The following is a 129,069-nucleotide window of genomic DNA, read 5'->3' on the forward strand; positions in this document are numbered from 1 at the left end:
CATGACCAAAGATGAGGGAATAGAATGAGGTTGGTAAGAAGTAGGAGATGTCTGTCACATGACTGGGGCTAGAGTGATGTTTAGTGACCCAAAGACATGGGGAGGGGGGCTGGGCATAGTTTAGGGCAGGGGTCGGCAACCGTTTTGGCCGTGAGAGCCATAAACGCCACATTTTTTAAAATGTAATTTCGTGAGAGCCGTACAGTGCTCACAGTGCCGCTCCTGTAACAGTGCCTGAAAAAAAAACTGACTTTATGGCTCCTGCAGAAAGAGCCATATCTGGCCCTCAAAAGAGCCAGATATGGCTCGAGAGCCATACATTGCCAACCCCTGGTTTAGGGGACAAGTAGATATCCTCAATACAACCTGATGGTATCAGGGCATAACCAGAAGATATATATCTGTGTCCATCTCAAAATCTATGGGAGACTACAAGGGGAATTTTTCTCTCAGGGTTCTGTTCTTATCATGAGTCTCTTCTGATGCCCACAGACATCTTCTCTTCAGCATTACTAGAATGCAAGGAAGGGAAGGAATTTTTCTGTTTTCTGTTTGATCTGAAACACCTCTAGGGTTTGGGGTGTCCAAGGAAAACCTGAGGTTCCATGCCAGTATCATATAAATCAAGTGTGGGAGGAGGAAATTTCAAGAAGGAGGTCATCAGCAATATTGCTGAAAGGTCAATGAAAATAAGAATTAAAAAAAAAGATTTCCAGATTTTCCAATTAGGAGAGAAGAGTGCCTTTGGAAAAAAGAAGTTTCTCTTGAACATAGGGGGATAGAAGTCATGTTACAAGGGCTTAGGGACTGGGTGGTGAGGAAATGGAGTCAGGAATTGTTTCAAGACACATTAATGGTAAAAGGTAATAAGAAGATAGTAATTAGAAAAGGTAGCAAAGTAGAGGAAAGGTTTAGAGATTTTGGTTTGTTTGTGTTTGTTTGTTTGTTTTTAGGATAGGGACCTATGTGTATTTTTATAGATAGGAATAAGGATTCAGTAAAAAAGAAAAGATTGAATAGGGAGGACATAATTTATCAAGCAACAAGGAAATAGGAAAAAATGGAATTGAGAGGACAAGTAGAAGCATTAGCCTTAGAGAGAAGAGACATTTCTTCCTCTGAGATAAAAAAAAGAAAATAGGATGAGAGAAGATGCAGACATATTTGGAGGTGGCTATGAATGAAAGTGTTTTGAGTTTAAAGCAAAGCATGTAGATACAAAGATGTTTTAAGACTTGGAAGAGTGAAAGATTAAAAAGCTCATGCAGGATGACCTTAATCTCATGGAAGCAGGACCTAAAGTTATCAGTTAAGAATGGGAAGGGACAGTAGAAAAGAGTGACAAAATTTGAGAACAGTTGTCATGGAAGAATTTGATGGAGAATCAATATGGGACAAATAAAAGAATTGTTAAGTGGTCTTAAGGGTCCTAATTTACCTTTCTCTATTCCTAACTGAGCTGTGTGCCAACATACTTCCACATCTAGGGCAGGAAAATCCTGGGTAGGCAAGCAGAACAAATCCTAGGTCAGTTTTTCAGGAAACTCTACATTTGAATAATAGTCAATAGGTCAGTCAGCATTCATTTAAAATCCACTTTGTTACTTTATCAGGAACTACAAAAAAGCTAAAGAAGTAGAGTTTAAAGTTTAATAGGAAAAAGGGGCAAATAGGTAGAAATAAATTTATATGGCCAAAACACTTAATACATTCACAACCAACCAGGTGAATTTTTTTTTTCTCATAGAAAAAATATCTGTTAAGTATTCAGGCAACTATCAAGTAATACTTAAAGATATTCCATCTTTTTTCCCAAAAATTACACTTAACATAGTTCTAACCATGATGACTGTAGAGCAAACTTTTGTGTATCTATGATTCCATGTAGTGTAGTGGTTAAAGTGTTAGTCTTGGAATCAGGAGGACCCTGGGAATGAATCTTATCCCTGACACCTCCTAGTTATGTGACCATAGCTTTCATTTCTTCATCTTTAAAGTAGAATCAATAATATATATACTACATACCTTCTGTAAGGATGGGATTTGTGCAAGGGGGATGGGACAAAAAGGAGCCAGAGAAGGAGTGGCTGACAGATAGTGACAGTTGAGACCAGAGGGATTCTGGGAAATTCTCCAGAAGAAGAAGGAAAGGGGAAGGGCTTCTGGCGGGGTTTGTGAGAGAGAGGAAGTGGACATCCTGGCTCGGACCCAGTCCTGAGGGCTTCCTAAGGATCTTTCTTTGGGCTTTGAAACCCTGATTCCCTGGTCAAAGATTCCATCACACCTTACCCAGCAAGACTTCAATCATTGAGTCAGCTAAGTGTTTGGACTCCATTTTGGGAGCAATCTCTTAGGCTCCTTCCCCCATTACCCAACCTTGCTGAGAGACCCTTTCCAGTCTAACTCACAATTATAGAAAAGGATAGAAATAGAAACAGGAAAAGGGACAAGGCGGGAGACGCTTAGGAGTGGGAACCCCAAAGGTTCTCACCTGAGTGATGGACCCTATAGAAATAGAGAAGAGGGCACCCCAAAATCCCTCCGCCTTTCACCCCTTTTCCCAACCCCTAAATTGCAAATAATAAAAGCCATTCATTAGTCAGATATTGTTCCAGAGTGCCTGAGAGGCGAGAGGGAGGGGAATCACAGCTAGGTCTGGCTGCCTCCATCTTGAAGCTGACCATCTGCTGTGAAGTTGACTGACCTCAGGGGAGGCTTGCATGAACCCTGCCCTCATGCAGAATCAGATTGGGGTCCCCCATAGCTCATCTTATAGGAAAGCCTCACCCCCAACTCCTTTGGGGTGGCATGACCATCCAGGTCACCCAGTTTAGGGGTGACACCCCCCAAAGTCTCCCAGTGTATATTCAGCAAGAGGGGAGAGCTAGAAGAGAGTCTCACCTCATAGACTCTCTCTCTCCCTTCTATCATAGTAACATTAATTACTTGGCTCTCTATATTATTACACTTCCTGAGTTGTCATGAGGATTACCTAATATAATGTATAAATAGCATTTGGCAAACATTAAAGTATGTGTCAGTATTATTATTGATTAACATTAAGAAGGCAGTACAAGCATTCCTCCAAAATTCAATTCTACTTTTATTCACTTTTCCTACTTTTGCCATCACAGGATAATAGAATCACAGATCTAGAACTGGGAAGGGACTTAGAGGCTCCTAGAGTTAAGTGGCAAAGCCAGGACTGAAATCCAGGTCATCCAATTATAAATCTAATACTCTTTCCATGGTATTACACTGCCTCCATTCTTTTCTTCTTTTTGACCATAAGAGACATCAATGGGCAAAGAGATCAGCTAGGTGGCTCAGTAGATAGAAAATCGGGTCCAGAGATGGGAGATTCAGGGTTCAAAACTAACTTTAAACACATACTAGCTATGTGACCCTGGACAAATCATTTAATCCCCCCACTGCCTAGCCCTTACTACACTTCTGCCTTAGAACCAGTACAGAATATTGATTCTAAGATGTAAGGTAAGGGTTTAAAAAGAAAAAGAGAGGCAATCTGCTCTGTGGCCTCTATCCTACCCCTCATCTTATCACTCACTGTCTTGAAGGAAGTGAAATATTTATAAACATAGACTGAGAGAATCTAAAGAACCTCAGGTCATCTAGTTCAATCCTTTCTTGAAAATGAATACCATCTAAATTTGTTTTTAAAACCACTCAACAAACCTCTGTTCAAAGAACTCCTATGATGAGGAACTGACTACCTCCAGAAGCTGTTCATTACACTTTTGGAAAGCTTTAATATTGGGATTTTTTCCATTGATTCAGCCAAAATCTGCCCCTGCAATTTCCACCTGCTGCTCCTAGTTCTGGTTTGTGAGGACATCAAAACAAATTTAATCTTATTCCACATGACAACTTTTAAAAAATACTTGAAGACAGCTATCATATATACCCTAAGTCATCTCTTTTCCATTCAAACATCCCCTCTCCTTTCAATCAACAAGACTCATGAGTCTGCTTGCCATCTTGGTCACTCTTCTCTAAATATTGTCTAGTTTGTCATTGTCCTTCCTGAAATGGGTAACCCATGACTGAACACAATACTCCTAGTGTGGACCCACCAGTGCAGAATATTGTGGCATTCTTATTTCTCAGATCTACGCTTCTTGGCATTATATTTTTTGGCTACTCTGCTCCACTGTTGATTCATAACAAGCCTCTAAAATAAAATAAAATCTAAAATTTAGAGTTCTTTTTTTTCACATAAATCATTTCGTTTTACTTCTCTATCCTAATTGTGTGTAGTTGATAATTTCTAAATCTAAGTATAGGACTCTGCTTTTAGCCCTACTAAATTTCCTCTGGATCAACCCAAAGGCATAGCAGGCAGAGCCACAGAAAACTAGAAAGACAGAGAGAAAACCTCCAGTAACAGTGGAGTCAGGCATCTGCCTCCTCCCTCTCTTGTACATTTCACTGTAACTTACGCAAGGTCCATCTGACTAGGACATCCCAAGGCTAAAGTTACAGCCAAGCTGCCTTAAAGACTTTTTCCTGACCTGGATGGAGCAGAACTCTTTGCTCCTGGGCTCACTGCTAGAATCCAGATGCTGGTCCCTGATGTCTTGCCCCAGGATGTGTGAGGGTAATTTTCCCCTTCCCTTCCACTTTCAAATTAAAGTCCTCTGGATCAGATTCACAGGCTTCTAGGCAATTAATGCACTTTTAACATCCATTCTATTCCTGGTCATGCCTTAAGCCCTAGACTACAAATTCAAACCCTGCTCTTTCACACTATTTGCTCTACCAAGCAGAGAAAGAGATAGGAAAAGGATAACAATTTTATAGAGAATTAGGAGCTGGGAAGAACCTTAGAGAGCATTTGGCATAACTGCTTCATTTTTCCCCCTCTAAAACTCTTACTTTCTGCCTTGGTAACAACTGTAAGGCAGAAGGACAGGGCCTAGGAAATGGGCCTAAGTGACTTGCCCAGGGTCACACAGCTATGAAGTATCGGAGGCTACATTTGAACCCAGGTTCTCCTGACTCCAGTCCTGGGACTCTATCTACTGTGCCACCTCGCTGCCCTGAACTTAGGAAGACATGAGATCAAATCCAGCTTCAGACACTTATTTTGTGACTGGTTACTTCAGTTCTGTCTATCTCAGTTTCATCAACTATAAAATGGGGACGATACTATTTTCCAGATTGTTGTGAGGGTCAAATAAGATAATACTTGTAATGTGATTTGTAAACCTCGAAGCAGTATGTAAATACTAGCTCTTGTTGTCGTCGTCGTTGTTGTTGTTGTTATAGATTATATAGAACATAGTGGGGTAGAGCAAGATATGGCTGAAAAGGTAGATCAGACCTGTCTAAGGAGGATCTTGAATTCCAGGATAAAAAGGCTGGACTTCATGCAGTGGCCAATGAAGAACAATTAAAATTTTTTGGTTAGGGAACTGGAATGATGAGAGATAATAAGGAACTCTGGAATTCTCCAAGTTGTAGAGAATGTAGTATAGAGTGATTTTAAGAACTATAACACAGAACTGCCATAAGTTTAGGATTCTTATAATGTTCTGTCATTCTAAGGCTACACACAGTATGAAACATTAAAAATATTCTAACAAAAAGGGACCTTCTTCAATATTTAAGGTATCTGTGAAACTTCACCCTTTGTACACAAAAGGAACCAAAAAAAGTTCTGTTCCTGGTAGCTCCCCCACCCCCATCCTGGCAATAAGCCTCTCCAAACATAGATAAAAGAAGTCCTCAGGTATCAGACTCAAAAGTCCATAACTGGGTCAACATTTGAAGCCTTTCCATTCCAACAGAACCTTCCAAAACTGGCATTCATATGCATTACCTTAATAACCGAGGCTCACTTCCAGATCCCAATGAGGAATCAGAGAAGGACTTTAATGGGGGGAACATTATTTGCAAATTATTATGGCTTTCACTTAGAAAACATTTTCCCTAATTTCACAAATTTTTCTTCTTTCATCAAAACTGGAAAATCTCTTACTTGAAAATAATTTATGTATTTGGTACCTCATTTATCCAGATGAAAGTCCTCAGTAGCGTATCCACCTATTTGAAAAGGCATCTTTATAAATATTGACCATGTCAGAACAATATTTTAATGGAATCTTAGCTCTAAGGATTTATAATGTAAGTCATCATTTTCCAAGTTTCCATTGAAAGAGACAAGTGCATAATTTGAGTTTGTTCGAGGTATTGACTAACCTAGGCTCATAGCTGCTTAAAAACTTTCAATAAATGAATCATTTCTGAAGTTAAAATTGACCACAATTTATTATGGAGCCCTTAAGTATGCCATAAGTTGTACAGATGAAAAATTGTAAATGCATAGAAATTCTCACCATAGGCCACAATGAACAAAGACGTTTGTTCTAAAAGCATGCAACTGTATACCCATATTTGTTTTCCAGAGAGACCATTCACAATAGACCTGTTAAATATCCTCTGCATTATCACCATTTAAAGAAATTATCTTAAAACCACAATTTTCATTCAAAGAAAGGCAGCATCAAAGTATTCACATGGATTTTGCAATTTCCATCTAGTTGTTTAGCATCTTCTATGGACACAACCTACTTGAAAAAACCAAATTATGTCAAACTCTGCTGCCAGCAAGTCAGCCTGATGTTTACAAACACTTAGGATGAATATGATTGTCAGAATGCCTGAGGATTTCACCCCAGAGGAAATCAAATCTTTTGCATTCTTGTGCTCAGAAGTTTCAGTTCCAGAGAAGTCTGGATTGAAAGAATATATTGAAGGGGTAAATAGGGTGCCAGGCTTGGAGTCTAGATGATTTGGGTTCAAATCTGGTCTTAAACACTTCCTAGTTGTGTGATGCTGGGCAAGTCATTTAACCTCAATTGCCTAGCCCTTGCAGTTCTTCTATTTTAGAATCCATACTAACACAGAAGATAAGTTTGTTTGTTTTTTAAATAGTATATGGAATCAGGAGGGAATCTACTAGGATTCTTCTCCATACCATCCTACCAGCTTAAATAATTTTTCTTAACTTTTTTATTACTATCTTAGAGGACAGGCTGCTAGATTTGGACTTGGGAATAATCTAGTTCAAATCCTGGTTTAAGCATTTGCTAACTGTGGGGCCCTAGGAAAGTCTCTCAGCCTCTGTTTCTTCATCTGTAAAGTGGAAATAATAGCACTTATTTGATAGGGTTGAGAAACAAATGAGATAACCTGTGTAAAGAGCTTTGCAAACTTTAACATGTTATATAAAAGCTGGTTATTGTTATTATAACTTCATGAACAAAGTACTTTAGTTGATTTGTTCCCTTAGTTCAGTGATTCCCAAAGTGGGCACCACTGCCCCCTGGTGGGTGCTGCAGCGATCCAGGAGAGCGGTGATGGCCACAGGTGCATTTATCTTTCCTATTAATTGCTATTAAATTTTTTAAATTAATTTCCAGGGGACTAAATAATACTTTTTCTGGAAAGGGGGTGGTAGGCCAAAAAAGTTTGGGAACCACTGCCTTAGTTCATGGCCCTTTGTGAAAGAAGGCATGTTTAAATTAAAGCAGAAGAAATTTGGTTCAGATATTGAGCATAATTTCTTGACCTTTGGAATAATAAAACACTGGGAAGAGTTACTGAGGGAGACTATGGAATCTCTATCCTTGGAAATTCTCAAAAAGAGAATAGGAACTATAGGAACTCGGTAGATGAAGCATTCCCTTGCTTAAAACAAAGAACTGGACCAAATTATCTCACAAGTTCTCTCCAAATCCAGGATTCCAAAACATCAAGTGTGTTAGGATGTAGAGAAGAGTAAATACAGACTTACTTTATATTTACAAAATAACTGCCATTGCTTTTTAAAAGTATCCAAAATCCTAAAGAGAATTATTTTCCATAGTCTTCATTTCAAAGTCAACAGAGCTGATACCAGTGAAGTTCCCACCTTTATACTGTGAGAATTAAAATTAATATTCAAATACTCCAAGTATTATATTTGTAAAGTATATGAATACTAACTTGAAGCAAAGGAAAATAAAAACTAGAGAGAGCCTACCTGGTTGTGCATGGGGAAAAAAGAGGGAGCTAGGGAGGAGTTACATAACTATATAAATAATAATGTAAATATGCACATAAACAAAAAGGGAAAAGGAATTTTGGGACGAGGAAAGAATTCTGGGAGATGGAGCCCAAGGGTTCAAGATTTTTTTCTAATTACAAGATACCACTAGAGCCCTCCCTACCCAGACATAGAGGAGGGAGAAACATTTTTCACAGAATCACAGAAAATTCAAACTGGAAGGAGTTTCACTGGCCAGCAACTCCAACCCATAACTGAAGAAATAATTCCCTTTACTATATATATAAATACACACACACACACACACACACACACACACACACACACACACAGCAAATCATCATCCATTCTTTGCTTAAAGAGTTCAAATGATGGGCAATACTTTATTAGAAATAGGCACTGCTTAAAGCTCCCTAAGGTTACCAACGACAAATTTATCCAGGTCACTGGTAAAAAAATGTCAAGTAGCCGAGGATTATTTACAAATCCTGCCTTGCCTACTTGCTTTTTCTCTGTGCTTACCTACCATTTCCCTTCTCTAGGCTTTAAAACAAGGAAGAGTTATATTTGATTTTACGGCAGCTACATGGTATAGCAGAAAAAGTACCTGGAATCAAGAAGACTTTTCTTTCTGAGTTCAAGTCTGACCTCAGACACTGGGCAAGTCAGTACTCTTGTTGGTCTCAGTTTCCTTATCTGGAAAATGAGCTTGAGAAGGAAATGGCAAACTTTTCCACTATCTTTTTCCAACAAAATCTCAAATGGGGTCACAAAGAGTTGGGCATGATTGAAAAATGACTCAAAATTATATTAAATTGTTTCTAGCACATTTTCAGATCTGTGATTCTAAATAAGTATAACACAACACACAATATTCATGCCCCAACCTGAAAAAGTGCAGGCTTACATTATCCAATTCTTCTCTCTTTTCTTGGTGGAAAAGTGGTCAGCAGATTGAGGTTCTTCATGTTTTTTATCCCTAAATTACCCCCAAGTGAAATTTCCAGAGCTCAGCAACTTCTTGGAGGCCTCAAAACCTTTATCCTTAACAATAAGGAGAACAGAGTTGCTAGGTTGCAACCTTGAGGGCAACTTCCACCCAACAAAATTCATTGGCGTATTGACTGGGCCAAATGCATTCTGCCAACTCAATCTCTCCAGGATGGCCATGAGGCGAGGGACGGAATTAAATGACCCAGAGAGTATGAAAAGAAAGCAAGGAGTTGTTATATAAAAATCAATGATGCAGGGAATTGTTTTTTAAGAATGACTTTCAGGGTGATACACTGAACTTTGGTTGATTCAATAGTTTTTTGTTTTCTCTCTCGTGCCTTTGTTTGTTTTTTTTTTTTGGTTTTTTTTTTTTTTTGGTTTTTTTTTGGTCTTACTGCAGAGCCCATGCCCTTTTCAAACGAGGACCTCTATATCCCAGGTTCAAGACATCTTTGGATCAACAAATTTCAAAAATCACACCTTGCAACTCCCCCCACTGATACTTCTCTTTTACTAGACCAAACCATAGGAAATAATTCCAGCGAAGAAAAAATATGTGAATGAGGACACAAGTGTAACCTGGATATTATGCTTCCAGTCATCCATCACCTGGGAAATCTCTGCCTCAGAAACTGCCCCTGGTCCTTCCCCCAGAGCAGTAGTACCTCCCAGTCCAGAGATGTCTCTATTGGGCCTGGAGCTGCTTTTTCCATTTTTTTTCCTAATTACAGTTGGCTTATGTGTTACCCCAAGAAAGATATCCCTAAGAATGTGAACTAGTCGTTTTAGCTCCTTTGGCCATCAGATCTACCACCACACCTGGCTAATAATGGAAGGTCCTTTTATCAAATCTGTCTTTTGAATTTCTCTGTTTCTGCCTTAGTGAGCTCTTTCCGGGTCCTGCTTGTGATTTAAATTGGGATGAGAAAATGCCTTTCAGCTCCCATCATGCTCATGACAGCCAGCACTGGCCATGCAATCACCTCAGGATTAATTTTGGCAATCCTAGAGGGGATGGGGCAGGGGTCTTTGTTTTACATCCTTGTGGTGGTACACAAATTGCTTCTGCCTCCATATGACAATCAGTCATGCTCATGTAGCACAGTCCTCACAAAATCCCTATAGAGAAGTATTATGTGTCACTATTCCTGTTTTACAGATAAAGAAACTGAGGTCCCAGCAATAAAATGATTGGTCTGTAATAGCGTGATTGTTTAGTGTCCACCAGAGATCCAAACTCAGGCTTCCTGGCTGCAATGTGAGCTCCCTTCAGCCTCTTGATACTAAAGTACTAAATCTTAAGAATTAAATTTGCAACAAGAAAATGGCATTCCTAGGTTTCACCCTGCAGCTCTACTGATATTCTGACTTTGGTGGTTTGGGTGAACTGATTATCATCATGTGGAACTTATTGGTTCAGTTACTAATCAGACTCATCAAAAGTCCTCAAGCTTGCTGCTGACCTATTGAAATGATCGCCACATTCCACAGCATCCAAAGCAACTGCCTTATTTTATTTGGGAAGTCAGCAACAAAGCTTCCTGCCTAGTCTCTGCCACTGCAGCAAAAAGAGAAGACTCGGCTTTTCATGATGTTTTCTTACATTTAGGCATTTTTATCTAGTTCTAGCCTCTCTCTATGTGCTAATTTGTGCCTTTCAACTGTGATTACAGAAAAAATTGTGACAGAGGATTAAGGTTACCTCTCTGTTTTACAGAAACTGTGGAAAACTGCATTAGGAGCAAAGAAATCTGAGGCAGAATTACTAGCTATGCCAGTATCTTGCTACCCAGGGTGACATTTTACAAGATTTTAGGATATAGAACTGGAAGGGACCTTAGAGATAATTTAGTCCAGCCCCCTCGTTTTATGATGGAGAAAACTGTGAGGCCCAGAGAGGTCAAGGGATATACTCCATGCCTCAACATCACAGGGAATAAGGGAGAATTTGGATTTGAACACTAGTCTTGTGACTCCAAATCCAGGTTTCTTTTTTCTTCATTTGTAGAACAAAGAGGTTAGATTGGATGATCTCAAAGGCCCCTTCCAGCCAGAACATTTTGTGATTCTAATTTCCCATGATTAGAAACCCAAACGATAGAATTCAGTTAGTCTACTTTATTGTATGCCCTCCAAAATTCAGAATTAATGAGTCCTCACTGTTAGCCCTGCACAGGGCAAAGAGGCTGGGATGAGAACATAAGCAAAAATCAGAAACACATTATGCTTAACAAAAGGAACTGGCAAAGGATCTCTTGTTCCCTGTTCAACAGGCACTTTCCCCAGCACACAGCTCAAGGTGCTTCTGACCTTGATAATATTATTGAGCAATTTTGTTCTTCCTCAAAGAATCATTGTATTCAGTGAAAAAGAAACTTCTGTTTAACCCTAGGAATGCGAGGGATTGAGTTTCCCTTTTAGACCTCTTACTCTCATATAAACAAATAATAGAAATAGAAATGCACCAAAGTCACAAGACTGGGTCACCTTCTATTTTAGAGACCATTCTTTGTTTTGAAAGCACAAACTTATGGAAATATAAATACGGTGACAAAACAGAACCCAGAGTCCTGAAATCTAAATTCCAAAGAGAAAAGAATTAACAATAATTTTTCATAATTATAGTTTTGCATGACTTAATAGAAGGTTTGGACTAGGCTCGGGGATGGGCAAAGATGGCTAAAATGATGGATTGGATTTATGCCAGCAAACTAAACAAATCCATTTTTGAAATCTCATAACCTTCTGAACACTCAATGCCACAAAAGAAATTTGAGATGAGAAAATAACTAGCATGATGTTGGAAAATGTACTGCGTAGTGTGTAAAGACATTTGAACAGAAGGATACCTAGTATTTTCTATATATAAACTTTGCTAGTGGGAGGAGGGGTCAGGTAGGCAGGGGAGTAGGAAAAAAGGAAAATATTGCCATCTGCTGTCCAAATGGAAAACAGCGATGTAAGTTAGAAAAATGTACATCAAAAACCACTTGCTATTTACTTGATTACAAAGAGCTCTATTTGCAAATATTTGAAATTAATGAGATACATTTCTCAATCTATCTGACAGAAAGCATACTTCTATGTATGGAGGTGCCAGTGTTTGTTCTATAGTTCTCTCTGGAGAATAGCAGAAAAGGATTCTGTAGAACATCTAGGTGCTTTGAAGGTTGCTAGCCAGAGATTATATCCTTTATTGGGTATTTTCAACATGGAAAGAGCATAATGGCTAGTTCAGGGACATATTAAATGTCTAAATTATCTCAAAATGTAAACTGTTAAAAATCTAATATAGAAATAGCCTTCTTTGGCGCAGAGGGGCCTTGAACAGATTGAATTCATGACCTACTATAATAAAATTGTCTCACCACTATGTATTTATTCGTCCTCCTGCTGTTGTTCCCAAGAACAGAAATCTATCGCCTTTATATCCACTGCTACTGGATGACAGAATAGACCTTTATAACTACTGAACTTCAGAGGTCTATGTGAATGTTAAAAGGGCTGGTAATGTCATAGAGAGACTATTATAAATTTGGAAATATGAAAAAGAGCCTACTGTTTCAGTCTTAATGTTCTAGAAAAAAAAAGCAGAATAGAAAGCATCCATATACCAACACCAACAAGTACAAGGGGAGGGAGATGTGTTAGTTATTATAAGTGCCGACATTTTTTTTCTAACGGTAGGCTTGCCAACTGTCAAAAGCGGATTTATGTTTAATGCAAAGAAGATGGGTGGGAAAATTCCTTCATTTGAAAGCAAGAACTCAATAATATTGTCAAGGCCAAAAAGAGACCCAATTATCCACAATAAATACAGATTATGAAATTAAATTATATGATCCAGGAGCCTACTTTAACTTATGTAGCCAATTTCTCAGAAAATCATTACTCATTTATGTGGGATGTGCTTGTAAATGTTTTAAAACTGGGCTCTCTGGGAAAAAAGTATTTATATGCAATTTTAAGTTTTAACTCTGTCATTAAACACTTTCTCAAGTCTAGTCAATCAACAACAAAAAGAAAAGAAAGAAAAGAAAGAAAAGAAAATCATTTCTTAATTGAAACCAAGGTATTCATTTGCATCAAGGTGTAAAATTTCTTTCTTTCCATGCTTTGCAAATAAAATTTCTGGCCCCTGGAGGTTTATAAATCCAGTAAAATATAAGCTTCTTGAAAGCAGGGGATGCCTCACTTTTATATTTGTTTCCTAGGCGTCTGACATATTGTAGGTGCCATAACTCAGATTTTTTGGTTAACGTCTCTATTCTTTACTTGAAAGAATCTGGGATTTTATCAAAGTGAATTCTCTTCCCACTGTGATTTTTAACCTAGAGAAAAGAACTCATTGGAGACATAGGATATCTGTCTTCCAGTACAATCGCAGATAAGGAAATAGACTTATTCTGCTTGACCCCAGAGGGTAGAACTAGGGAGAGTTACAAATGGGGAAATTTAGGTTTGAAGTGAGGAAACATTTCTAATAATTAGAGCCTTCCAAAAACATAATGGACTGCCTCTTGGGCTCCCTCTCTTTCTAGGTCTTCAAGCTAGCTGGATGAACCCCTCCCTAGTAGGGGAAAAAAAGATTATATTCAGGTATGGGTTGAATTAGATGGCCTCTGAGGCCACTTCCTAAAACTGAGTTTCTCTGATTCTGAAACACCATACCTTTTTGGTCTGTCATTTCCTGTTCCTGTTATTCTTTAAATGTCTAAAAATAAGTTGTTGGTACATTTAGTGGATAAATTTGGCCCATTTAGAAAGGCATCATGGTACAGGGGGAAGAATGCTAGTCTTAGAATCAGGAGATCTGGGTTCAAATCTTCTTTCCAACATTTTCTAGCTTTGTGGCCATGGATAAGCAATTTCATTTCTCAGTCTCAATTTCTTATTCTGTTAAAATAGGCATCAAAATATTACACTGCCTACCACAATGATAGAATGAGAAAAGCATTCCTGTTGTTAGTAAAAATGAGCTGCTCAGCAGAGAAGTCTGGTTATGAGTTTATTTAGGCAGAACCACCATGATACTAGGAAAGGAATTAAGGGGCAGAAACAAAGAGAGATTATTTTCCAGATTGATAAATCCAAATAGTCAAATTTCTCAGAAATTGTTCTAAAAACTTTCCATATTTTGCATTTTAATGAAGTATCTGACATAGGGAGCGTACAGGGAAATCATCTAGCAAAAGGACGAAGCTAAGCTAATTGAGGTCATGAATCCCAAGCCAATTGAGATATATTTCAGTCAGTTCTCACATAGTTATCTAAACATGAATGTTCAAGGACTATGGACAGGGATTTTGTTTTAATGGGGCCCAGAAAAAAGGTATGGAGCATGCAAAAAGGGAGGCAGAAGAGACACTCTCTTCCTCTTCTTTCATTAAATGTCACCAGTTGCCTAAGTTGCACTAATTAACTTTTAAGGTCTCATCCACATTTAGAGGCTCACAGTTGTGATTTGCAGGGAAAAAATAATCATCTCAGTGGCAAGATGATGAAGTTCAAGTTTTCTGAATAACTCCCCAACCTAAATGCATCAAAAGAAGGAAAGATTCATCAAACCCAAAGTTAAAAAAAAAAAAAATCAAGAAGCTAAGAACATATAAACAGTGAAGAATGTGAAGCTGACATGAAATAACACTGGAAAATACAATTACATGGAGCTCCCCAAACTACACCACACAATGGGTACATAGGCTTGTGTTACCAAACCAACTTGATCACACCTTTTTCTCCTATGGCAGGGCTTCTCTCCACATCCTTCAAGAGGCAGATGACATTGATTCTACCTGGCGTGTCAAAGGAAAGGAGGTGTAACAAAGAGAAGGAAAGGTGGTTATACACCCAAGTAAAGAAAGGTCTAAAAACCTAGACTGGATCATTCTTCTCCCCACAGAACTTACTCTGGGCAAGGGACAACCTGGACTCATCCCACTGTGCCCCAGAGCAGTTGAAGAGTCTGATGACCTTCTTCAGCCTCCTATGCAGGAAGAAAAGGATGCAGCATAATAAAGAAAGCAGGAGGAACCAAAGATGGAAGATGAAAACCACTGAGAATACAAGAAAAATGGTGAAAGAAAAAAAGGCCAAGAGAGACAATGCAGGAATAAGCCTCACTTCTCAGTAGATAAAATAAAAGTGAGACTTGCAGAGATAAGAGAAGAAATTATTAAAAATTTAACAAAAAGTCTTAATGCATTTAACAAGCATTACATTTTAATGAATATGAGCCTTAAACCCATCTATGAAGAAGATATTCTGCAGGATCTACTGGGGATCTGCAGATCCCTAAGGATCAGGAAATAGTAGCAATAAATTCCAAAATGGTACCCAAAAAAGAAATTAATCATCTTTTTAAAAAATATTAAAAATGAATTTAAGTCAGAAATCTTACTTCTCCAAAAAAGAATTAATGAATATAAGTAATAGAAGAGATCCCTTAAAATTTATGATGGAGAATCTCTCCAAAATAATTGAGGTTCTGAAAAAAGATATAAAAGTGTAAGATAATTTGTCAGAGGAGAAACAAAAAAACAACTTTGAACAATCACATGAATTCTAAATATGTCAAAGTGATTAATCATTAGAACAGGATACACAGAGATAACTTGAGGTTTATATGCCTTCCAGAAAAGAACATGACAAATGTTAAAATCTAAATAAAGTACTACATTCAATAATACAAGAAAACTTTCCAGAACTTCTGACTATGGGTAACAAAATACTTATAACTCAAACCCAAAGATTACTACCATTGAAAAAAAATCTCTTACTTGAAACTTGAGGTAGCTAAATTCTTGAATTTCAGTGTCATACAGCAACTTTTTTTCAAATATCCAAGAGAAAGATCTTCAACTGAGAAGGAAACTCCAGTTGAACCATATATAATTATATAGCCATATATAATTATATAGAGGAACAAGAGAAAAGAGCTTAATAGGTTATTTCAAAAAGCAAAGGAGCTCAAAGCACAATTTTAAAGAACCAATATCTCAAAGTTGAACTTAATATTCAATTAAAATCTCAACAAAAGAGATGTTTTTGCCGAAAAAGAAGTATTTGACATGCAAAAATTCCAAACAAGAAAAAATAAAAGGCAAAAACAATTATTTCCACAGGATTAAGAAATAAAATAAATTAGTTTTTAGTCTATTGTTTTTATTTCTTTTTAAACCCTTATCTTCTGTCTTAGTAACAACTATAAGACAAAAGGGCAAGGGCTAGATGAATGAGTTTAACTGACTTGCCCAGGGTCAGACAGAGAGAAATGTCTGAGGCCATATCTGAACCCAAGTCCTCCCAACTCCATGCTTGGTGCTCTATTCTCTGACCCACTTAGCTACTCTTAGACTATTGTTTTTAAAAATAAAAGAGTGGAAAAAAGAGGAATAGTGACAAAATTACTGTAAAGGGCTGGAGTTTTAAGGGGATCTGTCAGAAGAAGGAAAGGAAGGGGAATTAAATTAATATTCCATAGACCAAATCCTATGATCCTCTTCAAATAAATCATAGTTTCATAGGTGGGGAACTTCAGGAATAATGTCAGTCAACAGGTATTTATTAAGTACTTAATATATACCAGACATTGTACTGAGCACTGGAGATACAAAGAAAGACCAAAAATATTCTTGGATCTTAAGAAGCTCACATTTTAAAGAGGAAAGACAGTATGGAAATCAATGGGCACATACAAAATGGTAAATGGAAGAGGGGGCACTCATAGCTGAGGAGACCATTGGAAAGCCTCTTATAGAAGTTGGGCTTGGAGCTGACTTAAAGAAAGTCATGGAAACTGAGAGAGAAGTAAGGATTCTACATATGGGAGATGGCTGATCCAAACCCACAAAGAAAGGAGAACAAATGTTTTGATCAAAGAATGACAGTGAATATAGCTGAATTATAGAGTAGAGGGAAGGATGTAAAGTCTGAAAATATAGTTGCTCATATTTAATCTAGAGATAACAGGGAGCCACTGGAGTTCATTGAGCAGGGATACATAAGTCAGTCCTATGCATTAGAAAAGTCACCATGGCAGCTTCCCATTTAAGGGTTATACTCTTATATATTCCTTTTTTATTTCCTCTATCTCCTTTATAAAAGGCATGGTTTCTAGATTACCAAATCTGATTTCTTTCTTTTATCCCATTTCTATTTTACAACTTTGTAAGTGTTGATCCATCTTCTATTTCACTTGTGGATTAATTTAATTTTTCTTTTCTTTTGCAGAGGATATAGTGCAAAGATAGAAAGAACAGTTAAAAGGCTATTGTCTCCCAAGTAAAGTAGGATGAGAAACTGCATAGCTGTACAGCTATCTGAGTAGAAAGAAAGGGACATATGGAAAAAGACAGGCAGAAATAACAAGATTTGGCAAAGGATTAGCTGTGAGGGGTGGAAGGGAATGAAGGACCATGAATGACACTGAAGCTGTGAGTCTAGATGTCTACAGGATTGTGGTGCCAATTGTAACAGGGAAGTTCAGAAGGAGAAAATAATGACCTTGTTTTAGATAGGTTGAGTTTAAAATGCATGTGAGAAACTTATTTCAAATTGTGCAAGAGGTAGTGGCTTGTATGTTTCATCTATGGGAATATCTGGGAATCAGGAGAGGACAAGTAAAAGAAAAAGAGGGATGTGGAAAGTATCTCTCTACTCCTCCTCGAGGTAAGCAGAGAAAACCTCCAGGAATTTCTTCTGTCTCAATAAGTGAGAGAGTGAGACAAGATGCAATAAAGACTGGTAAGAACAATAGAAGAGAGGGACCCAGATGGAATTAGTAGAAAATGCATCTTGCCTTACAAGAGGAAATTAAAGGATAAAGGGGGTCTTAAGATGATTCATCTTGAGGGAATTGTAACATTCTGAACAAAGGTTTTGCTTTCCAGTTCTACATCATACCCCAAGAGAGGAAAAATTGGTGTTCCTGGATATAGGAAGGGGTATATGACCAAAACAAAGGTGAGGTGAGAAGGAACACAGATCAATAGAAAGGATATTCCCAAATTTAGGAATAGTAAGTGATTATGGTAAAAGCAGGGGGTGGGATGACTAGACTCTTTGACTCCCAGAATACATAACTGTTTCCTTCATGAACTGATATTTCTAGAAGTAAACAACAGAAGAAGGCACCACCAAAAACAAAACAAAAGGAAATTTAAATTGTTAAACCACAAATGAAATAGAAGATGGATCAACATTTACAAAGTTCTAAAATAGAAATGGGATAAAAGAAGGAATTCAAGTTTGGTATTTTAGAAGCCATGCCTCTTATAAAAGACATAGATGAAAGAAATAAGGAATATGTAAAATATAACCCATAAATGAAAAAAAGAATTCAGAAGAGATTAGGAGAATAAGAATGAGAAGAAAATAAAAATTAATAAAAAACTTTTTGAGAAAGGTTGCCACTGTTACTAAAGCTAAAGGAGGGGAAGGAGAGGTAGAGAAAGAGGAATTCTGAACCATACACCTATCCTGGCAAGTAAAGGAAAGGGTCAAAATAGGATGGGCCAGAATAGGGTTGGGAGAAGGGTCAAAAAAATGTTGTGCATCCTTGGGGATAATTAGCAATAATACATTCAGTAGCAGAATGGAAAATGCTTGGGGTAAAGAAGAGGTATAAAAGAGACAAAATCCCTCGGGGTGCTGAGCTGAAGGTCAATTTAGCTAGAATGAAGAATGTATGAATGTGTAATAACCCTGAATTGGCATGTTGGAGGCAGGCCATTAAGGACTTTAAATATAAAAGAGAGTTCATATTTGATCCTAGAGGCAATGGGGGGCTAATGGAGCTCAATGAATGGGGAGTGAAATGGTTCCAACCTTTGCCTTAGGAACAATAACTTTTTTAGAATTATGTTGGGTTATTTGTTTGTGGGTTTTTTTTAAGTGACTAAAGTGTCCATATTCTTTACTTGGTCCAAGAAGGTCAAAGACAGAAAAGTCCCATAAAAATAAAAATATTCATAACACTTTGCGTGACAGTAAAAAGCTGTTAACAAAGAAAATTCCAATGTCTGGAGAATGGCTAAACAAATAGTATAACCTCATAATTGCACTATAAAGAATAACAAATATACAAAATTCAGAGAAGCATAGATGAAGTAAATAGAATCAGTAAAACATTAATGGACAATGACTACACGATATTAATGCAGAGACCAAAAAGATGAAACAGAACAAGAGAGAATGACTAATGTTGGACCCACAAAAGAGTTGGAAAAAATGTACCTTCCTTCTCTTCTTTGCAGAGATCAAAGACAATGAGTTTGGAGCACTAAATATGCTGTCGGATTTAGTTGATGTTTTGGTTAGTTTAGAACTAATTTTCTCTTTTATTCTTCATTACAAAAGATAACTAACTGAGTGGGAGAAGTAGGAAGGATATTTGAAAATGAAAGTGAAGAAAAAAGACATCAATAAAAAATTGTACGAGGATCATAGCTTTGGCGGCTGTGTAGAGTACAAATGTGGGAAAGACAACGTTATCCTAAATTTAGAAGTATACAAATGTGAGCTATCTTTATTGTTGTTGTAGCCTATGACAGCTAGGTGGTACAGTGGATAGAGTGCTGGGTCTGGGGACAGCAGGACCTGAGTTCGAATGTGATCTCAGACACTTACTACACTTACACACTTACTAGCTGTGTGACCCTGGGCAAATCACTTACCCCGGTTTGCCTCAGGTTCTTCAAATTATTGGGAATATTATAAGATTTGGGGTTAATTAAAGGAGATTAGTGCCTAAGGAATGCTGTCTCAGGGTCTGAGGCCTAGTTTGGAATTTGGAGCTGGAGTTCCTGCTGGAATTCTGAGGTACTAAAAAGGTTGGAGTTTCCAACTGTCAGAGTCTCTGGGCGAGCTAACCTGGGCTCTGGAGGCTGATGGTTTTCTGGCTCTCTGGTATTTTCCTCTGAAACCTTGGGAATACCAGATTGACAGTTTGGAAGAGAAAAAGTGAGTTCGGCAGTGACTACATGAGAAGACTAATAAAAAGAAGAAAAGAACTTTTTCTTTTAACTGCGTACCTGCAGAATGAAGGCCAGGCTTTTGGGCCTATCTAGGCCGGGAAGCCATTTCTGCCTGACCAGGCCAAAACGTGATTAGGCTGGCATTGGATTGGGGAACTATAAAGAAACTTGGAGACACTATTTTAAGAATGTTATATATTGTTATAAGGATATTAGAAATAAGTTTAGATAGTTATAAGTTATTAATAGTGATAAGGAGAGGGAGCAGGTCTGAGTTTTCCCAGACGGAAATGGTCTCCGTGAGGAGCCTTGAGCTGGATGTGGTTTGAGTTAGTACCCCATTAGTATTAGGGATCTTCCCTGCTAAATTTTTTATCTTTCCTTTAAACCTTTTAAAACCTATTAAATAGAAGGGTTTTTTCCTAAATCTGTCTCCGAGCACTCTACACTCTGTGTAGGCCAAAAGCAGATACACTGAGCATACTTCAACCAACAGCCAGCTGGCCCTTACTATCAAATAACAACAGAGACTAAAAGAAACTGCTTCCAAAATATACTTAATCTATATAAGGAGATGGAGAAAGAAATAGTAAATCACTCTAGTCCAGTGATGGGCAAACTTTTTAAGGGGGGGGGGGGGAGTCAAAGGAAAGGAAATGCTCGTTTGTAGGTCTTCTTCTAAGGCAGCTCTTTTGAAGTTTCATTGTATTGTATCCTACTCATCGTATTCGTCAGATTAGGAATGCAAGGGCTAGAACATTTCAGGGGGCCACAACTGGCCAGAGCAGGCCATAGTTTGCTCACCACTGCTCTAGTCTCTTTGCCAAGAAAATCCCTAAAAGGGGTCACAAAGAGTTGGATACAACTGAAAAAAAAAAAAAGACTAAATAACCACAACCCCATTCCCAGTTGATAAAACACCTTATTCAAGTACAGTGATATTTTGGTTTTTGTCTATAATCCATCCAAAAACAATCAGCAAAATGTGAAACCAAGGAAAACCAAGGCAATTATTTCCATATGAATCAATGTAAATCCAATTAGTTCGTTCTAAACACTCCAAAATACATACCAAAACCACATTTTATAGAGAATAAATATAGTATTTAATACTAAAAACAATACGAAATTAATATACTATGAATAAAAAAGACTAACTTAAAGAATAAATGAACATTTAATGTGGTGATTACCCTCCTGAAGGTATTGAATACCTTCTTGGCATATGGAATACGGCAAGGAGGGGAGAGAGAGGCTATAGTTTGGGGGGAAATCCCCTCCATAAGGACATTAGGCATCAAGGCATTATCTGGAAAGACTGTGGACAGAAGCTGACACATGGAGGAGTTGTTACCTTGATTATGTCCCTCTTCTCAGCTGAGATACAATGGGGGGAATTTCTGTTTGACTGAAATGAGATATCTCACTCCCCAATGAAGGAGTTCATTCATTTTGTAAAGTCAGGTATACATCCTCCTCCCAATGTTTTTTGCTATTTGTATGTATAAATGGATGTATTTGCTTTTCAATACATGTATTGCTCACACCGAGCAGGAGAATGTGTGGGTCTCCCTTTATTTTTGCAAAATTAGCATCAAGGTCAAGCATGCGTGCCAGTGAAATACAAGGCAACTGATGAAAACAAAATGGAGACAAATTTTTCATGGAAAAAATCGGCGATAATCGATGTCAATGAAAACCGAGGTATTACTGTACTTATATAAGCATTAACCTCTGAGCAGAGAATAAAAGTGGTACTGCCACCTATTTGAATTTATTTTTGTTGATGTGTGTTATATTTTATTTCTTTTAACATTTCTTGCAAATTAAAACAACTCAGAGGTATCATCTCTTACCTATCAGATTGGCCAATAAGGCAGTAAAGGAAAGTGATAAATGTTAGAGGGGATGTGGCAAAATTGGGACACTAATGCATTGTTGGTGGAGTTGTGAACTAATCCAACCATTCTGGAGGGCAATTTGGAACTATGCCCAAAGGCTATTAAACTGTGCATACCCTTTGTTCCAGTAATACCACTACTGGGTCTATCTCCCAAAGAGACTGAAAAAAAAGGGTGGGGGAGGGCAGGACCTACTTGTACAAAAACTATAAATGCAGCTCTTTTTTATAGTGACCAAGAATTGAAAATTGATGGGATGTCCATCAACTGGGGAATGTCTGAATAAATCGTGATACATGTTGGTAATGGGATACTACTGTGCTGTAAGAAATGATATGCAAGATGATTTCAGAAAAAGCTCGAAAGTTCTACGTGAACTGATGCTCAGCAAAATAAGCAGAACCAGGAGAACCTTGTACACAATAATAGCAATATTGTATACTGATCAACTACGAAAACTTTGCTACTCAGCAATATAATGATCTGGGACAATTTTGAAGAACTTATGACAATGAATGCTACCCACCTCCAGAGAAAGAACTGTTGGAGTCAGATGCAGATCAAAGCATGCTATCTTTCACATTAATTTATTTATGGTTTTATTTGGGGGTTTTGGTGTTATATGAGTATTCTCTAACAACGATGACCAATATAAAAGTATATTTCACATGATAATACATGTATAAACCAGATCAAATTGCTTACCATCTCTGAAAGGGGGAGGGAAGGGAGGAAAGAAGAAAAAATTATAATTTTGAAAACATTTTAAATTGTTAATGCATTATAATTGGGAAAATAAAGTATCTTTAAATTTTAAAAATTATTTCTTCTGCATGTAAGACATAAATATCTGTTCCATGTCCAATTCACATTGTACAGTAGATAACGTTAAATCTAGTGGAGACTCTAGATGTCAGCTATAACATAAGCTAGAGTTTTGCTTCGGAGTGATAAAATAGAAAGCCAAAAAGTGTGAGAAAAGGGAGCCCAAACCTTCTCATTAAAAGCCAGTTTCCCCAGCACTAAATTGCATATAGATGGCATGCTTGGAACCAGAGCAGAGAGAACCCTTAGAAAAATATGAAGTCAGTTCAGTCCCCAGTTGCTTAATGATTGATATCTACACAGTAGCATTATTCAAAGAAACCCCAAGAGATAGTCTCTACACTGGCACCTACACAGACTGAGCTGACCATAGGTACAATAGAAATGGTCATCAGAACTGTTATATCATGAAGCACTGGACAGGGAGGGATCCAAGAATTCTGAACTCGAAGCTAACCCTTAGAAGGAGGAGGAGGAAGAGGAGGAGAAAGAAGAAAGCAGTGTAGAAAATATATTTGATGGTTTTATAAGAAAAATATTCTAAGTAAACCTTGGACTTCCAAAAAAAAAAAAACTAAATAAAAGAGGATAAACATTGAAAGCCTGGTGTCCTAAAGACTAATAATAGAGAATCCAAAATGATGAAAGATAGATATGCATCATAACATTAAATCAAAGTTAAGAAGTAAGCATATAAAATTAGCTTTATCTTAACAAACTGCCAGTTGTGCTTCCATACTGAGTAAATAACAAAGAAGCGATATCTGACAATTAGAAAGATAGACTTTACATCAATATCCAGGATACTCTTGTTCTGGAGGAGGAATTGGAAAATTCCACCTTGCTCCCCATTTACCACTTCTACACCCTCTCCATTGCTATTAATGAATAATGACCTTCTTTGAAGTTCGTTTGATTAAATTTTTTTGCCCAACCTGATCATCATGGCTGTTGACTACCTGCTCCTAGATTATGCTCTCTCCCTTCTCAAGGAGTTCAGCACTTGGTTCACCATCTTCATCTCCTCCAAGAGGACTAAAACATCCATACTGATACTCCCTAATATCCAATCCTTCAGTTTCCTTATATCTTTTTATCTGCTCAGTACTCTGCAACTACACAGAGGAATGGTTGGATCTTTGATCTAGACATTACTCATAAGCATTCTACAGTCTTCATCAAAAAACTGGCATTACTAAAGAAATGTTTTTTAATTAAAAAATAAGAAAATTGACATTCCTTTGTCTAAATATTACCTTTATCATTCAATCTCTCTTTATGCCTTCCTCTTTTCTCTAGTTTTCTAACTGTCGCTATCAGTTTGGTTCTTTCTCAATTTTTTTCAACCAATGCCGACTCTCCTCCTTAAAAACAACTTCATTAGACCTAATATCCCTGCCTCGGTCCACTGTCCCATATCTCTTCTCCCTAGTTCTGTAAAACTCATAGAAATTTCCAGAAAAAAAGATATTTATACGCAATGTCTCCACTTCCTCTTTTCTGTCTCCTTGACATTTCAAAGTCTGGTTTCTGACCTCATCACTCAACAGAATCTACTCTTTTCATAATTAACAAAGATCTAAGTTGCCAAATATGATGGTCTTAGCCTTCTCACTCCATTTAACACTGCTTACCATTCTTCTACAGGATACTCTATCTTTTGGGGGTTTTCTTGACACTATTGTTTCTTGGTTCTCCTCCTTCTTGTTTAACTGCTCCTTTTTAGTCTATTTAGCTAACTTATCATCTACAGTCAGTTGCCAAATCTTACCATTTCTATCTTCACATCTCTTACATCTGATCCTTTCTCTTCATTTACTCAGTTACTACCTTAGTTCAATCCTAAATCATCTCTTACCTAGATTATTGCAACAGTTGACTAGTATCCTTGCCTCAAGATTCTCCCCAATCCAATCTATTCTATATAATGATGCCAAAGTGGCTTTCCTTAAATGTAAATCTTACACAAACCCTTCCCTACTCAGTAAATAGCAGCAGCTCCCTGTTGTCTCTAGCATAAAATACAAAATCCTGTTGGGCATTTTCACAAATACCAAACCTATCTTTCCAGCCTTATTATCCATACCCCTTCCCGTACTCTGTGAGCAAGCCACTTGATAGAGTATCTCCTTTCTTTTTGCCTTTGTGCTGCTCATCACACATACCCAGAATGCACACCCTCCTCACCTCTACTTCATTGAAAGACCCTCAATTTTCTTTCTCCAATAGTACCTCCTCCACAAACCCTTTCCTGATCTCACCTGCTGGTGCCCTTTCTCCCCACCTGCCATGATGTATTTAATTTTTTTTATTTCTTAGTATTCATTATTCATATATAGTTATATACATATTCATATATGTATAGTCACACACACACATATAGAGAGAGAGAGTTATATATAGTTTTGTCTCCCATATTAGAATATAAGCTTCTTGAATGCAAGGATTGTTTCATTATTTGTATTTCTATCCCCAGCATCTAGAACATTATAGGCATATAGAAGATTCTTGTCTGTTAATTCCTATGATGATGACCATGATGATGATAACTAGCTTTTATCTAGCACTCTAAGTTTTGCAATACACTGAAATATTCTATCTCATTTTATCCTCACAACCCTGGGAGGTAGGTACTTTTATTAATCCCATTTTATAGATGAGGAAAATGAAGAAGACAACGGTTAAGTGATTCATCCAGTGGTACAAAGTTAGTACAAAGCAGAGGCCAGATTTGAACTTGGTGGTCTTCTGAACTTGGTGGTCTTCCTAACTCCAGATCCCAAAGTCTCTCCACTGTTCCACCTAGCTGCTTCATAAACAGGTAATTTTGCAAATCTGCTTATTCAAACATTAGTGCATTAGGAATTCTGATAACAGAATAGAGAGGGATTTATTAAATCCTATTTGGAGACTAGATATTCCAACTCTATAGCACTTTATTTTTCTCATTTTCCTTTTCATTTGTTTTTTACAAATTTTTTGTAACTTAGCACAATACCTGGAACATAGTAGGTACTTAATAAATATTTTCCAACTGATTGATTATAGGACATCAGAAGATAAAGGTAGAAAAATAAAAATGACCTCTAAAATCCTCTTAAAATAAGTTATGCATTAATAATGTCAAGAGAGCAATTTTTAATTCATACTTACAACTTTTGGTATAGCAAAAAGAGTCTTGGATTAAGAGTCAGTAGACCTTGGATCTATCAATCAAGAAGTATTTATACCATGAAAAACAGGATAGACCAAATCAAAAAGGAAAATCAAAAGATTATAGCAGAAAACAAGTCTCTAAAGACCAGAACTGAGCAAGCAAAAGCCAATGATCTCTCAAGACAGCAAGAACAAATAAAGCAAAGTCAAAAGAATGATAAAATAGAAGAAAACATGAAATATCTCAATGACAAGATGACAGACCAAGAAAAAAGGTCTAGAAGAGACAATTTGAGAATTATTGGTCTTCCTGAAAAATCAGAAATGAACAGAAATCTGGACATCATACTATAAGAAATTATCTAAGAAAACTGCTCTGATGTTCTTGAACAAGAGGGCAAAATAGACATTGAAAGAATCCATAGATCACCCTCTACACTAAATCCTCAAAAGACAACTCCAAGGAATATAATTACAAAATTTAAGAGTTTCCAAGTTAAGGAGAAAATTCTACAAGAAACCAAAAAGAGTCAATTCAGATATCAAGGAGCACCAATCAGGATTACAAAGGATCTGGCAGCCTCCACACTAAAAGACCGCAAGGCTTGGAATACAATATTCAGAAAGGCGAGAGAACTGGGTCTACAAACAAGGATCACATGCCCATCAAAATTGATTGTATACTTCCAGGGGAAAGTAAGAGCATTCAACAAGACAGAAGATATCCAAGTATTTATAAAGATGTCCTATAATCAATCAGATGTCTAAAGAAACATGAAAAGGTAAATAAGAAAGAGAGGGGAAAGAAAAAAATTATTTTTCCCTTTTTAATTTATTTCTTTAAAGGCTTTAATAAGATAAAATTATTTGTATTCCTATAAGGGGAAATGTTGTGTATAATTCTCAAAAATTGCATTCACTATTATAGTAATTAGAAGAATTATTCATAGGGAGAGGTTGAAGTACTAAGTGGTCTTAAGATGATATGCAAAAAAAGAAAAGGGAGGAATAGAAGATAGTACCAAGAGAAATCTGAAGGAATAAGAAAAATAGGATAATCTATACCACACAAAGAGGGCATGGAAAGGGAAGGAGATGAATACTATTATAAGAAGGAGAGGAAGAGAGCATTAATAGGAAATACTTAAGCCTTACTTTCAGTAGAATCAATTCTGAGAGGGAAGAGCAGCTAGATCCATTGGGTAAAGTAAGAAGGGTAAAAACCAAGGAGGGTAGTGGGGCGGGGAGTTCAAAAAGGGAGGGAAAGAGAGGGGATTGAAATTTAATAGGCCTTAAAAATAATAAGAGGGGTACAAAAAGGGAGGGGGTAGAAAGGGAAGTAAACAAAGGGAGGGGATAAGGGGGACTGATTAAAAGCAAACTACTGGTTTAAAAGGAAATAGTGAAAGAAGAAAGGGAAGAAATTGGAGAGGATAAGAAAATGATGGGGAAAACACAGCTGACAATCATAACTCTGAATGTGAATGGGATGAACTCACCCATAAAACTGAAGCAAATAGCAGAGTGGAATAGAAAACAAAATCCTAACATATGTTGTCTACAAGAAACACACATGAAGCAGGCAGATATACATAGGGTAAAATGCTCAAAGGCTGGAGCAAAATCTATTGGGCTTCAACTGAGAAAATGAAGGCAGGAGTTGCTATTATGATATCTGACAAAAGCAAAGCAAAGATAGATCTGATTAAAAGAGATAGGGAAGGTAATTACAACCTGATAAAAGGTAGAATAGACAATGAGGAAATATCAGTACCGAACATGTATACAACAAATGGTAAAGCATCCAAATTTCTAAAGGAGAAACTGGCAGAGCTCAAGGAGGAAATAGATACTAAAACTATACTAGTGGGAGACCTAAACCTTCCTTTATCAGATCTAGATAAATCAAACCAAAAAATAAATAAGAAAGAGATAAGAGAGGTGAATGAAATCCTAGAAAAATTAGATTTAATAGATATGTGGAGAAAAAATAATAGGGACGAAAAGGAATACACCTTCTTTTCCGCAGCACATGGTACATTCACAAAGATTGACCATGTACTGTAATGGTGGGACACCAGGAATTTTAACTATTATTATTAAAATGTAATATAAATGGTTTGTGGGTTCACACTGGGTTGAAGGAGAGACAGGACCAACCAGGATACGGAGACCAGGGTTTACTGCCAAGCTGTTAACTGTCACAGGAATGGCAGTTAGGCTAACAGTCACCCAGCCCTACTAGGCTAGGGTCTATGGAACCAGCAGCCAAAATGTAAAAGTTTATAACAGTTTAATTGAGGGAAATAATAATGAAGGATGGGAATAAGGGATTCTATACTTACAACCTAAGGGCAAACCACAGGGGCAAGGGAAGGACTTAACTACACTATTCTATTGACCTAAGCCAGGCAGGGCCCAAAGGAGCAGTACTGAAGTCACAAGGAAAGCTCCTCCAAACCTGGTTCCAGCCAGGTTTGGTCAGCTCACCTAAAGGGCCTGAGGATGGCTTTCAATTGGGATCTCACAGTAAATCCAAGGATGGTCTCAGGATGCCAAGAGCCAACTCCACCAGGACAGATGATCCAAGGCACCAGATAGGGAGAGTGAGTTTGCAATGCTGTCTACCAGATCACAAACCACTTCCCACTTGGTGCTGCTCTGCAAGTCTGTTGTCCACTGCTGAAAGCCTCCACCTCTCAGGATCCCAGGGAATCTGGATGCAGTTTTTCCCTAACTCTGAGATCTCCCAGGATTAGCAACAGTTATGTTCCCAACCACTATGGAGTCTCTCTCAGAGTCCAAGCCCCCATTTCCTGCTCCTTCATTCCATCTTGGAATCCTCCAGCCCTTCCTGCTAGGTCCAACACTAATACTAAATTAATAACTAAATAACTCTCACAACAGTACTAGGGCATAGAAACATGGCAAACAAATGCAAAAGAGCAGAAAAAATAAATGTAACTTTCTCAGATCATAATGCAATAAAAATAATAATTAGTAAGGGCACATGGACAGGCAAATCAAAAGTCATTTGGAAATTAAATAATATGATTCTCCAAAATCAGTTAAAGAACAAATCACAGAAACAATCAATAATTTCATTGAAGAGAATGACAATGATAAAACATCCTACTAAAATCTGTGGGATGCAGCCAAAGCAGTACTCAGGGGAAAATTTATATCCTTGAGTGCATATATTAACAAATCAGGGAGGGCAGAGATCCAATGAATTGGGTATACAAATCAAAAAACTAGAAAGCAAACAAATTAAAATTCCCCAGATGAAAACTAAATTGGGGATCATAAAAATTAAAGGAGACATTAATAAATCAAAAGTAAAAGAACTATTGAATTAATAAATAAGACTAGAAGCTGGTACTTTGAAAAAACAAATAAAATTGATAAAGAACTATTCAATCTAATAAAAAAGGAAAGAAGAAAACCAAATTAACAGTATCAAAGATGAAAAGGGAGACCTCACCTTTAATGAAAAGGAAATCAAGGCAATTATTAAAAACTACTTTGCCCAACTATATGGCAATAAATATAGCAATCTAGGTGATATGGGTGAATATTTACAAAAATATAAATTGCCTAGATTAACAGTAGAAGAAATAGAATACTTAAATAATCCCATATCAGAAAAAGAAATTGAACAAGCCATCAAAGAACTCCCTAAGAAAAAATCCCCAGGGCCAGATGGATTCACAAGTGAATTCTATGAAACTTTCAAAGAACAACTAATCCCAGTACTAAAAAAAATTTGACATAATAAGCAAATAAGGAGTTCTACCAAATTCCTTTTATGACACAAATATGGTACTGATCCCAAAGCCAGGTAGATCAAAAATAGAAAGAAAACTATAGACCAGTCTCCTTAATGCAAAGATCTTAAACAGAATACTAGCAAAAAGACTCCAGCAAGTGATAAAGAGGGTTATCCATCATGATCAGGTGGGATTTATACCAGGAATGCAAGGATGGCTCAATATTAGGAAAACCATTCACATATTTAACCATATGAACAAACTAAGAAACAAAAATCACATGATTATCTCAAAAGATGCTGAAAAAGCCTTTGACAAAATATAACAGCCATTCCTATTGAAAACACTAGAAAGTATAGGAATAGAAGAACCTTTCTTAAACATAATAAAAATAATATATCTAAAACCATCAACAAGCATCATCTGCAATGGGGACAAATTACAAGCATTCCCAATAAGATCAGGATTGAAACAAGGATGCCCATTATCACCTCTATTATTTAACATTGTACTAGAAACACTAGCAGTAGCCATTAGAGAAGAAAAAGAAATTGAAGGTATTAAACTAGGCAATGAGGAGACTAAGCTAGCATTTCTATATATTTCCAACACATCACAGGAGCAAGAGCTAGAAAGAGAAATTCCACTTAAAATCACCCTAGACAATATAAAATACTTAGGAATCCATCTGCCAAGACAAACACAGGAATTATCTGAACACAACTACAAAACACTTTCCACACAATTAAAACTAGATCTAAATAATTGGAAAAACGTTGATTGCTCAGGGGTAGGACGAGCTAACATAATAAAAATGAACATCCTACCCAAATTAGTTTGCTTATTTAGTGCCATACCTATCAAACTACCAAAAAACTTTTTTACTGAACTAGAAAAAAATATAACAAAGTTCAAGAATATCAAGGGAAATAATGAAAAAAAATGTGAAGGAAGGTGGCCTAGCAGTACCAGATCTAGAACTGAAGTATAAAGCAGTGGTCATCAAAACTGCATACTGGCAAAGAGACAGAAGGGAGGATCAGTGGAATAGACTTGGGGTAAGTGACCTCAGCAAGTCTATGATAAACCCAAAGAGCCCAACTTTTGGGACAAAAACCCACCATTTGACAAAAACTGCTGGGAAAATTGGAAAACATTATGGGAGAAATTGGGTTTAGATCAACATCTCACACCCTAAACAAAGATAAATTCAGAATGGGTGAATGACTTGAATATAAAGAAGGAAAATATAAGTAAATTAGGTGAGTACAGAATAGTATACTTGTCAGATCTTTGGGAGGGAGTTGATTTTAAAGCCAAGCAAGAGTTAGAAAAAAATTACCAAATGTAAAATAAATCATTTTGATTACATTAAATTAAAAAGTTTTATACAAACGAAACCAATGGGGGGCAGCTGGGTAGCTCAGTGGATTGAGAGCCAGGCCTAGAGACAAGAAGTCCTAGGTTCAAATCCTGCCTCAGACACTTCCCAGCTGTGTGACCCTGGGCAAGTCACTTGACCCCCATTGCCTACCCTTACCAATCTTCCACCTATAAGTCAATACACAGAAGTTAAGGGTTTAAAAAATTAAAAAAAAAAACTAATGCAGCCAAAATTAGGAGGGAAGCTACAAATTGGGAAAAAATCTTTATAACAAAAAATTCTGACAAAGGTCTAATTACTCAAATATATAAGAAGCTATATCAATTGTACAAAAAATTCAAGCCATTCCCCAAACTGATAAATGAGCAAGGGACATGAATAGACAATTTTCAGATAAAGAAATCAAAACTATCAACAAACACATGAAAAAGTGTTCTAAATCTCTTATAATTAGAGAAATGCAAATCAAAACAACTCTGGGTTACCACCTCATACCTAGTAGATTAGCTAATATGACAGCAAAGGAAAAGTGGTGAATGTTGGAGCAGATGTGGCAAAATTGGACATTAATGTATTGCTGGTGAAGTTGTGAATCGATCCAACCATTCTGGATGGCAATTTGGAACTATGCTCAAAGAGCTATAAAAGACTGTCTGCCCTTTGATCCAGTCATTCCACTGCTGGGTTTATACCCCAAAGAAATCATAGGGAAGAAAGACTTGTACAAAAATATTTACAGCTATGCTCTTTGTGGTGGCAAAAAATTGGAAAATGAGGGAGTTTCCTTCAATTGGGGGATGGCTGAGCAAATTGTGGTATCTGTTGGTGATGGAATACTATTGTACTCAAAGGAATAATGAACTGGAGAAATTCCATGTGAACTGGAAAGACCTCCAGGAATTGATGCAAAGTGAAAGGAGCAGAGCCAGGAGAATGATGTATGACTGATACACTGTGGTACAACTGAACATAATGGACTTTTCTACTAGCAACAATGCAATGATCCAGAACAATGCTGAGGGACTTATGAGAGAGAAAGCTATCCGCATTCAAAGGAAGAACTGTGGGAGTAGAAACACAGAAGAAAAACAACTGCTTGAACACATGGGTTAATGGGGATATTATTGGGAATGTAGACACTAAACAATCACCCTAGTGCAACTATCAATAATATGGAAAAAGGTCTTGATCAATGATACATGTAAAACCTAGTGGAATTGCATGTCAGCAATGGGGGGAGGAAAGGAAAAGAACATGAATCATGTAACCATGGGAAAATATTCTAAATTTAAAAAATAATAAACCAAAAAAGGGAAAGAGAAAGAAAGAAAGAAAGAAAGAAAGAAAGAAAGAGAAAGGAAGGAAGGAAGGAAGGAAGGAAGGAAAGAAGGAAGGAAGGAAGGAAGAAATGTCAGTAAAAAAAAAAAAGTTTTTATAAAGCTTCTACTATGTGGCCAGGCATTGAGGTAGGTGCTTGGGATACAAGTGCAAAGAAGGATACAATGCTTACATACAAAGAGCTTACATTCTCATGGGGAAAACAATAAGTATTGCAAGAGCCAGAATGTTAGGGGTAAAAATAAAAAGGTTGGACTAAATTTATAACAGTGTGGTCACCAAGAATTATTATTCAATTCCAAATTATTTTATGGTAATTTATTTAGAAAAGGAGAAAGAGTGAAAGTAAGAAAATCAGAGAGAGTAGATATTTATTCTTGCCGGGTCAGAACCAGACAGGGCTTCAGAAGCCCCAGCAAAGTGGGCCCAGAGGTAAATTAAACAAGGGTTTTAGCCATGAGGCCACCTCTAAGATGAGGTACCTCTCCAGAGGCTAGTACCTACAGAACAAGTCAGGGAAAGGACGTCAGCCTTATTCACTCACCCAAGTGATAGTCCTAATAGAAGGCAGTCCAAAGTCCTCAGCTGGAGCTCCTTCAGGGTCAAGTTGAAGGCAAAAGACCCTCTACAGTTAGAAGGCTATCTCCAGAAGACAATCTCTTCAGACAATCTTCTCTAAGACCATCCCCCCAAACTGAGTTCAGGGCTTGCTTTTATGATGACTTCTTGTTTCCTCTCCTCTTCACAGGGGCCAATCAGTTTCTAAATTGTGTAGCACTGCCCAGGGGGAAGTGTCTGTAGGATCAACTTCCGAACCTTCTGAAGGTCAATTTCTCATTAAAAGGATTCACAGTTTCCTTACTTAACAGTTTCTGAGGGTGTGAACTCTTAAAAGAATTCACAAGTTTCTGACTGTTTGAGTTAGAAAAAAGGTAGAACTCTCCAAGTGTCTTGCTGGCTTCTCACCTAGCACTAAGTAAGGCTTGAATTCACTAAGTGGTTTGCAAGCTCCTCCAAGTTCAAGCTTGTCCTTAAGTTAGTGTTAAGTCAGGATAGACAATAGAGTAAAGAATTCTCTTTCACAGTATATACAAAACTATATGACCATAACTATAAAGTTAATAAATATAAATAAACACAGAGAACAGTTAAATACAGATATAGTTTGGAAATATTGTGAGTTTGATTCCAAATCACTGCAATAAAACAAATATTGAAATAAAGCAAGTCACAGGACTTTTTTGGATTACCAGTGCACATAAAATTTTTTTACACTACACTACAGTCTATTAAGTATGTGATGGCACAAATCACCATAAAAGATATAATCATAATGGGAAAAGTTTGAGATATTGAGAGAATTATCAAAATGTGACTCAGAGCTATGACCTGAGCACATGCTCTTATATAAATGGCATCTATCCTATGGTTGCTTCAGCTTTTAAACACACACACACACACACACACACACACACACACACACACACAATCTGCTAAGTACAATAAATCAAAGCACAATAAAATGAAACATGCCTGTATGAGGTAGTTTGAAGAGAGTGAGAAGTTAAGAGAGATTAAGAAAGAATTCATGCAAAAGATGGTGAAGTTGCATTTTAAAGGTAAGAAATCTAAGCATTCCAATCATCAGGTGGCCTATACACAGGTCCACAGAAGTAAAATGGTGTACTTTCTGAGAGGAACAAAAAGGAAGCCAATTTGGCTATATCACAGTTTACAGAAGGGGCAATAATATCCAATGAACAATGGACTGGGGGGGGGGGGGTCAGACTGTGTGTGCTTCAACATCTAAATAGAGTAGTTTATATTTTAGCCTTTATCCTAAGGGTCATTGGAGTTTAAGAGTAGGGGAGTCACAAGGTCATATCTATATCCAAGGAAAATTCCTTTATAGCAGTATATAGAATAGTCTGTCATGGTGAGAGTTTTGAGTCAAGGAAACTAATTAGAAGACTTGCAATAATCAAGACAAATGGTGATAAGGGCTTGAACTAAGATAATAGCTACATGAGTCAGATGTTAAAAATGTTTTGAAAGTAGAAACAGAATGGTTTAGCAACTGATTGGATCTGTGGAGTAAGGGAAAATGAGGAATCAGGATAATAATGTCATGACTACAATCCTAGGAGACTAGAAGAATGTTGATGCTTTGACAGAAATAGAGAAGTCTGGAAGAGGATAGGGTTTAAGAGAAAAGATAATGAGTTCTGTTTTAGACATTTTTGATTTAAACATCCAATTTTAGATGCCTGATAACAATTTGGTGATGTGTGATTGAAACACAAAGGAGAAACTTGGGTTGAACACCCACAAACAGTTCTTGCTTTACCAAATTAAACTTTATGTAAAGAATTTTGAAAAAAAAACATATCCAAAAAGACTGGTTAACTTTATTTACAGTAATATACTTTTTCTTTCTACTTCTGTCGATAGATAGATAAATAGATAGATAGATAGATAGATAGATAGATAATGAGTGAATGAATGAATAAACTCCTCTCATTAAAGCAGAATTACAAATGCAAAGACATATCTGCCACCACCACTGCCACTACCATGTAGATCTTGGGCTTGACTTGAGTTTGGCTTGAGACCTTGGGCAACTCTACCCCAACCTAGATGTCCATCTTTTGGCCTCCAGGGCCTGTTGGCCTCTGTGTTGCCCATCTTCTCCTGACTATGAACATGTCTGCTCCTCACCCCTTCTTCCTCTTGATTTGTCTGGACCTTACCCCAGCCTATTCCTCTTCCTGACCTCATTTCTCTGTCCTGGGCTCCAATGGGTCCTTAAACCCATCAATATGTTGGCTCCTTCCTATCTTCCTCTCTCCCTCCCTTCCCAACATGCAGCAAATTCACATTACATAAAAGTTGTTTTGATTTGCATTTCTCTAATTATGAGAGATTTTTCATGTGCTTATTAACAGCTTTGATTTCTTTATCTGAAAACTGCCTATTCATGTCCCTTGGGGAATGGCTTGATTATTTGTACAATTGACTTAGCTCCTTATGAATTTGAGAAATGAGATCTTTGTTCTAAAATTCTTTTCAACTTTGGTTAAATATGATGACAGAGAATAAGAATAGGTATAGTAATAATAAGTACATATAGTAATAATAAACCTAAGAACAATTCTAAGAAAAAAGTAAAGTTATTTTACATGTAAGTAAAAAAAAGCCATTATCTATATGGTACAATTTGAGCGTTTCCTTTAAAAAGAAATGTCAACCTCACTAGCCTGGTGCTCAGAATTATACCATTAAAATATTATTACTTTAGATTACATTACTATTTCCATAGCTATTTTCATTAATATTCTAGTGTGAATAGATTTTTAGGATTGTCCCACTTTTCTTTGTATATTTATCAGTATAAGAGAATTAAAGCTCCTTGAAGAAGAGGGCCATGTCATTTTTTAAATGTTTGGATCCCATTGTCTAGATCTAGAACGTTAACTTGTACATCCTGGGGATACAATAGTGCTTATTGAAATGAATTGAGTTGTTCTCTGAAATAGGTAGCTGAAATTTCATTGGAATTGAGAAAAAGAAACAGTTTGGCCCATAAAGAGAAGATTTGTTACAAAAGACAATGCAATAATGACCCTTAAAAAAATTCAGAACGGCAAGAAGGCACTAGACAGTTTGGAAGGAGGAAAAGAGAACTAAAGGTAGTGATAGAATAGAAGCGAAAGATGGTGGGTTTGGAATAGGAATGAATGTGCCAGAAACACACTTCAACTACTTCACTTCACTGCTAATAAAAAAAAAGTGATAAATATATGGTGTGAGTTACTGCATGTGTTCAGTGTGCAGGAAGAATGAAGTGCCAGCTGATGGGAACTATTCTTATAGTTGTAGCTCTGTGATAAATAGGACAGAGACGCACAGCTCAATTGCAGGTTACATTTAACTATACCAATTCAACTCATTTTGAACAAGAGGTTTTTCCATATTTTTTTAATTGCAAAGGTCTAGAATTTGGGATTGTTCTTTATGGACAAATGTTCATTTCTTTGATAGAGTCATGTATTCTATTTCAAATACATCAAATCCTCTCCTAAACTGAGCTTATAGAGGCAGAACATCATCTAGGGGAACAAGAAGAGCAAGCAGGGCCAACTTGAAATTCTGATTAGGGGGTAGGAGAGATTAGGGGAGAAAAATAGAAATTTCAGATTCTCAGGAGTACATGAGGTATGTACACAAAATGGATAGCCTGAAACTAAAGTTGAGGGCTGGAACTATTTACTTCTAAGCTCAATAATGGATGGCTATTTAATTAATATTATTGACCACCATAAATATGGTCAGACTTACTTGTGACAGAAAAAAGAACAGACAGGAAATAGAATGACAGCTGCCTAGATGATTACCTGCTCCTCTTTTTCTTTTTTTACTTTCTTCACCTGCAGTAAAGGTCCAAAAGGAAGGGAGGAAAGAATCTGATCATACACAATCTGGGCATGTACAATGTCAATTCTCTCCTGGGTAAATAAAGCCAACTAATCCAAGCCAGTTATAGCAGCTCTCTTTTTAGTGGCAAAGAATTGGAAACTGAGAAGATGTCCATCAATTAGGGAATGGCTGAACATATTATAATACATGTTGGTAACTGAATACTATTGTGTTATCAGAAATGATAAACAAGATGATTTCAGAAAAAGCCAGAAAGGTCCATCCCCATTTTTAAAAATCTCTTTGGGATATAGACTTAGTGGTATTCTAGATCAAAGGGTATGCATTCTTTTAAAATCCTTTGGGCATAATTCCAAATTGCCTTCTAGAATGGTTGGATCAGTTCACATCTCCACCAACAATGCATTAGTATCTCAATTTTGCCACATCTCCTCCAACATTTATCACTTTCCTTTATTGTCATATTGGCCAATCTGATAGGGGTAAGGTTGTACCTCAGAGTTATTTTAATTTGCATTTCTCTGAGTGATTTAGAATATTTTTTTCATATGATTATTGACGGCTTTGATTTCTTCATTGAAAATTACCTGTTCAGAATCTTTGATCATTTGTCAATTGGGCAATGGCTTGAATTTTTATAAATTTGACTTATTCTCTATAAATTTGAGAGATTAGATCTTTATCAGAGAAATTTATTATTAAAAAATTTCCCCAGTTTGTTGTTTCCCTCCTAATCTGGGTTATATTAGTTTAGTTTGTACAAAAGCTTTAATTTAATATAATCAAAATTATTCATTTTATATCTTATAATGTTCTCTATCTCGTTTGGTCATAAATTTTTCCCTTCTCCAAAGACCTGCCAGGTAAACTATTCTGTGTTCCCCTAATGGTATCACTCTTTATGTCTAAATCATATATCCATTTTGATCTTATATTGGTGTAGGATATAAGATATTGGTCTATACCCATGATAGGGAACCTATGGAATGGGTGCCAAAAAGGGCACACTAAGCCCTCTCTGTGGGCACTCCTGCAGTCGTCCTCCAGAGGTCATTACTAGAAAGACAAAGGGATTGGGGCAGAGCTGTTTCCCTCCTCCTCTCCATGCATCTGATGACATTCCTCCCTCTCTGCCCAGCAGCCAATGGGAGCACTTCCTCTTCCTTCTGGAGTAAGGGGGGCAGAGGGGACAAGGTGAGAGGGGCATAGCATTCAGTCTCTGGTGGGGGGGGAGCAGGCTGTGCTACTCCACCTCTAAAAGGTTCACCATCACTGGTCTATATATACCAAATTTCTGCCATATTGTTTTCCAATTTTCCCAGCAGTTTTTGTTAAATAATGAATTCTTATTCCAAAAGCTGGGGTCTTTGGGTTTATCAAACATTAAGTTGCTAAGGTCATTGACTCCGGTATATTGTATATCTAATCTACTATTCTATTTCTTAGCCAGTACCAGATAGTTTTGATGATTGCTGCTTTATGGTACAGTATTAATATTAATAAAAAGTTATTCTAGCAAAATGGATCGATATAATTTGGGCACCAGTCACCCCTGTTAATGAATAAGTGCTTTCAACTTCACAGACTGAAAATCTAAAAAAAGTGACAGCCCATCATTAGACTATAAGTCCCTTGAAGGCAGAAAACATATGTATATACACACTGACAGGTTTTGCTTTTTGTTGTTGTTGTTTTTTTGTTTTTTCATTTAAACCCTTACCTTCCATCTTGAAGTCAATACTATGTATTGGCTCCAAGGCAGAAGAGCAGTAAGGGCTAGACAATGGGGGTTAAGTGACCTTGCCCAGGGTCACACAACTGGGAAATGTCTGAGGCCGGGTTTGAACCTAGGACCTCCCATCTCTAGGTCTGGCTCTCAATCCACTGAGCCACCCAGCTGCCCCCTCTACGTGTTTTTAAACTAGGTTTCCTCCTGTAGATTCACCTATTGCAAGCAGTTGCATAATTTAAAGTCTGTCCATCTGATGAAAGAAAAATGCCATGAATGGGAGGAATTAATGCAGTGCTGTTTTGGGTGGAAGGAGCATGACTGCAGCTTTCAGGGTCAGTGAGGATTTTTGTGGAATATACTTCTCTTGGCCACTGACCAACCTACTTGCTTATATTCCATTTTTTTCACCCTTTCTTTTCTTTCTTAAATAACCACGTATCAAGTACCTAATATGTATAGCTAGACAGTACAGTGGATAGAGATCAGTCTTGTGTCACAAAGACCTGAGTTCAAATGTGTTTGGAAATCCTTTATTGGCGTGACCCCGGGCAAGTCACTTGACTCTGTTTGCCTCAGTTCCTTCATATTTAAAATGAACTGGAGAAGAAAATGGCAAACCATTCCAGGATCTTTGCCAAGAAAACCCCAAGTCAAGTCACAAAGAGTCAAACATGAGTGAAACAACTGAACAACAAAGTGTTCAGGGCCCTGTGATGAGTGCTTAGAGAAATAAAATTTCTAAAAGCCATGATTCCTACCCTTAAAGAGCTTGTCTATCAAGTAGGCATTCAACAAATGCTTATGTTGACAATTATACAAGTTCATTTCATGCCAGAGATATCAATATCTCGCTATTTAAAAAAAAACACTGTTTGGGTTCCACCAAATTTATTTATTTATATTTATATATAGTATATTTATTTATACTGTCAAAGAACATTCTTCCAAGAAATTACTGTATTAGAAATTCAATTCAAATTCCCATTCAACTAAGCCAGAGTTTATTGCTTCCATTGGCTAATTTATTTACCTTTCCTTTCTAATCATGGCCCTTTATTCCTGTCAGAAAACTGCTGATATGCATATGTATAAATGTATATACTCAGAAAAACTATACTTAAACTCATAAAGATAGTATTGACAGTTTCGGATTGAAATATAATCTAGAAATGTATCATGGAGCCTAAAGTAATTGCTTTCCTATGACTGATTCACTTCATAATTTTCTTAAGTTTATATGAAAATGTATCCCTTTGCTTCTATCAGTAATGATACCACTTTCAGGAATGTTTCATCTCTTTGGATGAAATTCTAGCATCAATCCACACTCACATGAAAGTTCTTGTTTTTTAAAAGAAAGTATTTTAAAGCGGGAATGATATACTGAGGGCCTGTGTCTGCAAGAACCAGCAAAACTCCTGCCTGAATCAGATTAAAATGTAAAGGAAATAATAAAAATAATAATAGCTGACATTTATATAGCATTTACCATGTGTCAAGCCCTCTGCTAAATTCTTTCCAATTATTATCTTATTTGATCCTCTCAATAACATTGGGAGATAGGTGCTGTTATACTCATTTTAAATGAGGAAACTGAAGCAAACGGAGGCAAAGTGACCTGGCCAGAAACACACAGCTAATAACTGAGTATTGGTTTTAATTCAAATCTCCCTAATTCTAGGCCTGGCACTTTACAGTATTTAATAAACTGAAGAAAAATACAGCACAATGTTAATTTGTGGTTTTCTAAGTCAATATGCTACCCATAGTAATCCATTTCTGTTTGAGTTTGATACTACTGAGGTAAAGAATGTTTTTCTAAACCTAAAACTTATTGGTTTTTAACATTTTTCTAAAGTATGTTTCATGTCAAGTTTCCTGCTATTCCTCACCCCCATGCTACATAGATAAACATGCTTGCTCAAAATATATGGTGCTGCTTAAGATACATTTGAGCGGTTAGAAGGAGAGCTGCTAGAAGAGGTTAAGCTGGCCTTAAAAGTAAATCAATTTGGAGAAAGCAATGCTACCAAGGTATAAAGATAATAAAATTGTCATTTAGATAGTAAATCAACACATGCAAATCATTTTTCCCCTAACTCTGTGTGGTGGTGCAATTATTATTACTATTATTATATCTATTTTATAGTTAAGGAAACAGAAACTGAGTTTTCCACATTTTCCAACAACAGTAATAATAGCAAACATTTATATATCCCTTACTATGTTCTAAGCACCATATAATTGTATTTGATCCTCATAACAAACCTCAGAAGTCAGTGCTAATATTTTATCCATTTTGCAGATGAGGAAACTGAGGCAGATAGAGGTTAAAGTACCATGCTCAGACTCACACAACTAGTAGGTATAAAATTGAATTTAATCTTCTGGACTCCAGGACCAGCTCTATCGATTGTACCATGTGCTGGGCTAAGCATGTGCTCTGAGGAATGGGACATGAGACCAGCTCAGGAGTCTTTCAATACACTAAAAATAGCAGAGCTGAGAATGGACCCTGGTCTCTTGACTCAAAGTCAAATGTTCTTTCCAATATGTTATGCTACTGCTGAAAGTGGCATAATATTATGACACTATTTTGAAGAGCAAAGAAAATTATACATTAAGAAAGCAGAAAATCTCAGGATCACTTTAAAGAAAATTTACATTCAAATGGAGAAATAAATGCAGAGCATGAGAGAAAAGTAACAATTTTATACTTATTTCAAGAATTCTACTTTTAGAGATCCCTAAAAGACAGTGAAGATCTTCAGTAAAATGATTAATATTCTCAATTCATTATCCTTCCTTGGAAAAGTCCTCTATCTTCAAAAGATTTTTTAAATCTTTCATTAAAAACATAATATGATATAACTTCACGATAGAATATAAAGAAGCCAAATGAACTGGCTTTGTCCCATTCATCTTAGAGATCTAAAATTGAAGCCCAGTTCCCTCACTGACCCACCAAAGAGGAAAAAAAAAAAAAAAAAAAGATCTGGGGGAGGGAGTCCTTAGGGAAAATATTCTCGAGAAACTTACAGGTTTAGAAAGGCTGCCCCAGAGGTTCCCTGCCCCATTGCTCAGGAAGTTGAGCCTGCACTGACTCATCAACCTGCAAAGTTCCTCCAGCAGAAGTTGATCTCAAACTCTGGATGAGCATCTTTTGCCCTCCTCTAAACCAAAACCAGTGGCTTCCTTTTACCTCCAGATTAAAATATAAATGCCTGTTTCGATTTTAAAGCTCTACACTACCTGACTCCACCCCATCTTTACAGACTTCAAATATTACTTCCCTTCCCATACTCTGCAAAACAGCAAGATTGGCTTTCTCTCTCCTCCCCACATCCAGCACTATCTCCCATCTGTGCCTTTGGATCAGCTGTCCCCTCACACCTAAAATGCATTTTCTCCTTACCAATGCCTCCCAGAGACCCACCTTCTTTAAAAGGTAACTGAATCTCCTGCATGGAAATTTTTCTGGTCTCCTCCATCTTCTTCCTCCTTCTCCTCCTCCTCCTTACCAATCAAGTTTGTATTTAACTGATATCCATCTATATCTATATACTTTACATATATTTGCATTTAACTTCATATTTGTGTTATGTATATATTCTTATTATGGCACACATTAGAAATTTAAGTAATGATTATACCATTCATTTATCGTACTTGGATCCCCAGTATCTAGCAGACTGCTTAGCACATAACAGGTGCTTAATAAGTACTTGTTCATTGATATTAAACCCCTAATGGGTACCTGGTATTATGCTACATATAAGAACAAAGAATGGAAGAATCATTCCTTTCATTCTAATGACAGAACCAATTGCAGGAAGGCTTTTATGGTGGGCAAGAGTATAGTGACTTTTTTTTTAAAGAGCACTCATAGACTGCAAAAATGTGAACATAGAATAAGGTTCACTCATAGACTGCAAAAATGTGAACATAGAATAAGGTTCAAAAAGGAACTGAGTCAAACTTACCAATATTGGTACTATACAATTAAGTTTGATATAGACTTTTTTTAAAGCTATACATGGTTCATAGTTTCATATTTAATACTTTTTTAGGTCTTTCTAGGAAGAAGTGCTGATTGATAGTTTTTGGTTCCTAATTTTTAAAAACGTGTACAAGAAATTGGAAGAATACTCTTGCCACATCTAATTTTATTTTTAAACCACTTAAAATATAATTCTAAGTATGTTATTTTGGTGAAATTATTTTAATGTTTTTGTTTTAGGAAGGTCTATTTTATTGCTACATAATTCATCTCTAAAATACATTAAGATTCAATAAATTGTGAAGCGCATAATGAAACTATACAAGACAAAACAGCCAAATGTATGAGCACCCCCATCCTCCTAGCCAGGTCCCTAACTTTTGGAGTCCTTCTTAACACTCCCTTTCCCTCTCTTTTTTATCTCTCCCTCTCCTCTTGCATGCAGTCAGTTGCTAAGCCTTCTTCAGTGGCCCAGAAGCCAAGGAGAAGAGAGTTCATATCCTACCTCGGATACTAATTAACTAGGCAAGTCACTTAACCTGTTTGCCCATCTGTAAAATGGGGATAGCATCTACCTCCCAGAATTGAGAGAATCAAACGAAATAACTGTAGTAAGCACTATATAAATGTTATTATTTCTTAATCTGTATGCCTCAGTTTTCCCATTTGTAAAATGGGGGTCATAACTGCACTTACCTCCCAGGTCGTTGTAAGCATCAAAAAAATAATAATCGTAAAGAGCCTGGCAGATAATAAACTTTATGTAAATGTTATGACTTGTCTGCCTTCGTTTCCTCATTTGTAAAATTGGGCATCATAACTGCACCTATCTCTAGACACCCTAACCTGATGGGTGGAGAATTTGGGATCCTTCTCCCTCGGACATCCTACAGACACACACACCCCCTTCTAAGCTTATTAAATTCTACAGCACTTCAGTTCCCGCCAAAAGGGCTGAAAGGGGCCCCTCCCAGCCGGCGCCTCCACCTCGGCACAATGGGGTCCTTGGGCCCGAAGTCCCAGAATCCTTCTCTTCCTTCAGGGCTCAGCTCCGTGATCCCTCCCCGCGGAAGCCTGCTCAGACCACCCGCTTCTTAAGGTAGAGAAGCATTTATTAGGCGCCTCCTGGGGGCCTGGAACATAAGTTCTCGGGGCTCTCTTGCTCCTAGATTTCCGTCGAAGAGAACTCGGGTCCCAAATACCCGGCACCTCTCCTCCCCAACCCTCATCCCGGGAAATGTCAGATTCTTGAGGGCAAGAAGGTACAGCCACGCTTTTGTTTTCCTGTGCCCCGTCCCTAACTTTGCGCCCAGCATACAAGCAGGGAAGTTAAGAAGAAGGAAGGATAGGTTGGGGGACTATCGGTATCTTCCAGAGCTGCCGGAGACCACGATCACTCGCTACCCAAACGTAGCTGACCCTACCGCAGCTCTCCCGTGGCCCCGGCCCCGCCCTCTGGGGGGCCGCTTAGCCGCGCAGACGCCAGGCAGCTCCGGAGACTGTCCCTTCCTGGCCACCGTCGCTTGCACAACCCCCTTCGCTTTCCCGGCGTTCTCTTTCATTTCCGGGGTCGTGCTGGGGCCGCTGGTTTAGTAACAACATCCCGTTGGTGGCCAGGGTTAAGCGGCGGCGGCGGCGGCGGCGGCGGCGGCGGCAACAGCAACAGGAGCTTCTCCAAAGGGACCCCTGTGCTGGCCTTGCCCGTCGGCTTCCTCGCCGACTCTCCTCAGGCTCGACGTCCCTTGCCGGGCCGAGCCGAGCCGGGCTGGGAGTGAGGTGAGGTGAGGGGTGAGGTGAGGGGGGGAGCCCGGCCCCCGTCGCCATGGCCAGTAACTCGCAGCCCCAGCAGCCGCCGGCGCCGCCGCCTCCTCTGCCTCAGCCCCAGCCGCCGCCGCCGCCCGGACCGGGGGCTGGGACCGCAGCTGGGAGTGGCCCGGGCCCGGGAAGCGGGAGCGGAGTTGGAGCCGGCGGTAGCGGCAGTGGCGGTGGCGGTGGCGGCGGTGGTGGTGGTGGCGGCGGCGGTGGCGGCGGCAGCGGAAAAGCCGCCAGTGGAGGAGGAGGAGGAGGCGGAGGCGGTGGCGGCGGCGCGGGAGACCCTCAGCTCGTAGCCATGATTGTCAATCACCTCAAGAGTCAGGGGCTCTTCGACCAGTTTCGCAGGGACTGCCTGGCCGACGTGGACACCAAGGTGCGGGCCACGGGGGGCGCCAGGGCTGGAGGGAGTGGGGAGGGGCCAGCTAAGGGCCTGGGTATCGAGGCACGGAATGGACGCAGGGCCTTAGCTGTCTGGAAGGCAATTGAAGTCGTTGTCGGGGAAGGCTGTAGTTGGGCTATATGTTAGGGATATGGAGGGGAAAATCGAAGCCAAGGTTCGAATGAGAGATGGCTTCAGGGATCAAATGGAATTTGGGGCGAAGGTATTGAATGCATGCCGTAACGGGAATCACTTGAACTCGTCTGTGTAAAACGCTTGAAGTGCTCTGTGAATGTTAACTATTATTTGGAACCAGGAGTTGTGGTTCAAGTTCGGCTTCTGACTACTTGCATCTCTTTTTCTTGGTTTTCTAAAATGTGAAATAAGTTTGGGTTTATAATCATTAGAATCTTTTTTTTTAACTCTTAAAGCTCTATCATTAGTTGAAGGGAATAAAAAGGTTCAAGGATTTGAGGGGTGAGATTGGAACCAAGAAAAGAGAGGGAACAAATCGAGAGAGAGGTCCCAGTGTTGGATGCTTGAAGAAGAAGCTGGGCTTTAGCAGCAAGGAAGGATATTTAAACTTTGATAAGAACCTTAGAGACCATCTCCAGAGGTTCTCAATCTTTTTTTGTGTCATCGACCCATTTAAATTCTGGCTAATCCTATGCATCGTTTTCTAAAAAAGATCCTTTTAAATACCTAAGATAATATACATAGAAAATAAGTTATACTGAAATACAGTTCATAGACTCCAGCTTAAGAACCTCTTACCTAACCAGCTTCTTTATTTTGCAAATGGCTAAAAAAAGTGCTTTGCCCAATATCGTATAGGTAATGTGTGACATTTACATTGCTGAATCTAAACCCTAGACTTCCTAATTCCTGGTTCATTTCACTTTCTAGAACTGAGAATCTTAATTTGAGGTTAATAAGTAATTCATTTTTAATCTTTTGGTAATCGTATTTCAATATGATTGGGTTTCTTGTAATTCTAGATATTTATTTTACACTTTTAAAGACATTCTGGGAAGGGGTCCATGGGCCTCAGCAGATGGCCAGAAGTGTCCATGACCAAAAAAAGGTTAAGGACCCCTGTTTGAGAGCATTGGATGTTTTGGTATACAAGGGGGAAACATTTTTACAAATAGTCTTTTATTTGCTTTTTTTTTAATTACTCTTTTTTTTCCCCCAGTCCTAAGGTAGAGCAATAAGGGCTAGGCAATTGGGGATGATGATTTGCTCAGGGTCTTAGAGATAGGGAGTATCTGAGACCTAATTTGAACCCAGAACTTCCTGTCTCCAATTGCTCTATCCACTGAGCCACCTAGATGTCCCAATTAATTTTTTTTTAAACAGCAACAACAAAAAACCCTTACCTTCAGTCTCACAATCAATATTGTCTATTAGTTACAGGGCAGAAGAATGGTAGGAAATTTCTGAGGTCAAATTTGGACCCAAGACCTTCCATCTCTAGGTCTGACTCAATTCACTGAGCCTCTTAGCTGTCCCTAATTAATGCTCTTTTTAAATGTTATGTGTGGGTGTTGGATCTGGGCTTTTTATTGTACCCTTTAGAATGAGATTGTTCTGGAGGCATCTTGATTTTTGTTGTTTTTCTAAACAATTTTTTTCCAGAGCTCAGATAGTTACAATGAATCTCTTATTACCTATTTCTCAGGGTAATTGGGCTGATTTCCCAGCTCTGCAAGTCCAAACCTGAGAAAGCTCCTATTAAAAAGCTAAGGAAGACTTTCCTCCATAAGAATCAGGATAATGTATCCTCTATTGTTGGTAAATTATTCTATGTATTAAAAATAGAACACATTAAGGCTGTTTTAAAGCTCATTTAACATATAAGAGGCAGGGAGTATCTAGATGGCTCAATAGATTGAGAGCCAGACCCAGAGATGGGAGGTCCTAGGTTCAAATATGGCCTCAGCCACTTACAACTGTGTGACCCTGGGCAAGTCACTTAACTCCCCCCCATTGCCTAGCCCTTACTGCTCTTCTGCCTTGGAACCAATACACAGTATTGTTTCCAAGACAGAAGAAGGTAAGGGTTTTTGTTTTTTTAAATAAAATATGAGGCAGCCTGGTGGTGTGGGTAGAGTACCAAATCTTTCAGTCAGGAAGACCTGGGTTTAAGGCCTAACTTTGATACATATTGATGATACGGTTCCTGGGAAAATCACTTGTTGATCCTCATTTAAAGAGTGAATTTCTAAATCAGCATTCTCTGACATGATAATACTAATGAAATCACAAGTCCAGATCAAAAAAAGAAATCCTTGAAACATCTCTAGTGTGCATCACCTTCTCTGATAGTGCTGCCATCCTGGTATAAGCTCTCATCACCTCATGCCTATTTATCCCAGTGGCCTTTTCATTGGTCTCCCTGCCTTGTCTTTCTTCACTCCAATCCATTCTCTCAACTTAGCTGTCAAAGTGATCTTAAAGTTCACCAGTATCTTCTCCCTATTTCCTCAACTCCTTTAGCTCCTCATCACCTGGATGATCAAATATAAAATCCTGTTTGACTTATAAAGCCTATCATAATGTGGACCCTTCCTACCTTTCCAGTCTTCTTATAGCTTATGCTCTTCCTTGTACTGAATATTTCTTCAGTAACATTGGTCTCCTTGCTGTTCCTCAAACAGCAAAGCTATTCCTCGTGCTCTACATTTTCCCTGACTATACCTCATATTTAGAATTCTCTCCTTCCCTCAGCTCCATCTCCTGGTTTCTTTAAGGTTCTAGCTTAAATCACATTTTGTATAAGTCTTTCTTGATCCCCTTTAAGGCCTTCCTTATGCTATTCCCTCCATATTAACTTGTGCATAACTTATTTGAATTGCTTTTCTGTTGTCTTCCTCCTTAGCTTGTGAGATCCTTTTGCCTTTTGTTGTATCCCCAGGCTAGCATAGTGCCTCTATCTTGACTTAAAAAATAAACTTTTTTAGTCATTGTCAAGGTAGCCCCTGAATAATTTCTCTCTTTTCTTTCTTCCCTCTTGCCATGTCGTGGTTATCCTGTTCAAAGTTGAGAAACCAAACTTTTGTATTAAAAAAAATTGAACAATAAGCATAAGTTAATAACCTAATTAATATTTCAGGCAGTGGTAATAATTTTGAAGTCTATATCCTAAATGAATAACTTCATAATAAAATTTTAATAGAATTTTGAAGTTGAAAGGGCCCTAATTGGTCTTATTTGAGAATTTCTTAAGGGAAGATTTTCCTACCAACTATTTTGCAGAACCTGTTAAAACTCTCTCCCTTTGATTCTCTTTTTCTTTTTTTAAACCTTATCTTCTGCTTTGGAGCCAATATTGGTTCCAAAGCAGAAGAATGATAAGGGCTAGGCAATGGGGGTTAAGTGACTTGTCCAGGATCACACAGCTAGGAAGTGTCTGAGATCAGATTTGAACCCAGGACCTCCTGTCTCTAGGCCTGGCTCTCAACCACTGAGCCACCCAGCTGCCTACTCTTTTATTTTAGTATATATGTCTTTACTTCAGGAGCTTTTTGTAGATGTCTTATTTTTTTCCGCTATCCTACCTGTTTTTGTCCATTCTTCTTCACTGGTTCCTTTCCTCCCGGTTCTTTATCTTAACTTGCTATAATGGAATTGAAGTATATTTTAAGATATTTACCATATTTATTTAATACTTTATCTGTTTTACCAAATATACAAATCAAATTATTTTTAACCACTTAGTAGAAGATCCTAGGGGAAAATATATTTAAATAAATTTTATTTTCACATGGCTTTAGGTAGCTTCTTTTTTTCTTTCCTGTGGGTCAGTGCCCCCAATAGGAAAAAGATCCCTTATTCCTGCTCTAGAGGTTTTACGTTTCTAAAATTTCATTATATGAACATGTTCATATAATCTTTAGTGAGCAAAGCCATAGGAGACCTGCTTATAACTAAAAGCTATCATATTCAATCCAACATGGACATCAGTAACAGAAGTTTCATTTTATTTTAGTATCCCTGTTTATGCACACTATGGGCCATTCAGACTGGACTTCTTGCTGTTCCTCACACAGGATGCTTCATTTCCTGTCTCAGTGCTTTTGTAATAGGCTATCCCTCATATCTTCAATGCACTTCCCTCCTTACCTCTTAGAAATTTGTGTTTTCATCAAAGCTCAGCTAATTACATTCCACATTAAGTCTTTCCTGCTGAACCATCCCCAAAATTTTGCTTCCCCCAGAAATTATTTTATAGCTGTTATGTAAGTTAGGTCTATTTAGTAAACCACATTAGAGAGTAAGCTTCTAGAAAAGTAGAGACTGTGTTCCTTTTTGTGTTTGCTACAATGCTTAGCACGGTTTTTTATGACAAAGTAGGCATTTGATAAATACTTGACTGATTTTAACAAGCATTTATTGTTATTTTATAAGTATTTATGTGCAGAGAATTGTTCTAAGACTAGCAAGCAGATTAAGTTGCTAGATGGATAGGTGCAGATTAAGGTGTAAATGTAAATTCAGACTGCAATAATCTGTTAACTGTTTTAGAAGTCTGAAGATTCTCTTAAGAACACTAATTTGGGGCTGTGGTAATTCTTACTAGTTTAGGGAGACATTCCCACTTTCTCAGATTAATTCAGCTTTCTCTTCCTCCCTTCACCTGCCTTAGATGAACTGAATCAAAACATCCTTTGAAACCAATCCATCTCTTTGTAAGGAAGATCCTACTGATTAGAAATTGTCCTGTGTTCTAATAGAGATATACACTTTACAAAACCCATATTGCTTGTATAGGTCTAATGTTTCAACTCGTGGAGATTGACACCAATTAGTAGAAATCAACCCACTCCATTATTTTGCACTGAAGCAACTCAGTGACCAAGTAATGGTGTTGAATGGTATTTTCTGTGTGGTGAAGTAAAATAAACTTTTTGACACATTTAATGATTAAAATCAGGTCCCTGCTCCCTGTGATTATTGTCTAGATTTGGCAGATTCAACAGAGATGTCAGGGATGGACAGAAATATTAAAATGGGATTACCACCAATAACCTTAGAGTTTAAAACAAATAATAGTTAAAAATAAAGAAAGAATAGATTTATTTAAAAAACAAATTGTATCACTGAATAAATTCTTTCCATTTGGACAGCAGGTGGGACAGTGCAGCAGGTTTTCCATTAAAAGTAAGAATTGCAAGGTGACATGTCAGTTCAGATTTGAACTAAGGAAATGTTCTTGCTTTGGGCCAAAGGGAGAAAAAAAGAATTTTAAATTTGCTCCCAAAGGTAATTTTAAGCAAGAAGGCATGGTTGAAACTAGCATTTAGAAATTGAAATCAAGCATTTTGAATTGAATGAATTAGAGTGTTGCAACATGGTACAGTGTGGTAGAAATTTTAAAAAATTATGTCAGCTGAAAATACTGAAAGGGAAGAAAAGACTAAGAATTATTGGAAAGGATTGTAGAAGTATCTCACATTAATTTAGATATCAGAAGCAATCTTTTATCCTTAGGAGGAGGGCTAGTAAAGATTTTGACAAGTGATTTTATGAATATTTCTTGTACAGAAACTATTCATTGATGCAAATTGACAGCTTATTTTGAACTTAAAGAATTAGGGAGTTGTCTGTTAGCAGCCACATTTCAGGGACTTGACTCTGGTCACTAGCTAGTATATGTTAAAGAGAGGACTTGAACTCAGGTAGTCTTGACTTTGAAACTGACCTTCTATTCACTTCTCCATGTTGCCTCTGCAAAAAGAACAGTAAATTAGGGAAGTGAAAAGGAATTATATAAGAACAAAAATCTTATTCATGCTGAATTTAAAATAGATGTAAAAAGCACAAGTCATATATCTGAAAGGTAGCTAAAATATAATTTCAATGAAATTAATTTTAAAAGTTCATTAATTAGCCAGGTTGAATGATTATTAGCCCAGTAGCATGAAGTTGGAAAATAATAAATACGTCAAATTAAGCAGATTTTTATATCAAACTGCTGTTGGGTATTTCAATCTGAATTTCTTCCTATCCCTGAGAACAACATGTCAAAAATCAGCTTCATTATTCCCTTCAGAACAGCTTCCATCTTTACTTCACTAATTCTACTTATGACCCTATCATTCTTCCAAATTACCTTATGCTCCAAAGCTCCAAGATATCTTTGATTACCTTCCCTCTCCCTTGCACATATACACATGGCCCTATTTCCTCCATATTACTCACATTTCTCCTTTCTCTTTTATTATTACTAATACCACTATTTTGGGCATTCCCTGCCTCTTGTCTGAACTGTTTTGGTCTCTGCTTCTTTTTTTCTCTCAAAAATTTTTTTTCTCTATGCATAGTAGTATTCTTTGCCCTAAGGAAAGGTGGTATGTTATAAGAAATTAATACACGAGATTGATTGCAACTGTAAATTCCTTATGATTCTCAGAATACTTTTTCTTGTGCCTACAATTTTAAGTTCCATATAGCTTACTACAGTTGGCAAAACTTGCTTGGCACATTGGAACACTCTTTAAGAACTACTGTTTTCATCACATCTAGTCCACCCTTCATACTACAGCCAGGTTAAATTAGTTGTCCTAAAATAAAGCTATGGTCTTGTCATTACCCTGCTTAAAAATCTGCAAGGCTGCTTCTTTCTTGACTTTGCAGTTAAAAAAAAAAAGACTGGAAAAGAATGGTGACCTTTAGAATTAGAAGGGGATAAGGGGTAGAATAAAATTCATACCCTTTAGTATGGCATTCTAAGCCCCCCCCCCAAATCTTATCTTAATATCTCTTCCAACATTCTTGTCTGAGTTATTCATATCCTTAAATATGTCCTATTCTTCCCTCTTTTTGTTTATGCTTTTCTCTTTGCCTGGAATATTCCCCTTCAATGCCCACCTTTTTCATTTTTACCCATCCTTTAAGACGCAATCTAAATACTTTTTCTTCTATGAAATCCTTCCGAATCTTCAAGCCCCCAGTCAGACCTGACCTCTCCCTGCTCAGAATTCCCATAGGAGTTTGTACGTATCTTTAATATGTGTAACATGCTACCCCCAGTACTATACTAGTTGTATGTATGTCTTATCTCCCCTGCTTATATTGTAAGCTTCCTAATGGTAGGAGCCACTCCTCACTCATTTTTTATCCCTCACAGTGTTTTCCACATTATAAGTGAGTGTTGAATAAATTGCTAAATAAATGAGTTGTTTTGTAGCATTCGGGAAATGTTCTTATTATTCACAATATAGTCTTAAGAATTATTTTCTGTTAAAGATGTTTGAATTCCTGATAACATCAGTTTTAATACTGTGTACCATTTATGATTTTCTAGCCTGCCTATCAGAATCTGAGACAACGTGTGGACAACTTTGTTTCAAATCACTTAGCAACTCATACATGGAGTCCCCACCTCAATAAGAACCAGTTAAGAAACAATATTAGACAGCAAGTTCTCAAGTAAGTGGCAGAATTGTTTTAAAAAATAGTTCACATGCCGATTTAAAAATGTCACAACCTACTTTTATTTAACATAGTTAAATTACACTGCTCAGAAAAGTTTGTTTACCAAATGATGTTAGGATTTTGTCAACTTCTATAAGCTAATTGTTGTATGACAGCATGATTTTAGCAATGTTCTATACTCACTTTTAGCATTCTTTCCCTAAAGTGAAATGGTCTGCTTTTTTTTCTGTAGACCCCAATGGCATAACTATAAGAGAAGATTAGTACTAATGGGGGAAACTAGTATTTCAACAAATCAATTAGTTATTAAAAATCTGTACCAGGAACTTTGCCAAGCACTGGGGAGACAGATAAAATGAAAAGACAATTGATTCCTGCCTTCAAGGAGTTTTCAACCTTTTAATTTAATGTAATTTAGTTCATTAAATTAATTTTTTAAATTAAATACTTTTATTTAATTTGGCAGTTCAACAAGCATTTATTAAGTGCCTACTGTAGAGTTGGGACACCTTGCAAAAAGAAATGGCAGAGCACTCCCTTATTTTTGCCAAGAAAACCCCATAGGTCCATAAGTTCGCATAGAGTCAAAGATAAATGCACTACAATCACCACCACATGTGAGGAATTGCTAAATACCAGGGAAACAATTGAAAAATGAGAATTCCTACTCAAGGAGCTTGCATTCTACTAAAAGGAGAGCAATGTACAACTAAGTATAATACAAACTATAGCATTGTGGGAACAAAAATGAGAACTAGACAAATGACTTACCTAAAAATTTGACATAGAAGAATATATTAGAACCTTCCAGTTAGACATTTGCCCTTTGAAGAGACAAAGAAGGTAAATACTGTGATAGGAGTCTTATCTTGATAGAAATTATATTCTTATTCTGAGATTTGTATTAATCACAGGCCTCATTCCAAAGCTGTTAGCAAACCATTTTTTAATTCTATTTTTACCTCATATAACAGTAAGAAAAAGGTATATGCATGATGTTAAGCTCATGAACATTTAAGATTAAGGAAGCCTCGGGTGTGTGTGTGTGTGTGTGTGTGTGTGTGTGTGTGTGTGTGTGTGTGTGTGTGTGTGTGTTATTCATTCTGACCACCAGAAGAGGGGGAGAAAAGAAAATCTTGGAAGATATTCTAATGCATTTTATTTGAGAAAAGATGTATTGATGACATTTTATTTTGTCACAGAATACATTTCCCAATCCTTTATAAAGGATATTCCTCAAAATAATTAAGGAAAATTGCCTAATGGGTCTGATAGCACATTTCATTTTGCTAGGCAGACACGTTAAGAGACAGCATAGCATAGTTAAAGAAGTATTGGAAGTCCCATCTCTAATACTTACTAGCTGCCATAACATCTCTGAGCTTTGGAATTTAAAGAATTATCTACTAACTTAAAGCAAATTTGTGACCTTTCTTGGTAGAGCTAGTACTATATCTTGGTATATTGATCACAGACCCTTGGTTTACTGATGTGTGCTAAAATGCATTTCACTTAAATGGGCTTAAAATCTCAGGTGAAAAGGCACAAGAGCTTTGACCTTAGCATTTCAAAAGGGTTTTGAAAAAACTAAAATAGTTTCCAGAAACTATCCCCCAAAAATTATTCTGATGAGATATATACTTGAACCTTTGAACTTAATGTTCAAGGAATTTTTTGTTTTATTTTGAAGAAAAGACAGTGGCGTGATATAATAACTGCTAAGCAAATAATGATTATAAAAGTGGTTATCTATCTCCATTTATGACCAAACAAGAGTATGAGTTTAAATTGATGAAAATTTCTGGTTAGTATTTTTTAAGCATTTAATTGACTATAAAAGTAGTTAGACATTGGAGTAGGCTATTTAGGAACATTATAAAACCTTCGTCCCTAAAGAAATAATCTAATAACTATCTAGAGTTATTAGTGGGATAAACCAACTGAGGAGTGCAACTTTTTGTAGTTATTTATGGTTCTTTGATTTATTTAGAAAGCTAAAGATCCTATGTTTACAAAAGTATAGCAGCACTTTTTGTTATATTCGTGGGTGTCCATCATATGAGAAATAACTGACTTTATTGTGATACGAATATATTTTTGCACCATAAAAGTTTCTAATTCAAAAAAATTCCTAAATTTAGGAAAGTTTGTATAAATGATAGAGTGAGGAACAACTTACACCATTATCTCAGTAGTTTAAAATTTAAGACAAACTTACATTCAAAAATATAAGAATTCTTATGCAGTGACCATTCTTTAGTCTAGAAGACTAGCAATAAATATTATCTTCTGCCTCAGCATAGAAATACTAGACTACAAGTGTCGAATTGGGCGTATATTTATCAGATAAATTTATTGGTTTGTTTTGCCCTTTTTTTTTCCCTCAACATGAAAAGGATTCTATTTTGCGGGTAGTAGAAAGCTATTGGGAAGTGAAAACCAAGAAGGAAAACAGTATTAATAAGGTGTATTTTTTAAGAAAGTAATCCCCTTGTGTTACCTAGATTCCATTAAAGTTTACCTTTTTCAACATGGTCAAGTCACTTTACCTGTCTCAGTCTTAATTTTCCTGTCAGTTAGAGATATTATTTCTATCTCCCAGAGATAGTTGTAGGGAAAGTACTTATTGCTGCTAGGAAAATATGGGCCTAATTTGTTACAAAATCTCATTATCCAGGCATAATTTAGGGGTTTTCAAGAGAAGTTGTTTAGGAAATCAACATAAACAAAAATTTTAAATGATTTGTCATCTGAGAAATGTTAGGTTGATTATAACTTAAGAACCTACTCAGAAAAATACTTCTTTCTGCAGATACATTCAGTTATGGCATAATCTAAAGATGCTGAGTGCTTCTGAATAATGGAAGTGGGATCTTTACTAAGAAGAATTAATTCAGCCTTGGAAATAGCTTTGTAGGATCAGAGTGGCTATCACCAGATTATAGCAATTTCTGAACTTCATGTTTCAGAGCCTGCTTGTAGATTTCTGTTAAAGAATCTGGACTTCTCACTCAAGATCTTAGAGTAAAGCTCATACCCCAACACCAAGAGTTCATTAGGGCTTTTGCCCTTCACTTATTGTTAGTTTAAAATAAGATAAGATCCGAGAGAATAAAGCTAGAAGATTTTTCCCCCTAGGAAATAGAAAGAAGGAGATAAATATCATAGAGGGGGAAAGGGTGAACTTTTACTATCTTTTAGAGTATATATTATACCTTGAATAGGGAAACTTTGAATTGTTTTTAGATTGCATTTATTACTTTTTGACATGCTGTCTTTCATTTTGTGTGTTTTTAACACAGTAACTTACATTTGCAGAATTTGCATCTTTATTTTAGTCCCTTTAAGAAATAAGAAGCATATAACCTACTTTGTGGTATGTTGGCCCTTTTTTTTTTTCCCCCTGTGGCCCACATAACTATAATCGTAGAATCACGGGGCTGGAAGGTGCTTCAAACAATCATCTAGTTCATCGCCTGACTCCAGACAGAATTGTACTCAAAATATCCAAGAGAGCTAGTTTTCTACTTTTTCATTTTTTTTTAAATCTCTTACATCTTGCTGCCCTGTAGGGCTATAGCATTAGAGGCAATTTGTCCCTTTTTTCATGTGCCTTGCCTACACGTGTTCTCCATGGACATCTTCTGTGTAGTCTTTCTCCACTGATATTGGGTGTCCTTGTGGGAAACTACCCCAGGTTTGTGGAGAAAGACATTTTGTTGCTACTCTTCTTACCATGGCATTTTTTTTAAATAAAATACTTTTGTTTTAAAAATATCTAGTAGCTTTCTCTCTAAAGAGTAAAAATATAAACTATCTAATTCTAAAGAGAACAATAAACAGAAAACCAGAAATCTTTTTAAGTTTTCTTTGCCTTTTATCTAATGTCTTGTTTGATTGAACTAGAAATTTTTTTGTATGGGTTAATCAGTTTCCTTGGAGATTATAACACTTGCAAGGACTTATTATATTTTTGTGCAAGTAATAAGTAATTATCGAGCTATTTTAGACTTAGTACTGATTTTTAGTGACCAATGACTATTATGCTCTCTTTAGTCACTGGCTAGGGCAAGTAGTTTTCCACGGAGCAGTTATATTGGGTTAGTGCATCTTGGATCCTAGAGCCATTATTCAAAAAAACTATGTAAAATTTTTGCTTTGAATACTTTTATTTTCAATCCAAAAATAATTTTTAGATATTTAGATAATGGGAAGGATGCATAAATTTGGTGTTTTAAGTCTTTGAATATTTTATTTTTTCCAAGTTACACATAAAAATAATTTTTAACATTAATTGTAAAATTGTGAGTTCCAGATTCTCTCTCTCCTCACCCCGCTCCTGAGACAGTAAGCAGTTTGATTTATTAAGTTATTCATGGGGCTGCCCAATTTGTTGTCCTGAGGACCATTGCAAATATCATGAAATAGCTATAGTTTTCCTTACAAGCTCCCCCCCCCCAATCCTTCTTTGACTGAGGAAAAAATAACATGATCAAGAAAGAATGTCAATAGGTACATGGTATTTTAAGGAGGCAGGGGAGTACAAGGTGAACTGGAAATATGTAATTTAAGCTATTTTTCTTACCATTTTATTGTTCATTTGTTTCAGTCATGTCTGACTCATCATGTCCCTATTTGGGGTTTTCTTGGCAAAGAAGTTGGAATAGTTTGCCATTTTCTTTTCCAGCTCATTTTACAGATGGAGGAAACTGAGACAAGCAAGGTTACATGACTTTCCCAGGGTTACAACTAGTAAAGTATCTTGAAATTAGATTTGAACTCAGGAAGATGAGTCTTCCTGACTCCAGGCCTGGCATTCTATCCACTGCACCACCTAGCTGCCATCCTCTTTGCTCCTTCCTTACCCCACAGAATAGGTTGACATTTGAAAGCACTTACATAAAGATTGTGGTCACTTAAAAGTAAATTTCTTTTAATTCCTGTTTCAATTTTCCTGTTTTCAGGTCAGGAATGTTGGAGTCTGGTATCGACCGAATTATTTCTCAGGTTGTAGATCCAAAAATCAACCACACATTCAGACCTCAGGTGGAAAAAGCTGTTCATGAATTTTTGGCCACATTAAATCATAAAGAGGAGATAAGTGCCAGCACAACTCTAGATGAAGAAAAACCAGATTCTTCTATCATAATGCAAGGTATTACTTTTTATTTTGTGTACATCCCACCAGCTTTGATTTGATTTGAGTAATGTTTGAAGGGAGCATCATTGTAAACATTGAAGTCACCAAAAATGAAGACAGATTTGGAGGAGAATCAATCAGTAAACATTTATTAAGTACCTGCCATATATGTTAGATTCTGGATTGGGGAGGAGGGGGTGGTTTGGAAACTATTCCTACTGTCAAAGAGCCCTTACATGGAATCATAAGGGGGCCATTTATGATAGGAGGATATATATAAAAATACATACAGGATAATATATATAAACTAATTATATAAAGTATAATTAGAGATGTTATCACTATCAGTTGGGGTTATGAGGAAAGCTTTTGTTAGAATGTGGTGCTTGAGTTATGTTTTTAAGACAATAAAGGTTGTACAAAACTAATGAAAAAATAATGCATGCCAGTCAGTATATTATGGCCCATGCAGAGTCACTGTGAAAGGAAATGGAGTTTTGTGTGAGGACAGCAAAAAGGCCAGTTTGACTAAAGTTCAAGGTGAAATGGTGTGTAATGGGACTGGAAAAAGTACCTTGGGGCCAGACTGTAGGGTTTTAAAAGCCAAACCAGGGAAGAGATAGATTCTAGAGGCCCCTGTCGTTTTATTGAGTAGGGAAGGATGTGATCCCCTACATTTAAGTAGAATCATTTTAGCAGTCATTTGGAAGTTGGACTGGAATGGAGAGATTTGAGACATGGAGACCAAATAGGAAGCTATTGAAGTAGTCTGAAGTGGTAGGTGATGTGGCCCTCCAGACCAAGGAGGTTACCCAGTAAGTATTTATAAAAGAAAAAGTGAGAACAGGCACACGCACAGTCGGATATGACAATGGCTTGGATTTGTGGGGTAAAAGAGAGTGAGGATACTCTCCGGGTGGCAAACCTGAGAAACTGGAAAGGTGACAGAATCTTCACTAGAAATAGGAAAGTTCCAAAGCATAGAAACCTTGGCTGGGGAAAGCCTTCTTTTGGACATGCTGAGTCTAAGATATCTCTGGGGCCTTCAGTTTGAAATAAAAAATTGATGATAGAAGAATGAAGCTCAGGTGAGAGAGACTAGGGCTGGATATGTCGATTTCAGTTATCTTTAGAGAGATAGTAATTTACTAATAGGAACTGATAAGGTCACCAAGACACTGTATAAAGGAGAGGACAGAACTCGAAGTATACCCCCAGGTGAGAGCTATGATGTGGTTAGTAAACCAGTAAAGGAGACTGAAAAAGAGAGGAGGAGAACTGAGTGCAAGCCTGTCACTCAAGACAGAGAGGAAAGAGTATCCAGGAGAGGATGGCTGATAATACGATTGCTAGAGGGAGGTCAGTAAGGATGCACATTAAAAAAAGACTGGCATGCTTCACAATTAAGGGTCTTTGGTAACTTTGGAATGAATAGAAGAAAAGAAAGTAGAGGAATTTACTGAGAAAATAAGCTGAGCCAAATGCCATTCTCATTGAGGAAGAAAGAGACATTCATGAATAAGAAGTAGCTGATCAATAGACATTTATTAAATACTTACTATGTACAATATTCTTTGGTCTGGAGATATAAGGAATGGCAAAAGACAGTCTTTCTGGAAGCATCTAGCTAGCTCATTGGATAGAGAAACAGGAGGTCCTGGGTTCAAATTTGGCTTGAGATGCTTCCTAGCTGTGTGACCCTGGGCAAGTCACAACCCCAGTTGTCTAACCCTTACCATCTTGTGCCTTGTAAATAATACTTGGTATCCACTCTAAGAGAGAAGGCATGGGTTTAAAAAAAACAAAACTTGATCTAATGGTAAAGACAAAATACAAACAAACTATATGCAGGATAAATAATCATTGGAGGGAAGGTAATAGAATTTAAGAAGGATCACAAAACGCTTACTGTTGAAGGTGGGATTTTTTTTTCCTGGGATTTAAAAGAAGCCAAGAGGTATGGTGATGAAGCATTCTATACATGAAGGACAGTAATTTGGACAGGGTGATATAGATGCTGAGTGAACTTCAAAATAGGAAGAATTGCCATGTTATGATGGCAGAGAGCAGGCAGAAAGAGGCTTTAAGTAGCAAGAAATATATCAACTTCTAACCCCCTGTGTCCAAATATAAAGAGCAGCCAACACTAATAGAGGGTGTCAAGAGATCAGTTGTCTTCGTGAGAAAGCCAGGTTTCTCCCAAATGATGAAAAGTGGTTTATGAGCAAAGTTTTCCAACAGATATTTATATTTAGGCACTTTTATTAAGTTGTATTTATTTTCATTATTAGCCAAATTTCTAAGCTTGTTTAGCAGTATATTAAATTAGAGTCTTTCAATAATGATCCTCTCTCCCCTTCAGAGGAAACTATCTACAACCCTGAGCCCTTGAAATGTAATGTCAGTACAAAAGTATGTACTGACTTCATAAATAATCTTCTTCCTATAATTATCACTCTGCAAAGCTGCTTATAAAATCAAGAGCCCTCAGAGTCTTACTGATTCTCTTTAATTGGCCACTTTTCCAACTCTTGGGATGGGTTGATATTATAAATGCCTTTTTAATGAAACTGAACTTCTAAGAAAGCCTAACCCCAAATCTATTTGTTCAGTGAACCTTTTATCACTGACTAGACCTTTTATTATTCTGTTGTGAACTTATCTATTCTTCTTTGGAAAGGAGTATGTGATCCTTGGGTCTTTTTTGGTCCTGGGACAGTTGACTTGTCTGTTTATGGCTGTGTTGGGCATTAAGGACCCAGGAGTAGCAAAGATAAATTTGTTTATGTTAACCAGCATCATGAGAGCCAGTTTCTAGGCCAGTAGATGAGTTTAAGACTTCTGAGGCCATACTTGTTTGAATTAGAAGGAACCTTTCCTCTAAAGAACTCTAGATACCACAGTCAAAATTCAATTTACTTAAGCATTTGTGCCCAAGAAACTAAAGACACAAATAATAATATAATATCTACAGAGGAATTGATCAATTTTTAAACAGTTTATTATTAAGAGTCTGGGATGTGCCAAGAGTTACAGATCATACTGTTTTGTAGATATTGATAGTTGCCATTTATAAATCAGTCTGCAGTTCACAAAACTAAGTAGAACTGGTATTCTCTACATTTAAATTCTTTATTACACTTTTCCTTCTCTTTAAGGTGCCCCTACTGCTGGATCCAGTGCTAATGTAGCTAATGATGCCATGTCCATTTTGGAAACTATAAGTTCTCTTAATCAAGAAGCAAATGCTGCCAGGGCATCAACAGAAACCATAAATCCCAAGGGCAGTGAAAGAACATCAAAAAGACTCCTATCTCAGCCAAGCATGGAAGCTGGCCCTGAGCGAGAGAGAAATACAGAAGACATAGTAGATAAAGACAAATGCTTGCCTGACCCATTCATTGAAGGATTTGAAACAGTCTCAAAATTGGAAGATGTAAATGATCTCCCTAGTCCAATTGAAGAAATAAAAAATCCCATGAAGGACAATAATAATTTGATTCTACCAAACAAAGATGTCCTACAAGAAAGCAGTGACCAAAAAACTAAGCTAATAGAGAAAGGGGAAAAGAAACCAGATGTCAATGAAAAGAGCGAAAGAAAGAAAGAAAAGAAAGAAAAGCCTGATAAGAAATATGACCAGTCTAAGAGGAATGAAGATATACAAAAAATAAAGGATGAAAAGCAAGTAAAAGAAAAAGAAATAGAATGTGTAAAGCAGCCACCCTTAGAAAGGAACAGTAATAAACTTAAAATATTTGATGGAACAAAAGAAGGTATAAAAATTCTGTCCAAAGTATGTAGTAATTGCTTTGCTTTGCTTTGCTTTTCGATTAATTCATATTTGTGGAAGACACTGAGATATATAAGCACAAAAAATTCTTTCCAGCTAATATAGTATGAATGTTTAGTTTTCCTTTATGCTAATGTGCTTATTTGTAAGGTAAGCTAATATCTGTTTATTCAAATGCATTCATTAATTCAAAGCAACTCAAATGTATTCTCCTCACAATATTACATATTTAATTCCATTTTTTAGTTAAATTTTCAGTTAAAATTTTGTCTTTTGTAAATTGATCTGCATGTTATTTAAATTTTGGAGCAAACAACTATATTGATTTTATTTTCTGTTTCAATGATAGGAACATTTTTAACTTAAAAAGCCAAATTTCTGTAATTATATTTTGAAAGTATGCGGATGTAAAAAAATTTTTTACGTACAGATGGTTTTGAGAATGTTCTAATGCCAAGATTTCCTGTGTTTATTTTTGTCTGTGTTTTTAAAGATTGTTCTTTGATAGATTCAGATATGGATGGACTTACAGATATTACAGTTAGCTCTGTCCATACCAGTGATCTTTCATCCTTTGAAGAAGAAAGTGAAGAAGATGCTGTAGTTTCAGATAGCACTGAAGAAGGAGAGATTACATCTGATGGTAAGCCTTTGCCTCATATAATAGGTGTATTTAATGTGTACAATTTTTTATGTATTTTTTACATATAATTTTTGGTAATTTAAGGACTTTTAATTTAGTGTTTGAATTTTTATAAAATTGAATTCTAGTTATGATTTTTATAAAACATGCTTCTGAATCTTAAATGCCATTCATAAGTTGATGTCACCTTTTTATAATGTCCTCTGCTTTGTGTGAAACCTAGGGAAAAAATAATTCATAGGAAATAATTAAAAAGACAGAGATAAGGAAGTGAGAGTTGAAATAAAATGGGAGTCAACTTAGGTAAAGAAGAGCAAACAGGGAAATGTTTATGCTCTAAATATGTTTATCAAGACCAGGGGTCGGCAACCTTTTTGGCCATGAGAGCCATAAACGCCACATTTTTTAAAATGTAATTTCATGGGCAGCTGGGTAGCTCAGTGGATTGAGAGCCAGGCCTAGAGACAGGAGGTCCTAGGTTCAAATTTGGCCTCAGACACTTCCCAGCTGTGTGACCCTGGGCAAGTCACTTGACCCCCATTGCCTACCCTTACCAATCTTCCACCTATAAGTCAATACACAGAAGTTAAGGGTTTAAAATTAAAAAAAAAAAAAAAAAAAAAAGTAATTTCATGAGAGCCGTACAGTGCTCACCGTGCGTGCTCCTGTAACAGTGCCTGAAAAAAAATTGACTTTATGGCTCCTGCAGAAAGAGCCATACGTTGCCAACACCTGATTAGACCTTCACAAAGTCCCCTTTTGTTCTAATCCTTTGCATTTTCTGACTATTAAAAAATCATTCATGAAGCAGATAGGTGGTTCAGTGGATAGACCACCAAACCTGGAGATGAAAGGCTCTGGGTTCAAATGTGAGCTCAGATACTTCCTAGATGTATGACCCTGGGCAAATCACTTAACCCCCATTGCCTCACTCTTCTGCCTTGGAACTAATACACAGTATTGATTCTAAGATAGATGGTAAGAGTTTTTAAAAATATTCACATACACAAAAATATATCAGGAATATACAACTTCTCTCCAATGTGGGTCCTTTGAAGGACTGAATGAAAAGAAAGATAGTCATCCTGTAAAAGTCAACTTATAATCTGTTACCAGGTTTAGCTAATGATTTTTTAATATTTTTAATTTAAATATCTTTTGGCATAACAGATACTTCTTTTTTTTTCTTTTTTTTTTTTTAAACCCTTACCTTCTGCCTTGGAGTCAATGTGTATTGGCTCCAAGGCAGAAGAGTGGTAAGGGTAGGCAATGGGGATCAAGTGACTTGCCCAGGGTCACACAGCTGGGACAGATTTGAACCAAGACCCTCCCATCTCTAGGCCTGGCTCTCAATCCACTGAGCTACCCAGCTGCCCCCAGATACTTCTTAATAAACCCACAAACAAGCTTCTTTGTGACATGTCATTCCCCAAATTAATCAATTGTTAAACAAGAAGGAAATATCTTGACTTCTGATAGTATTTACTTGAATTTACCATTATATTTGACTAGAGTTTTGTGAGTTTTTAGTTTATTTTTACATTTTACATAGTTTTTTACCAGTCTTTTAATCACTTTATAAAAGACTTGCTGTGTTCTCTCAATTTTTTTTATGTTTGTCATTCTTTATAGACAATAATGTTCTATTACATAACACATTCTTTGTATACAATTTCAGGTTTTTTCAAAATGACCTCTGGTCATTGGAACCTGGTCTCAATTGGAAATAAAGGCATTTTTGATTACCAAGTAGTAGGAAATAAATAACTTATTTACAAAAATGGTCGCTTTCCTCACTCTTAACCATACCATGTAGAAGAACATTAGACTTCTTCATCAATATTTAGTGTAATTTCTTTTTAGCATTAGTTAAATTCCTTCTTATACTTTGGTTTTAGACCTACATGGGAAAGGATTAGATTGTCACAAATGTTTTGTCTAAGTAAAATATACTTCGTGTGAATCCATTCCTTCATTTGACAGACTTTATTGAATGCTTTCACTAGTAGAGGTATTGCTCTAACATCCTAGGAAGCATGGAATTAAGGAAGACATTTCCTGGCTATTTTCAAGACAATTACAGCCAAACTGGAGGGTGTTGGGGGAGGTGTCAAATAAGTACACAGATCACTATAGCACAAAGTAGTACTTAAGGGGGTGGGTAGAAGAGGCAATTTGCCACCACGTGTGAATTATTGATTGTCAAGAGATTAACAAGTCATGTCTTGTAGTAAAGGAAATAATTTGTGAAACCCTACATGCTGTTTTTGCTATTGAGGGATATATAAAGAGCACTTGGATCATCCAAAATTCAAGTGTGACCATTAGTCACTACTCTATTGATTTTTCTGTTAACTTATAAATGCTTTCCTCTTTTTATTCACTTTGATCTAGATGAAGAAAGAGAGATTAAAAATAAAGCAAAACCTCAAGTTAGTGAACCTGGGGAAGGAAAAGCAAAAACTGTCCGGCACACTTATGTGCACAGGCCTTATCTGTACTCCAAATATTACAGCGATTCAGATGATGAACTGACTGTTGAACAGCGTCGGCAGTCTGTTGTAAGTCTCCAATCATCATTCATCTTCATAGACTGAGTCTAGTAACTAAAATCAGAAAATGGGAATGAAATGTGGGAAGAAGAGTAAAGTGAAAGGACCTGAGTGAGAGCCTGAGCTGTGGCACTTACTAATAAGCATGAAACCATGTGAGAGACATTGAATTTTACTCTGTGCCGAGTCTTCTTTTTTAATGGAGTTTATAAATTTACCACCTAATCAGTAAGTTTGGGATGAAAGTATTTTAGGGTGGGGAGCTAGCTAGGTGGCTCAGTGGATTGAGAGCCAGGACTAGAGATAGGAGGTCTTATATATACAGTATTGATTCTAAGACAGAAGTACGGTTGTTGTTTTTTTTTTTAAGAATTTTATGAACTATCAAATGGTATAAAGATATTCATAAAGAACATAAGAGCTAGCCATTGTCCTCAAAACTGTTTTATGATCTAGTGAGGTGGAAATGGAACAAATAGATGAGAAGTTCAGTAATACCAGTTTTGAAAAATATTTCAGGATCATTGATGAGGTTGCATAAGGCAGAACAGGATTATTTTCCAAATGAATGTATGAGTAAGAGTTGCTGGAGGAGTCCCAAAGTTGGAGAGATCACTTCAGGCTCCAATGATAAGGAAAAATTTTATGGGAGAGGCTGGATTTGTATTGTATCTTGATAATCACCTATTATGTGTTCAGGGCTCTGTGTTAGATTCTTGGGACACTAAAAAGAAAAACAACCTAAGTCACTTCTGAGATTGAGATTTCTTGCCTGTAGAATAAAGATAGTAATGCCCAACAACTTAGCAGAATATTCTATACAGAATCAGTTGATAACTGTCCTGCTTCACTGAATTATAGTGAGACCCAAACAACATAAGATAATATGAAAATGTTTTGGAAAATATAAAGCACTGTGTCAAAATATTATGACATTATTGTCATTTATGTTATATAAAATGATTTCTATTTGAATCCATAATCTGGTGGGGTTTTTTTAAGTACTTTTTTGATCCAGTGTTTAGCAACATTATTGCTTTAAGCTTTCAGAGCTGTTTTTCTTTTGCAAATTTTTAGTACCATCTGCATCTCCTGAGGGAAAAAGAGATGATAGGGAATTACATGTTCAAATTCAGTTGAATCAGTGTAGAGTGAATTTGGTAAAGCCTGAATATCTCTCATAACATTTTGCATTCACCCTTCACCAAATTAATAGACCCTTTTGTAGTATGCCGTCATGCTAACAAGGGCTATTATGCCTTCCTCAACAGTCTCTTGCTAAAATTGTTTAGCCAGAAATACCCCCATGTCCAGGAGCCTCCCTCTGGAAGCTCTGAGGTCCACAAAGCATTAAATTTATCTACTTGGCTTAGTACGGTGATGGCAAACCTATAGCATGCATGTCAGCACTGACACATAACCATTTTCGATGACATGCAGCCACACGTGGCTGCATACAGAGAAGTATGGGGCCACATGCTGAGGATGAAACATTTGCTGTAGTGTAGACACTGTGCACTATAAATGACAATTCTACCTGTATTAATTTACTGGTTTTGGTTTATTAAATATAGTTATATATTACAATTATACATTTTTGTTATTTAAACTGTAAATATCCACACCCAAACCATAGATCACTGAAATATATGCTTAGATACATGCATACTTTTTGCAGAGATCACATATTGACTAAAATATTCTTAAGACAACTTTTTTCCACTACAAATTTCTTATCAAATTCTGCACTTAATAGTTTTTTATCTATGTTTGTGGGGTTGGCCTAACTACTAAGCAGGATGACTATGAATACTACATTCTACTTTGCATTTTAGGCCAGAGAGAAAGAAGAAAGACTTTTAAGGAGACAGGTTAACAGGGAGAGACTTGAAGAAAAGCGTAAGCAGAAAGCTGCAGAAAAAACAAAATCATCAAAAACCAAGAGTCAAGGTACTAAAGATGTTCATTTTAAAGATTTCTTTTTTTTTCCCTTAAAAGTAGTGTAAAGAAATTGTAGGAGGAAAGGGAAGAAATTCTTTGGTTTTTAGTTTTAAAATTATAGCTATAATGAAGCAATGAAATTGATTATTGTGGGAGCTAGTGAGTATGTAATAATCATATCTATATATGTATATGTTTGGGTATGTGTGTTTGTATGTGTGTGTGTGTATATACATGTATATAATATATGTATATATAGTAATATATAATTATCTACATACATACATTTTTAAAAAGCTAATCCTTTGAATTACGATATTCAAGTGCTCCTGATGTCTTATGGTATGGAGATGACTTGGAGTTTTTAAAAGCTGTGTTATTCAAGCATAGTATATGAAAGTTTCCACTACGGCTTGAAGGGCTTCAAATATAAGACTAGCAACAGACTTCTTCCCATTGTTCAAGAACGAGTTAAGTGTAGAGTTCCTCATCACCAGCAGGTTGGCCACCGCGTGACAGATTCTTTGGCCATGGCAACTCATTCAAGTGGTACTTCTTAAACATCCTATAAAATTATTGTGCTACAGTTAACATACAAAAAAAAGTAATAATTACAAAAAGAACTCAGTGAATATACAGTGAAGCAAGGCACTTGGTATTAACTATATCAAGTTTTGCTCAGAGGCAGCTAAAACGTGACTTTAGAAAATCAGAAGCATTTTATTAAATAAACAGAAAATTGCTATTAGCTACGTGCCTGTTATTTGTCATTTTGGTCTAATTTTATTGAGTTAGACTGTAAATTTTTAAATTTAAATATTGAAACATTTAGCTTAGACAATGTGACAAACTGGTAAAAGATTGATTAAAATCTTCAAAAGGTTTTGGGTCATCTAAACTATAATATAGCTTGAGATCGTTCTAGCAGTTTCTACTAAATGGCCTCTGTGACTATTCATCTCTTTATGATTCTGTGATGATATTGTTGTTGACCCTTATTAATTCTAGATTTATTAGACAGCCTTGATGGAATACTAATATATTTGACTTTTTAAAAATTATTTTCTAAAGCTTATGTTGGTTTATCCTAGGCAAAAGTAGTGTGGAATTGGATGAGTCATCTGGAAAAAATATGGAATCAAAAACTACCAGAATTAAAGAAGTGCTTAAAGAACGAAAAGTTTTAGAAAAAAAAGTAGCTCTAAGTAAAAAACGAAAAAAAGATACAAGGTAATGTTTTAAAAAATGTAAAATATACTAATTTTTCCTTCATAACTATCATATATTCCCGTGATACCTTTTCACTTTGCAGCATGTTTCTTTGAAGATAGACTAATGTGATTTCCTTTAATTTGTATACTGCTAGTGAAATTTATGAAGAGCCTCAAAGTTTTGCCTTTATAGTATCACATTTACCCTTAAATAGGATCCAAATTCTGTCAGAATCTAGGCTACTTTAGTTATTCCATAAAATAGTTATTTCAAAAAGCCAGTACCTACACTATACATGGTCATTGATAATAATAGATTAAATATATGCTTCTAGGGCTAAAGGGTCTCAGATTTCAGTAGTATCAGTGTTATACTTCCAGTTTGCATTTGCAAAGCAGTATATATAAAATCTTATAAGATAGCAAGTACTATTTAACTTCTTTTCAGAAACATGAGTTGCTAAAAGTCACAAGGCTTAGGGCCAGAATTAAACCTAGATCATGCCACTTCAAGTTCTTCAGTATTTCTGTTAAACCAGCAATCTTTTTTCCTTAATCTTATCTTTTTACTCTTGTATTCCCTTTTTTGTTTTTAAATCAATAAAAAAGAATCTAATTCTCTTTTAATACTTCTTGATCATTGTTAACAATATCCATTTTATCCCAACTAAAACAAATGGTAAGAAAATAGCTTTATTTGGAATTATCCCAACCTATGCTTGTGAAAACTGTTTTTTAAAATCCATATATAAGACATCATATCTCTCCTTGTTAGATTCAGCTCTAAGTTCTGGTATGTACTAAATAATGGCCTTTGTCTGGTCAGGATATTTGTGAAATTCTATGTTCAGTTGCCAGACCTTCCAAAGAATATTTTTTAATTATTTATTTTTAAGGTATTTTTCTGTGGTTACATGATTCATGTTCTTTCACTCCCTACTCCCAGACCTGACAAGCAATTCCAATGAGTTACACATGTATTATCACACAATAGCCATTTCCATATTTTTCATTTTCATAATAGAATAATCTTTTACAACCAAAACTCCAAATCCTATACCCATATAAACAAATGATAAATCATGTTTTTCTTTTGTGTTTCTCCTCCCACAGTTCTTTCCCTCAATGTGAAAAGTATTTTTTCCCTTAAGCCCTTCAGGATTATCCTGGGTCATTGCATTGCTATTAGTAGCAAAGTCTATTAATTTAATCATCCCCGAACATTTCAGTTACTGTGTACAATGCTCTCCTGGTTCTGCTCATTTCACTCCATATCAGTTCATGGAGGTCTTTCCATTTCATGTAGAAATCAAGCAGTTCATTATTCTTTATAGCACAAAAGTATTCTTTCATCATCATATACCACAATTTGTTCAACTATTCCCCAATCGAGGGACACCCCATCATTTTTCAACTTTTTGCCACTAAAATGAGTACAGCTATAAATATTTTTGTATAAACTTTTTTTTATTTCTTTGGGTATAAACCTAGTACTGGTATTGCTGGATCAAAGGGCATGCATTCAAGAACATTGTTAAGATGAAGAGCATCCAAAGGAGTATAGCCAGGATTGTGAAAAGCATTGAGATGAGATTGTATGAAGATAGTTAAAAGATTTAAGTATTTGGTACCGATGACAAAACTCATCTAGGCATGCCATTCAGATATTTGAAGGACTATCGTGTAGAAGACAAGTACAATGCTTCTACTTAGTTTCAGACAGCAGAATTTAAAATTACAACAATGGGTAGAAGTTGCAGAGACAAATTAAAGCTTAGTATAAGGAAAATCTTACCCAAAGTGAGAACAGTACAAATTGGAATGGACTTCCATATGAGATGGTAGAAGAAATCTTCAGAAAAGGCATAATGACTACTTGCTTATGGTGGTGTTAGGAGGATTCTTGTTCAGATGTGAGTTAAATTTACTGCTTCTGAGACCCTTTCCTATGCTAAGATTTCTGATCTAGTATGTTTAACTTCAGCTTTCTAGGCTCTCCCATTCTGGAATTGGGCTGGTTTAATTTTACTTTTTTTAAACAACTCATTGAAATATAGCTAGGACAGGCATAATTTGTCTGTAGATAGATAAGAAAATAAAGTTATAGATAAGTTTATAGATAAGAAAATAAAGTCTTAGAGAAGTTAAATGACATTCCCCAAGTATGAACTAAAACTTGTAGTTATTTTTCTGGCCTTTAATCCAAAAATTTTTTTAGTTTTGTCATGATGCTTGCCTGCATAGCAGTACTTCAAATAACAGAGGCACTATTTTAGGTATAACCAAGGTAGCAATACTTTTTAAAATCATAGTTTTTTCATTGTAATAATTCTGAGAAATTCTTATCCATAAATCAATTTGAAACTACATTAATATTTATCATTTCACTTCATTATTTTAATATTTAGGCATGCTGATGATAGTTCTAAAAAGAAAAATTCCGAAGAAGATACCAAAGAAGCCACAAAAACAAATGAGGTATGTCATAACCCTTTAAAGCTTCTTTTTAATACCCCGATTTTTAAGAACAACATTTGGAAGAAAACTAGTGTGGTATTCTTTTTTATGTTAAAATTTTTTCATATTAACCTTTTTCCTTGGTAAACCACTTTATTTATATTCATAAGGTTTGTTTTTTTTTTCTTCAAACTTAGTTTACTTCTGCTGTTTCCTGATTTTTTTTAGTAGATACTTAAAATAATAATGTAATTAAAGTATCTTCTAAACAGATCCAAAAGGAAAAAGATTTTAGCAATTATTCTTCTTTCTTGAATGCAGTAAAGCAAAAATTTAACTCCTGACCTGTAAATCAAAATATAATTCTTTGTATAAAGATCACTAGCATCCTTGCTCTTTTTGGTATATTTATTACTATGTTGTTTAATGTTTGTCATATTTTGCTAAAATCAATTCTGCATTCTTTAGAGAAAGTAATATGTTGGCTAGAAATTGTATAATAAAACCTACTCAATGAAATTAATAATTTCAAAGTTTTGATAATAAGGCAAAAATTTACCTTTGTTCTGCCTTTAAGGAAATGAGTCAGTAAGGGTTGGCCAATACTGCTTGTAAAAAAAGCAAATGAATATTACTTTAAAAATTGTAAAAGGGGGGCAGCTGGGTTGCTCAGTGGATTGAGAGCCAGGCCTAGAGTCTGGAGGTCCTAGGTTCAAGTCTGGCCTCAGATACTTCCCAGCTATGTGATCCTGGGCAAAGCACTTGACAACCGCCCCGCCCCCCCCCCCCCCCCCATTGCCTACCCTTGCCACTCTTCTGCCTTTGAGCCTATACACAGTATTGACTCCAAGATGGAAGGTAAGGGTTTAAAAAAAATTGTAAGAGGACAGGATTTTTGTGTGAATATAATTTATTTTAAGAAGAGACACTGAGAAGGGAAGCTAGGGTTGCTCAGTGGATTGAGAACCAGGCCTAGAGACAGGAGGTCCTAGGTTCAAATCTGACCTCGGACACTTAGCTGTGTGACCCTGGGCAAGTCACTTAACCCCCATTGCCTAGCCTATTGATGAGCAACTTTTGAGACTGGTGTGTCAAAATTCGCCAAAAAACTGAGCATAACTCTGGTGGTGTGTCACTTTGAGAAAAAAATCATAATTTTGTGATATTTATAGTTTATTAAGTAACAAAAATGTATAATTGTAATTGTGTTTAATAAACCAAAATAGGTAAATCAACATAGGTAGAATTGTCATCTATAATGCACAGAATATAACACACTACAGTAAATGTTTCATCCTCACAACTCCATACTTATCTGTATACGGCCACATGTCATCAAATATGGCTATGTGTGTCAGTGATGACATGTATGTCATAGGTTTGCCATCACCAGCCTAGCCCCTAGAACCAATACAAGTGATTGAGTTTAAGACAGAAGTTAAGGGTTTGTGTGCATGCATACATATGTACAAGGCGCACTGCCCAGTAAGCTTGTGAACAATACCTCACCACTCTGCACCTCACATTGTTTATTCCAAAACTTGGTTAAGAAGGAGTTGTGTAACCAAGCCTGCTCCCAGATTTCTGACATTTAAATAAGGAAGGAATTAGTTTGAGATTTTAATATATACTGACATTACATTCACCATCTCCTTGAATTCAGTAAGCATTCATTAAATAGTTGCTATAGATGAGGTAGTATGCTAGAGCTAAGGAAACAAAAACAAAACAGTCCCTTTCCCTCAAGTTTACATTCTTTTGAAGAAGCTATGGGTGGAAATAACACAGGATGATAGATCTAGAATAGAAGGGACCTCAGAAGCCATTTAATCTAACCACTCATTTTTCAAATAAGGAAGTTGATCCCAAGAAAAATTAAGTGACTTTCCCAAGATCACACAGTAGTAAGTAATATGTGCCTAGATAAATGAGAGAGAGAGAAAGAGAGAGAGAGAGAGAGAGAGAAAGAGAGAGAGAGAGAGATTGATTGATTGATTTAGTTGTGGAAAGAGAAGTAACAGCTCAGGGCAAGGACAAGTTACTTTCAGAAATTAATAAGATAGGTGGCACAGTAGATAATAGTTCTGAGCCTGAGTTGATAAGAACTAAGTTCAAATCCAGCTTCAGATACTTTAATTTATCTGCATGACCCTGGGCAATTCATTTAATTTCTGTTTGCCTCATTTTCCTCATCTATAAAATGGAAATAATAATAGCACCTCCCTCTCAGAGTTGTAAATGAGATAATCTTAATCATAACTGATATTTATTTTGCACTTTGAAGTTTGCCAAATGTATTGATGTGTGTGTGTGTGTGTGTGTGTGTGTGTGTGTGTGTGTGTGTGTGCGCGTGCGCGTGCGCATATAAAATCTCAACAGCTTTTAAACAACACTTCAAGGTAGGAACTACTAGTATAATCCCAGTTTTAAAGCTATCCAGTGCACAAAGATATTTCTTTAATTTGGGAATTCAGAATTAAAACCTCTAGTCTTCAAGTTGATATAAATGTATTAACTGCTGTCATCATTACATTATTTTAATGACCTAAAATCTTAAATATTAGTTCCCTAAATGAAATGGTATGTTACATGAAAAAGAAAAGGCATTTTCTTAAAAAGTATCTCATGTATTTTTTTTTATAGCATTGTGAAAAGGTATCCTCTTCAAAGGAACTGAAGCACATTCATACAAAAAGTGACCCAAGTAAACCTGCTCGTAGACTTTCTGAGTCATTACATTCAGCTGAGGAAAACAAAAGTGAATCTAAAATGGAAAAGGAACAGAAAAGACGGACTTCTACCTCTTTTCCAATGGAAGGAGCCCAGCAAGACACAGATACAAAAGATCCCAAAAGACACTTGGAAAAATTAGAGATAAATGTTGAAGAAATTCAGAAGCAGAAAAGTACACTTAAAATTGAAAAGCATCTTAAGAAAGATGATTCTGAAACACAGCATTTAAAAATTTTACCCAAGAAAGAAGTGAAATCAAACAGAGAAAAGGCCGAAAAGGAGAAAACTCTGTCAGAAGACAAATTGCCTGCAAAGCATAAATATAAAGGAGACATTGTACATAAAACAAGTGATGAGATTGAACTTCATACTTCTGAGAAAGTCTTGAAAGGAGATGAGAACTTTCAAAAGCAAAGTCAGCAACCAAAGATTTCTTCTGATGATAAATCTGACAAAAAAAGTAAACATAAGAATGAACGGAAAATATCAGTATTTAGCAAAGACGGAAAAACAGTTTCTGAGTATACTATAAAAACTGATGAAACTGTACGTAAAGAAAATAGCAAAAAAGATAGACATATTTCAGCAGAAAAAACTAAATCAGAACACAAGTCAAGAAGGTCAAGTGATTCGAAAATTCAGAGAGACTCCCAAAATTCCAAACAGCACAATTATACATCTCAGAAAAAAAATGAAAATTATTCAGAAGATAAGTGCGATATGGAATCAACTAATTCAGATAGTAATTTAAAAACAGAGGACATTGTTCACAAGGAACGAAAAAGAACAAAGAGCTTAGTTGAAGATAAATTTTTATTAAAATCTAAATCAAAAAGTCATAACAAGCTGTCAAAAGCAAATGAAACAGAATTGCAAGAAAATGTCACTAAACAAGCTATTCCAAAGCCTGACAAAGAAAAAATCTTAGAAGAAAGTGACAGCGATAAACAACGAAAACCCAAAAGTGATGATAAAGTTTTAGAGGAAACTGGTATTGAATCCGAACTTGAAAGTACCTCCTCATCTACACATGGCACACTGAAAGATTCTAGTCACAGAATTAAATTGCCATTGGGAGAAAAAGCGTTGACAAAAGAAAAACATAAGAATGATAAAGATTTGAGTTCTAGGCTTGAGAGGAAATTATCAGAAGGGCACAAGAGTAGGAGCTCAAAACATGCTAGCAAGGAAATTAAAAGGAAGGAAGAAAACAAAGAAGAAAAGGAGGGTAAAGAAATTGAAAATAATCATGAAAAAGCTAAAGGCAGTAGTTTAGTCCTGGAAAAGAAATTAAGTAGAAGGCTATGTGAAAACCGAAGAGGAAGTTTATCATCACAGGAATCAACCAAAGGAGAGGAAAAATTATCAACAGACAATATTTCCTCTCTTCAGAAACTGAGAAAGAGTAGTGATAACCTATTAATTCTTGGGCAAGAACCAATGGAAGTTGACCCAGAGCAAACTTTTGTAAGTGTTCTTGAAGTCTCTAAAACCCAAGACAAAAACAGTATTAGCTCAGAGCAAGAAATTGGATCTGAAAACATAAAACTTGAAACTCCATCCCCAGTTCCAAGTGATGAGTTAAGAACTATTGCAAGTAATCTGAAATCAGTAGATTCAGCCTTTAAATCTGAACATCAGTCAACTGCTGTCAGTAACTCCGAAGTGAATACTGAACATGAAAACATCCTTGCTAAGAAAATTAATGTCCTGGATCTTATACCCAAGCAAAATTCTGAAGAGAGAGAATCCATTCAGCAAGATACTCAACAAGAGGGTATAGACCCTGAAATCAGTTGTGAGATTCTGGAGAATGTCCAGTCAGAAAACACTGACACTCTAGAGAATTTAACAGCCATTACTAAACCCAGTGAGGAAAGTGTTACTCCATTACTCAGTTCTTCTACTGAAGAAGAACCAACCCTTAAACATTCCATAAACACAGATTCTTTACAATGCTTAGTTTCTACAGCTGATGTACCTGAAAAAGATTCTCATTTAGATAGAAGTTCTTTATCTGAGGAAAAAGTTGTTTTGGAATGTGAAACCATAAACACTTCATACACAGGCCACTGTACTGTGTTAGGGACAAGTTTGAATACGAAGGAACCTGAAACCACAAAGTTGAGTAGCAGCAACATGGAACATGGTGCCACTTCTTTCACAAGTCAACCATCAAGAGAAAACAGTGCTGCCAATGAAAACATTAAAGAAAGTGATTCAGCAGCTACATTAGATAGTGAACAAGAAAAAGAGAAATGCACAGTATCTCAAGATAATTTGAAAACTGGCATTATTTTTAATGAGGATGTTAACACAACAGAATTTGTTTTGACACAAGGAACTGATAAAAATGATGGCATATTTCTGGACACTAGTTTAGAACAGGATATGAATGCTATTGAAGATGTTGGTAAGGAAGAAGAATGTGATGTAGCTTTTGTAATAGAGCCTAATATAGAAAAAGATACTATAAGTGTTGAAGCTACAGAAAATGTAAACATAGACACTGTGAGTATGAGAAGTCTAGAAGAAGCTGCAAATGTAATAACTGATGTTGAAGGAAGGAATGAAAATAGTGAAGTAGGCACAAGTGCAGGAAGTAATGGATTCATTTCTCTACACCAAAGAAATGAAACATCTAACATCACTACAGTAGGGATTAGCAAAGTGGAAAAAATTGCTATTCCCACCAGTACTGAAGAGAAAGGTGAAACAATTACCATAGACTCTGTAAAGGCAGGTGATGCCACAGCAACTTCCACAGGTAGAGAAGAAAGTGAGGACACTGTCTTTTGTACAAGCATTGAGGCGGATGAAGGCTTTGTAACAGGTATATGCACTGCAAACCATCCTGTTCCTATTGGAGTAGAAGCAAATGAATGCACTGTTGTTGCAGCAGCTGAAGAAGGTGGTGGTGTCACTGAAGGACTTGCTGAAAGCGAAACCTTACTCACTAGTACCAAGGAAGGAGAAAGTGGAGAATGTACTGATGCAGAAGAAAGAGATAAAGACTCTGATGGAACTCATACAGTAAAAATGGAGACTAATGTAAATAGTGCTGAAACAGAAGAAAAAGATGATGCTGTTACAAGTGCTGGCTCTGATGAAAAATGTAATGGTTCCTCAAGCAGAAACTCAGGAATAGTTGAGGGTACTGTGACTTGTATAAGTGAGATAGAAAGTGATGGAGCTGTAACAAGTGCAGGCACAGAAGTAACAGAGGGTTCCTTAAGTAGTGAAGATGTAGATGATTTCCAGAGAAGTATGACCAGAACAGGTCCCCAAAAAGAAACTGAGGGTACTGTAACTTGTACAGGAGTGGAAGGAAGAAGTGATAACTTCATTATTTGTTCAGTGACTGATGCAGAGGCACAAGAAGAAAGCCTGGTTACTGGTGCTGGTGTAACAGTGGTAAATAATGATGCCACCACTGGTGTAAGTGCCAACCAAGAAAGTGAAGATTCTGTCAATGATGGTCCAGAAGGTGAAAGTGCAGTCACTAGCACAGGAATAACAGAAGAAGAAGGAGAGGGGGCAGCAAGTTGTACAGGATCTGAAGATAGCAGTGAAGGCTTTCCAATAAGCTCTGAATCAGAGGAAAATGGAGAGAGTACAATGGATAGTACAGTGGCCAAAGAAGTCACAAATATCACATTAATTGCTGTTGGTCCTTGTGATGATGAGGGCGTTGTGACCAGCACAGGTGCAAAAGAAGATGAGGATGAAGATGAGGGTGTTGTTACTAGTACAGGAAGAGGAAATGAAGTTGGGAACACTTTAACTTGCACAGGAATAGAGGAAGAGGGTGAAAGTGCATTTACTTGTCTGAGTGCTGAAGATAGTGAAAACTTGATACTCTGTACTGCTGTTGAGCATGTTGAAGCTGAGGCAGGCACAGCTGTCATAAATACAAATGAAAATGGTATTGACAGTATGACTAGTGCAGAGAAAGAAATGAAACATGGGATGATCTACTTTGGTGCAAAGGAGATTGTTGAAAGCAGTGTGACCAGTGCAGTTTCAGAAAAGCCTGAAATGGCACTAATTCCTATGGATACAGAAGAATGTGACGGTCCTATGACCAGTGCAGCTACAAATAATGATGAGAGTCAGTTAACTAGTGAAGAAAAAGATGAAGATGCAACAATTTCTACTGGTATAGTAGAAAGTGATGAGGTTCTAGTATCTGAAGCAGTCCCAGAATATGAAATTGAACATATTCTTCTAACAAGTGAAAAAGATGATGATCTTCTATGTACTGTGGACAGTGAAGATAACAAAAACCAGAGTATTTTTGTTGGTGATGAAAGCAAAAGCAAAGGTTTAATGATTTCTACCAGTACTTCAGATGAATATTGCATACCTCTACTAAGTACTGTTGCAGAAGGTAATGAAGGCCATTGTAGTACTGTAAGAATCAAAGAGAATGATGGGGTTGCTTTAGAACTTGAAGAATTTGAAGCACCTATGCCCAGTGCAGTTATAGAAGATCAAAGTCAGCTTCCTGCTGTTGGGAAAGCAGAAAAGGATGAGTGTGCTATGATTTCCACAAGCATCATAGAAGAGTTTGATGTACCAATGTCTAGTGCAACTATTGAAAATTATGAGGTTCAACATCCTGTTGCCACAACTGAAGAAAGAAATGAAAACATCATCTTTATAGCTGCTGAAGATTATGAAGCACCTATGTCCAGTGCAACCACAGAACTTGAAAGGCAGCTTGCCTCTACTAGCAAAGATGAAAAAGATGAATGTGCCCTAATTTCTACAAGTATAACAGAAGAATGTGAGGGTCCTGTTTCTAGTGAGGTTATTGAAAGGGAAAATGAGCATCCTGCCACAATAATAGAAGAAAAAGATGGGAGTGCTCTAATCTCTACCAGCTCAGGGGAAGATTGTGAGGGACCAGTGTCTAGTGCAGTCCCAGAGAACAACGATCATCCCCCTGCCAGTACAGTAGAAGAAATGAATGATACTTCCATCATCTCCACAAGCACAACTGAAGAATGTGAGGTAGTCATGACCAGCTCAGTCCTGCAGAATGAAAATAGACTTCTTAGCACAATCACCGAAGAAATAAATGATGCTGCCATCATTTCCACCAGCACAACTGAAGAATATATAGTGGTTGTGACAAGCCTAGACAAACATGAAATGATTCAACCCACTATATTAGGTGCTGAAGAAAATGAAAACTCTTTGGTAGCATCACCTGAAAAAGTAAGAGAATATGAGATCCCCATGCCAAGCATAGTTGCTGAAAATGATGACCCTCAAAGTCCTAAGCCAAACATAAAAGAAAAAGAGACTAATCCAGTGATGTTCATAAACTCCATAGAAGAATTTGGGGGTTCTTCAAATAATGAACTTACACATGAAGAAAAAAAGGATAGTTCTTCTAGCACTGTAAATATAGAAGATGAAAGTATTCATGAGGATGCTAGGGATATTGAAAATGGTGCTTCCACAAGCAACTCAATAAGTAATACCTCAACCATTGTTACAGAAACAGGTGAGGACTCATTGATGAATCAGAGCAAACACAAGAAAATGTCTGAAGATATGACTGAAGACTCCATAGGCAGTATTTGCTCTTCTGCAGCTATAGATGTTAGTGCTGACAAAGCTGAGGATGTGCCAGATGCCAAAGAAATAATAACAGAGCTTTCTGGTATTCCTTCTGAGAAAGTAAAGCACAGTGACTACTTGAAAACTGAAAACCCTGAGTGTATTAGTGACCTACTGTCAGAAATTATTATTTCCAAAGCCAGAATTCCTTCTTATGATGAACAAGTTCCTCCTTTAGCCCCTGAATGGGAAAACAACATAACTATAAATAGTAATCAAAATGCTGAACTAATTTTTGAAGCTATAGTAGAAAAAAATAGTGAACATGATATCATAAAGAACTCAATTAAGGTGGAAGAGAACTTTGGAATTAACATTTCTTCTGTAGAAGATGCACATGATACAGGTAAGAATGTATTTTTAGACTATAGGAAAGGTTTTGATGTTAGTAGTAGGCTCTAACTGTGATTTAGTAAGGCCTAAATAGTTGCCTTAGTAAATGGTGGTTAAATGACTCATCCAGGATCACAAAGTTCAAAAGTGTTAACCAGGATTCAAATCCATTTCTCACTGGCTCTTAAATCCAGCACTCCATCCAGTATGCCAGCTACCGTTTAGTATAGCTAGAAGAAATTTGCTGCAATTTTTATGATCACTTAGCTAAGGTAGATAGTGCTTTATCAAACAAGAGGAAGAAGGCCATTTTAAATCATCAGAACAACAAAGATTTAAGATGAGACCTAGTCTAATCTTCCACTAATAGACTGTAAATTTAAGTAAATTAATATCTAATTCTTCATTTCCTCTTATATAAGAAGATGGTTGCAAACTAAAAGACCTTTAAGACCCTTTGAAATATTTAACATTCTATGATTCTGTGTACTAACACTTGGTTAGTCACTTCACTTCACTGATTATTAGTTTCTTCATTTCTAAAATTGAGAACTTTTCACAGGGCTGTTGTGAGGGTCAAATTAGGTAACATCTGCACTTTGAAAACATTAGATTTAGGAGTATCAATTTATTATATACCTAGTTTCCAATATATAATGGAATAATTTTGTTCCATCAGTATTGGATGTCAAGCTATATAACAGTTTTCAACATCAAAATTTTCTTAATATCTCCTTCAGCACTCTTGTAGAGGCTTGTGACAGAAGTGGGCCTAAAAATTATGAAAGCAGTCCTATTTCTACAGTGGTAACTGTGGTTCTGAGCACTGTACTTGGAATCTAAAACACCTAGTTCAAGTTTCTAATTATTATTTTCTAACTATGTGACCTTGGGCAAATCGTTAGTCACTCTGTAAAATAGGTCTGACGCCTGGTGGGGCCGGATGGACATAGCAATAGTGATACTTTTAAAAAGAGGGACATTGAAACAATTCAAAGATGGCACGGGGGAAGCAAAGACAAATAAGACAGTTTTGAAATTGACATGGAATTTTCCACGCATTCTTTTTAAAACAAGCATTTCTTAATACAACTTTTTTTGTGTTCTGTATATAGAAATGTCTGGTGTAGATAGCAAAAGATAAATAAAATTTCTCTCTCTCTCTCTTTTTTTTTTTTTTTGACTGAGAAAAGACCATCATCAGATATGGTAGTTAGTAATTTTGGAAGGTGCCATTTTAACTGATTGCTGTTGGAAGCTAGGGTCAGGGTTATAGAGCATTTTTCATCTTTTTAAAAAGGCGGTAGGGAAGGAGCCAATAGAGAAGTTGAAAATTAGAGAAAGGAGATGATTGATGAAACTGTGCTGAAGGAGACTAAAAGAGATCACATCAAGGGGACATGTAGAGTAGCTGGATGGGAAATTTTAAGATGAAGAGAAGTAGAGATTCAATTTTCTTAGTAAAGTAAGAGAGGAGGTCCTCAGCTAAGAAGACAAAATACAAACTCCTGTTCAGTTTTTAAAGCACTTCACAGTATGTCTCCAGCCTACTTTGTTCACTCATTCTGGTCAGTTGACTTCCTTATACATGACAGTTTCTCTCCCATCTCCAGCCAGATGATATAATGAATAGAACACTGGACTGAGAGCCGGGAAGACTTAAGTTCAAATCTAGCCTCAGACACTATGTGACCCTGGGCAAGTTACCTCAGCTTCTTCATCTATAAAATGGGGATAATAATAAGTACCTACCTCCCAGGTTTCCTTTAAAGAGAAAATGATGTATTAGTAAAGTGTTTTGCAAACCTTAAAGTGCTATATAACTAGCTATTATACCTTTGCACAGGCTGTCTGCCAAGCCTGAAATGTTCTTTCCTTATCTACAACTCTTAGAACTTAAACTTGGTATCCTTCAAGGCTCAGTTTAATGCCACCTCCTTCAAGAGTGTTCGTGATTCCTCTAGTTGCTGGTTCTCCCTCCTGCCATGTTGCTGTTTCTGTATTTTTGTTATAAGTGGAGTTTATTCATCTATGAATATGTTTTGTCTTTCAAAATTAGGATGTGAGATACTTATTATACAGGGGCTGTCTCATTTTTGTTATTTGTATCCCCTTTACCTAGTATACTACATGGCACATATTAGGTTAATTTTCATTATAAGCCACAATTAATGCTGTTTGCTTACAAATGATTACAAAATCATTCCATGCTATAATTAAGGTGTAAATTAAAACCTCAGTAATTTATACCATTGAAAGCAAATATAGCCTGAATTATAGATTTCTTTTTAAAGAAATAACAACTTTATAAATTACAATTCCTATAAAGTAATACTGTTGCATATTAGAATTTCTTAGGCAACTTCCTTTAATGGATGGATATGGATGATTTGTAATTAACACAATGAATAAGTACCTCTGAAGTGCTAGAAGCAGTTTTCTTCAAAATACCTTTAACTACAATTTTGCCCTTTTGCCTTCTTAGGAAATCCTTACTGTACATAATTCAGAGTTTTGGGGCAGCTGGGTAGCACAATGGATAAAGAGTAAATCCCAGAGATGGGAGGTCCTGGCTTCAAATATGGCTTCCAACACTTCCTAGCTGTGTGTCCCTGGACAAGCCATTTAATCCTAATTGCCTATGCCCTCACCATTCTTCTGCCTTGGAACTGATTATTAGTATCAATTCTAAGACAGATGGTAAGAATTTAAAAAAATAATAATAATTCAGTGGTATACCTAATCCTAATCTTTATCTTAATTAGTAGGATATTAGTGAAAATTTCCTACATTTATGTAAAAATAATTTAGTTAGTTCCTTTTAATCATCCTGCATTTTCAGAAAAACTGGGTTTAATGGTAAGTTAATAAGTGAAAACAAATTTCTATTTTTATAATTGTTCATATGAACGTGAGAGGAAAAATGCTAAGTTAATTGTAGCTCCATCTTCACATAGACTATCTGGGAATTTCTGACCTTTGGAAATTATCTCCCCTTACGTAACTCCTATTAGTATTTCTCTGGATATAAAAAATATAGTAAAATTTTAGGTTTGGAAGGAACCTTTTAGATTATGTAGACTAAATCTACCATTTTACAGATAAGGAAATAGAGGCCAGCAAACACAGCCCTGAAATTGGCTATGGTTAGCTCCCATTTTCTGTGACCTAATATATTTAATAATGTCACCCTTATGCCAAGTACGATTTAGAAAAGAAATTCAGAGCATGTTAGCTTTAAATATATTTATAAGATGCATCATTATATAGTGAAAAGAACAGTGAAGCTGAAGTCTAGAAACCTAGATTCAAAATACCATCTCTTCCTATGAATAAGTATGTGACCTTGTACAAGTTATTTTAAGTCCCTAAGTTTTAGTCTTCATCTGTAAAAGTTATATTTACCTAGTACCACCAACTTCACAAAGATGTTGTGAAGAAAGCATTTTGTAAAGTATTACGTAAATATGATTAGTATTTTCACCCTAAGTTTTTCTTTTTAAATTCTTTGTATCAAAACAAAAGATAACTAAGCAAATTTGTATTTGCCTACTGACATAATTTCTCTGCTTTTATTTTCTTCACAAAATATTTCAAAATTAAATTCTTAAATTGGTTTAATATTTTCTATTTCATTAGGCAGTAGAGAGACTCTACCAAATGTTTTGGAAGGATTAGAACAGAAAACTAACTTGGAAACTGAGGTATGGCTGGGGATTCTATTATTCTGAATAATAATAGTGTAAACATTATTTTACCATATACCAAATTGGTCCAAATATAGATTATTCCCCTTAAAATAAAATATATTTGAAAGAGAAAAATTGTATATATTGAAGATAATTATATCAAGTTACCATAGTAACAAAATTTATGTTGTAAAATTGAATAATTGAGGGACATAGGAGCTTTGCATAGACTTAGAAGCCACCTTTGGAGGGCTAGAATGTCCTTACCCTTTGGCTCAGATTTCTCTAAAAGGCATAAAGCCCAAGGAGATAAGTAACAAAGAGGAAGGCTTCCTATATGCCAAAGTAATTATACCAGCATTTTTTGTGGTAGCAAAGAAACTGAAAACAAAAAAGATGCCTATTGATTGGGGAATGGCTAAACAAATTGTGGTATGTGAATGTAATGAAATACTACTACACTATTTTTTGACTACATATATGTATATAATAAACCTTGAGAAGGAAGGAAAGGCTTATATGTACTGATGCTCTTAGAGATAGGAAATAATCTACTAAATGTACAGACATAAAAATCTATGTGGACTTCAATATAAATGAAAAGAACAGACACCATAAAACATTTGGAAATGAATTTTACAAAATTACAAACAAGGATGATACCCCAGAAGAGATCAGAGAAGACCCCTCAATCCTTCAAAAGTTTTTGTAGAAGTAGGGAATTGGAGGCAGTGGACTGAGAACCAAGCCTAGAGATGGTAGGTCATAGGTTCAAATACTCAGACACTTCCTAGCTGTGTGACCCTGGGCAAGTCACTTAACTCCCATTACCTAGCCCTTACCACTCTTCTTCCTTGGAACCAATACACTATACTGATTCTAAGAGAGAAGGTAAAGGTTATGTTAAAAAAAAAAGAAGAAGAAGAAGTAGGAAATTGGTGCATATTATCACTTTTGCTGATTTTTAAATTTTTCTCTTTTTCTTTCAAAAAATTTATTTTATAAAGCAGCTTTTGGGCAAGGATAAAGGATAGGAGGAAAAATCTAGGTGATAAAAAAACTATCAGTATTAAATGTTGTTTAATTTTGGTTTTGGTTTTTTTTAAGCTACTCCTAGTTAGAGATAAGAGCAAGAGAATTTTTGGATCTACCCCATTGGCAGGTGCCACTAATAATGTCTCTTACATAGAAGATAGTGTGATATAGAAGAAAGAGCTCTATATATTACAGTTAGCCCCTGCCTCACACCAAATAACAGAAGGCTATGAGCAAGGCAGACAAAAGCAAGTTAGAATATGATTATAGGCCTCACTCTAAACTATATTGTAGGAGTTTTATATAAGCCATATTTTTAGGGGAAAGTATAGTCTTTATTTGGACCGATAGGGTGGGTATATGCTTATGTTTAAATAGTACATAACATTTATCTTTGTTGTACTTAATATTTTTTTAAGTAGAAATCATCCTCTCTTCTATTGAAGTTACCTGTATCAGGAAGCTAAGCTCCCTTTCAGATAATAAAATGCAGCCTAATAATTCAGCTTTCTCAAAAATGACAATTCCTCAAACCTAGTTAGAGTACCATGCCAATGATGGGCACTTAGTTGATTTTTAAATTTGTTTTCATTTCTGCACAAGGCCATCCTACACTTGTTAGGGAGTTACTACTCTAAGGCTTAAGCAGAAATCCTATGTTCTTTTTTGGATGAAGCATGGGAAAACAAGGTGAGCAGTTTCTTTCAGAATTAAACGTAAAATCTCTTCTGGTTTTCAAATCAATATTATTACCTTTTTTAAAAAATCTGTGTATGTTAAAATAATGAACAAAATATTTGTTATAAATCATTTTCTGATACTTCATTGTTTACTGCAGTTAAGCTGAACTTCTGTTTGGGCATTATTTTGCTTTTTATTCAATTTGGACCTCTAGACTGCTGTGCCTTCAGAAGAGGAGAAAAATCAGTCTATTTCAAAAGAACCAGAAGGCTTTGATGGAGAAGGAGGAAATGGAATAGGTAAATCTCATTGTGATAATTATTATTTTGTTCTATTTTATTTTGCCCCTTTTCATACAGACTTACTCATGGCAGATGAAACTTAAAAGAGCCAAAAAGTATGTATACTAAATTATTTCTTCTATTCTCAACTTTTGAAATTAGTTCAAGGAGAATTACTAAATGATTTGCCTTCAAAACCTTGTGTTCTTTCAAAAAAGTGTTGGGTAAATCTACTATTTGGATTTGATATCTCGATGTCATGGCTGAAAGGAGTATTTACTTTTCTTTCACAAAACCTTCAGCCTAGCCTAAAACAGGGGTCAGCATTCTATACCTTAAGGCCAAGTGATCCACTTGACTATTTTGAGGGGAGATGAGCTAATTATATCTTATAATAAAAACCTTACTTTAAAAATGTAAAACCCATTTTTACCTCATTTTATATTTGCTAATCTTCCTTTTAAAAGTAATACCTCAAAATAGGACAGATTATGCAAATAGTATCCAAAATCAAAACTCTTGAGAACATTCTATGGACATCCCTTGGTGAAGGATCACATCATGGGGGAAAGGGATGTGACACTCTGATTTAGAAAATGAGTCAAATTTTTTGGCCCTCCCTTCATACAAGAGAAGAAGTCTGAATTTTTTTTTCCTTTTTCTTTTATGGAATGTTTACAGTACCTTATTTAGATTAAATATTTGATCATAGGCTTTATCGTTTCTAAGATTTTTGTGTTATTTGCTGGCCTTTGTGTGTTATCTTCTGCAAAACTCCCCCCAAAATCCCATTTAATTGTACCTTCCCCAAAATGGGGAAAGTCACAATGTGGAAGAAATGCCTGTATTTATGTTCACTGTATGGAAAAGACTTAATTATTGATTGCTTGATATATTGATTGCTATTAACATTGCCATGCTTATGGTTAGTAATCTGGGGATGAGATGGGAAGGGTACTGCAAATGATAGAAGTAAGTAGTTATCAAAAACTGCTTAGGTCAGAGTTTTAGTATTTTTTTTTTTTGGTTTTGTTTTGTTTTGTTTTGTTTTTAAACCCTTGTACTTCGGTGTATTGTCTCATAGGTGGAAGATAGGTAAGGGTGAGCAATGGGGGTCAAGTGACTTGCCCAGGGTCACACAGCTGGGAAGTGGCTGAGGCCAGATTTGAACCTAGGACCTCCTGTCTCTAGGCCTGACTCTCACTCCACTGAGCTACACAGCTGCCCATTAGTATTTTTTTTGACGTTATTTTCCAAATTGAGAAAACAGCAGGATTTAACGAGGAGATAAAAACTAGCCATCTTTTAACAGTCTTTTAATGGTAATAGCTGGTAAATATCCAGTGATTTCATCATTGTTGAGAAATTGCAGTGAAAAGATTTCCTCTACCAATGCAAATGGGCAACTATTCTGCAAATTAAAGTTAGCAGAGGCAAATGAGCACTGGGGGGTGGGTGTTAACATCGCTTGTATAATAATCATCCCATCAATATGCATTAAAGGGAAGACTTAACCCAGAACTTCCTGACTGCTAAAATCTCAAGCCAAGTTACAAAGAGTTATGTGAAGGTGAGAAAATAACTCTAGTTTAGTTTGTTCTTTTCTTTCATTGTTTCATGAGAAATGTTCATTATACCAAGTTAAAGTTGTTCATTATACCAAATTTAAGTTGAGTTCTAATTCTACCATTGACATGGTTTGTGAACTTAAATCAGGTTTTAGTAGTTCAAACTCCATACTTGTAAAATGCTTATAATTTTTCTGAATGAGATTAATTACTTTGAATATTCTTTTACTCAGCCAGCTCTTCACTTTAGAATCATAGAATCTTGGCTTCGGAAAGAGATTTTGACACCACACATCCTAGGAAATCTTTCTAGAATAATATATACAGAGAGCAATATGAAATATAATTCATTGTCTCTAGATCTAATTCTTTAGCCTTTTTTTTCCTTTTTATAATGATTTCCTGTAATACTGATTACCCTTGATAAAATTATTTTAGTGAAAAATTGGAGAAACAGTAACTTCAACTTACTATAATTGTTTTAAATTCTTTTTAAATTGCCAGTTAGCATAGGGAAGGGTTCTCTAACACTTGACTAAGGAAAAGTTTCTGTATTAAAAATATTACTATTTAAGATTTGAATAAAAGTCTATTACATTAATAGAATTGTTACTGACATATATCAGTAAGTTCTCCAGTCATTTCATTACACTTAAGTACAGAGATTTGCAGCTTTAAAAGATTATTAGTGTGGAAAGGACAGCAGGATATAACATCATTCTTTTCAGCCACTTATAGAAGTGGAAATGCTATTAAAATATTATCTACTAGAGAAGAAAGCAATCTGCATGTATGGGAGGGATGCTTACATCCATGCAAAAGCACAATTTTAGATTAGATATCTAAGGTGTAACAGCAACAATAACAATGCATTCATTTTACCTACCTGTATAATAGTTTACAGGACACTAGGGATAAAATAATAGATAGTAATTTGTCCCAGAACAATTTCTGTCTGAACTCCATTTAAAAAAGGAGGCGGGGGCAGCTGGGTAGCTCAGTGGAGTGAGAGTCAGGCCTAGAGACAGGAGGTCCTAGGTTCAAACCCGGCCTCAGCCACTTCCCAGCTGTGTGACCCTGGGCAAGTCACTTGACCCCCATTGCCCACCCTTACCAATCTTCCACCTATGAGACAATACACCGAAGTACAAGGGTTTAAAAAAAGGGGGGGGGGGAGTAATCTTCAGGTTGTTTGCATTTTAAAGTTTTCATGGCAGTTTCATATATCCATATCTCATTTGATTCTCACAACAGCCATTGAACTAGATAGAACAGGTATTGCTATTTTTAAGTTTTTCTTTTTTAAAGTATATATTGAATTTAGTTATTTATTCTGATTTTGCAGATTAAAAAAACTGAAGCTTAGAAAAATTAAATGAGGTGCTGAAAGTCAGATATATACATTAAAGCATAGACCAAGGACCCCATATCCAAATTCCAAATAGATGGGATAATTCAATAGATGACCCTAATTATAGTTAAATAACTACTTTGTGTTTTAATATTTCCTCTAACAGGAACTTTTTGAGTGCCCATACTCCAGGCCTGACATTGTACTAATAGCCATAGGGAATACAAGAGAAATAAAAGGCACAATGCCTTTAAGGAGTTTATCATATATTCCTTATTAATCATTATTATATTAATTTATATTATTGTGTTAGGGCATAAAGTACAATTATTGTTTATTAATGTGCATTACTGGAATTATTTGAGAAATATTTATTAAAAAAGAAACATCACATCATTAATATCAGTATGGTTATAATTATTAAAATTGAAAGGACTTTCTCTGCCAGTTACAAGCAGGAAGACAATTTTAGCATTAATAGATTCATTATAAAAATGGAACAAATTTTTAAATTTAGCAAAGAAACCAAAGATATTTTTATCAATAAATTATTTGTCCATAAATGACTTAGTAATAGTTTTAAATTATCAGAAGGGTATAGTAAAGAAAAGATTTTTTTTTAACTAAGCTTTGTTTTAGAACATTAAAATCAGATATATTTTGTCCACAAGTAAATTAACTAAACAAGCAGAATAAGAGTTCTGGTTCTACCATTGGCATGGTTCATGAATTTAAATCAACCTTCAGTCCTTTAAATAATTCAGACTCCTCACTGTGAAATACTGCTAATTTTTCAGGATGGGATTAGTCACATTTAGAATATTTAAATTGTTTTGTAGCATTAAAATGCTAAGTGTAGTCCTCTGTGCTTACTCCTTTAAAAAAAAACTATCTCCAGTATCAGAGCTCTAAACTGTTGTTTTGGAGAAATTTGATTTTATAATACTTACTATTCTTCTTGGTAAATTCCTTGTTGGCTCTTTGAACTCTAGCGTGTGTTTTTGTTTGGTTTTGTTTTCTAGATTGATGGTAGGAAAAGAACCATAGTGAAAGCTATGATTCCCTATTAGAAAAATGGAAATTTTAAAAAGAGAATACTACATTGTTCTTCTGATTGATATACCTCTTTCAGTAGTGTTAACTCTTGATATTTCCGACTCATATCCTAAACAAGCATTGGCTATTTGAGAAGCAACATAATATGACAGACAGAACAGCTTGGGTTCTAGTCCTGATTCTTAAATATGACTGTGGCACCTAGGAGTTAACTTTGCCATTCAGTACTCTGTGGACCTTGCTATAAGACCATAAGTGCAGAGAAGTTAACAATAATGTTAATAGCTAGCGTTATATAGTAGTGACTACTATATTCCAGGCTCTATGCTAATGTACCACATTTGATCCTCAAAACAACCCCACAATTTAAGCCCTATTAATGTTTTTTACAGTTATGGAAACAGGCAATCAGAGATTAAGTGATTTACCCAAAGTCACAAATCTAGTATGTGTCTGAGGCTAGATTTCATAACTCCAGGTCTGCACTCTATCTACTTTGGTCCTCAGCTGCCTGGCAAAGAGAACCTACACTAGTGAAATCTTAGGACTGATCTCTATTCCTGTTCTATTAAATGTTTAGAGTTAACATCAATTGAAAGTCTTAATACATATTTTCTCAGAGATACTGGATATTTATCAATATTAATTTTTTTCTTTAGATCAGAAAATAAAGCTCTGCCCTCACTATAATAGTGCATAGAGTATCAGAGTTGGAGTGGCCAACGTTTACCAGCACACACTACCATCAGATATCTAGTTCAGCTGGAAAAAGTTTCATTTGAGTTGAGTTTTAAAGAATCAATAGAAATTAAACAGAGGAGAAAAGAAAAGGAAGGAGGGGGGAATGCTGTGAGCCAGAGGCAAGGAAATATGGGTTTAGCTCAAGTTTAATCACAACAAAGACTAGAGGAATTAAGACTGCTAGATTATAGAAGACCTTGGGTGTCAGGCACAGTTGGTTAAATTTTATTTTAAAAATAGTCATTGAAGGATTCTGAAGAGTAGAATCATATCTCAGATTTAGGCATAAGAAAGAATAGTGGTCTAAAGATTGGAGTGAAAAAGAAAGGAGAAAGGTATATTGGGAGATTATTACAATACATTGGGCAAATGATGATGAGGACCTATAGATTAGAATGTCGAGAATAAGAATATTATGGAAATAAAAAAACACAAGACCTTGTAACTGATGTAAATGAGAATGAAAGGAAAGAAAATCTAAGATAACAACAACATTTTTAATATTGGGTAAATGATGGTGTTGGAATGAGTACTAGAAAATGAATCATTCAAAAGACAAGGAAGGAAATGGTATCCTAAAAGAGTTCAAAAGTGTTAGATCCTGCAAAGAAAGATGAAGACTTCAAAACAGTTATTATACTTGGTAATTAGGCATTCCTTGGTGATCTTGGAGACAGTTGCTTTCAGAAAATTAATGAAGACAGAAGACAGACTTAAGGGCGTAGGTGGTAAGAAAGTATACACAGTTGGGATAAACAACTTTTTCTCTTCATTTGTTATAATATAAATAACAAATAAGGGTTTTACATAGAAAATCATCTTAGATGTAATGGTATTAAAGGAAGCATCAGTGCTTCTCTTGAACCTCACCTGTGGGACTACTATGAAATTCAATTTTTTCAAATACTAGCAACTTCAAAAATCCTTGAGTTTTGTCATTTATTCAAAAATCTTATAGATTCTCAGAATGTTGAGGCTACATTGGTTCAAAACTTAAGGATACATAATAGTTAATAAACCATTTGATAAGTGTCAGTGTTAGATTTTTCAGTGTTCTTAGATGTTTCATTCAGAATCAGAATATAGTTCAGGGCCCTTGAACTGTGTTGTGGTATAATAAAAAGACTTGCTTACATAATAGGAAATTGTTGAAGGGAAAAATTTATTTTCTGTCATTGTTGACCCTGAACAGCAGGTCTTTTAATCCAAGATTCTAAAGAATGTAAACTTTTATAGTGTATACGGCCTAACTTCTCGATTGATTTTTTTTTTTTTTTAAGATAGATGATAAGTGTTTATTTCTGGCAAAGAAGATAAAAAGCCAGCCTTGAAGCCAGGAAGACTTGGGTTCAAATCCCACCTCTTAAACACATATCTGATGCATTACCCTTAGCAAATAATTTAACCTCTCTGTGGTCTAGGCTAGTGTATCCAACAGGGTGCCGTCCCCATAGAGTACTGCCAGATTAATAGAACACAAATTATTTAAACTATATGGTTTTCTAAGTCCCTGCAGCTGCAAGAAGCTATATATAAGGTTTAATGGCCCCATTTCTATTTGAGTTTGACACCACTGCTCTAGGCAACATTGTCTAAGACTTATGTTTCAGAGAACAGGCCAGCTACATAAGTAGGAGTTTATTCCCACTAAAGTTCCAGTGGAATAATTGGTCCTATCCCTCTTTCACCTTTGCTAGATGCTGAGGTTACAAAGACAAAAAATAAAGAAAAAGAAAAGTACACTGTAAATTAAGGGTATAAAATGTACTGGGACTCGGCCTCTTCATCTATAAAATCTTTTCTTTATAGATGGATTGTACTAAAATAATTCCTGAAATTACACCTTAATTTTTTTATTCTATTAACTTGTTTACTTGTTTGAGATACTTTATTTTGACTTTTTCCCCTAATGTTTCTGTTCATCAACAACTTCCATTTAAATTCCTCCAGGATAACAAACCATTGTCATTATACTAAAAATGCAGTCAGTGACATATGTTTATGTTATAAAAGTCCTTTCCTGATTCCCCCTCAGCTATTAGTGCCTCCCTTTCCCATTACTTTGTCTTTACTTTGTTTATACTTTATATATGCTTATGTATAAATGTTGTTCCCCCTGTTGAAAATAAAAGCTCCTTGAGAGCACGGGCTGTTTGATTTTTCCTTTTTTATCCACAGTGTCTGGCACAGAGTAAATACTAATTGATTGATTGATTGAAGGACAGGAGACTTTACAACTTGTTCTACAATATTGAATTTCCTTAAAATGTTTTAATTCTGTTTTTGAACAGTTGAACCACAGAAAATTACCGTGTTGGAGAATGATTCAACAAATGTAAGTTTTATTAATTATTAGATCTTATTTTACACTGTATGTCATTGGTAGTGATACCCCAGGAGTTTGTATCTCTTTAGAACAAAAGTAGACATCCACTAACATTAAATATTGCTTATTGGTTTCTAAGTGTCATATTATTAAAATATGTACCTCTACTTAGCCAACTGAGAATTGGGTTTCTCTCTCTCATGAAACCTAGTTGGCTTAGGTATCTGTTAAACTCGTGATTCTGAATTATAGTGTTCTTTTGGATTTTATTATTAAAAAATAATTACATTGTGAGGATTATATGTTTTTTCAGAATGATGTTTTAAAAAGCTATTAAAGTGAGAAAATAAGAGATACTTAAAAATAGGCTAATGTGATGCCTTCCATGATGTTCTTTTAAATTATGAAACAAAAATGAATAATATAGAAACAGGTTTTGAGTGATAATACATATATAACCCAGTGGAATTGCTTGTCAGCTCTGGAAGAGAGGGAGAGAACATGTCATGTAACCATGGAAAATTTATGTTTAACTTTGTTACTGGAATAAAATAAGGGGGGAGAGTGTGTGTGTGTGTGTGTGTGTGTGTGTGTGTGTGTGTGTGTGTGTGTGTGTGTGTGTGTACACATATACACACATAGATATAGATATCTTTTTTCTTTATATATGTGGGTGTATACATGTGAAACAAGCTGAAGATACAATTTTAAAATTAGAAAACCAATCCTGTGAAGAACATACATAAATTTGAAAATTAACCTTTATTTGCAGCTAGTTGCTAAATCATAGTGTCTTAAAGCTAGGCGTTGCCATTTTCTAACTCAGCCTCCTTGCTTTAAAAATGAAAGATTTCACCCATGGGCCTTCTACACTTATGGATTTTAAAGATAAATGGGAAAGTGAAATAATAATAATTGGAGAAAGGAGGTTTTTAAAAAGGGATTTTCCCTCTTCCACCTTGAATAGGGCTTCCATGTTTCCCCTTAACTCTTTAAGAAACAGGTAAAGGAATTCTTTGGACCAGTCTATCCTACATGAACCTCTTAAAAGGAAGGTGGCATGTGCTCAGAGAACTCAAGGTTCTATACAAAATGGAAAAAACATGCACTACATTCTCTTCCATTTATATTTGATCAACAGATAAGTTATAGGAAATTATTTTCAGTTTTAACCTCTTAGAATGATGTGTATTAAATGGCTTTATACTTTTCATTTTAGGTAAAAAATTCAGACTTGGAAATAAATGAAGACGTTCACAGTTGCAAGGAAAGGAAAACAAAGATTTCAGAAAACACTAATGAAATAAAAGGTAAATAAATTGCAGAATAATAATGACTTGCACTAAAACTTGTTTTCTCCAAGTTAGTTACTTTTTTATTTACTAACCACCTTGAGGTTCATGCCTTTCCTTAAATAATTAGAACTTCTCCATGTAACCAAAGTTATATTCATCAAACACTTTGTCAAAAACCTGTCATATGCAAAGACACCTTGCTTTAGGTACAGGAGGAGACAGACAAGGACATCACTTCCTTTAGATCAGTAACACCACTCAGAATTCAAAAACCCACATATCTATCATGGCCAAACTAAAGAGAGTCCTAGCTCTGAGAGCTTAGGACAAATAGACTACTGAGATAGAAAGGAAATAGGAAGAAGGCAACACTGATACTTCCCATTCTACCAAGAGGAAAGATGAATCATCTTTACAACAAGATTCCACAAGGTCAAAAGATTGATCTGCTTGCTGTTAACCCTTTTTGAGTTCATTTTTAACTTGTGGACCTGATTCTCTGTACAGGTACATCCTAACTAGGGGTAGACTTGGGCCAATTAGTTCTCTTTGGTATTATCACAGCTTTTCCTTCTGTACATCAGTTTCCTGTGCAACTCTTAAATCCAAATAGAAAAGCAGGCTAATTTTTTTTTTAAACTTGGAAAGAATTACATGAATAATGAATAGCAAAATGAGTAGAACCAAAAAAATGTTATACATGGCTATAAAATTAATTCTGGAAGAATAAACTGTGAATGTTACCTCCAGAAAATGAACTTAAAGAGGAAAACATGAAAGACTTAATTTATATGAACATATCAGCCTCCTAGACTATGCCTTCTAAGAGATGCGGGGAGGGTAGGGAAGGGCAGGAACACTTGTGAATGGGATTTATAATCTCCATCTGAAGAAGAATAAGCTAACCATATAAGAGATTTGTGCTTTCATTTATGGACAATCTCCTTTTTCTTGTTATATGGAAATGCTTGTTTTACTTGATTTTTTTTTTTTTTAAGAAAAAAAAATTTTAATGTAATTCAAATAGAAAACTTCATTAGAGGCATACTGTGGAGACCAACAACAACTAACAGAATAATTCTCACAACAGATAATAACAATTAAGTTTATGCTTTGTTTTTAGCACCATACTAACAGAGAAAGGTACAAAGTGTAGATAATGCTTCAGTCGCCTACTTCCAGTCTAGTGAGAGGTTTCTGTTAGGACACTAACCGAAATAACTACAGTATGAAGTATTACATGATAAATTCATCAAGAACTTTTTTTTTTTTTTAAGAAAAAATTTTTCCATGGTTACATGATTCATGTTCTTGCTCTCCCCCAATCCCCCCGAAGCCGACACACATTTCCACTGGTTTCCTCATGTGTCATCAATTACTGAAGTACTCCTTGATATGAGCCATGTTCCCATAGAGAATCTAAGAGTTGAATAAAAGGAGAATTTATTTCCCTTTGTAGTTCTGAAGAGTTTGTTAATTTAGGCTCCCAAACCTCATAATGATCATTGCAGCGAAAGACTCCTAACTTTTATATTTAATTGTTAGTAGATAGACCTGCCAATGAAAAGGACATCTATGAAGCTGTAAAAAGTCAAACTGTTGAAGTGAAAGAAGAGGTAAGTTGTTCTGTAAGATGGAAACTTTAAAAAATATGGGTGATAGGCTCAATTTATTGATATAATTTTAAAAGAACAAAAAAATTTGGGAACTGAAAGAAAATTTAGTCATCTGATCGGATCTCCTGATTTGACAGATAAGGAAGCCAATTCACTAAAGAAGTGGTCCCATCACTCATTAAGAGCAGAGTTAAGACTAGAACCCAAGTCTCTTAGCTCATGGTCCTACATGTTATGGCATATTTATAAAATTATTTCTGAACACAGTGGTTCTTTAAACATGACAAATTTTGTGATTGTTTGACATGCCTAGCTCTAACACTCACTTGTAGGACCATATGTAAGGTGTGTACTAATCACTTAGTAGCCTCAACTTTTTCATCTCTTAAAATATAATCATATTTGCATTTTTCCCCAAGGGGTTAGAGTACTTTAAACTTAAAATATTATGTAAATGTGAATAATCATTATGCCTAAATTGCAGATCTAGGTAATTTATCTACATATAGGTTAGATATTTTGAACTAACAGAGATCCAGAGATTTTAAGAGGCTTTACTTTCAGAAAGAAAAAAAATAGTCTCAATGTTTTTCAAAATGCATCTTCAAGTTTAACTTGCTAAATTTCTAGTTTTTTTCAGCTTAAGTAAATTCATTTTAGAACTAATAATGTTGCTAGTAATATAGTAGTATGACTCTGGTTCTAAATTCTCTTGTTTTATTTGTCATATTCCTGCTTAATTATAGCTAGGATTTCCTTGCCAAGAAGATAGAAATAATATACCTAGAAGAAAAAGGAAAAAATATTCTTCCTTTTCAGAAGATGAATTAGGTAAGTGAAATACATAAAGATATTTTGTTATTTTCATATAATCTATTGACAAGGACCCCAAACTGGGTCTTACATGGAATAGGTTCAGTCTTGGGGACTTATATCATGTCTTTGGCTAATTTTGTCCCCAATCAGTTTCCTTTGGGAAACTCAAACTATAGCTGGTCTAAGTTTTAGAGGTATGAATAAAAGGAGTCCTAGCAGCCACAAATGCAGCTGAACAGGTATAGAAAGCCTACTTGCTTCATTACACTAAAAATACAAAGCAACCACAAAGAAGTTACAGTAACCCACAAGTAGTCAGTACAACTCTACTTCCTTTTGAAGCAAATTCCACATTCACCAGAAAAACCTCTATAGGACTCCAGTTTTATGACAATACCCTGAATCTTTGGACTTATCTCAGCAGTGAAACAAATTTCAGATTGCCAGAGAAGCAAACTCCAACATTCCAATAAATCTCACTAGGGACCAATATAGTACTTTGGCCTTATATTCTGCATTATGGGAGAAAAATACTCTGGGAGGAAAATGAACTTGAAGTTGTTAGAAAGGTAACACTACCACCCCCATTCCCATTAATCTATAGTTACCAAACAATTTTCAGTACTAGCAGAAGATAAGCATAAACCCTTGCATTTCAGTCCTTAATGTCATGGCTTAGTCTTCTCTTGCTGCTTATCCAGCTCTGAGGTCACATTAATGATCTTCCCTCCAGGAATTCTTGGTGTTTGTCCAGGAACTCCTACCATTCAGCCACATGTTTTCCTCTCCTGTGGTCAAGCATGTGTAGCTGCAACATGCTTCTTTCCCTGGCTCTTTGTGAATAGGTGAAATAATACTTGCTATTCCACCATTGCTCCAATTGCTATCATTTTCTGGGTTTAAAGGATCTAACACTTTAAAATGTATTTTCCCACATTAAAATTGGTAGATAAATAGGACAGAAAATTTATGAATGTAATATATTTCTTTGCCTCACATACAGACCTGAAGATTTAGTTCTTTTCCATGCTGGCCTAAGAAGTTCAGGATCCTCTTTATTTCTTAAGTTGCAACTGAATTAGTCTAAGTCTCCCAAGGTCTTTGGAGTTAAGGAAGACCTCTGGCCAACCTAAGTGCTTCCCAACTTTTCCTATTCCCTAGTTATACGTAATCATAATCTTCTTTAAGACTATCTCAAACATGGCTGGTAATAGTCCCAATGCATTCAACCCTAGTCAAACTATAGCTGGAATATTGTGTTCGGTTCTGGGCCCCACCTCTAAAGAATGACATCAGCAAATCAGAGTATCCAGAGGTAGTAGACTTGCATGATGGCCACAAAAACCTTCCAGACCAGAACTATATAAAGCTCTTTTGAGTGGAACTGGGCAAATTTGTCCCGAAGAAGATAGAGTTGGCCATGGGGAAAAGACATAGAAGCCAGCCATCTTCTAGTATTTTAAGGGTTATCATGTAGAAGAGACATTAAACTTTTCTGTTTGGCCCCACAGGGAAGAATTAAGAGCATTGGGTAGGAGTTACACAGTAACAGATTTAACTTCTTTATTAGGAAAAACAATAGTAAAGCCATCCAAAAGTGGAAAAGAGTAGTGGGTAGGGGGGAGTGGGAAATACTATTTTGAGAGAAAATAGGCTTCTTCTCTTTAGAATTATTCCCTGTAAATAAAAAAAGAACACTTTATTATTGACCACTATAATTTCTCTTTTAATTCTGGTCTATAATAACAGCTTAGACATAAAACCTCATCTGTGGACCATCCTATTTACCTGCTGATTATCTGCACTAATTAATATTCATTTACGCGGTGCTTCCTACATACCAGTTAATAATCGAATTCCAACCAATCTAAGCATTTAAGTGCTTTTTCTATTGGGAATAAGAATCCCATCTTTTTTCTACTATACTGTCCTGTATATAGTTTTTCAATTAGTGCCTCTTAATTTATTTGTCATTTATGACACCAAAGTCTTGTCTTCTGTTCATCCCATCCCATATTTATATTCATAGAATTGTGAAGTTGCAAAAAACCAAAAGATTACCAGATCTGACCCTATTATTTTACAGGTGAGGGAGACAGCCCAAAGAAGTGACTTGCCCAGTCATATAACTAATTAATGTCCATATCCCAGTACCTAAGTTTCCTGACTTCTAGCCCAGTATATACCAGAATTTGCAGTGCTGGTCCAAGGGTTCGAGCTAAAAATTCTTTGAACTGCACTTTATGTATTAAAAAGTTGTAAAAAATAGTATAGGCAGTATCTTAAATTACCCTGGGGTTCACTACATTTTATCATTACTGTTTTAGTTTTTTGTTAACTATTTTTGAAAGGGGTTTGTGGAACAAGAAACCTTGAGAACCACTGCTGCATGATACTACTCTATTGTTGGGTTTTTTGGATTTTATCTCATTTTTATAATAACATTTTGCTATTGGCATAGGTATTTTGAATTAGGTTTTTTGTTCTAGGGCACTAACAATTAGTGAAAACCTAATTTAGTACATGATAAACATACTGTTGATTCTTTGTTCCAGTTATCATAAAAGATATTGAGTAATCCTTAGTCCCAAATTCTTTGATATAGGCTTCCCAAACTGATTTTGGACCTTTTGTTTGATATTCAAAACACAGTCAAGATCATCATTTTGAATAGTATAATCAGAATTGTATTTTCTTCATTTGCCAGTGAGAATGCAGATCAAAATTAGAGCCTTAGTTAAATTAAGATGGATGTTTTGCTCTTCCCCTCTGTCCATGTGGCCTATCACTATCTTACAAAAGAATACTGTTTTACCTACATAAACTGCTCTTTTTTTTTCCCTAGTAGCTCTTCTATATAATTGCAGACTGATTCAGCAGAGTGAAAGCAATCCCCACAAGTCTTGGCCAAAATATTCTTAGTAGCATGAAAATAAAGTATGCATTTAATCACTTCTTTTTTTGGTGATAGTTATCATTTTATCTATTATATGTGCATTCTAACACTGATAAGAGTCACAAGAAGGGACCCTGGTGCTTCTAGGAAGCTGGATGTTAACATTCATTTATTAGAAAGTATCACCAAGGAGTTGTTCATGGTTCTGTAAATTCCATTAAGTGACTATTATAAATATAATCATGTATAGTTTGCTTTGCTAAGTCAAAAACCAATGTTCAGTTCTCAAATCCTAATTTGGTCATATGTATTCATCACTTTTGACTTCTTTATGATTCAGCTTAGAAATATTTCTATTAGTTATGGTAATTTTTAAGACATCAGATGCTATTTATACCTGGAATAATTTTATTTTTCATGTAATTGGTCTTCTAAAGTTTATCCTTCTGTGATCATGTCTAAACTGATTTACAGATGATAACCCAGGCTCATGCAGCAAAGAAGTGGTACAGAGTCAGTGTTCTGAAACAAAATCACAAGTTATAAAGGTATTTTACCCACATATGCTGGTTTGGGGGTTTGGTTTTTATTGTTTTTGTTTTTGTTTTTTTGATAACCTGATTATATCACTGTGAATTCTTATAATACTCCTTTTTAATTCTTCTGCCCACTTTACTTCCACATAATAATAGCTGATAGAGAGCTTTCTTACAGTAGCTCTATGAAGAAGATGATAGAGCTTATAATCTCCATTTGAGGCTGAAAATATAATTAGGAAAGTGAAACTGTTAACATGGATAATAGAATTGACTATTTTTTATCAGACAAAACAATCTACATTCAATGCTATTGTCATTTTCATAAGAAATTTGGATATTGTCAAAACATTCTATTTTTTCTAAAAATAACTGATAACACTTTTTTAAAGCCAACTTTAAAATAAATTTAAACTCTCAAGTAATTGAAAGAAAAACAAATCCATGAAGAATTCTCAGACTTCTCAAAAAAAAAAATTGGATGGTTTCTTCTTTTCACTGCTCACCTAGAAAATGTTTAGGGAAAGGAAACTCTTGATATTGAACTAAATAATTAGAATCAATTTCCATTCCCCAGTATGTGGAAGTAAAGGGGAGTTTAAGTGCTTAGATGCTTTTGTACAGAGCAATGTAGTATTCAAGTTTTATGTGATCTTGTACTCTTGAAGGTGTTAACCTACCTTTATATTAAAAGGCAGGCATAAAAGATGGGTTTTTTTTAATGTTACTAATAACAACCTCCAAAAATAAAGGGCCAAAAAGACTTACAGATATACATGCCACCTAAACTTAATTGGTTCTCTGAAAACATGAAGTTAGGGCAAAACTAAGTCACCTACAGTAAAGTCAGGGTTCTATAAATTTCTGCTTGATTTATTAACATTATTGAAAAGCTGTATTAGTAGGAAAAATATTTTATGGAATGTATCTATTTTATAATATTAGGAATGGTGAAGAGGGTGGAGACTAATAGAAAAACAGGTTTGAAAAAGAAGTGATCTACTCTTGCTCTTTTTTCACATTCTGAGTAGGAAGAGAGTTCTGAACGTACAGAAGAGATATGCCAAGAAAGTATTAAAAATACTGCTACTTTAAGTTCCATGGCAGAAAAGGGTAAGTAACATGATATATTTGTCACATAATTAGCATAAATTATTTTGAGAATGGTTATGGCAATAATGAGCAACCTATAATCTATTCAGTATGTTTGTTACTTGGCATGCAAATCTTCACTTAGTTACTTAGCTCATCTTTTTCCTTTTAAAAAAAAAAGGAAGGAAGGAAGAAACACTCAACTGCTTTTATATGGCTCTCTGCAGTTAGTAAATACGAGTTTCAAATTTGGATCCTCATCTGTTGATTATTAAACATTGTCATGCTAATTTAAATTGTCTTTTTCCATGGGTTAGTCATGAATTGGTTATTTTGCTATAATCTTGACTACAGCATAGCTCTCCATAAGCTGGGGAGGGAATAGTACTGGAACTGATTGATGGGATTCTTCAGGCCATGTATACTGCAGTATTTCCTCTGAGCTGTGCCTTTTCTACAGGTGAGCATAGTAACAAGGAACATAATGATGAAAAGGCAGAGGAGAATGAAGAGGACAATGTGAAATCTCCAGAGGCAAGCCTTTATTCAAGTTTTTTTAATGGGGGAAATGTCAAGATAAAAATACAAAAGATTCTGTTCCAGTATTGTGAACTCAATAGCTTTATTTTTGAGCATCCCTGTGTGTAAGGGACTGTTCTAGGTTCTTCAGAAAAGATAGTTTTAATGAAATATAAAACACCATCACTGGTGTAGAAATGTCTTTTCTCCTTAAAAGTTTTTCCTCAAAAAAAGAAGACAGCATGGTGAAGTCACAGAAAAAGGACTAGCAAGTCTGAAATCCTTGGCTCCTTGCTTAGTTTTGCTCCTTTAGAAGCTATCTGATCTTGAGCAAGAAACTTGTCTTTAAGCTGCAGTTTTTCTTAGTTGTAAAACTGGGATAACAGTGTACATCTCACAGAGCTCTTTGGAGGAACACATGGTGTGGCTATTAAAACTCTTTGTACTTTATTAAACACCATATAAATATAAATTGCATCATTATTGTCAGGTTTCAAAGTTGTTATTATTGTTATTACTACTACCACACCTTTCCAAACCAATAGGCTTTTGAGACCAAAGTGCATTTGGTAGGTAGAGTGCCTTTAATTGGGGGGGAGGAGGTATAATAAGGTTCCATTTCATAGCATAGGTGCTCTGCACTAATTCTTTATCTACACCACACCACATCAAAATCTGTAATGATAAATTTGTTTATCTCTATAAGGTCAAAGTTCCGTAGCATAAAACCGTTAAAAGAAATGTTCAAATAAGGAGACCGGTAGAATATTTGAACCCACTGTATTTACGAAGGTGTACATTCCCTAGGTGTACAATGTGCTTTCATGTTTCACCCAAATATTGACATATAGAGTCTAATTGTCCAATTTAAAAAAAAAAAAACAAACTTTCTAGACTGGAAATAATACTATAGCCTTTTTTTTATTCCTCCTTTAGGAAGACCATCCTGTAATAGTTAAAAGAAAAAGAGGAAGACCACGTAAATACCCTATAGAAGTAACAGTAAAAACTAGTAAGTAATAAGTTTTTTAATTCAATTAAATTATTTGATATATTTTCAGTTGGACATGAAATGATTCAAGTTGATTTTTTAAAATTAGCTTTTAATTCTTTTTTTTTTTTTTAGAAGAAGACTCCAAAACAGATACTGATATGGTAACTGTAAGTTTTTCCTCCTGCCAACCTTCCTCTTGCAGAAAACAAACTGTAATTAACATATTTTTTCCCTTCACATAGTTTACCACAATACATATATTTTGCATTGTCATTGTGATAGCAGACCATAGTGTCAAGTCCTACCCTGGTCTTGGCTTACTAGACATGACTATTGTCCACATGCAACCATGCCAGTATATTTTCCAAAATAGTTGTTGATAAGCATTTATTGGAGAAGTTTCCTTACTAGATATTCCCTACGCCAATAAAATCACAAGTCTGGACCAAAAAATTAAATTGAAACTTGTATCCCTCAGTTAAAAATAGAAAAAATTCAGGTGAACTCTCATGACTACGAAAAATATAAAGGCATTCTCTTGGCTGTGCTAAGCTAATGGAATTGGATGATAATAATTCATACACCGTTTTAGTTCTTATTGTTTCACACATGAAATTAAAGGAATTGTTATTTATTCCTTAAAGTCTAATGGCTTGCCTGGGCCTTTGTAAGTTTTCTTTATGCAGAAATTTGAAAGGCAGCATGATGTAATACAATGAACACTCAATTTGAGCTTGAAAGTACCTAGGCTTTTTCACAGTTCTTCTGTTTACTAGCACTTGATCATAACCAAATCACTTCACTTCATTGGGACTAAGTTTTTCACCTGTAAAATGAGGTTTGACTAGATAACCTCCAAGTTCCCTTTCACATCTAAATTTATGGCTAAAATAAAAGAAAAATGTGACTATATTTTGTAAAGTTAAGTTTTAAGCTAATTATTTCTTACATGAACAGTTTTAATATACAAGTGAACTTTGTTCTAACACTGTTCTCCATCAAGTTCAGTTGTAAGCATATACTGTAAGCATCTAGTTTGGTATGTATTATCAAAGAAGGTTTATAAATACTATTTTCTGTTTGTATAACAACATTGAAGCAATCCATATCTATTATTTCCTTTAATCCTGAAGTATCTAAAAGATTTCCTTATAATATAGTAACATGTATGTCCAAAAACCTTCAGTCATAATTTTTAAAACATTGAATTAATAATAATTCATTTTCTCTAATACTTAAGAATTGGAACTTGGGAATTTCTAAAAGGGAAGCTATGTTCAGTCCAATTCAACAATTTTCTCTAGAATATTATTAATAATGCCATTCTCCTCGGGCTTCACACATTATTTTGTATTCAGATGTGTTTGCCATATTGTGTTGAGAATCCCTCTTAGACTATAAGCATCTAGAAGTTAGAGACCATTCTTACCTCAACCTACTGTGTTTCTTAATGCCCAACAGTGCCCAGCATGTGGTAGGGGTTGCCTCTTGTAGGAAATAATCTGCTATGTTGGTCTAATTAAAAGACAGTGTATTTTCTTAGACTGTATTTAGCAGTCCCAAGAGCCAACCTGCCATCTCTTGGCATTCTTTCTTCCATTCCTGCTCATGTGACACTGCAGTCTACAGGCACATGCTATGGGTTCAAATGATATCAGCTTGTCAAGGAGGAATCAGAGCAGTTGAACTTGTGCTTCCTTATTCTTGAGGATTTATCACCTCATGATTTTTCCATGAATTCAGGCAGTTCCATATTTCCTAGACACAACTATCTGCTCTGCATTCATCTGGTCTATCTGGCCAATTAGAAATGTTATCTTTATAAGCAGTCAGAAAAAATTCATTCACTTAATGTTTAGTAAATACTTCTAATGTGAAATATACTATAAAAGCTTCTAAACGTTAATTAGTCTTTAAGAATATGATAAAGTCATTAAACCTTTAGTTTTCTAGCCTCTATACGATTTTGTTAAAATGTGCTAATTTAGAGAGATTTCCCCCCCCCCCCTCTTTAGATACGACAATCTCCACTGAGGGACAGAGTGAAGATTGCTCAAACAGGTATGGTTCTTTCAGCATTCCTGTTTGTAATGAGTGGGAAAGCTGTGTGTTGTTTAGGGGTGGGGTGAAGAAGGGGCAGGATTTTAGCCTTTAATTCCATTATTCAGTGATAACCAAGTTTCATGATATATGATAGATAAAAAGCACCTTGCACTTGGAATCAGAAACCCTACATACAAGACCCCATTCATCTACCTTAGTTACATCTATAAGTAACCAAACCTCTATAACCTCTATTAAATGGAGGTAGTTCTAATACTACCTAGCTCCTGGAGTATTCTGAGTGAAGTTCTTTGAAAGCCATAAAGTATCATATAAATCTGAACTTTTAACATAATTGTAACCTAGTGGTTTTCCTCCCTGAGATAAGCCTCCTTTTACTCTAGTAGAAGGTTAAAGTATACTGAACAAACAGCCTCTTCTTCACAATTTACCTATAGATTTTCATTCCACAGATGAAATGTTGACCTGTCACATTTTTTACATTTAACTGGGTTTGGTCAGCCCAGAGTCAAAGTCAGAAAGAGCTGTTTTGAAGGATCCCTAATTTCTCAAATAGTGCTGACTGCATTTCATACTTGTCCTCTCATCCTTTGCAGCTCTTATTCATGAATTTTCCTGAGAGGTTCTACCCAGTATGGTATAGGTCTTCTGTTTCTTTTGATGTGATATAGATAGCAGTGAAGTACATATGAGAGGCATCACCTAATACTTAAAATATCTCTTGCAGCATGGCTGTTCCACTCTTCTTTTCCAGTCATATTGCCTTTTGATAATATCTTTTCCACTCCTCTCTTATAACATTACTAGAGTAATGTGTTGTAGTTTATTCATACTTACCATGAGATTCTCCATGATAGGTGCTTTTCCATGAAAAATCAAAAACGTTGTTTTAGTATATAGAGATGAAAACAACTTTTTTAAAAAGTCCTGGAATTAGAAACAAAACAGAGTTTCTGTTGTGTTTGGTTTTTTCTTTAATTTATTCTAATATGCTACATACCTTCTATAATCTGGTTCCAACTTAAACTTTCCAGTCTTATTCACTTTAATCCCTTTTGTGTAGTCTATCCTAGAAACTGGCCAATTCACTGTACCCTGAGCAAATATATTTCCTAATTCTGAGCCTTTGTGCACACTCTTTCATATACCTTAGATGTCCTTTTCTTGTCTCGGCCTACTGACATCTTCCCTTTTATTCAAAGCCCAGTTCAAGTGACCTTCCTCTGTGAAACTTTCCTTTGAAACACCCTCCCATGGAAAACTAGAAAGTAATCATTTCCTTCATCTAATGTCATACATTTTATTCCCTTCTACATGTATCATAGACTGATCTGTATCATATTTATCTATATAGGTACATTAACTTCAACTAGATTCATAGACTCCTTTAAGGTCAGAATCTTTATCTCCCACAGTGCCTAGCACAGTGAATTGCACCTGGCAGATGCTTAGTAAATTTTTTTTGAATGAATGTATGTGAGGGGTCAGAAACAAAAGATGTAATTATAGACAGCTTCTCTTTGTAGCTAATCATGACAGATAATTATTTATAATTTTTGTAATGTTTGTTTTCTAGAAGCCAGAGGAAGGGTGAAATAATGGGGTTCTTCTCGGAGTTAGATGGGAGAGTAGAGGAAGTAAGCTTTCGAAATGATTGTAGAGAAATGTCTGAGTTTGGGAAGGAAACTACTATTCTAGATCTATAAGTGAGTGGCAGGCAGAGACAAAAACATAGATAGAACTTCACACTGCAGATGGCAAATACATTCATCCCAGTGACTTACTTTTTTAAACTTTGTGTGGATATGGCCTTACAAGTGAGAGAATGAAATAAAAAAGATGTCAAATGTAGGGGGAAGCAGTAAAACTAACATAACATAAGCTTGAACATCTAATTTGAAACACATATATTTTAACTCATTTAAAGAATTACTCTTTTACAAAAATGAATAATATGGAAATGGGTTTGAATGATTTTATATATATATATAAAACCCCCCCAGTGGAATTGCTTGTCAGCTCTGGGAGGGGGAGGAATGAGGGGAGGGAGAAAACAGGAATCATAGGAAATATTAATAGAAAAAAATTTAATTGAAAAACATTTATTAGCTCAGTTTAATATAAAGAATTAAGTCATTCTAGAGTTTTGTGGCACTCAATATTAAGATAAAAATAAAATCAGCATTTTTAATTTGTTAGGCTTATAGCCAAGTGGGATATAGTTTGGATAGGCATGAAAATAATGAGGCATTTTTTTATAGTATTTTATCCTTTGAAGAGATAAGTTTGGATTGGTTTTTTTTCTCTTTTGAGTGACTATAAAGACAAGGCCTATCATCAGTAAGAGAACACTTTTCATTTATTCCATGTTTTATACAATGATAAACCATTTTTAATAAAGAAATTTTTTTAAAGAGATTCATTATGATATTGGCATTCTAGGTTAGCCATGTTATAATCACTTTTGCTAATTATGTTTCTAAGCACATGATTTTACCATAGGTTGTCTGAATATCAGTAACAAAACATAAAATAATTTCTACTTTTTCACTGCATTGTTGTAAAAAAATATATAATTTCCATCATTATCCTGAAGTTCTCTAGAAAAAACATAATTATCAGCAAGCCACTATAAGAAATCATCAGATATATTAAGATTTTGTGTTTGAAAAATATTCCCGCAATTTTTGCTTCACTTTATCATTAAATCACTTAGCTTTTTTTTTTTTTTTTTACAAAAATAAATTCTGAGGAAACTATAATTACATCTTTTATAGCATTGTTTTCACTGAAATTTAAAAACAAAAACTATATTAAAGGAAAATTATAAAGTGAACGTTGCCCCCCTCCCTTTCAAATCAATATAAATTTGTCTCCATAGAGAATTGATAGGTAACAAAAGATTCAGGATTATGGTTTTTATTTTGTGAGCTATCTGTATTATAGTGTCTGTTTTCAATATTGAGAATTTCCCTCTTAAGAGGAGCCAAATCTCCCATTATTAAATAAGCTAGATTGTGCACATATTTTTTTTTAATTAATACTACCTTACTGGGTCTTTACATAGTAGAGAACCTTAGTGCCTAAACAATTTAAAATAATAAGTATTAATGCACTAATTTCTTTGCTTGTCTTAAAGATGACCCTAATGAAGAAGCGAATTTGACCAATGTAAGTATCAGTTTTCTCTTAGAAGTAAATGTAAGTCTTAAGTGAAAATTGGAATTTCTTCTCAACTTGATTCTCATGATTTAATTGCATTTAGGATAACGGAGAAGAAAAAATAGTAGCAATTATACGCCGTAGAGGAAGAAAGCCCAAGCGCTCTTTCGCTGTATTAGAAGAAACTGGTATGATTCCAAAAAATTGGTTTTAACTGGTTGAAAATTACCTTTTTGATGTTCTTGAATACAGATTATTTCATCATTTTGAAATCAGTTTTTATTTGTATTTTTCTTTGAGGGAAAAGATCCAGTGCTTCACAGCTAGTATTAATATTATATAAATAGTGCAAATTGCTATAATCCCATGTCAGAATTGGTACATACCAGATGCTTTTTCTAAGTACATGTGAATTTTCTATTCTGGCTGTGAACTGTATAAGTAAACTATCTCAAATGTGTTTGAGAGATTGTTAAACAAGTGCAAATTGCAAACTCTAAAACAAAAAGGAAGTGGAAAACTACTTCTTTTTCTTCCAAGTCCCTTTCTGAGTTGTCCTTCTAAACTTAGTGATTATAGTGACTTTCAGAATTGTATAATACAACAGTTGAAATCTCTGTCCAAGCAGAAACATCAGAGCCAGAAAGAAAACGTCAGAAATCAGCATCTGAAGCAATCGAGGACAAAAAAGACCAAGAATCCGAGGAGGAGGAGGAAGAGGAAGAGGATGAGGATGAAAAGTATTCAAGAGCCACAACTAGATCAGCTACAAGATTAGAAGCTCAAAGGTAATAAGTCTGTTACAAAGAGTGTCATAATCACAGAGTCAGAAGTAAAAGAGATTTAATGATCTAATCTTTGCCTGAACCATAATCCCTTCTGTAAAGTGTTCCTCCAGTCTTCACTTAAAGATTCTCCTATTTTCCAAGGCAGCTCATCCATCCCACTTTGGGCTAAAGATATACTTGGCATGTATGTTTTAAAGAACTTTTTGAGGTTCACATTACTTCATATATCCTTTTTAAATTGGTCTTTTATTAGCTGTCCAGCACTCTCTTTACAGTGGCTATTCCAAACATCTGTGCTCTTTGGGTCCCCAACTTCACATCTTCTCCCCTCATGTCCTCATAAAGGAACCCCTCCTCCTCATGGACCTTGGTCCATGCTTGCCTTTCTTACCATCAGATGTATTTGTGAGTTTTTTCAAACCTTCATTCTCTCCTCCTCTGCTGGCTCCTTCCTCTCAACTACAAGCATGCCCTTGTCTTATTGCAACTATTTCTTTCTATCCTTCCCTCCTGTTCAGTGCCATGCTTCTAGAAAAATTATCCCCTCTATCTCTACTTCCTCTCTCTCTACTCATCTTTTAATTCCTTGTAGTCTTCCATTCATGCCTGTCCACTGTACTAAAATAGCTCTTGGTTGTTTTCTGTTTATAGTGTGAAGCTGTTGGCATATTATCTCCCCCAGGAGATTTTGAGATCCTCAAGGACAGGGAGGGCCTGTCTTTTGCCTTGCTTTGTATTTCCAGCTCTTAGCACAGTACCTCATGCATAGTGAGTGCCTAATAAATGTTTCTTAACTAACTGACTTTCAAGGGATGGTTAATAATGTCCTTATCATTGAATCCAGTGACTGTCTTCCTGTCCTTGTCCTAATCCTTAACCTCTGCATAGCATTTGACACTGGACCTGCTACCACCCTTTTCATCTTGGTACCATCTCTTCCTTATTATCCAGGCATCACTTCTTTCCTGTCTCTTATGTTCATGTTCAAAATCTAATAACATTCTTTGACTCTTCCTTTTCATTCACATCTTGTAAACATCCACTTGCCATATCCTATAACCCCTTCTATCACTTTAATTGTGATGTTTGTGTTACCATCATACTTACAGGCCCTCCCTGCCACTTGCCTAGACCATTGAAATAACTTCATCTTTAAGTCTTCCCACAGACTGAGAGTAGAATCTCACTGGCTTTTTCATCTGACCTGTATCTGGACAGTATAGCAGGTTTGCCAAAGATTTTTAATTAAATAAGGAGGGACCTACCACCTCCTGAAGCAGCTCATTCCTCTTTTGGGTGACTCTCATTGTCAGGACAGTTTTTCTTATCTCAAGCCTAAATCTTCCTTTTTCCAATTTATACCCATTGCTCCTAGTTCTGTTCTCTAATCCCCTCTTCCTTTTGATACCCCTTCAAATACACCTGCTTTGCCCACCCTATGTCTTCAAATTACACATACCCAGTTCCTTCAACTGTTCCTCCAACTGTTCCTCAGATATTCCAATCCTAAGGTCCTTTATCTCAGTTACCTTCTTTTGGATGCTCTCTAATGTCTTTAAAAGGTGGCTCCAGGAACCAAATACAGTATTCTAAATATGGCCTGACCAGAGCAAAGGTTTTTATTTATTTTTATTTTTTTTAAAGAGTACGGCTTGAAAATTAAGGACATGCTTACTACCTTTTTCCAGTTCTAGCCACTTCTCCCATTCTCTGTGACATTTCAGAGATCATTGACCGTGTTTCAAAAATTATACTGACCGGTGGGGGAGTTTCTTTTTTTTTTTTTTTTTAACCCTTGTACTTCGGTGTATTGTCTCATAGGTGGAAGAGTGGTAAGGGTGGGCAATGGGGGTCAAGTGACCTGCCCAGGGTCACACAGCTGGGAAGTGGCTGAGGCTGGGTTTGAACCTAGGACCTCCTGTCTCTAGGCCTGACTCTCACTCCACTGAGCTACCCAGCTGCCCCCAGGGGGAGTTTCTTTTGCTTGATTATATATATTTGTTTCAAAGATTTTGCTTTTCTTTCCTTCCACCCAGTCAGGAAGTGGGATTAGGAAGAAAAGAAATGCTTTGAAAAAATAAAAATTTTTAAATGTTTTTAATCACTGCTGACTTAAATTTAGGAGAACCTTATATGTTCTCTCATTATTTTATCTTCTTGGGTATTAAAAAGATAATTAAAATTGATCAGTTTTATTTTCTTTGTCACTTATCCTATCCATTCCAATGAAAGTTTCCATCTTTTCTTCAGTTAAGTAGTCTGTTAACATTTATATGTAGATTATAAGCCAGAAGCTCTGTTAGGTACTGGGGGTTCCTATCCTCAAACTTTGATTTTCCTTTTTATCCCAATACACCTTTGAAAACCATTTTTGTTTTTCTTAGATTCTTTGCCAGTCTTAGATCATTGTGAGCTTTAGCTTTCCTAACACTAATCACAAAACCATTTTAACTCATCCACTATTTTGTGTCCTTGCTTCCATCTTCTGAACATAGTTGTTTTTGTTTTTTAAATCTACATTGCTTCATAAGTTTCTTGTCTCCCTTCTGTTTCCTAAGAAAACTCCATTTTCCCTTTAGTTGAAACTATTTTCTCTTTAGAGTGTGTATAGAACTTAATTTTCAAGAGTTCCCATTCTCTTGGGCTGACTTTTTTGTTAAAATTTTAACCCATAAGATCATATCCTTAACTTTCCTCTGAGTGCTTTGAAATCTGCTCTGCCCAAATTGGATGAAATCAGACTTTGCCTGGCTTTCTTGACTTCTCTACCACAAATTCCAAAGTGAAATGGTTACTCCCCACCAAGGTTACTGTTATTTCCACTCCAGCATCCAATTCTTTCATGTTCATGCAAATCAGGTCCAGAATAGAAGTTCCCCTCATTGGTTCCTCTATCATTTGAAGGATAAAATTAGTATTTTACCAAGTCATGAAAATAGTAGCTGCTCTAGTTGTGGCAGAGAGAGGGCTCCAGCAGATGTCCAGAGAATCGAAGCTCCCCATTCCTATTATACATACCTCAATGCAGACTTATAATCTATTTCCTAAACTCGTCATTTCTTTCCCTCTTTTTCTTCAGGTGGTCTGTTTTTTACTCTAATGACACTATCACTTCCATTGATCCTCATGCAAATGTTCTTCTACATGTTAAGTCCTGTTTATGCCTGGATTTCTTCACTAGATTCTGTCTTTGATAGATTGTGCTACTACTCCAACCCTTTTTATATCTCCTGTTCCTTCTCAGTAAGTTAAATACCCTTCATAGTCATATTCAAATCAATTATGAGTCTCATTTGCCAGTTGTCAGTCATATTGTAAGTTCAAATTTGCATTCTTATGTTAGGATTTCTAGTTCACCATCTATCTTACCATCCATGTATTTATTTAAGTATAGATCTATCTTGTTTTTCCTCTTCGGCTTTGGGATTCCTTAGTATTTATCGCAGGGTGTTGGTGTTGTCCATAGTAAACAGTGTAAAAATAATATAGCAAGCACCCAAATAAAGGACAAAGAACTAGAAAATAAAGGTTCAAAATTGTTTTCAGATACTTTTTTTTTTTTAACCCTTGTACTTCGGTGTATTGTCTCATAGGTGGAAGATTGGTAAGGGTGGGCAATGGGGGTCAAGTGACTTGCCCAGGGTCACACAGCTGGGAAGTGGCTGAAGCCGGGTTTGAACCTAGGACTTCCTGCCTCTAGGCCTGACTCTCACTCCACTGAGCTACCCAGCTGCCCCCTCAGATACTTTTTGATAGATGTTATCAAAGTATCTTCAGTCAGTAAGTGTTGAATTGAAATTAAATCCCTCATGCTACAACTTAAATTTATATACTTTTTTATTCTTTAATACAGAATGACTATTTTTCAGTTTTTTATTTACATTATGTCTGTACCAATTCACAGCTTCATCATCAGTGCATTAATGCAACTCTTTATTTTATAGTTATGGAAACTGAGGCCTAGAGCTTCAGCTATTAAGGGAGGGATTTAAACTGAATAGTCTCTGCGGTCCCTTCCAGTTCTAGGTCTACAAAGATAGAAGTGTGCTTTCATTTTCAATTTTTGTTGTTTATACTACCTATTTCCCATCCTTAAGTCATTGTTATTGCTTTCCAAGTTTTCCATGTCCTGTTTATTTTGTGAAACCCAGAACAGAATTTATTCATGTTTACATCTGAGCAACAGACTCAGCTTCAATTCAGCAAGCATTTGTTAAGGGCCTTTGTTGAAGCCTGTGTGCTATGCACGAAGAGAATAAAATTTAGTAAGACATGGTCCCTACCCTTCAGAAGCTAATAGTCTATGGGGAGAAAATAAGATGTGTATAAAGGTAATGTAAAGCAATAATAGGATATAAATATTCCTAAGACATGTGCTATGAGAAGCGAACCAAAAGAAAGGAATCACTTCTGCCTGAAAGGTTCAGAGAAGGTGATGTGGAGTCAAAAATAACAGATGGGTAACTAGAGATATGAAAATAGGAAATAAAGAACTAGGTTTTGTTTTGGTTTGGTTTTTTGGTTTGGTTTTTTTAAAGGTTCTGCTTGTACATGTTGAATTTGAGGGGCCAGTAGACCATCAATATGAAATTATCTAGTAAACAGTTGAAGACTCTAGCCACGGCTAGAGTCTACACAAATGAATGAAGGTGAGCTAATTCCACTTACACAAGATGGCAGATCTGGAACTCGAAAGAGCTATACAAGAGAGAACAGCTTTGAGCTTTATAGAATTTAAAATTGAACCCTTAGAAGAGGCTGAAATTAACAAAAGAGAACTTTTTGCTATTTTAATCTCCATCAGTACTTGTTCAATCATTCCTCACTTTGCATTTGTGCTATTTTTTACTCTGTTAGTATAACTTTCTTCATCTGTAATAACCCAACTTAACAGTGTTTTGAATTTTTTTCTTGATTCCACAGGCTATTAGCAACCTTTCCCAGCTTGGATCATGCATCCACCCCATCATCCAGATTTAATGAGAATGTTCAGGAACACTTAAAATGAAAGCACGCACCACCTCATAGTTTCTACTTAAATCTTTAAAAAGTTGACTCAATTGCAATAATGTTGAATAATAATATCAACAAAGTGTTTTGGCCTTTTCTCCAAAAGCTTTAAAACTACCCATTTACCTTTAGCCAGATTTTACATACTGCTGGTCATTTATGCCTAGCTTTACTTTAGTAGAGAATCATAGATCTAACTGCTAGAAGAAAGCATTACTTAAGTCATCTAGGCCAAACCACTTGAATGTTTTCTTATCCTCAATTAATAGAAGAGGCAACTGTGGAACAGAAAAGTTCAAGTTTATCTGAAGTTACAAAACAAGCAAGTGATTTAAGTAGAGATTAGAATTCCCCCTCATCTAATCCACTTCCCACCATGCCATATTCTCTCCCTACAAAGCATATTCTAAGAAGGCTCAGCCACTAAAGTATTCATACCTGAAAGCATTCTATAAATGTGAGTTTTGTTATTGCTTAAAAGCAGTGGCATTTCTTCTTCATTTCTTGGTTCTTACCTACCAAAATGCCTTTTTTAAATTCACTTTTAACATGTGAATTTTTTTTAAGTATTATGTGTCTTGTGTGGCTATGTTGCCTAATAAAGTGTTAGAGCCTTTTCTCACAATTTATATTTATAAATAAAAAATTCACAATAGGGATTTAAAGTTTCCAAAATTGCATTTCTTTGGAGTTTGTTTGTTTTTTTTAATTATTATTCTGGTGTCCTGACACCTTCATTAGTATACATTCTTTCTCAAAAGCAATCACAAGAGGCTTAGAATATAAAATTGTTATTCATCCCTCATATCTACAGCACAGTTTGTTTGTTTGTTTTTTAATCTATTTCAGAAAGCAGCCAAGCAAGCCAGCTACACGTGCCACTTCCAAACTTGGCAGCCCAGAATCATTTTCTCCTAGAAATCGCCAAAAATTAGTGAAAGAGAAGTTGTCCACCAGGGAAAAAGTTAGTAAATCTCCCCCATTAGGAAGGTAAGTCTTTACTTGCATTTAAGTCACTTTAAAGTCCCTAAGAAAAAAAAAATTTTTTTTTCCTACAGTAATGTTTCTTTTATTTAAGTTACTGTCTTAACAAATATTTCATCAGCTGCCTTTTGGCATTACTGATTTTCAGTAGAGAAGGGAAAGGGGTTAGAAAAAATCCTATTTATTACCTACCTTATACCAAGCAAATTACCTCAAACAGTTTCAACAGCGTTATCTGAAAGCTTTATTCTCAAGATTAAATGACACGGGACAGGAAAGTCAGTCTACCAGTAATGAAGTGGTGTTGTCATCTACACACTCCTGTCAGCTGAACACACACAGTGTTCCAAGTAAACAAGGGAGACTTCTGGAAGCAGAGAGATTGTCCAGCCTGAGCATGCTAATGACTAGTGCACAAGCAACAGTGAAAAAACAAGAAGCTTAACCTAAAACACAAAAGGACAAAGAGTCGAGCTTAGAAGGTTACAAATCCTCATTTTATGAAGCGACATCAGGCAGCCTGGTGAACGGTGCGAGAGCAGAACACAGGGACACGGCTGCCCTACGGCGGGTGGCACTTGTATTCTTAGCATGGTTGCAAGCTTGCAAAGTGAGGAGACGAGACCGTGGCTATTAGCTAACTAGCTAGTGTCCTAACCAAAGGACGTGCTCTCAGGACTCCCGTCTGCTTCCCTCAGAGGCTCCATCCCCTCTTGATCCCGCACTCATTCTTGCCAAGCTCACACTGCTAACAGTAGTAGTTCACACGTAAGTAGCTCTTTAAAGTTTATGAATTACTTTCCTCAAAACATTTCTGTGAAGGAGGAAACATAATTCTATTGTCCATGTTTTACCAATGAGGGGACTGAGACTTAATAAGAGTAGTATTAATCATTAATAATGGATGATTACTCAGCACTTTGAGGTGTGGCTGGGCACTTGGTGCTCACAACAGCCCTAGGAGGTAGCTGCTACCCACTGTGGCTCAGACAGGGTAAATGTAGTTAGTGGCAAGATATGAACCCAGATCTCCTCACTGATAACATACATTCTCAGTCAGTGACCTCAGAAGCCCCCATGGATTTAATTATCACTGGAGCAACTGAGCCTCAAATAGATAGTAGGTCCCTAATATTTGCCCTGAGCTCCTGTGGGCTTATTATCACTGTGCAGCTGGCCCCTGGATAGATAGAATATATGTCGCTTTCCCCTCAGCTTCAGGCTTATATATCATTAGCTGCCTGTTGGACATTTTTAAGTAGATGACCTTTAGGTATCTCAAACTCAACACATTCCCCAAACTTACTCTCTTTCCCCAAATCCCTCCTTTCTCCAGACCTTCCCTATTTTGAGGACACAACCATCCCTCTAGTCACATAGATTTGAAACCTAGAAGTCTTCCTGGCTTCTTCACACTCCAAATTCTAGATCTTGTCAATTCTGCCTCCACCATATCTTCTCAACACCATCTTTTCTCTCCTCACAGAGACACTGCCTCAGTTCAGGCCTCATTCCCTCTGCCCTATTCTGTAGTGGCTTTCTCCTTGCTCTCCCTGCCTCAATTCACCTCAAGGATCAAACACAGGCTCCTCTGTTGTGAGTTGAAGGCTTTGCTCCAGCCCCCCCCTTTCTGGCATTCTTCCACATCTTCATCTCATCCCCATTAACTTTGCTATCTTATCTCCTGCATCTATGCTTCAGCTCAGGCCCAGAATGCCCTTCCTCTTACCACCACCTCCTCAAAGCTCAGGAGCCATCTCCTACATGAAACTTTTCCTGATTCCCCCGGCTGTTAATCTCTTCCCCACTCCCCCCCTCCCCAAAATACCTTGCAATTTATTTGAAAATATGTATATATACTAATATACAATAAACTCCTTAAGGGCAGAACTATTTTTTATACCCACTGCCTGCTATAGGGCCCAGCACCCAATGGCCGTGTGATCCTTGTTGATTAATTGACAAGAGATCTCTAGAAATGGAATGAGATGTGGCCTAAAATATTAAATCCCTGGAGTTTAGTATAATCTAATATGTACATATATATTAGATTAGAGAAGGGGACCTTTAAGACATGTTTAGCTCTGGTCAGTAATCTCCTGACATATTTGGCATGTTTTCACTAATGCTATAAAATTTGCTCACCGCTTCTTTTTAAAATTTAATTTTTTTCAAGTAACAAAAATCTTTTTTTTACCTTCATCACCATTGTTCAAAAAATTTTTTAAACTTGAAATAAATATCCAGAATAAGTAGAACAAATTCCCAAAGTGGGCCATATTTAAAAAGAAAAATCCACATCAGTCTAAAACACTGACTCTGGCACCTATCTCTTTATTGAGACATGGGTAAGATGTTTAATCATGAGGCCTTTAGAATCAAGCCACCTCCTCCTTAGTGGTTGTGTGTGCATCTAGTTTGCCACAAACATGTAATTATTTGTAGCTATGCTTTAGTACATCTTTAAAACACTTCTTCTACCAACCAGATTTGTACCCTTGCCTGATTGAGTTCTGCAGATTGATATTTACTGAGTATTCCGGTGTGTCCTGTACACAGTTCACCAGACATGCTGGTTATTTTACATGAAACATTTCCCCTAATTCAAAACCCTAAACTCCTCTATCAGGAGAAAAGGAATTTTTTTTTTTAATTCTTACTCTATGCTGACCAATGAAGTTTTCCCAGTAATCGTACCTCAACCAATCCTATACTAACTTTTGGCAGATAAGGAAGCAGAGATCCAAACAGCCAATGGGACTTGGCTTCCTCACTCCTGGCCAAGGGATCTTTAGACTACTTATTTTCTAGTTTTTTTCAGTACACACTTATTCAGCACTTATTATTATGTCCAAGTTGCTGTGATTGGTATGAGGGGTACAGAAATGAAAAGCTACAGTCTCTTCAAGGTTTATTTAGTTCACTAGAAGAATCCAACATGAGTAAAGATAAGTTTAATAATACAACATAGAATGTAACAAAGGCAAGGAAAAATCAAAGAAAGGCTCAGGGTAAGACTATGTCATCTGGGAAAATCAGGAAAGATTTTAGGAAAAGAAAATACTTAAACTGATTCTTTAATGCCCCATGCAAACATGAAGAAGGCTTGTTTTTTGGACCTTAAGAACAATCTATGGGAATTCATGGAGGTAAGAAAGACCTAGATAAAATCAGAAAGATAGATTTTATAAAGGCAAATAACAAAGTTATATAATAAAGGCAAGTGGAGCCAGATTCATGTAGGGCCATAAATCCCAAGTCCACGAGTTTGTCTTTTTAGCCTTTAGACATTTATTCTCAAAAGCTCTTCAGCAGAGGAATAACATGGTAAGAAACTCACATGAAAAAGATTCTTTATTAGAACCTTGATAATTTAGAATGGAATAAAAAGAGGGGAAGGCTGGAGTCTGGGAAACCAGGCATGAGGTTATTATAACAGGCCAGATAGGAGATGATACAGTCCTAAACGAGTGGCAGTATGAATGGAGGAAATATTGTCACTTTAGAGATATATTAAGGAAGTAGGACCAATAGGGCATGGCAGCTCATTGACCAGGATGAATAGAGGAGATATGGAAGTCAAATATGATTCTGACTTCAGGCCTGGGCAACTAGGAAGGTGGTGGTACCATCACCAATAGCAGGGAAATTGGAAGGTGGAACAGTTTACTGGGGAAGATGATTTTCATTTTGGATATATTAAGTTTGAGGTACTATAAGACATCCACTTAGAAATATTCTACAGGCAATAGGAGATAGGAACTAAGTTTCAAGGGAAAGATGGGGGGGGAGAGGGGGCGGGGGCTCAGTGGATTGGGAGCCAGGCCTAGAGACTGGAGGTCCTAAGTTCAAATCTGGCCTCAAACACTTCCCAGTTGTGTGACCCTGGGCAAGTCATTTGACCCCCATTGCCTAGCCCTTATCACTCTTCTGCCTTGGAATCAATACATAGTATTGATTCCAAGATGGAAGGTAAGGGTTTAAATTTAGAAGGAAGGGAGGAAGGGACTTTATACCTTTAAGAGACATCAGTAATTGAAACCATGGATAAGTCTTCCTGTTCCCCCTCATTCCACCCCACCCCACCCCCAAAAAAATGTAGAGAGAGATTGAAAAGGAGGACCAAAAATGGAACAGTTTGTTGATATCCATATTAATGGAGTCAGCATGAACTACCAAAGGAAACTGCAGGAACTGATCAGACAGGTAGGAAGAGAATCTGTACAAAGCAATGTAATAGAGGCCATGAGAAAAGAAAATCAATAGAGGTGATAGTATAGTCATCAGGATCAAATGCTTAATTGAAGACATTGTATCCAAAGGTTAAGATAAAAAAACAATTAGAATGGGTCACTGGTGATCAGTTTTATTTTCCAAGAACAGTCCAAGTCCCCCTACTACCTGCAGACACTGTGCTAGTCTCTCTTTATGAGATGACAAAATTTTCCTCAAGAAGTTTACATTCTACCAATAAGATAACAACTGAGATCAAAAAGCTTTCCAAGAGGAGGTGGGCCTTGAGCTGGGCCTTGAAAGGAGCAAGGGAGTCTAAGTGGCAAAGGTCAAACAATTGATGAAAATATTTCCCTATGCATGGTAGAAAGATGGGAGATGTGGAATATCTTATGCCACTGTGATGTTTTATTTAACTTTTTCTTTATTATAAAACTTGACTCTACTGGAAGTAGGATAGGTAGTTGTATCAGGAAATTATTATAGTGGGGGAAGAAAAGGATGCAATAACCATTTTTTGAAAGGTTAGTGATGTTTTCTCTTTTCCCCTCACCCCCTTTTCTTTTTAGGGCCTACCAAAGTGGCCTGTTGCTTTCCCCCAAAAAAGGTCATTAGTGACCTTTGTGAGGGGATGAAACTGTGTAGTCATAAGGAATTAGAGGCAGTGATCAATTATTCTTCTTTCCATGTTTCATCAATTTGAAATACTACTTAAGGGGAGTGATTTATATCAATTTTGTATTTGTATCCCCTTTTCTTAGTGCAGTATAGTATAGTAAGCACTTGATAAATGCCTTATCATTCATCAATCCCCAATTTCTATGTCTTTACGCAGGCTTTCTCCGTGCCTGGAATGCTCTCCTCCATCTTTACCTTGGCCCCTTACAATCCCTGGTTTTCTTCAAAATTCAATCCAGGCTTGTCCTGTATGAGGGCTTTCTTGTTTACCTCAGATGCTAGTGCCTTCCTTCCACCTTTCAGATTTCCCTATATCTTCTCTGTGTCTATACATATTATCTTGCTGTCAGAATATAAGCTTCTTATGCATAGGGATATTCTCTTTTTTCTTGGTATTCCCAGTGGCTGCCTGGCACATAGCAGGCAATTAATAAAGATTTGTTAATGACAAAGTTAGTAACTCTTGTTTCCACTCAGTCTCTCCTATAGTATAGCTATGTTCCTCACTGAATCAATGACTTATTATTTATCTAGTGAGTTCACCTACCATCATCCATATTCTCTCCAAGAACATGCATTTTAGTGAACATTATGACACAAATGTAACCAAGTTCCAAGACTTATCTCTAAGTGATCCTATATATCAGTTAATGTCATTTTTTTTTAATGATGTCAGTGAATAAAGACCCTCAGTGACCACTTACTTTGTGCTCAGGTTATAAATATGAAAGTAAAGCAGCCTGCCCTTGGGGAGTTTATAGTCCAGGGAGGGAGATAACAAGTGGGGAGGGGTCTCCTGGGATACCAACTTGGAAAGTCACAAAGAGAAAATGAAAGCAGTGGGGAACAGATTGGCATACCTATATAGTGGTTCCAGAGCTGGAAGGGGTTAGTCAGTGCAGGGAGGGAAAAAGGATAGCCAGTAAAAGATGACTAATGCCAGCCTAGACATGAGCCATGAGGATCCCTCACTATTCAGGGCATGCTAGAGCTAACAGTCTCTAGTCCAGAGGGTTTAGCAGCAGTAGATGGGGAAGAAATGGCAGAGATGATGTATGTAGGAAACTCTTCAAGAAGCTAAACACATTATCCCTGACAGTGTCCAGTTCTCACTGGATTGCCCCCTTACTCTAACAATCTTCGCTTTAATTTGAAGCAGAATTCCTAATGATACATTGAAAAATAAAAGGGATTACCATTTTGTCTCATTTTTATCATTGGTTAGAGGTCAGCATGATTGCCATGTAGCCTCTTTTGCAAAATTCAGTGATGGCTTTTAGTTCTTTATTACCTCTGACAGTCAGGCTTTTCCTTAGGAAGTCTGATGCATAGCCTCAATCTTTTCAGCAGTATTTGTCTCAAGCAGGATACAGAATTCATAGCACCAAACTTGTTATCAGTCATCAGGCTATTGCTTCAGTCCTGCAGTTAAAATTCTGCCACCTCCTACACAAGACTTTTCTGCCCGATGTTAGTATATTTCCCCTGATGTCACCTTGAATTTATTTTGTGTATACTTGGATATATCTTATTGAATGGACATAGGAACTGTTTGATTTTTGTTTTGTTTCCCCAGCACCAAGCAGAGACGAATATGTAGTAGGTATTATGTGTGTTAATAAATGCTTAATTACTCGAATGAATAATATTAAATAAAGGTTTATTTATTGTGTAGCTACTTTGCTAGGAGATAGGAGAAAGATAAAATGACAGGAGTTTACGAATCTTAAAAAATCTAACACCTTGATTTTATAACTGAGGCCCAGAGAGGTTAAGGGACTTGTTTTCAAAGTAACACAGCATTAGAGACAGAGCCTGTACAAGAACGTAAATAAACCTTGCAAATATATTCTATCCTGACAAATAACAGATCCCAAAAGTCATTTTCTATGCATTCTCCCATGGTGTCAGATATTTACATTACATTTTCTTTTCTTCTTAACTACTTAAGTGATCTTGGGCAAATGACTTTTCCTTTCTAAGCATCATTTTCCCTCCCTCTAAAATGAGGGTATCATTCTCTTTGATGACTTAAGACCCCCTTTCCAGCTCTAAATCCTTGATCCCCTCTAATGCAGATCAAAGGCACAGCTCTCCCCTCCTGCCAAACGCAAGAGAGAGACCAGCCCACCAGTGGTCCGAACAAGAGGTCAGCAGAAAGTGGAAGAAGCACCAGGAAAAAAGGCAAAACGGTCATACTGAGCATTTTTTTCCCCTGGTTTGAAAAAGTGGTAAGAGAGGCACCTCTCAGGGCATCCACTTTTTCAGAAGAAAGGGGATGCGCATGTGCTGTATGTTACCAGATGCAAGCTTTCTCTTATGTTTTGAACAGCTTTACAAATTCTCATTTTTAGGAGATATGTACATTTATTTCAGATAAAGGAAAATAAGTTTACTTTGTATCTGAATTTCAAACAAAGTAGTTGTATATTTTAACATTCAAAGTTGGGATTTCCCAATGTGACAGACATCGCTAATGCAAAAGCTTCCAACACATGAGGCACCTGGCTGCCTCTTGATAATCTTTGTACAGTATATAAACATGTAAAAATAGGTTGTATTTTACTCTATGTATGATGCTACGCAATGATGAACACTTTATTTATTTTACAGAGAAGACTTATCTGTAAGCTTTACTATATATCTGTTTATTTTTATTTTGTTTCTCCACCTCCCCCCCTTTTTTTTTCTTTTTTACTAAAAACAGGTTTTAAATGCTATGCAGTCATCAGTAGGAATTGTTTCAGGCCTCTGCCCTGAACTTATCTGAATATAGTATGGCAGGAGGTAAAGAATTATTTCGCATGTATTCAAGTAAGTAGATTAGTTAAAGAAAGGGACTCAGTTGTTTTTCTGTTCACAATTGTGACTATGTTAAAGAAACTGTAACTTGTTTTTAAATTACATTCACATATGTGACTTTATTACCAACTTAAATGAAGTAAAAATAGTTCTAGTTTAGGAATACTCATGCCATCGTCAGAAACTTTTCCATTTGAGGTTCAACCCAACTACTCTGTGTTATTTCAAAGCTTACCTTATTCTTTCAGTATTTGTCCTTTTCAATGAAGAGAAATCCATTGAAGATGAAAAAAACATTTCTTCCTATATCTATAGAGCTTTGGCATTTTATGTTCTGTTTTATACACAAGTATTTCAGAATAAAACCTGGTCTTATGGCCAGAGCCTTTTTTTAACATGTTTTAACTCCCATAAGAACAAACTGTCCAAGCTAAGTTTTTCATAAGATTAAACTTTTCTTAAGATCAAATTTGTCTCTTGCAATGATGTAATAAGTTGCCAAATAATCTGAGATTATTTTACAATGTTGTGTTCATATTCTTATGTTTTATAATTAAAATTTACATTCTGTGTGGGTTTTTTTTTTTGGACTCTTATGTAAGGTGGATATTTCTGTCATTTTACATGGTTTCTTACTGAGATTTTATATATAAATTATAAAATGTTTCCCAAACCTTGAGTTGTAAGATATTTTTCTGTTTTTAAATCCCTCAGATGATTCCCTGTGAGACTGTTTTCTCTTTGAATAGCTAGTAAGTCATACAATAACAATACAGCCCTAACCTACAAACATAAGCTAATAAAGATTTATTTTTTTTCCCTATGACAAAATATTTGACCAAAACTTCATAGATTCCAATATTTGTAATATAGAAGGGACTTCCAAGATTTGTAGTACTAGAAGTGGCTTCCAGGATCATTTAATCCAACTGCTTGATTTCTTCATCTGAAAAGAAATGTGAGCAAAAAGTATACATAACAGGTATTTCATGAAACACCACAATAAATGTGATTTGCTACAATAATTAAGATAAACCTTTAAGAATACTTTACTTTTAGGTTACTTCTTCACCTCTTTGGCCATATCACTGAATTGTAACATTTTAAAATATCTACCCTTTTTGTGATTTTTTTTTCCCCATAAAGACCACTGAAAAAATTTTGTCTTTATAAAAATATTTTTTCTAGGTGCTCAAATATTTTACTATAAACACCCTAGCTTTACCTTGAAAATAAATTCTAAATAGTTATCACTATAAGTCTCCTGTATATACAGACAAATGAGTAGAATTTAAAACATTCCAAGAACCGAGCTCTCAAACAAATCTGCTTCCTCTTACTGCAGAACCATAAGGACTAGTACTTGATTTCCTGACTTAAAATTTAATATTCTTTCCAATGTCCCAGCCTGGAAAGAAGCGAAAATCTTTAATCTGCCTAGTAGAGATTGTGGCCTTCCCAGGAACACCCATCTTCCAAATGCCTGCTTGGCCAACTCTGCAAGCAAAAACTATTATTTCTAGGCTAAATTAACATAATGCCAGAATAAAAAGACAGAGTTTACTGCTAACACAAGCCATTGGTAGAAAACCCAAAAAAAGATATAAAGACTACATCTTCCAATTAGTTCAGCTACCAATCCAGTTTTTCAGCAATCTTGATTCCTTAAAAGCAAAGGAGCACTCATGGTATTTCTAGGTAAAATTCGTTTGGCTATTTTTTGATCTTGTTTTTAAAACACTTTTTTCCCCACCTACAAATGTCTACTACTTGTTGATATACTAAAAATTATAATGAATTAAACAAAGAACACAAAAGAGGAAGACAGATTTATGTTATTTCTTTACAAGTAATACATGTGATCTAGCAAATATGATTGAAGAAAGGTTTTATGGGTTATTTTTTTTAAGACTTAAGGGCCAGCCAGGAAATTTCTGTGGAAAAATATTAGCTATTTCTGAGAAAAGATTTCAGTTTCCATATCCCATGAAGATATAGTATGAAACGTCTTATAACAATCTTAACCATTCATTAATTACCAAATAATTTTCCCGTTTTCCACTAATTTGGATTGTAGATGAAAGTCTTCATCTCCTTTCTTAGCTCCTCCAGATTGGTAATGATATAGTTTGATCTCCAAACAAAAGCAACCATTTAAAGCGCTTTAGATTTTTACAAGTCTGGTCCACTGATTGCAACTTTATTAAAATAAATTTTGCCTATAAAACAAAATCATTTAGAACTTGTTTTAGGGTTTGTTTTGTTTTGTTTTTTACTGCCATCAGACTTTACATTTAAAAAATGAACAATTTTAAACTAAGGGGGAGGGGGTTGTGATTTGAGACACTTGAATAAGATCAAAAGTTTTAGGCCACAGGAAAAAAAAGACAATATTTGAGTTAATTCTGAGATCGAGAAATAATTTTCATTTCTTTGAAAAAACAATTATTCCATATGGCAGGAAACGGATATTATAAAGTCCATTCTCAGTTAAGTTCTAAAATATTGTGAGATGCCTGAATCATGGCTATAATGTGTTAAAAGCAACAAGACACATTAAGATATTTCTCCTTTTCTTAAAATGTTAGGTCAGTTATGAAGCAATAAAGTCCGTAGTGTAATAATGAAATATTTACCAATATAAAAAGTATGCTTCATTATCAGCATAAATTAAGGTTATTCAACATTGCAATAGCCATTTTTATTGGTGTGCCTATCTACTCTGAATTCTCATTAAGACCTCCATCCCCTCATCTTGGTGGTGCCCCTGGGCCATCACAATGATTAATTCTTCATTCCTTCTCTAATTTGTCCTCTGGTGCACCAGTTTGACTGTTTGCCATACCCTTGCCCTTTTGTCCTATCTCTAGTCATACCTTGCTAAACCCCGTCCTTGAATTGGCCCCTTCACTCCTCTTCCTGCTACTGAACAGAACTAGAGGAAATCATGAAACTCTGCTGATTGAGTCCACTACAAATTTGTGCCAGTTCATCTCACCTGATCCCTCACTACACTAAGGCAACTCTACCACTACTAATTCTCTTACCTCAACACAGCAGTTCTAAATATTTTCCAAATGTCTTATTACATGTCGCCCAATATTTCAGTGAAAAAATTGAGGTGGTTCACCAAAAACTCCGTCTTCTAGGTAGCACCAAAATAGAGTGCTAGAGGTAGTTCAAATTCTGCTTCAGAACCTATCTTTGTGGCCCTGGGCAAGTCACTTAATGTTTGCTTCCATTGCCTTTAAAAACGACTGTAATAGCACATACCTCCCAGGGTTACTGTGAGGACCAAACAAGTTAATGTTTATAATACTCTTTGCAAACCTGGAGCTCATATTAGACACTACATTTATTTCCTGTCTTGAAGTTCTCCAGCCATGTTGCCTCTCCTGCCAATAAAGACAAACCTATACAGCTAGCTTCACAATTGAGAGAAAAAGAAAAATAATGCACATTTACATGGCAGGCCGTTTTTTTTAGCATAAAACCCGATTCTGATGCTTCCTTGTGACATGAAGGTGGCCGTCAGTTCTTAAAGGCTACTCCAGTAGTGTGACAACTGATGGAAAGGTTTTGAGTAGAGACCCAGAGATGGGAGTGTATGTCCTCCAAAGACCAACCTGAGGAAGCATGGAAAGGTTCGAAGGAGTTGGCTTCCAGGTAATAAGCCCATCACACTCCAACTCAGGAAGACTGCCACTAAGACATTCTGGCTTTGTCATCTGCACCAGAGAGGATCCTGGAAGTATCTAATTCATAAAACCCTTATACCTGAGATGCAGATTTGTTACCGTTCTATAGCTCTCTAAACTTGCCCATACTGTGAAGGGAATCTCACTGTTAGACTGCAGATACAACAAAGTGTCTTAGAAACTGGGGAAGACCATAGATGTACAACTAAATTCTTCAGTAGCTCAACTTACTAAATAATGCTCAGAGGTAACACTGAGTAGATGGTCATGTGTTTTGAAAGGCACAAGGAAGGAATATCTACCATAAGTGGATTCTTATATGTTGAGTTAGAAAGAAAATATCCATGGTCACTGATGCCATCTGGGAATCCTAGAGATCAAACCCTGTCCTGAGATGTTCCTTAAAATTAGCCATTAGTGGTAAAGGAATGCAGCAATCCTTAATCCACCTGCTTTCTGGCATCACTCTTGGTTTATCCAATTAGAACTTCAACTATTTTACTTTCATCCTCTTTTGTCCTGATGCGTTAGTTTAAATGGATCAACAGCTCTCAGTAGAGATACTCAAGCATCCTATTATTGCAGTTGGACTATGAATGTGTCCTTAATTTCTCAGTTATTGGAAAAAGCAACCAGATGCCCTCAAAACCCTGATAAGACATTGATAGCCATTTTCATTTAAAGTTATTGTTGATATCCCAGAAACATTTAAGAGACTTCCACTATTCACTTTGTGTAGTATTTAAAAACTCAAATCTGATTTTTTTAAAAATGCCTTTCTGCAAATTGTGGTAAATGATGGTAATAGAATACTACTGTGCTATAAGGAATGATGAATTAATGGAGTTCTATGAGAACTGGAAACTAATGCGGAGTGAAATGAGCAGAACCAGGAGAACATTGAACACAGTAACTGAAACATTGTGGGATGATCAAATATAATTGACTTTGCTACTAAAAGCAATGCAGTTATCTGGGATAATCCTGAGTGATTTATGAGAAAGAATGCTATTCACATTTGGAGAAAGAATTGTGGGAGTAGAAATCCAGAAGAAAATATATGACATCACTTGTTTATATGGATATATGATTTGGGGTTTTGGTTTTAAAAGATTGCTCTATTACAAAAATGAATAATATAGAAATAGGTTTTGAGCAATAATATATGTATAATCCAGTGGAATTGCTCATCAACTCCAGGAGAGGGAAGAAAAGAGAACAAGAATCATGTAATCATGGCAAAAAAAAAAATTTTTTTAAATATCTTCCTGACATCTTCGGCTATGCCACACTGCCTTTTAACCTGTAAATACTATAATCTAACCAGATTAAAAAGACCATATAAACACTTCCTTGTGATCAGTGCTCCCCAATATGCCTGGAATTCAAGGGTTGGGTTGCCAGAGGAGGACTGCTATTTTAGGTTCTAAGATAGAACTCATAAAATTCAAATTTGTAAGAACCCACCATTGTACTTCCCAGTAAGAATCACCCAGTAGACACAATTAACTTAAAGCAAAGACTTTTACTAAGATGAGACAGTAAAGACAATAATTACAAAACATTCTCTTCCCCAGCTATTTGGGTCACATTCTCTAATAAATACACAGTATCTCTAGAAAGAATGGGTACAAACTTGCAAAACCGTAGTTGTGAAATGCATGTTTGCAAAACACATGCCAAGCAAAGTCACAACTTCAGAACTTTAGAGCCTGGAAGTCCTTTCTCCCTTAGTTTTCCTGCCAGTTCCTTTTGAATGTAGCATCTTGACTGGATGAGTTATTCAGCCAAGTTCCCTGGGTCTGTTCCTCTTCAAGTTTGATTCTCTACTTCCAAAGCTAGCTCTCTTCTATTGCCAGAAGTCCCATTCCTCAAAACTGCTTTTTTTTTTTTATTTCCCTTTCCAAAAAAAAAACAAAAACTTTCTGCCCTCAAATAGTTTATGTTCCACTTTGAAGGAGAGGAAAGAACATAGCACATACATACATACATACATACATACATACATAAGTAGACAGCAGCAATGCAATGACCCAGGACAATTCTGAGGGACTTATGAGAAAGAACACTATCCACATTCAGAGGAAGAACTGTGGGAGCAGAAACAGAAGAAAAACAACTGCCTAATCACATGGGTTTATGAGGATATTATTGAAGATGTAGACACTAAATGATCACCCTAATGCAAATATTAATAATATAGAACTAGGTCTTGATCACATGTAAACATATTGAACACATGTAAAAACCCAGTGGAATTGCTTGTTGACTGAGAGGGGGAATGGGAGGAAGGGAGAGAAAGAACATGAATCATGTAACCATGGAAAAATATTCTAAATTAATTAAATAAAAATTTTAAGTAACTAAAAAAAAGGAAGAGAAGTAGACACAAAAATTAATATCAAGTGTGGTTCAGGACATATTTTTGGAAGTCATGCCATTCTTTGAAAGAAGCTAGAGTTTCTCATCTTAAGGTAAGGAGGAAGTACATTATACTTATGAAGATCCACCTCCACAAAGGCTTAGTTAGAGCCAGTTGGAATATCTTAGAGGAAACAGCTAATAGGCCAGTTTGACCAAAATGGAGAGTGAAAAAGGATACTCATAAGAAATGAGCTGGAAAATTATATGGGAACAAGATTGTATAGGGCTTAAATGTCAAGCTGAATTCTTTCCCCCCTGGCTGCAGGACCCAGCACAGTTAAGGAAAGGTTGTTTCTTGCCTCTTCACACAATTGGGCTAATGCTTCTTTTAGTAGAATAAAAATAACTTCTTAAAATGAAAAAGAATGCCAAGCATCTTTATCCAAAGGCAACATCTTACAGTAAAAATGGGTACTGTATTTGCAGTCAAGGAACAACCTTTTTGAGTAGGAGAATAATTTGATTAAATCTGCATTTGGAAACATCAATCTGGCAGCAGTACTGAAGACTGATTAGAAAGTATAGAAACCAGAGTTAAGGAAACTGATGAGGGAATGACTTCAATAATCTAGATGAGAGGTGATGGAGCTTATAATCAAATAAGGTAAAAGGATACGTACTGAATAACCCATTTAGGAGTTGGGCAAGATATGTGCAAAGGAGAGGTCTGGATCAAGTGCAATGAGAAATTTGAGAAGGGAGAGGCCATTTGCAGCCTGGGTGATTGGAGAGACTTCATAAGGAAGACACTTGAGTTAATCATGGAAGGGGGAAAGGGTTCTAAAATAGATGGGGTTAAGAAGGTTTAGTTTCCAACTTAAGAATGGCCAAGACAATAAAGGAATTGCAGTTAGTCCAATGTATTTGGGACCAATAGGAACAGGATGAGTTAGTGCTGCAAAGTCATTTCAGAGATAGCCTGCGGCAGCCTCTAAAGATCAGAATCATGAATTTCTACTTTGTTCAGGAAGCCACGGGGAACCCCAAAAGGTTTTTAAGTGAGAGTGACAAAACCTAAGTGTTAAATTAGGAAAGTTAATTCACCACAGGGTGAAGGATGGATTTGATAAGGAAAAGACCGGAATTGGGAACTCGTCTATTATGCCCATTCTGCCAAGTGAGTTTTACAAAGTCATTCAGGAGTAGACTCTGAGTGAAGATAGGAGAAAATAAACTAACAAAAAACTTAAAAAATCAGCAATCAGCTGTTTGAGCCCTGCATTGTCGACGTGTCATTCTCGATTTTTTTTACGTTTCTTCATCTATCAAATAGGATCTCAACTGGTTGCCCACTGGGATCCCTGCTCCCACTGAAGGTTTGCCCCCCTCTTGGAGGATTCTAGGAACAGGAAAATATGGAAGAAAAGAAAAAAAAAAAAAAAAAGACCCCGCAATGGAAAGGGACGCTCTCTAGGTGGCGCGCGTCATCTACTACAGCTCCCAGCTTTCAGCTGAGCTTCATAATACCTTTAAAGGAACCTTAGCTATAAACACTCACTCCTTCATATACTCCACCTGAAAGTGAACGGAAGGCCAAAAGTGCCTCAGAATCTCTTACCTGAACCTCCCTGGGGTTCTGAGATGTGTAAAACTTAAAAGTTCTTTATTCGCGAGACGTTTGGTTGTTGAGAAAGGAAGGAAGGAAGAAAGGACCGTGATGGAGAGAATTTATTGAAAATATTTATGGGGTTAAGCCTTGGGGTCTGTTCTGAGCAAACATGGTGGGGCTGGTGGGGGAGGTTGTGTGTAGACTGACCAGGGGACTGTCAATCCTGACAGCGTCATTTTGACCTCTCAGTAAGAATCTCTCCTTTTGCATTTCTTTGCCTTTGCAAGACGTTGGGGACAGGAATCCTTGCATCTGCTTCTCCATATCTCTTTGAATACCTCTGTGTTTTTCTCAATATATTTGTCACTGTTTCTCTGCCTCGGTTTCTCTGAATACCTAATTTGTCTCAGTTCTTGTGTCTCTGTGGGTTTCATGCTGTTTCCGTGTACCTGTTTCTCTCTCTCTCTTCTCTCTCTCTCTCTCTCTCTCTCTCTCTCTCTCTCTCTCTCTCTCTCTCTCTCTCTCTCTCTCTCT

The 129,069-nt window shown here is 36.1% G+C and overlaps 1 protein-coding gene across 1 annotated transcript; it reads left to right on the top strand.

Annotated features, from left to right (window-relative positions):
* The first annotated feature begins 44,366 nt into the window (after positions 1 to 44,366).
* On the top strand, positions 44,367 to 121,537 carry BOD1L1 (biorientation of chromosomes in cell division 1 like 1). Its single transcript, XM_044681207.1, has 28 exons — positions 44,367 to 44,511; positions 44,647 to 44,771; positions 52,087 to 52,211; positions 57,182 to 57,372; positions 60,516 to 61,133; positions 61,644 to 61,793; positions 64,188 to 64,354; positions 66,181 to 66,295; positions 67,378 to 67,516; positions 69,906 to 69,975; positions 72,598 to 78,664; positions 82,291 to 82,355; positions 84,271 to 84,355; positions 91,345 to 91,388; positions 92,599 to 92,689; positions 94,220 to 94,290; positions 95,037 to 95,121; positions 98,477 to 98,550; positions 99,570 to 99,651; positions 100,091 to 100,164; positions 101,086 to 101,161; positions 101,276 to 101,310; positions 103,159 to 103,204; positions 106,347 to 106,378; positions 106,473 to 106,557; positions 106,995 to 107,157; positions 113,017 to 113,157; positions 120,141 to 121,537. The coding sequence occupies exons 1-28, from the start codon at positions 44,406 to 44,408 to the stop codon at positions 120,262 to 120,264; spliced, it is 9,246 nt and encodes a 3,081-aa protein (XP_044537142.1). The 5' UTR covers positions 44,367 to 44,405; the 3' UTR covers positions 120,265 to 121,537.
* The last annotated feature ends 7,532 nt before the right edge of the window (positions 121,538 to 129,069 follow it).

This window comes from Gracilinanus agilis, chromosome 6 (assembly GCF_016433145.1).
Source record: "Gracilinanus agilis isolate LMUSP501 chromosome 6, AgileGrace, whole genome shotgun sequence".
Classification (NCBI taxonomy): domain Eukaryota; kingdom Metazoa; phylum Chordata; class Mammalia; order Didelphimorphia; family Didelphidae; genus Gracilinanus; species Gracilinanus agilis.

Bases quoted from the DNA above. Each gene is read 5' to 3' on its own strand.
- BOD1L1 (XM_044681207.1), top strand. From the start codon at position 44,406: ATGGCCAGTAACTCGCAGCCCCAGCAGCCGCCGGCGCCGCCGCCTCCT. The intron at 82,356-84,270 runs GTATGGCTGGGG...TTGGACCTCTAG, and splicing joins AAACTAACTTGGAAACTGAG to ACTGCTGTGCCTTCAGAAGA. The intron at 91,389-92,598 runs GTAAGTTTTATT...TTTTCATTTTAG, and splicing joins TGGAGAATGATTCAACAAAT to GTAAAAAATTCAGACTTGGA.